General features: G+C 40.6%; 2 protein-coding genes across 2 annotated transcripts; one reads left to right on the forward strand and one right to left on the reverse strand.

Annotated features, from left to right (window-relative positions):
* Positions 1-10077: 10077 nt before the first annotated feature.
* LOC138885236 (uncharacterized) lies at positions 10078-86170 on the forward strand. Its single transcript, XM_070166153.1, has 6 exons — positions 10078-10320; positions 10484-10592; positions 11518-12074; positions 45809-45979; positions 46051-46564; positions 85809-86170. The coding sequence occupies exons 1-6, from the start codon at positions 10078-10080 to the stop codon at positions 86168-86170; spliced, it is 1956 nt and encodes a 651-aa protein (XP_070022254.1).
* A 29566-nt stretch (positions 86171-115736) lies between these two features.
* On the reverse strand, positions 115737-117669 carry LOC138885237 (uncharacterized). Its single transcript, XM_070166154.1, has 5 exons — positions 117592-117669; positions 116790-117283; positions 116534-116654; positions 116411-116489; positions 115737-116077 (listed from the first exon to the last, which is right to left on the reverse strand). The coding sequence occupies exons 1-5, from the start codon at positions 117667-117669 to the stop codon at positions 115737-115739; spliced, it is 1113 nt and encodes a 370-aa protein (XP_070022255.1).
* Between the last annotated feature and the right edge of the window lie 26510 nt (positions 117670-144179).

Consider the following 144179-nt stretch of genomic DNA (forward strand, 5'->3'; position numbering starts at 1 on the left):
GCTCGGTTTTGTGTAGAATGTTGTGGCCGCGTGGAAGGTTGCGCGTTCATCACCGCATACCAACAAAACCAACCACCTGAACATAACCTAACTAATTTTCTCACACCAACAACCTTGTTAGTTTTGAGACATTTAACATATAGAAAATCGCACGTTAGGATGCAATGCACCTAACAGTTAAACACTTCTACCATGTGTTTGAACGGTTGCATGTTTCATTCCGACTTTAACTAACCCTTTCAGTATGTACATCTTTTCTTTTATTTCTGGCTCTCTTTAATCACTCTTGATTTTCTCATCTTATTTTTTGCCGCTCTCTTATTTTTTGGCACTTTCTTTTCTTTTTATCTTTTTTTTTCTTTTTATCACTCCTTTCTTTTTCACTTTTTTTTTTCTCAATTTTTCTTTTTTTTTTCCAGTTTATTTTATAACTATGATCGAATCCGATGGGGATTGCCTACGTATTATGACGCCGCATGAATTACATCTTGCGTAGTTCGGGAAGATTGCGAATGGAGTAAGTAAGCTAACTCTTTTTTTACTTTTATAATACTTAGACCATGAAAGCTTTAAGAAAAAGAAAAATAAATTTTTCTTTTCCTCTTTTGTTTTTGGATTTTTGAAAAGAAATGCTTAAAAAAGAAAGGAAATATTATTTTTTTTTGGAATTTTGATCTTGAATCTGATTATTTTTGAAAGAAAGACTTCTAAAAATTCCTTTTCTTTTGATTTGAACTTTGAGAATTTCAAAAGTAAAAAGAAAATATTTTTGTTTGAAATTTCATTTGTTTTATCTTTTACTAAGTAAGAAAGAAAATATTTTTGGATTTTAGATGTTGCCTCTTAATTTTCGAAAGAGGGACTTTTTTAAGAAAAATATTTTGAATTTCTAAGCTTTTTATTTATTTATAAAATTACTTCTAAAGAAAAACAAAAATATTTTTGGACTTCAATTTTTTCAATATTTTTTTGTTGACATTTATGAAAGAAATACTTTTAAAGAAGGAAAGGAATATTTCCCTTTTTTTGTTTTTTTAATTTTTGAAAAAATACTTTAAAATAAAGGAAACCAATATTTCGAATTTTTATTCTTTTAATTTTGATTTTTATTTCTTTTACCATATGAAAGACTTTAGAAAGAAGGAAACTATTTTTGAGTTTAAAAACTTCTTTTTTTTTTTTAAATTTTCTAAGGAAATATTTCTAAAGAAGGAACTAAAAGAAAATATTTTTTGATTTTTTGAAAATTGGGGTCTCAAAGAAAAACCTTTCTAAAAAAGGAAGTGAAGTACAATATTTTTTGATTTTTGAAAATTGGGGCAGGTTTGCCTACGTATCTCACATCCGGTGAGAATCAGACTCCCGTAGTTCGGTCAATTTTGACGAAACAGGGAAACATGGCACTTGAACGTTTTGGGCTCATTTTGAAATGACCTTCTCTTTTTCTTTTTTCCTTTTTTTTTTCAGAATTTCGGCAGAGTTTCAGAATAATTCAAATACCTACTTCTCACTCTTTTTTTTTCTTTCTTTTTTTCATTTTCTTTCCCTAGACGGACCCAACCCCTGTGTTGAGTCCCCAAAGTCAAATGAACGTGATGCAAACAAAACGTTCCTACTAGGGATCCAGCGTGAGGCTATGTTATTCTAGGTTTAAAACCTGTGTGTATTGTTCTAGACATGGCTTACCCGAGCAGACAGCTCGAGCCCGGGGGGGGGAGGAGGGGGGCAGCATACCGGGAATACAGAAGCTTCACCGGCTTTGCAACTTGTCCGAACCTCGTTCTAAAATTAGGATATGACTCTAACCGAAAAGAAGTCACACGAAGTGCACACTTCCCAGATGATTTAGAAGACTCAGGGAGAAGAGGGTTTCGTAACAGTTTTATATACAATTCAAGCAATATCAAAGCGGTAAAAACATTATTTAGCACATTAGGCTCAACACATAAAAATCAGATAGTAAATAAAAGCCAACTATAACAGTTATTCTAAGCTCGAATTTTGAATCCTGAACCAGAAGTTTTGGGTTCTTTTCCCCAGCAGAGTCGCTAGAGCTGTCACGCCTCCTTTTTTTACCCGATAAGGTATCCTGCATATGCATATAGAAAATAATGCCTATAGGTCTTTCTGGATCTTGCATATACATTCTTCATTAGGCAATCATGTTTATAGGTTTAATCAATCAACCGCAATTAGATATCATGTTCATAGGCCTTAAATGAAATTCAGCACCTAGATATCATGTTTATAGGGTTTTCGCATTTTACCCTGTCTATTAAAAGGGGTTTAAAATACAATGCGTAGAAAACATACCTATAGGAGCTACTAATCAAGTCGGAATCGTTTCATTCGCTTATAAGTCTAAAACCAGTAACAGTGACGCATGCTCTTTGCTAAAACTCGCTTTTCTTTAATAACAGACGATTTTTCTTAAATCAGTATGTATTCATGTTTACATTATTGTTTCTGGAATCAGTAGATATCATGCCTATAGCTCTTCGTCCAGCACTTAGGCAAGCCATAGGGTAAACTTTTAAGCTGAATCAGACTTTTATCAGCTACAACAAGCAGGCAGGCCTGATTCGGGTTTCTTATCTGACTAAATCAGTCTGCCTCGATTCTTTAAGTTTTAATCAGACCTTAAACAGTACATGCAAGTCATGCTACATTATGTGCTTTATTTGGTTTAAAGGAGGTCTGTTTGAGCTCTTTTTATTTGTTTATATGCTTCCCCAAACTTGCTATATGTGTTCCGTTTGTCGCCTTAGTATTTTACCTTTTTAAACCACAAATAAGCCCAATACCTCCTCCCTTTAGGATTAGTAGTCCCAAGTACCTCCGGGGCTGATAGGATTGGGGTGGGTAATAGCATGCAATAAGTAAACAAGACCATTTCACGCTTTAATGCCTTAACGGGGTGGGAAAAGGTAGATATGGATATGATGACCACGCAATAACATCACGTGTATCCCCTCACTGAGGAGTGATTACCGGATATTGTGTGGGGTGATCCATATTATTAATAAACCTAGGACCCCCTTTCCTTTGTTTTCTTTGTTTCTTTTAAATCTTTTTAAATCGTTTCTTTCAAGAACATCAACTCTTTTTAGTTCATTTTTCTTACTTTTGTTTATTTTTAACCATTACGTGAAAATTCCCTCTTATCTGAAGCCTTTATTTGCCTATGTGTATTTAAGTCACAACAATAGTTTGGCCGGGAACCACACTAGTGGATCCTGAGGGGTGTCTACCACCTTCCCCTTGGGATAATTTCAATCCCTTACCCAATCTCTGGTTAATCAAAACAAACCCCTCCTAGTGTCCTAATGCACTTTAATCATTAGGTGGTGACTCTTCAATTCAAACCCAATTCCCGAAAGGGAACGAGTTGTCCTCCAAAATGTCATAAACCCAATTTCGCGAGAAAAGGCACGATAGCGTGGTGACTCTGCTGGGGAAATTCTTTTAGGCTTTTACCAGTTCAAGCTATTACTGTGACTTTACATTTCTTATGTGCCTTTATTTGTTTAATACCTTTAAGCATTTAATTCCCTCTTCTACTGCAAAAACTGATTTGTCTCTTGTTTCTTTACCTTATTTCTTTACTGCTTTCCTTTACTGCACTCCTTTATTAATGTTTTAAATTATTGTAATTATTACTTTATGAACGTGAAAATACGTGACAACTTGTTTTAATTATTGCAACTGCATGTTTTCAACATCATATTCCACTTATGTCAAACAAAATACCATAGCAGCACTTATAATGAGTGGTTGCGCTTTTCCGATATTATCACTCCTAAATCCAGAAAAGGCGTATTTGCGGTAAAACCAGTCGATCAACGATGTAGTCGACGGTTCCGTGCCTTTTCCCTTTGAGTTGTCCGTTCAAGGGTACCAGTCTAAAACCCCATAGAAACCTTACTCTGTTTAATTGTGCATGCATAATGGTCAAACCTAGCTGAGTCAGTTATGTTGTCCGCATAATGACTCTTTAAGATAGCCTTGTCCAAAGTCCACTGGGTTTCCCTAAAACCCAAATGGACATCACCATGTTCTGTGCATTTATTTGGAGAACTAAATACTTCATGCTAATTGTTGATGTTAAATAGTCGAGTCTAGTGGGGGTAACGGCCTAACCCTTTTGTCTTGCAGAAACATGAGACACAAAGTCCCCAGATTCGGCATGGTCACCAACATCCACCCAAAATTGCTAAGCTGGTGGGAGGATCTTCATTCCAGTGATCAGACTCTAGTCCGGAAATACCTAGGAAATCTACCTTCCCTCCTGGAGGTCCAACCTAACAACAAGATCATAGAAGCTGCTACTCTGTTTTGGGATTGTGATAGGTCTGTATTCCGCTTCGAGGACATCGAGATGACACCCCTGCTGGAGGAAATAAGAGGATTAGCTGGTATATCTTGGGAAACTCTGGGTATGTTAATGCTGGAAAATCGCAAGGGTAGAGGTTTCTCAAAATGATGGGCCTAAAGAAGAATCCAGACTTGACATGTTTGAAGGAGTCCTACATTCCCTTTGATTATTTGTACGAGAGGTACGATCACAACAAATCCTACCGTACTTATTCGGATGAGTTCGCCCTTACATCGTTGGGGCATATTCACCGAAGGGTCTTTGTCTTCATGTTCTGCTTCTGGGGATGATAGTGTTTCCAATGAAGAAAGCAAGGATCCACACCAGGCTAGCTATGGTAACCAAAACTCTAATGGAAGGAATTGGGGAGCAACCATTCAACATTGTGCCCATGATTATTGCACAGATATACCTAGGGTGGACAAGATGAGTCACTTTTGGGATGACTTCCAAGCAGATGACAGTCCTTATAAGTGCCAAGCTCAGCATATGTAGCATTGCAAGATCATCATGGGACGAGACACTATCGAACCAGACAGATACCATGCTGGTTGTACTCCATACTATTCAGGCTGGTTGTACTCCATACTATTCAGGCTGGTTGGAATCTAATCACGATGGTCTGGGTCAGCCAGGACTGACTAGGGGCCACAGGATCATAGATGAAAGGGCCGAGGCACAGGTCAAATACAATCAACTGCGCAAGAGGATCCAAGAATGTGAAAGCGAGCACCGTGAGATACAAGAAGCCAATCAAAAACTGACCGAGGAGTGGAAAGACATGGATGTCAGTGCCAACAAGTGACTGGGACACTTGGAACGAGGCATAGTGGAGTTAGAAAGGAAGTTCCTCAAAAGGATTGAGGATTGCCAAAATGCTGAGGGAAATGAGGGTAGACATCTAGCCAGAGCCTACCTATTGCTGGAACTTCGCGAGCTGGGAAAGTTGTTTGACGGTACCGAGTCTGGGGAAGGTCCTTCTAGGACCAAATAGATAGGAGCTTGTTCTTTTGCTTTAAGAAATGTAATAAGGCCCACGACCACTAGTGACATTTTATTCCTTGTTATTTAGTGTCATTTTGGGATTCGTCTACTTTTATCAATAAAATGAGGCATTTAGCATTCTAAGTTCTCCAAATCAATTTGTCGCTAGGCCTACCTCGGGCACAACAAGGCTCCAAAATTAGGACACGATTTACATTCTTGCACTATATGTTTAAATATCGCAACATCTTCTCCTTATAATCCTCACTAACTTGTTACATTTTGTTTTATTTTTCATTTTTATTCCCCTCCCCAAAGGTTAGTTCGTGCACTCTGGCATCGTCATCATATTCCATAAGATCAAAGGGCCCTCCACCCACTCCTCCTAGTCCTATCAAAAGCAGGAAAAAAGGAAAGATGGAAGATTTGAACAACACCAGAAAGGAAAATTCAACTGAACGGGTAGGGGTCACTCATAGTACTCAGGTCTCCAGAGAAAGTGTTTCCCAATTCGAGAAAATGTTGTTGAAATTTCAAAAGGAACTTGATCAGGTTCGTAATCTGGCAAACTGGTCATTTTCCCTCACCACTCCAGATATCAATTTTTCAAACGCTCAGAACCCCACACCTCCACAAAATACCCCAAAATCACATAACCATCCCACTCCTCACCACAACTACAATACTTGCCACACATCCACAATACTCCACTGCTCATCCCTGAATCTTTGAATTCTACAAAGGACCATTTTCACGTCCACCATAACACCCCCATCTATGTGGAGACCATGCCAAACTCTACCCAACCTGTCTCAAGCACACCCGAGTCTGATGATAAAGACTCACTCATCAGGAACCTGGCTACGGAACTCAAGAAATTGACTAGTCGAATTCAGGGTGTCGAAGGAAGTAAGGGGATTGAAGAGTTGAACTACAAAGATCTTTGCATACAACCGGATGTCGAACTGCCCCAGGGGTACAAACCTCCTAATTTCGAGATGTCTGATGGTACAGGGGATCCGAGAGTCTACTTGAGAACATACTGCGACAAGCTGGTCGGAGTAGGGAAGGACGAAAGGATTCGCATGAAGCTTTTCATGAGGAGCCTGAGAGGAGATGCTCTGTCTTGGTACATTAGCCAAGACTCGAAGAAATGGTCGAACTGGGTGAGTATGGCGTCTGGCTTTATGGACAGGTTCAGGTTCAACACATAAAATGTGCCAGATGTGTTCTACATCCAAAATTTAAAGAAGAAGCCCACGGAAACATTCTGCGAGTATGCTACTCATCGGAGATCAGAAGCCGCTAAAGTCAGGCTGGCTTTAGAAGAAGAACAAATGAACAAGTTTTTCGTCCAGGCTCAAGACCCGTAGTACTATAAAAGGATGATGTTGATTGAGAGACAGAAATTTTCCGACATCATCAAGCTAGGGGAACGGATCGAGGAAGGCATAAAAAGTGGTATAGTTACAAACTTTGAACCTTTGCAAGCTACCAATAAAGCTTTATAGTCTGGTGGTACGTCAAAGAAAAGGGACGTAGGTGCCATAATGGTTGTACAAAGAGCCAAATCCCCTATCTAATACCAAGCCTATCCGATACCTCCACTCACATATCAGCCTACCTCGAATTACCAAGCACCCTCACCCTCTTACCAAACTCCACCACCTACTTACCAATAACCCCCACCTCCTATATATCAACCTACTTCACCCAGATATTCCCAACCCGCACATGTCTACCAAGCCTACAATGCTCAGCCATCCCACTATCAATCACCTCTCACACGTCAAAGTTTTCCCAGACCTTGACCAAATTTTGACCACAGACCTCCCAAACAGTATACCGCCATTGCTGAACCAATTGACCAGCTGTATGAAAGGCTCAAAGCTGCTGGTTATGTCACCCCTATCCCTGCTATAAGCCTTGAAAACCCTTCAATGGGTCAATCGAAATAAATCCTGTGCATACAATTCCGGCATGAAAGGATATACCATTGATGAATGTCGCTCTCTGAAAGATATGATCCATACTCTGATTGATAACAAGATCATTGTGGCAAAGGAGCCTACTCCGAATGTCTGCAAAAACCCTCTGCTGGACCATAAGGGTGGATGTGTTCACATGATTGAAATAGAGGATGATTGGGACCCCAAAGGATCGATCGGTTTAATCATAGAAGGTGACGAACCAAAAAAGCCAATAGTCACCCTTAATCCGATTGTAGTCCAGACTCAACCTTCTGGGGATGCCGAGGTAAACATGTCCTTACCACTTGAGTTTGAAGCACCATCCTCGGCAAATATGCTAGCACCGATTGAGGTCGAGTTTGGGTCTCCAGCAAATGCACTTGTACCATTTGAAATTGTTGTGTTACCTTCCAAAGCACATGCTCCGTTCGGAGTAAAAGTGCCCATTCTAGTAGCAATGTCGGCCGTAACACTGTTCCATACAAATGCCATACCTTGGGATTACATAGCCGAGATGAGAAGGAAAGGGAAAGCCAAGTTCGGGGAAACAGTTGCGGTATAAGGTATGACAAGAACCTACAGGGTATTTACTCCGGATCATTTAGTTGAGTCGAGTAAGCAGGCCTCTAGTTGGACGACCATCACTAAAACGGGGCCCGATGATCTATGAAGAAAGATACAGGCCAAGGAATACTCAGTCATTGGTCAGCTGAACAAAACACCGGCACTGATTTCTATCCTAACTTTGTTGCAAAGTTCCGATACACATAAGAATGCCTTATTGAAGGTGCTAAGTGAGGCATATGCACCAAGAAACATCACCGGAGGAGAAATGGAAAACATGGTAGGGCAGGTATTGGAAAGTCACATGATTACTTTTCATGAAGATGAGGTGCCACCAGAAGGGTTGAGTCACAACAAAGCGTTGCACATCATCGTGCAATGCGAAGATTATTTTATCACTAGGATCTTGATTGATGGAGGGTCCAACCTCAATATTTGTCCGTTGGTAATACTCAAAACATTGGGAAAGGGGCCACGTGAGATCAAGGACGGGGCCATCAACGTCAAAGCTTTCGACGGTTCCCAAAGGTCCACTATTGGGGAAATTAGTTTGTGCTTACAAATGGAACCTACTTCGTTCGATGTCGATTTCCAAGTAGTAGATTTGCCGGCATCTTACAACTTGCTATTGAGACGACAGTGGATTCATGCCGCTGGGGCTATAGCATCAACACTACATCAGGCAGTGAAGTTTGAGTGGAATCACCAAGAGGTGATCATTCACGGCGATGGTAGCAATCCCATATACAGTCGCCAAACCATCCCAGCGATCAGAGAAAGAAGAAAGATAGGTGGGGAAACCTATAACCACATCGAGCGAGTCAACGCCATTGACAAAGACAAATGGTGGGACAACAAAATTGAAAGCATATTGAACTGGAGTGGATATGAACATGGCAAAGGACTTGGCAAGAACCTCCAAGGAATCGCCAAGCCTATCAAACTGAAGAAGTATGGCAACACTTTTGGTCTTGGATATGGGTATACTTGGGAGGAATTCAACAATCGGTCGCCACCATGGCGTGGGCCATACAACCCGCTGGAGCAGTCAATACCATATTTGGAGCAGACTTTCCAGCCGGTCGATGTTATCTATGGGTCGGAAGAAGAGAAAGCACTGGCAGTAGTGAGGAATTTGTTCCTAGAAGATGATGACATGGATTGTTGTGTCATCTTCAAGGAGTAGGGGGAGGAAGGCCCTTCCATACAGGCTATAAGCCGAGGAGCATGCCTCAACAATTGGACCATCAGAACCACCAAAGACTGGAAAGCCTTGGGGTAGCAAGGCTAAACAAAGCATTATGCGCTATTTTTCATTTTTACTAGTTGATTTTCCTTTCGCATTTTTAAATTTACGCAGTAAGATCCTCCAATGTTTAAAACAGTTATGAAATTTATCAAAGCATTTTGGTTTCCTTACAAATCTTACTCTTATTATTTTCTCTCATTACTTTATTTATCAGCATTACTGTTACCTATCTTGATGAACCAATGACTGTGACACGCAATGAGAGAACGCAACAAACGGATATAGATTCAAAGGAAGATGACATACCGGAAGAAATTGTTAAAGAGGTTGAGAATTTTGAGAACAAGCCGAAGTCCAACTTGGACGAGACTGAGATTGTTAACCTGGGAGATGCAGAAAATGTCAAGGAAACACGAATCAACGTTCACTTATCACCGTTAGAAAAAGAAGGGTACACTGAATTTCTAAGAGAATATGAGGACATATTCGCCTGGTCATATGATGACATGACTAGTCTGAGCACATCTATTGTGACCCACAAACTGCCAGCTGATCCGACATGTCCACCGGTAAAGCAGAAGCTTAGAAAGTTCAAGCCTACTATGAGTCTGAAGATCAAAAAAGAAGTCACTAAACAGGTCAAAGCTAAGGTTCTCAGGGTAGTAGAATATCCGACATGGTTAGCCAATATTGTGCCGGTGCCGAAAAAGGATGGGAAGGTCAGAGTCTGCGTCGACTATCGGGATCTCAACCGGGCCAATCCAAAAGACGATTTCCCCTTCCCGATCATACACATACTGATTGACAATTGCGCCAAGCATGAGTTGCAATCATTTGTAGATTGTTTTGCTGGTTATCATCAGATCTGGATGGATGAAGAAGATGCTGAGAAAATGGCTTTCATTACACCATGAGGGATGTACTGGTGCAAGATGATGTCATTCGGGTTGAAGAATGCAGGGGCCACCTACATGAGGGCCATGACTACTATTTTCCATGATATGATACACAAGGAAATTGAGCTGTATGTAGATGGTGTCATCATAAAGTCAAAGAAAGCCACTGATCACATGCAAGATTTGAGGAAGTTCTATAACAGACTGAAAAGGTACAACCTAAAACTGAATCCCGCGAAATGTGCATTTGGGGTTCCTGCTAGAAAACTACTTGGGTTTATTGTGAGTCGCCGAGGGATAGAACTGGATCCATCTAAGGTCAAAGCTATTCAAGAACTGCCACCGCCAAAGAACAAGAAGAAACATAATGAGTTTCTTGGGGAGACTTGACTACATCAGCCGGTTCATTGCACAATCTACAGTTATCTGTGAGCCCATCTTTAAGATGTTGAAGAAAGATGCCGCTACCGAATGGACCGATGACTGCCAAAAGAGCTTCAACAGAATCAAGGAGTACCAATCAACACCACCACTTTTGGTCCCACCCGAGCCAGGTAGACCTCTATTAGTCTACCTCGCAGTATTGGATGGAGCGTTCGGTTGTGTTCTGGGTCAGCATGATGAAATGGGGAGGAAGGAGCAGGCCATCTATTACCTCAGTAAGAAGTTCACCCCGTACGAGGCTCAGTATTCTCTGTTAGAGTGCAACTGTCATGCTTTGACTTGGGTGCGCAGAAGCTGAGGCACTATTTCTGTGCCTATACTACATATCTCATATTAAGGATGGATCCTTTGAAGTACATCTTTCAAAAGCCTATGCCCACTGGCAAGCTAGCCAAGTGACTCTGTTGAGTGAATTTAACATTGTCTACGTGACTCAGAAGGTGATCAAGAGACAGGCACTAGCAGATCACCTCGCTCAAAATCCCGTGGACGGAGAATACGAACCCCTGAAAATTTATTTTCCCGACGAAGAGGTATCGTTCATAGGAGAAGATATTGCAGAATCCTATGATGGTTGGAGAATGTTTTTAGATGGAGCAACAAATTTCAAAGGAGTTGGCATAGGAGCGGTCCTGGTATCAGAAACCGGTCAGCAATATCTAGTCTCTACCAAACTCAGATTCCCGTGTACCAACAACATGGCCGAATATGAAGCCTGCATCATAGGTCTCAAGATGGCTATTGACATGAACATTCAAGAGTTGCTAGTGATTGGGGATTCAGATTTTCTTATACATCAGGTCCGAGAAGAATGGGCGACCAAGAACTCCAAAATACTCCCTTATCTGCATCACGTACAGGAATTGAGAAAGAGGTTCACAAAGACAGAGTTCCAGCATGTTCCCAGAGTCTAGAATGAATTCACCGATGCACTGGTTACCCTATCATCCATGATACAGCATCCAGACAAGAATTTTATTGATCCCATTACGGTAAAGATCCATGATCAACCAACTTACTATGCTCATGTCGAAGAAGAAGCAGATGGAAAGCCTTGGTTTCATGATATCAAGGAATACTTGGTAGAAGGAGAATACCCAGAACTCGCAAACGCTAATCAGAAGCGCATGCTTCAGAGGTTATCCAATAATTTCTTTCATGATGGAGGAATCCTATACATGAGGACTCCTGATTTGGGATTACTAAGGTGTGTCGACGTAAAGGAAGCATCCAGGCTATTAGAGAAAATCCATGTAGGGACCTGCAGTCCACATATGAATGGTTTTGTCTTAGCAAAGAAAATACTCCGAGCTGGTTACTTTTGGATGAAGATGGAAATAGACTACATCCAGTATGTCCGAAAGTGTCACCACTACCAGATACACGCAGACATGATAAAGGTGCATCCAAACGAGCTTAATGCGACAAGCTCGTTGTGGTCATTCGCCACATGGGGAATGGATGTTATTGGACCAATCGAACCTACCGCATTAAACGAGCACATGTTCATCCTAGTAGCAATTTATTATTTCACCAAATGGGTTGAAGCAGCATCATACAGAGCAGTGACTAAGAAAGTCATGGCAGACTTTGTCTGCGATCGCATTGTTTGCCGATTCGGGATTCTGGAATCAATCATCACTGATAATGGCTCCAATCTCAATAGTGAATTGATGAAAGCTATGTGTGAAACCTTCAAGATCAAACACAAGAATTCTACAGCTTACAGGCCTCAAATGAACAGAGCCGCAGAGGCCGCCAACAAAAATATCAAGAAGATACTAAGGAAAATGATAGAGATGCATAAGCAGTGGCACGAGAAGCTATCATTTGCTTTATTGGGGTACCACACCATAGTTCGCACATCAACTAGGGCAACCCCCTATATGTTGGTTTATGGTACGGAAGCAGTCATTCCCGCCGAAGTAGAAATCCCTTCCTTGAGGATCATATAGGAAGCAGAACTCGACGATGTAGAGTGGGTGAAGAGTCGTTACGAGCAACTGGCTCTTATAGATGTCAAGAGAATGAATGTAGTTTGCCATGGTCAGCTTTATCAGAACAGAATGTCCAGAGCCTTCAACAAAAGAGTCAAGCCAAGACAATTCACACCAGGGCAGCTGGTATTAAAGAAGATTTTCCCGCATCAAGATGAAGCCAAATGGAAATTCTCTCCCAACTGGCAGGGTCCGTACATGGTACACCGGGTTCTAACAGGAGGATCCCTCATACTTGCAGAAATGGACGGAGAAGTTTGGCCAAAGCCGATCAATTAAGACATAGTCAAGCGATACTATTTGTAACCTTTATGCTTTCATTCATGATGTAATTTGAACTACGCCTGAACTGATTCCTGTTTAAGAGGGGATATGTAGGCATCCCTATAGGTTCGGTCACAATTCAATAAAATTTTCATTCCCCCTCCCAATTGGAAACTGGGCAGAATTTTGAGGAGGACCCTCAAAATTCCGAAGTGATTTCAGCCATTCGCCGCAAATAGTCGTCAGAAGCAGCAGCCAAGTAAACTGGGGCAGAATTTTGAGGAGGACCCTCAAAATTCCGGAGCAAGAGAAGTTGCAATGTCTTGAACCACGTCGCAGTCGTCGGTTCATCTAAAGAAAACTATTCTCAATTATGTATTTATGTTACATTTTTCTTTACTAAAATCATGCATGTTTATTTCGGAAATCGCTCTGTTTAGCAACGGTACCCCAATGATACGGGCAGTATCACCAGATCAAATCGAGCAGGTCAAGCAAAGCCAACGGGGATACGAACTAGCCTCCCCCTTTTCAAAACTCACGATTTTCTTTGGATGCAGGAACTTGAGTTGCAAAATCATCAAATATATCATACGCTCACTCACAAAGTTCAGGAATACAACTCTCCGAATCGTTTCACTTGCTCGCGACTGTTATCCGCACATATAGTGTCCCCAACAAGCACGATATCCCTAGCAATCACGATACCGCAATCCGCTATCATCTAAGAAAACTCTATTGCCGTTTGCCCTTTTTACTTCCTGTATAAGGCTACCATTCTGCCTTCCGAGACTAAGCTATGTCTCCATCTACATTCTTTGCATTGCATAAGGCTTCCATTCTACCTTCCGAGACTAAACACTGTCTCTATCTGCATCTCTGCATCGCATAAGGCTACCATTCTGCCTTCTAAGACTAAGCTTTGTCTCCATCTGCATTTCTGCATTGTATAAGGCTACCATTCTACCTTCCGAGACTAAGCTCTATCTCCATCTGCATTTCTACATTGCATAAGGCTACCGTTCTGCCTTCCGAGACTAAGCTCTGTCTCCATCTGCATTTTTTACATTGCATAAGGCTACCATTCTGCCTTTCGAGGTTAAGCTCTACCTCCATGTACATGGCTAAAAGACCGCCACCTTCTGCATCTCATGGGCTGAAATATCGCCACTTTATTTACATCTTGCATGGCTGAAATATCTCCACTTTATTTACATCTTGCATCGGCTGAAAGATCGCCACTTCATTTACATCTTGCATCGGCTGAAAGATCGCTACCCTCTGCATCTCATGGGCTAAAAGATCGCCAATCTATCCAAAGGCGTCATTGTTTGGAGGAACCATTTCATAGACCGAGAACGCCATGCCATGGCCTGAGGACCCCTTTTATCTTTTGCATATCATTATTTAAAGGCATCATAGTTCGGAGGCATCATTGTCATAGCCTGAGAGCATCATTTCATGGCCTACGAATCCCTTATCATACGCTTCATGGCCCAGGATGTCATGGTCTGAGGACTTCATCCTAACCGTCCAAAGATAACATTCATGGTATGACGGGAATTTGCATCATGTTTAAATTTCCGCACAATATACACTTGTATTGTTTATTTGCAGGTAAACCGGTGAGCAACGACCGTCTCAGCAAGATCAGTCCCGCTCCAATTCCCCCAAGCCCTATTAGACCTTAACCGCTCATCCCATTGCGTCCGTTCTTGAAAAACCTTCATCAGCATACCTCGCCGACGGATCCTGAACTACATATGGGCTGATTCTTGTAAGACCAGGGATATGTAGGCAGTTCAAAAACCAGAGCACGGTCAACCTTTCAAACTATTTTGTTCGGTCAAAATTGGCCATCATATCTTTACCCGACAACTCTTTCATCCTTCCCAGGCAAAGAGGGGCAGGTGTTGATACCCATTTTTTTCCTGTATATTTTTTACATGCAAAATACTTTCAAAATAGCGCATGTATGCATATATAAGTATTTACAGATATTTTTATTATTTTTTCTTAATTTTAAAGGCTTTTAAAATCAATTTTATTGCCTTATTTTATCAAGAAAAACCCAATACGTGTTCCCAAAATTGGCATTTTGGTAATTCATTTATTGAATTCTCATATTTACACTAAAATATAGCTAAGGTAATTTTCGCACATTTTTTTACAAATTTATTTAGTATTTTAAAACTAAATTGCATATAATTGCAATATTAGCCTATTTTAGATTTAATTGCGTTTATAATTACAAAATTGATTCTAGTATTTTTAATCTAATATTTATATATTATTAATTAATTTAGTACCTTTAATTTGTTTCCAGAAATTAATTTGCTATTTTTATAAAATAAATAGGGAAAAGTGGCTATTTAAAACCTAGCCAGATTTCATTTTCAATTTTAGCCTAATTTGCACCATTAATCAAACCTAATTTCAATTTCCAAATCACCCATCCCAATTCCTAAAACTACCCGGCCCAACCCAGATCAGATCTTGGTCGTTGCTCAATTTTGATCCACGGTCCAGATCCGCCCTCACCTTTTTTAATTAAACGACCCCCCAATACCCCTCATTTCCCCTCACTCGTCTCTATCTCTCTAACCCTTGGTTCTCTCTAGAACCTTCCCCCATCCCCTCCTCTTCGATGAATCCTTTTCACCTTCTTCGGCCACCCTCTAACCTAGATCCATGGTGGTTTCACCACCCATCGAGCCACTTATGGCTCCTTATGCCTAGTTAACTGAAGCTCCATGACTCGACCATGAAGAGTTGTGTCCAAACCTCTGTCGATTCGAGTTCCATGGTCATCTCCGACCTTGCTACGGCGTACCATAGTTGTGTGAGCCTGATTCTGACCTCTCCGACTCAGATCGATGACTTTTCAAAGCCTTTCTCATTTCTAGGGTTCTTCTGAAACCCTAACCCTTCGAGGTTTCTCCGATTCCTTTAGATTCGTTATGCATCTATACTTTCCTTGAGTTTTCAAACGATTTTCCTGACTCTTCTTTAAAAAAAAAAACTACTTTTAAAATGTTTCTTTTCCGATCTAGGGTTTTTCTGAAAGTGTTTAAGTGTTTTTCTGACTTTCTTTGTCTTTCATGTGTATTTGTCTCTACTGTGTTTTGTATATTTTTTTACCATGTTCTTGTATGCTTTTCCTACTGTGTTCTCGTATTAGCCTCTACTGTATTCTTGTATTTTCTTCTACCATGTTCTTGTATGCATCTCTTACTGTGTTTTCCTATACTATGTTTTCGTATGCTTTTCTACTATGTTCTGGTATTTTCTTCTACCATGTTCTGGTATGTTCTCCTACTATATTTTTTCTACTGTGTTCTTAAGTGTTCTTACTATTTTCCTTCTACTGAGCTCTGTTTAAGTTTCTTCTAAAAGATCTTCTTAATCATGCTTCTTCTACTATTCTTATCAGTCTTTTCTCATTATGCTTCGAATTAGTTTCTTCACTCTGTTTGCTTTGAACCCTTCTACTGTGTTACATATGAGTTCTGTTGCTGAAAGAAGCATGTTGGAAGTTTCAGTTCTTTCTGAAACCTCTAAACATGTTTCGATTCAATTGTTTGCCCTCTCATCTCTACTTTGTGGTTTGCTTGACTAGGGTCTTATTTCAAAAAACCTCTAATTCTTTCAGACTAACTTCGAGTCTCTGAACTGAGTTTGGACATCTTTGTTTTCATACAATTCTGGCTTTTACTAAACTCTTCTACACTGGATTTTCCTACTGATTTCACAATGACATGACAATTTGTTTTTCTTTTTATTTCTTTCATGCTTAACATGATCACATGCTCCTTATACATGATGCACTTCCCACTCAAGTGACTTTCAAATTTGCAATTAGTTCAAACTTCCTTCTGAATATGGCTTGATTGATTTCTTTCCATTGTTTGCTGATTTTCTCTGTGACTCGGCCTAAGTTAAAACCCTACTTCAACTTTTCTGACTTGGTTCATTCATGGATCAGTTATTACAAAATCCCTAACCATTTGATTTACTGGCTACTGATTGATTTTGTTACCTTATTTGTACAACCGTGTACTTCAAAACCCTGTCCTTAAAATAACCTTTTATGTATTTGCCCCTAATTGCATGTTGTGCACAAAGTGCTTACTCAATTTCATTCCTTAAATGATTTTTACCCGTTTGAATTTTGAATCCATTAATTAAGGGAAGTCTTGTGTAATTGATTCTTAATTGACAATCAGTTTCTCAACTATTTTCTTACCTTATTTCTACCTGATTTTGCACTATAAGAGGCACGACCCTCTTCACAAACACAAGACACTTTCAGAATCCTTTTGAACTCATACTCTCTCATAATAATATTCTCTTCTTGTCTGCACTGTGGCCTGTTTTACAAGACCTACTGATTTTCTTTACTTGTTTCCCTGAAAAGTGGTATGTCCGGGTTTAATTCTTAGCATCATCACAATGTGTTCATTTACAACTTTTATATCTATGTCTACTGTACTGTTTCTGTAAAGTTTAATATTTATGTTAGTATGCTCATATCTTTCTGCTTGTTTCTGCTGTGAATCCTTACTCCCTGTCCCTATTACCCCTATGTGTTTGAGAGTTGTGACTTAAGGCATGGCAATGTGAGTTGTTGCCCATGAATTAAGTTTGAACCAATGGGGTCTTAACCTCTAAGCAAACAGGCTGGAGGGTGTGCCAGCATCTCCCATTGCTGGGTGTGCCCATCAGCCTGCTTTTCTTTTGCTCTTGCAAATTCCCCCATTCCCCTACACCCTTATGTGTACTGATTTTAAGTTATTCCCCTTTTCTCTTTCCCCATTCAGAATTCTACTTTTGCACATGCACTCTCTCTTAGTTCATAAGTTCTGCCCCCCCGGTGAGCCTTACCTTGGGACCTTGAGTTCCCTTTAAACTTGGACACCTGAGGGCTGGCCCTTCCACACTGCACTATGTCCTAATCTGGTGATACATTTGGGTGTAAGCACTGCCCAGAGTTCTTATGAAATTCTTAGGGAACTCTGACACATCCAAATGGGAGAAAGGCTTTAAAATATGATATCTTGGAGTTGGTTTACTTCATATTTCAGACAGGAAGTCTGAATAAGGCTCTCCTTGGTTGTACCTTTTAATTTCTGATGTATTTTTTTTCTGGACTGTAATAATTTTGTAATAAACTCTTGGGATGGCTAGTGAAAAGGGAGGGATAACTATGTGAAGGGTAGATATCCTATCTACAGGTGTATTTCTAAATTTTTGCACTCTCATATAGATATCCTGCCTATAAGTTATTTCTAAATTTCTGCACTCTCATATAGATATCCTGCCTATAGGTTACTTCTTGAATTATGCATTTCTCATATAGATACCATGTCTGCAGGAATTCTGCATTCTCTCATGTAGATACCATGTCTATAATTACCTGGAAATCTGAATCCTGCATATGCATATAGAAAATAATGCCTATAGGTCTTTCTAGATCTTGCATATACATTCTTCATTAGGCAATCATGTTTATAGGTCTTAATCAATCAACCGCAATTAGATATAATGTTCATAGACCTTAAATGAAATTTAGCACCTAGATATCATGTTTATAGTGTTTCCGCATTTTACCATGTCTGTTAAAAGGGGATTTAAATCAACAACGCGTAGAAAGTATGCCTATAAGAGCTATTAATCAAGTCTGAATTGTTTCACTCGCTTATAAGTCTAAAACTAGTAACAGTGATGCATGCTCTTTGCTAAAACTCGCCTTTCTTTAATAACAGACGATTTATCTTAAATCAATATGTATTCATGTTTACTTCATTGTTTCTGGAATCAATAGATATTATGCCTATAGGTCTTCGTCCATCACTTAGGTCAGCCATAGGGTAAACTTATAAATTGAATCAAACTTTTATCAGCTACAACCAGCAGGCAGACCTGATTCGGGCTTCTTATCTGAACTATGTAATAAATCAGTCTACCTCAACCCTTTAAGTTTTAATCAGACCTTAAATAGTACATGCAAGTCATGCTACATTATGTGCTTTCTTTGGTTTAAAGGAGGTCTGTTTGAGCCCTTTTTATTTGTTTATATGCTTCCCCAAACTTTCTATATGTGTTTTGTTTGTTGCCTTAGTATTTTACCTTTTTAAACCACAAATAAGCCCAATACCTCCTCCCTTTAGGACTAGTAGTCCCAAGTACCTCTGGGGCTGATAGGATTGGGGCGGGTAATAACATGCAATAAGTAAACGAGACCATTCCGCGCTTTAATACCTTAACGGGGTGGGAAAGGGTAGATATGGATATGATGACCACGCAATAACATCACGCGTAGCCCCTCACTAAGGAATGATTACCGGATGTTATGTGGGATGATCCATATTATTAATAAACCTAAGACCCCCCTTTCCTTTGTTTTTTTGTTTCTTTTAAATCTTTTTAAACCGTTTCTTTCAAAAACATCAACTCTTTTTAGTTCCTTTTTCTTAATTTTGTTTATTTGTAACCATTACGTGAAAATTCCCTCTTATTTGAAGCCTTTATTTGCCTATGTGCATTTAAGTCACAACAATAGTTTGGTCGGGAACCACACTAGTGGATCCTGAGGGGTGCCTAACACCTTCCCCTTGGGATAATTTCAAGCCCTTACCCAAACTTTAGTTACTCAAAACAAACCCCTCCTAGTGTCCTAATGCATTTTAATCATTAGGTGGCGACTCTTCAATTCAAACCCGATTCCAAAAAGGGAACGAGTTGTCCTCCCAAATGTCATAAACCCAATTTCACGAGAAAAAGGGGTGCGACAATGAACTCGTCGGTAGGGAACCATTCGAACATCCATTGAACCTGATCCTCGGTCAAATTGTTGAAAAAATGCACCCATCCTATAGCATTTTCTTGTTGAGCAAACCTGTCTGGGATGTAGGTCATTTTCTTAGGATGATGGAAAGCTATGTGATCAATCCACGGCCTTCGCAGAAGCTCTTGACGGTATTGACCTTTTTGGAGATGTTCTAACAGCCAAACTTGTAGTAGCAGATTGCAACCTTCGAAGTATTTGTACCCCTTCTAACAGCGCTCTAAGGCCCGGTATATGTCCGCTATGGTCATAGGGACAATGGTATATGTCTGCCCCTCGATCTCTTCCATCAAGGTTCTGGTTACCATGGCCAGTCTTGTGTGGATTTTGTCCCCTTGGATCGGGAACACTAATATACCCAAATAAAAGATGATAAACACAAAAACCCTGTGGTGAATCCAACCCAAGGAACTGATGGAGAATTTTCTATAAAAAATACGATAATATCCGATGTGACCGTATCGTTCATAGAGGAAGTCGAAAGGTATGTAGATTTTCAGGCACTCCAAGTCATCATTCTTCTTTAATCCCATCATCTTCAGAAACCCCCTAGTAGTGCGATTTTCCGACACCAATAATCCAGGACTATCCCAAGGTAGCCCAGCGAATCCCCCTATTTCTTCCAAGAGATGGGTCATTTCTATGTCTCCAAAGCGGAATACGACTCTTTCTTTGTCCCAGAACATTGTGGCAGCTTCGATTAACATATTGTTTGGCTGGACGTCCAATAAAGAAGGCAAATTTCCCAAGACCCTTTTTACATGATTTTTATCACTTGATGGAAGATCCTCCCACCAATCTAGCAACAATGTTGGTATGTTACAGACCATGCCGAACTTGGGGACTTCGTGCCTCATTTTCTGCAAAACAAATATGGTTAGGCCATTTTCCCCTCCTGATCCCACTATTTATACAACATCGATTAGCATATTGGCACTTATTTCTCCAAAATTAATGCATACAATCGTGGTTGTGTCCGTTGGGATTATGGAAAACCCAATAGACTTTTGGACGAGGCTTGTCTTAAAGGGTTATTATGTGGAAAACATATTAACATGGCTAGGTTTGACCATAATGCATGTACAATGAATCAAAGTAAGGTTTCTAGAGAGGTCTAGACGGGTACCCTCAAGTGGACAACTTGAGGGGTAAAGGCACAGAACCGTCGACTACACCATTGATCGACTAGTTTTACCGCGACTACGCCTTTCCGGATTTAAAGGGTGATATACAGGAAGGGCACAAACACTCATCAAGCGTTGTTGTAGGATTGATTACGCACGAGTGGAATATGATATTGAGCATAATTTATGCAACAATAAATAGCATGTTATCACATACTTGCTCGTTAAAAATAATTATAAATGTGGTATTTATTAATTAAAATACGTTTAAGAAAGGAAACAGGGAGACAAGTCAGTTTCTGTAATAAAGGAAATCGTAAATGCTTGAAAAATAGGCAATTGAATCCAAATAAGGGGGAAATGGAAAGGGTGCACATATATTAACATAATAAATCATGCTTAAGACTAATTCACAAAAAGAAGTTTGTTATGGTAAGAGCCTAAAAATCACCAGCAGATTCGCCATGTTGTCGTGCCCCCTTATTTCTCGCGAAGTCCGGGTTTCGACATTTTGAGACAACTCCTTTCCTTTTGGGAATTGGGTAAGAGATTTGAAGAGGCGCCACCTAACGAATTAAGGTGCGTTAGGGCACCTAGAGCAAATAACTCATGAACTAGTTTACATTACCAGAGATGGGGTAAGGGCTCGAAATTACCTTGAGGGGAAGGTGTTAGGCACCCCTCGAGGTCCACAACGGTGGGTCCTGACCAAACTCAATTTAAGCGAACTATTCTTATAAGCAGATAAACAAACAGATATTACTTTTAGAAAAAGGAGTAAAAGGGGTCCTAGGTTTTTTAGCCTATAGGATCACTTCTGTGCAATACATGGTAATCGTCCCCAAGTTGGGGTGCTACACATAGTATTAGCGCACATGTCATCATTTCCTTTTACTAATAAATTACCATCCCCAGTTAGTACTTAAGAACACTAACTGATTGGTATCCTATGCGTGCACTGCTCGTCCCTTACCTCTGGCCCTGGAGGTGTTTAGGGCCTCTATTTAAGGCAGTTCTAGACTCACCTATGTTGTTTAAAAGGAGAAAACTAAGCGATAAAAAAAATGGAGTAGGACTGTCACACAAGAAGCAACTAAGTGGGCTCATGTTAACCTCCACAAATAGACAAACAAATGCACGCGGTTCAAGCAATTTTAAATAATTTCAGGATCCTATAGGCAGGGTGTCTAAATGAGCACAAAAAAAAAAGAATATACAACAATCTTAAAGCGAGCAGACGAGTACCTATCAGGTTGCCTACTGATTTGGTTAACACTCTGAATCCGAGCATACGCCAAACAAGCAGTCATATTTTTTAGACCCAGAATTTAATTAACTTACAAGCTTGCCTAAGTGGTAGTCGGGCAGAACCCTATGGCATCAACTACTAATTTTTAACAGGCAGATTTTATCTTTAAATCCTATAGGCATGCTTTTTAAGTACTGAAACGGGTTTTGAAATCCTATAGGCATAATTTCTAAATGCAGAAACTGATTTTAAAACCTTATGGGCATGATATATAAATACAGAAACAGGTTTTTGAAATCCTATAGGCATGATATCTAAATGCAGGAACTGATTTTGAAATACTATAGGCATGGTTTCTAAATGCAGAAACTAATTCTTTAGACCTTATAGGCATGATTTCTATTAATCATAGGTGGGCAGAATTCTTAAATACATCGCCAAAAAAATTAGTTTATCAAACGGACAGAACCCTATTGACATGGTTACTGGTGCACGCGGAGTTGAAAATACATGTAGATCCTATAAGCAGGATTTCTAAGATGCAAAGTATGAAAATTCAGCATAATGAGATAAACCTTATAACATGGGTTTTAATGCATATAAATATCTCACAATCACCTATGGGCATGGTTCCTACCGGAACCCCAACAAAGATATAGAAATCCCTTCTTATTTTTTTAATAAGTACCCCATATATGTTTTACAAAGATTGTTATTACAGTCCAATACAATTGAATTACATAATGAAAATTACTATACTATATGGAGCCTTCCAGGCCCAAAATCAACCTGGAAGCCAAGCCTTCAATCAGATCTTGAGTACACCAATAGTCCATATTACACCAAATGGGCTTCTGGTGTGTCAAAGTTCTCAAGGGCCTTAGGGACCCCGGGCAATGCTCACACCAAAACTTTTCAAAGAAATAGTTTTTGTAAAAGTTTGGAAAAGCCATCCCCAGCATGTCAAAGTTTGGAGGAGTCTCGTGGACTCCTAGGTAGTGTTCATGCTGAAGGGGCAGGACCCTAGATATCTAAAAGTAGGAGTTGAAAATAGTATATAAAAGTAGGAGGTAGTTTTAGAAAAAATAGTTTGGATTTTTAGAAGTGAATAGAAATAGGTTACAAGATCAAAAACTATAAATAGAACCACATTAGTCCAAACATGAATTCTAGTAGTTACAATCACCAGGAAAACTAGAATCACAGACAAAACAGAGTGAAACAAGGCTACACATGGTTGGAATTGATTGTTACATCCCATGTTTTCATACGTGAGAATATGTCGTGAGCCAATTGATGTAAGCTCGGAAATGAGATCATTTTTGAAAGTACATAATATAAGTTCATCATGTTATGTTAGAGGTTACAAATCTTTAATATCATGAATAACAAGTACCAAAAGGGTTGAAAAACTTAGACGCTAAAAGAACTGAAGAAAATAAGTTTCGTCGAAAGTCGACAAGTGGAATGTTATAACATATAATTTTGGGGTGAGACTAGGGTGATTAACATGATGATGATATTAAGTTATGAGTCATTTTCGTCATATGATAGTCATGTATTATGTTTTTAAGTCAAGCGAGTTGTGGAATAAAAGTTGGCAAAGGTCATCACAAGTTGCATTCATAATGTGCTGAAATTTAGGTCAAATGTAGCTGCATTTTTCTCCCAATATACATTGAATCAAGGGATGATCTACATATCAATTTGAAGATATACAAGTCTAGTTACTAACTCATTAAACCGTTTGTCAATACGACATTGGACGATATAGATATTCGCATTTTTTACGAGACTGCACAAGCAACTCCCGTGGGACCCACAAAGTCGGTTTAAACTTCAACTTGTATTTAAGTCATTTATATGTCGTTTTAACTCATTTTTCTCATCCACAATAGTTTCTAAGACTTCCTAAATGCTCTTCAAGGGTTCCTCCATGATTCTAAGGTGAAAACGTAAGATAAAAACATGAATCCAACGCTAGAAATCCCGTGGTGCTTGCTTGATCATAGTTCTTCATCTTGTGGCTGTTTTGGAGGGTTATTCAAAGGTAAGTAACCTCAGATTTCGTATTTTTCTTTGTGATTAAACTAAGAATCAGTACCTCCTTAATGTGTATTAGAGTTTCAAGGCGAAATACAAGTGATTACACACCAACATGAACACAAAAGTTGATTCAAGAAGAGAATACAACTCCTATAGTGTTGTGGTGTGATTGAGGGTTGTTGTGAGCTACAACAGCTGAAGATTTCAAGTTGTATCTACTAACTAAGGTAAGTAAATCATGTTCTTGGTTGTGCTAAAGGTCAATCATGTGTTGGTTGAGTTGTTTGAGTGAAAATCTATAAGATAGTAATTGACATGGCATAAGGAATCGTTATATTTTTTTTGCGGGCTGTATTGAGGCTATATATATGGTTTGATTTGGTTGGAAATTATTATAAATAGTTTTATTATGTTGTGTATACTATTGTTAAGCTTATATATGTGCTAATTCAGTAGATTGAAGAATATAACATGAAAAATAAGATGTTGACGATAAAGGTTAAGGTACTAGGTATGTGGACTATATTTGAAGATTATGCTTCTAATGTTTTGGGTTGAAAATGATATGGTAAGCATGAGTATCATGTTATATATTTTGTTGGCAGATTCATGGAAAAGGAATTGGACCCAAACCATATTTTGTTAATCGTAAATCGAGCTTGCCGTTCAAAATGGTTGTTGAACAAATCGGAGAGCTTATTGTGAATTATATTGTTGTTGTTTGGGCTGTTTGGTGACTTTTGGTAATATATGGGATGTAGTACAAATAGGGGAGGTGTTGTCCGTTTTCTTGTAGAATATTGGTTTCCAAATATGAGAGTTACAATGCTTATATGATGACGACGAAGTCGGTTTACTCTTTGTAGACATAAGAAGATCATTTTGAGCTTGATTGAAGATTGGATAGAAGATTTCAAAGGTATGTTAATGCACTTTCTTCTTTCTTTTGGCATGATCTAAAATTAAATGAACATAAACGATACGTTTTCCTTATAAAGTTATTCTAAGCAAGTATGTATGATCTTTAAATACTAATGAGGTTCATATTGATGGTATGGACGTACATAATGTTAATCGAAGATGCAACGACCTTACGTCACTCCGAAAGCTTTATAATGTGATTCCATGAGTCCAGCATGCATTATATATAGTATCTATTTTACTCTACCGAGCCGCGTTATAGTCGGCCGGGTACAGCACCTATGGTGCAACCACTGATCAGTTGGGTTTACCAAGCACCACGTGGCCGGGTACAATTCTACCGAGCCTTATGATGGCCGTGTACATTTTTACCGAGTCCTCTTTGAGGCCGGGTATGATATGATGATGATGATGATGCCCACAGAGCTGCAAGTTTTTAAAAGTTTATGTATATATATGTATTATGCATTTCATGTTAGTAGCCCCCAAAGGCACTCCGATGTTACAGGTTGTATCTCATATATCTCTCTTTACATTACTGTTCTTGTTTATGTTTTCCTGCCTTACATACTCGGTACTTTATTCGTACTGATGTCCCTTTTGCCTTGGGATGCTACGTTTCATACCTGCATGTCCTGATTGATATATTGACAGTCCTCCAAGTAGGCTATCAGCTCAGTGGAAAGTATTGTTGCACTTTACTTGCTCCGGAGTTGCCTATTTGGTCAGGATGCTTTGGATATGTATTGATTGGTATGGCGGGGCCCTGTCCCGACCTTTATGATTTTATGTGCTCTTAGAGGCTTGTAGATAGATGCCATGTGTATAGATACTTGTATGGCCTTGTCGGCCAATGTTTTGAGTTTACAAATGGTCATGTCGGCCTTATAGGCCCATATGTCACATGTATAAGTTTGTATATCATGTTGAGTCGTCATATGTTGAGTATTCCCTTATATCTTATTCTTGTTATCACATGACGGGTTTTTTGGCTCATTTACCATAATAGTATGATAATAAAGATATGTTACGTTGGTATTCGGTTGAGTAAGGCACCGGGTGCCCGTCGCGGCCCCTTCGGTTTGGGTCATGACAAAAGTGGTATCAGAGCAGTTCTATCCTTCGGAGTCTACAAGCCATGTCTCATAGAGTCTTGTTTATGGATGTGTTGTGCACCACACTTATAAGCAGGAGGCTACTAGGCATTTAGGACTTTCACTCTTTCTTCTTATTCTAGATCATGTGGTAGAGCTCAATTGTAAGAATTCAAACTCCTAAATTCGACTTTAGTCGTAATACAATGATACCTACATCAACAAAGACAGTTGGTAAGAGATTGAATGTGGCTCTGGAAGAGCTGAGTTAGAGGAACTTGATTTTGCATCACGCTTATGATGAGTAAATGTAAGGTCTTTAGTAGGTTATGTGTGTACTAAGACGTGTAAGCTTCTTGATAAGGAGCCCTAAAGCATGAATATCTATCCACCCATATGGTAAAAAGCAATAAAAGAAACAGAAGGTAGATACAAGTTTCAACAAGCAAAAGAAGCAAGGTGAAGAAGGGTACGAGGTATCCAGTTAGTGAAGATTATCAGTTTTTACAATTCAGGCAGAGAAACATAAGTATTATGAGTTACTTTCAACAGTAACAGATATCTATACAATTGGCCACTCCCATCTCAGTTATGCCCTATGGGAGCTAACATATATTATTTAAGCGAAATATGGGATATCAGGATCCGGTTGGAGTTAGAGTAACCCAAAATGGTGGATGGATTGTTAGCATTAGCTGACATTTCTGAAGGATATTGCAAATGTGGTAATAGTTCTCCTTACGAGACAACTCAATGTTGCACTCTAGAATAGTACATTTAGATATGAAATGCTAGAATGTCCAGAAAATTTAGATGATCGACACAATCCTAGAAGAGATAAATATTTACCCTTGTATGGCTCCTGTCCCTAGTAAAGAGAGAATGTTAGGTGACCCGAAGAGCCAGTGGATGGAGCAAGGGGAAGTTAAAGTGAAAGAATGTTTTGTTGAAGTTTTCAGAATAAGGTGATAAATAGAAATATTAGGAGGAGAATAAGAAAAGAGTAAATAAAATATAATGAGTAAGATGTGATAAATGGGTAATAACGGTAAATCAAAATATGACACGACGATAGAGTCTATAGTCAAGTGAAGGAAAAGACAAGAGGTGACAGGCCTTGAGACAATAATAGAGTATAGGCCAAAGGTCATATCCTCATTTCGAGAAATGAGTTGGTGAGTCCAATGTGATTATCGGAAGGCTATGTTGGATCCCCTGTGGTAATAGAAATTAGTATGGTCTAGTAAACAAGATAAAATCAAACATGAATTAGGGACCGAAGGATTTGATAATGGTCGACATTGTGAGAATTTCAGAGATCGTGTCCCAACATTAATAGAATAGACAACAGACGAATAACCTTTAAAGGTCATTTATTAAGTCGCTTACCTAAAGAAAGCACTCTGAGCAGGGTTAATCTTAAGGGATACGTGTGCTAGTTACACTAGGTGTCACCTTCGTGCGTAAGAAATTTTGGTTATCCCTGGTACATAAGGTTACCATAAGGCGATTAAGGTTCATTGATGGTGTGAAAAGAAGCCAAAGATGAAGAGGTAAAACATCTATAGGTGGATCGTTGTAGTACTAAATCTTAGTACTCCCCTAAATGGGGGAATATAGTGTGATATAGTATTAAGTCAGAGTTAAGTGGTTCAGGTAACTATGGAATGGTAAAGGAAGAATGTGGTAAAAAGGAGAAAGGGATGATGTTGCATTTATTCAGTTCCTGTATATATGTTGCGACTCCAGAACATTATATAAGCACGACACTGAGGAGATGCAGTAAAATTTTCCGGCCAGGATATTATTGATAAATAAGTGTGAATGGACACTTGAGTTAAGTTAAGACAAATGATGTATCCCAAGAGAGATTATGCAGAATATATATATGAGAATGGACCAACAAGTAATTAGTAGTTGATTCAGGAAGAGCCCGGCTATGGCTAGACAAGATGTCATAGATAAATCAATAGATCATGCAAGATAAATGTAATGAACCACAACATAGAGAATTCAACCTCGCAGATACGAGATCACAATCATCTAAAAAAATTTAGATAGGAGTTGAGGCAGTTAAAGGTACCATTTAAGTTTTATGAAAATAAGAGAGAGTGCCACTAAGGATACAATCAAAATTTGAGCTTAGAGGTAACCCTACGAGCACAAGGGCACGAAGTTATGTAGCTAAGGATTATTATAGGTGAGTAAGAACAACGAAAATTTCGCTCGGGATCACAATATAACAAGCTTGCAACTTTACAAGAGCCAGAAGGTCTCCTTAAGTACTATAACGAAAGACTAGCTGAGGAAATAAGGAAGAAGGTTTCCACCTAAGCATAGTGAGCTAAAGAGTAAATGATCTTGTAACAACAGTCTCACTACAATATTGTAAACACTCCATAAGAAAGTGGCACCTATCATGGCTAATGAATGGGAAAGAAAAATCAAAGGTGATGTTTGAGATCATATGAGGTACAGGAAATTACAGTATTCGTGGGCAATAAGACAAGCCAAGTATTCATGCAACAAGTGATAGAAAAACCAGGAAAAGTAATTGCTTACAGTTAAGGACAACTGAGAAGGGACAAAAGGAAATTTATGGTGCTAGCAAGTTAAAGGAAGGTTGCGAGTAGTATAAATAGATAGGTGTAGGTCGTAAGGTAAAGTATCGTAGAGAAACAAGGTTTTAGGTAGATAGGAGTAAGTATATGAAAAGGTAAGTGAAAAGATGATAAGAATATGTAAGTTCTCGTGATTAAACCCATCAAAACAAGGGAGCTGATGTTTTCCATATGTAATAAAAAGCTCGGTACAGCCTGAATGAACACAGAGGATTCTAAGACTAGGAGAAATTAGAAGAGACGAAATGCTTCCCTGATAGTAAAATAAGGGCGTAATTGTGATAGATAAGAGGATGACATTTAGGCCTTTAATTGAGGAATAATTTAAAGAAAAGGGATTTTATGAATTGCACGGGATTGGAATACTCCTATAAGATGAATCATGTTAGGATGCTATGAAATACGGTTATTGAAGTATATTATCGTCCCTAGGTAGATCGGGAAAATCACTTCAGATGCTCCCCGATGAGATGTGAGCCCTAGTGACAATGTATTTTATAAGAGGTTTCAAGTTATCAGTGGTAGATTATGGATCAACATTAAGGTGAATCACCAGTGGATGGATAAAAGTTGCAAAGTATGAGATGAGATTAGACCATCATTATTAAGATGAATAGTAATGAGGAAGCATTAAAGGACTTAGATTTATACATATAGGACAAGCAACGAAAGAGTAACCCAGAGCTGGGTGGCAGACCTCGATAATAATAAACTGAAGTAAGAGTTAGGATATAGTAAGACCTACCTAGATGTGTAACACTATAAGCATAGATAACAGAGGCTATGAATAAAGGCATAGAAATAGTCGTAAGTTCGACAAAGTACCAAGCGAAGAACTTTAGTACACCTATAGATGCCTAGAGGGACATCTTGTCATAGTTTTATATATGTTCACAAAGTGAGGCCTAGAGATTGTCTAAAAGATGGAGGAAAGAGGATAGAAGAGTTGTATTGGCACACATATCAGTACATGGTTGTACATGATGCATGACAGAATGTAACAACAGTTATGAGATCGGAAGAATTCCGACCAGAAGTCATGGTATGAGAAAGAGGCCTACATGGGGCAATACCCTGACCTTTGGATTTATTTACAGAATAATTTCCTAGATATAAAGGACAATATTAAATTATTCGTAAGAGCTACAGGTTATGAGATCGATAAATGCATTAGTCAACATTCGAGGACGAATGTTCCAAAGGGGGGAATGATGTTACATCCCATATTTTCGTATGTGAGAGTACGTCATACTCTAATTGATGTTAGCTCGGAAATGAGATCGTTTTTGAAATTATATAACATAAGTTCATCATGTTATATTGGAGGTTACAAATCTTTAAGATCATGAATAACAAGTACCAAAAGGGTTGGAAAGCTTAGACACTAAACGAATTGAAGAAAATAAGTTTCGTTGAAAGTCGACAAGTTTGGAATGTTATTATATATACTTTTGGGGTGAGACTAGGGTGATTAACATGATGAAGATATTAAGTTATGAGTCATTTTAGTCATATTATAGTCGTGTTTTATGTTTTTAAGTCAAGTGAGTTGTGGAACAAAAGTTGGCAAAGGTCATCACAAGTTGCATTCATAATGTGCTGAAATTTAGGTTAAATGTAGCTGCACTTTTCTCCCTATATACTTGGAATAAAGGGATTATCTACATATCAATTTGAAGATCTACAAGTCTAGTTACTAATTCATTAAACCGTTCGTCGATACAACATCTGACTAGAGAGATATTCGTATTTTTTGCGAGACTGCACAAGCAGCTCCCATGGGACCCACAAAGTTGGTTTAAACTTCAGCTTGTATTTAAATCATTTATATGTCGTCTTACCTCATTTTTCTCATCCAAAATTGTTCCTAAACCTTCCTAAATGCTCTCCAAGTGTTCCTCCATGATTCTAGGGTGAAAACCTAAAATAAAGACATGAATCCAATGCTAGAAATCCCGTGGTGCTTGCTAGATCGTAGTTCTTCATCTTGTAGTTTTTTTGGAGGGTTCTTCAAAGGTAAGTAACCTTAGATTTTATGTTGTTCTTTATGATTAAGATACGAATCAGTACCTCCTTCATGTATATTATAGTTTCAAGGCAAAGTACATGTGTTTACACACCAACATTAACACAAAAGTGTATTCAAGAAGAGAATACATCTCCTATAGTGTTGTGGTGTGATTGAGGGTTGTTGTGAGCTACACCAGCTGGGGATTTCAAGTTGTATCTACTGCCTAAGGTAAGTAAATCATGTTCTTGTTTGTGCTTAAGGTCAATCATGTGTTGGTTGAGTTGTTTGAGTGAAAATCTACAAGATAGTAATTGACATGGCATAATGAATCGTTATCTTTTTTTGTGGGCTGTATTGAGGCTATATATTTGTTGTGGCTGGAAATTGTTATAAATAGTTTGATTATTTTATGTCTGCTGTTGTTAAGCTTATCTATGTGCTAATTCAGTGGATTGAAGAATATAACATGAAAAATAAGATGTTGACAATAAACGTTAAGGTGCTAGGTGTGTGCAATAAATTTGAAGATTATGCTTATGGTGTTTTGGGTTGAAAAGGAGATGGTAAGAATAAGTATTATGTTATATATGTTATAGGAAGATTCATGGAAAAGGGCTTGGATTCAAACCATTTTTTGTTAATCGTAAATCAAGCTTGCCGCTCAAAATGGTTGTTGAACAAATTGGAGTGCTTATATTGAATTATATTTTTGTTGTTTGGGATGTTTGGTGACTTTTGGTAACATATGGGGTGTAGTAAGAATAGGGGAGGTGATGTTCGTTTTCTTGTAGAATATTAGTTTCCAAATATGATAGTTACAACGCTTATATGATAACGACGAAGTCGGTTTACTCATTGTAGACGTAAGAAGATCATATTGAGCTTGCTTAAAGATTGGATAGAAGATATCAAAGGTATGCTATGGCACCTTCTTCTTTTTTTCGCATGATCTAAAATGAAATCAACATAAATAATATGCTATTTCATAACTATTGGTGGAGGTGGATGAAAAAAGATATAGTTGGGTTTGTAGCTCGGTGCCTCAACTGTCAGCTATAAGGACCAGAGACCGGGTGGGTTGCTTCAGTAGATAGAGATTCCAGAGTGGGAGTGGGAGCGGATCACCATGGACTTTGTAGTTGGGCTCCCACGGACTTTAAGGAAGTTCGATGCCATTTGGGTGATTGTGGATCGGCTGACCAAGTCTACACACTTCATTCATGTGTGTACTACCTATTGTTCGGAGCGATTGGCAGAGATTTATATCCGGGAGATTGTTTGTCTGCATGGTATTCCAGTTTCTATCATTTCAGATAGAGGTACTCAGTTCACATCACGGTTCTGGAGGGCCGTTCAGCATGAGTTGGGTACTCGGGTGGAGTTGAGTACAACATTTCACCCTCAGACAGATGGACAGTCTGAGTGCACTATTTAGATTCTTAAGGATATGCTCTGTGCGTGTGTGATTGAGTTTGGAAGGTCTTGGGATCAGTTCTTGCCATTGGCGGAGTTTGCCTACAATAGCAGCTATCAGTCCAACATTCAGATGGCACCGTGTGAGGTTTTATATGGTAGGCGGTGTAGATCCCCGGTGGGTTGGTTCGAGCCGGGTGAGGCTAGATTATTAGGCACAGACATGGTTCATGATGCTTTGGATAAGGTTAAGGTGATTCAGGATAGACTCCGTATAGCCCAGTCCATACAGAAGAGTTACGCGGACCCGAAGGTTCGTGATGTTGCCTATATGGTTGGAGAGCGGGTTCTGCTTCGGGTTTCACCTAGGAAAGGCGTAATGAGATTTGGGAAGAAAGAAAAGTTGAGTCTGAGGTTTATTGGTCATTTTGAGATATTGCGGCGTGTTGGGGAGGTTGCTTATGAGCTTGCCCTACCTCCCAGCTTCGCAGAAGTTCATCCGGTATTTCATGTTTCCATGCTCCGAAGGTATCACGATGATTCGTCTCACGTGTTGGATTTCAGTTCGGTCTAGTTGGACAAGGATCTATCTTATGTTGAGGAGCCAGTGGTAATATTGGACAGGCAGGTTAGAAAGCTGAGGTCAAAGAACATTGCATAAGTGAAGGTTCAATGGAGGGGTCAGCTGGTCGAGGAGGCGATTTGGGAGACCGAGCAAGATATGTGCAGTCGTTACCCTCATCTTTTCACTACTTCAGGTATGTCTCTATGCTCGTTCAAGGACGAACGAATGTTTAAGTGTAGGAGGATGTGACGACCCGGCCGGTCGTCCTAAGAACTAACGTCCCGATCCTCTATTAACTATTTTCCCTGTGTTTGTTTCTGCTATTGTGAGTTTCCATGAGGAATTATTTGGAGTTTCGGAGAGTTTTGGGACACTTAGTCCTTAAATGAGGGATTAAGTTTTGAAAATTTGATCGTAGTCAAAAAGGTGTGAAGACGGCATCAGAATGGAATTCTGATGGTTCCGTTAGCTTCATTGGGTAATTTCGGGTTTAGGAGCATGTTCGGATTGTGTTTTGGATGTCTGTAGCTAATTTAGGCATGAAATGCCGAAAGTTGAATTTTTTAAGTTTCCGGTTCGATAATGAGATTTTGATCCGAGGGCCGGAATGGAATTATGGAAGTTAGAGTAGCTTCCTAGTGTTAAATGTGACGCGTGTGCAAATTTTCAGGTCATTTGGACGAGGTTTGATAGACTTTTTGATCGAATGCGTATTTTGAGAGTTTTTGAAGTTCTTAGGCTTGAATCTGATGCTAATTGGTTGATTCGATATTGTTTGAGGTGTTTTGGAGATTTGTTTACCGTGAAAATGGTAATAATTAGGAAAGGGCTAATAGTTAGGATATAATTAAGGGAGGCTCTCTATGGACAATATCAAGCAATAAATGAAGAACAAGTATGAAAGCAATAAATGAAAGAGGTAGTCTCGACCGAGTAAGAGAGAAAAGAGAGAGAGAGTTGTTATTAATCTTGTGTAGAATAGTTAGAGCAACTTGCTTACAAAGTGTCAATGATTCCCCTTTTATAATAGGGGGAATCCAAACTTAGTACAAGATACATTAAATGATAAAGGAAGCGGGATGGGACATCTAACTAGCTTCATGATGTAGACGTAGACCAGCGTTTGACTACCCTGGTAGACTTAACCGGCCCTGGATGCATTCTTAGGAAGCCTCCCATGCTCGTTGGGATCTCATCCAACATTATCCCCAGGCCGGGTGTCAACAGATCTTGAGGGAGGTACCCGGCCCGAGGTCTTGAGCCTCCGAGGCGATCTCCTGAAGTACTTTACTAACGAGAAATTGGTCCCCCCCCGATTTTGCCATACACAGATAGTCCCCACGTTTCTTAGAGATAAGCAATAAGAAATTATTTTGACATCCCACTCTATGGGCTCCCAAAATGATGTCGTATTGATGATGCAAGCCTTTATGAATACCGAAATGTTTCATCATTTCTCTTTTTCATGGAGATCTGATGCGTCATGATTTGTCGTTCTTTGGGGTCATAATGTCGACGTTGATTCAGCTCCTATGAACGCATTGAATGCGCCTGTCGTTACGTTGGCGATAATGGCGTCATCAGTTACTTTGCCTTTCTCTTCTATAAATGGGACATTTTGTGACCAGTTTTTCATCCAAGCATCCTCCGATATCTATCCTTTCCTCCTTTCTTGCTATCTTTACTCTTTGTTGTTTTACCATGTTTGAGGCCCATGGCCTCAAGATTTTATGGCGACATCAGGCATGCTATGGCCTATCTCCCGGACCCTCTCTGGTCGAACGAAGTTATGCCGCCTTTATGTTATTGTTGTTGTTGTCTCCGCTATCTTGGGGCGATGAGGCAGAGGACCAATTTCCTTTGACCCGAAGAAGTATTTGGATTATACACCGCTGCTCAAGAGGGGGCTCGGATTATACACCGCTGCTCACCCTCCTTACTCGGCTTGGCGCATTACACCTCCTTTGGATTCCGTGGGGTATGGCAGCACTTTCTACTAAATGTCACCTCCCATGCCGAGGCAAGGTCTCAAGAAGTGGCTTTATAATAGTAATATTGGCGGAGTTCATACTAGCTAGATATTTCACCCAGCCACTTCTTGTCTCCTTTTGGCTTCTCATTTGTCACTTTGCTCTTCTCTATCTCTCTCCTCTTCTATATCTTCCCTTTTGAAGATGCCATTTCGGGAGTGTCAAGATGAGACTCCCGAGGGGTTTTCGCTTGAAAGATATTGTCTTTGAGGTCGCGCGCTTGAGGAGATTATACCGAATATGTCGCTATTGAGGACGCACTTTTGGGAATAGGCTAGATTCTTAGGCTTTTGATGTATTTACACCCTTCCGCTCTTTGTTCCTGTGTAAGGATCCCTTTGCGGGCTTTTGTAATCATATGTAAGGACCCCTCGAGGGCCGTTGTAAGCAAACGTTTATGAATATAAAGATATTTTCTTGACTTCTTCATTTGATACTTGTCGTATTCCTTTATGTTTGCGGAGACTCCGAATGCGCGATCCTATTTGTTGTTGCTAATACTGAACCCGGATGCGAGTATTCCTTCCGGCCTTCGGTTGATGAAAATGGCTTCGCGCGGGGTCTTTTGCAATTCCTTAGATTGAACCTGAATAAGGCCGATAGACTCGGGCCGTCGGGACCCTGACTTCGCGCAAAAAAAGAATAATGGTTTGGGCCTCGGAGTCATGACTTACCAGTTGAGTTCCGTAATAACCTTTGAGAAAAAAGTTTCTCAGGGACCCGTGGGCGGGGGCTGCTTTTGATCTCTTGAGAGCAGTCTGCGAGCAAAGACTTGCTCGCACTCGGACCACCTGGAAGTGTGTTTTAGTGTGAATATCCTTATGGTGATGTAGATAGATTCTGGAAGAGGGTTTGTCCGACCTTGGATGGCACCCGGAGCCAGGTCCATATGGGTGACACTCAAAAACTCTCATTTCTTCAAAGCCTGATTCCCTTTGATGGAGATCCTCGAGGTCGGGTGCCACCCTTGTGTTGGCAAAGGTATCGTCGGCTCCTTGGAGCGTAGCCTTACCTTGACGGAGGTCGTCGAGGCCGGGTACCGCCTCAGGACTAGAGAGGATGTTATTGGCTAGCGTTTTCGACTGGCTTTGAGGTAGGCGAATCGTCGCCATCTTTCCCACATATAATATGAGGCTATTTATGCCTTCTCAGGGGTTACCCCATTTTAAGCAGTTGTCATTTTCTTTCTGCACCATGTTTTCGGTATTCCGGCATAACATGCCTGCACATCTTTTCGCCTTTTAGTTCTTCAACTTTGTGACTGCCACGACGACTATGTCGGGGTTTATTCGACAGTGAGGGGAGAGCTCCGCCCTCGGTCTTCGGGATCATCGGGGTCCGCTGACTTCATGGTGTCGATTGATTATGCCCTTCGTTGTTGTTGTCGAAGACAATAGAGACCGGGTATGGACGAGTCGCTTCGCCCGGGTGCGGACTGCTGGCATTGTACCCTAGGAGCATGTATTATTTATTGAAGAATGGGGCTATACTCTTAGGTGGTGCGCCCCGCGCTTTACCAGGCTTGCCTATGGCGAGAGCTGGTTTAGTAGCTGTGTCTTCCTCCCTTCTTCTGTAGTGGTTCTATGGGCGTCGGGCGACGTCCTTGACCTGCCGGGCTTAGTCCAAGGATTTGGCAGCCCACTCTGTCACACCCCAACTTCGGGAGGCGCGACCGACGCTCAATCGAGTGAACCCAACTGAGCAAGCCTTATCAACCGCTATCTTCCCAACTTGATAGGAATAAGGAAGCCATGCTTACCTTTATTAAAATTAGAAAAGATAGTACATTCAACATCTTAGTTCATTTTATATCACAACATTTAAAACGTGGCTAAACTTCCAAGGTTCCATACAAGTTATAGTGTAGAAGAAAGCAAGAGTACAAGGTTATAACATGGTCCATTGACCTATCCAATACCCATACATAACCCACACAAACGTCTACGGAGCCTCTAAGGATACAAAAGACGTGATAATAATGCCGGTAAGACCCCGGCTATACCTCAAAAGTGAAAGTCCAAAATAAGAAGATGTACAATATAACCCCTTGAAGGAGAAAGGGGCTCACCAAGACTTTGAGAAGAAGGTACTCCGCTATGCCCGATCGGTACTATCCGCAATGGAGCCACCTACATTCATAAAAAAAATATAGCGCCCCCGGCAAAAGGGACGTTAGTGTCATCGAATAGCACTAGTATGTATAACTAAACACCATTTTACTAGAAAGAACTATCAAGCAATTACAAGTAAATCACATGAGTAAATCAAATATGCAATTCATTCAATCCTTCATATAATTTCCAAAACTTAGTTTGGGGCATTTCTTTCATATCTTCATCGCTGTTCTTAATACCACCGCTATCTTGAGCGGAGTCCGATCACGACCCGACCGGCTAGGTTGCCTCAGTGGAGGCATATATCTCAATCACTATTTCATTTCCCTTATCCGGAAATCAATATCAGCATAGTACCACCATGTGTGCGGCATGGTGTCCAATCACGACCCGATCGGCTAGGCCGCCTTATCTAGGCATTGTTCCTTTCTCATTAGTCATCACATCTGAATCTTTATTTCATATATATATCATATCAATTCCTTGGAACTCAGGGCCACCATTATCACATCGTTTTCCATTTTCAGTATTCATCTTGCAGGTTGTGATCATAGGCATATAAAAAGTAATTCAAGTTGCAGTACAGGTAAGTGGCCACATAGCTATCATGAATAATTCTCAGTTTCTATCTTGGTTTATAGCCTAAGCATTTCAATACATAATTGTATTCTTCATACTTCTCTAATTTACAAGAATGGTACATTACTCACATTGAGGCACATCCTTCACGTATATGTGTAGTCAATTGCAAATCAATTAATGCGCAATAACATTCAATACATTAACCAATTCAAATCTTACCACACTTTCGTAAACGCCAACGGAGCTCAATTTTTAATAAAAGGGGGTTTTAGCCATACATACCTCAAAGAGCTTTTCCTTAAGTTACTACAATATTCCGGAAATTCTAGCAATGCCCATCTACTTCGAGACATAACAAAATTGAACACAAATTAGGAAGATATTCATAATTCTAGCTCATTTGAGCACTTTATCAAACACCATATGAGCGTTAAATCTTTATGGTCCTTTTATAGAGTATTTCATCAACCCACAACCCATACCTTTCCATTTTTAGCTCAACCATGTTCCTACACCTTTTGACAACACATGCAAACAAGATAACAACTCCAATACCCACAAACTTTCTTGATAAATACACGCCTCTAGCTAAAATTCGAAATTAAGGGTTAGGGTATAGAATCTTACCTCAAGAATGAAGACCTAGTGTGGTTTTCCTTGTTAATCCTTCTTGATTTGAGCAAGAGTTGTAGAAGAATTGATGAGGAACACTTTCCCACTCTAGGGCATTCACTCTATCTAAAAGTATCTGATTTTTGCTCAAGAAATGGTCCCTTCCATCTATTTGACGAAATGAGGTCGTTTTATAACATAAAACCCAATTTTGTATAGCCGTGCTGCGTGGGGTGCCGCAGTTGTGAAACAAGTGCTCAAAAAACGTTTTTGGATGCTCTCTGTACCTCCCCACAGGCGCGCCGCAGGGGGCACCACATGAGGCGCCGCGGTAGTGTAAACTTTTGCGCTGCATTTGGTAATTTGGTCATAACTCCTGGTATGAGTGTCCGAATGACGAATGGTTTGAAGCGTTGGAAACTAGACTCAAAGACCTTTCATTGGATAGGTTGTGAATCGCTCAAAACCTTATATAAATAGATATATACCTGTCCAAAGTGAGGTCTTATGCGTACTCATTTACAACTTTAGTCGATTTGGTAATTTTCCAACTTGTATTAGACTTAGGCTTCTCCTTAGACCCTAAATCAATTATAATAAGACTTATACACTTATTACCATATCCAAATGATATCCATAATATCATTAATCCTCATTTGCACGCAAGATAAAATAATTAGCCTACCTTGGCACCACGAAATCTTAAATTACTAAGCAAAATTTTCTGGGGCTTTACATTCTCCCCCGCGTAAGATCATTTGTCCTCGAATGAGGATCAAGGTTCATTCATTAGCCATCCTTATGTAACTTCTGCTTTTTACATCATGAAATATATCAACAGCCTCGAATTTGGCTAACTCCTTAAATTTCCGAAAATTTCGCGAGAGTTTCCTTTGTAACTAGGACTATCTACCTGTCAGAGGGCCTCAGATACATATCCTAACAGCATATACATGTCCCATAGACATAACATAACTTGTACAACACCAACCATGGCCGCATAGGCAACATATATAACCAAAATGGAATAGTTTAACATAGATCAAACCAAAAGATAAGAGTTCATAGGAACCAAATGCATGAAAGCTATTACATAACTATTCAAACAAATGTGGGTACTTATTTCTCATTTCTTCCTCGGCTTCCCAAGTGGCTTCCTCAACCTGCTAGTTCTGCCATAACACTTTTACAGAGGCAATTTCCTTATTTCTCAATTTTAGGACTTGCCTATCAAGAATGGCAACTGGAATTTTTTCATAAGATAGTTCTTCATTAACCTCAATAGCTTCAATTGGTACAATAACAGACGGATCTCCCACTACCTTCTTCAACATAGATACATGGAAGACCAGATGTACCAACGATATTTCGGGTGGCAACTCGAGCTTGTATGCCACCTGACCAATCCTCTAAATGATTATGTACGGTCCGACATACCTCGGACTTAATTTCCTTTTCTTTCCAAATCGCATAATGCCCTTCATAGGGGAAACCTTCAAAAATACCCAATCATCTTCTTTGAACTCCAAATATCTGCGAGGAATGTTTGAATAAGACTTTTGGCGACTCTAAGCAGTTTTCAACCTCTCCTTAATAATCTTGACTTTCTCCATGGCCTGATACACGAGGTCCGGCCCTATCAATTCTGCTTCTCAAACCTCGAACCACCCAATGGGAGACCTGCATCTCCTACCATATAGTGCCTCGAATGGTGCCATCTGGATACTAGCATGGAAGCTGTTGTTGTAAGCAAATTCTATGAATGGCAAATGGTCATCCCAACTACCCTTGAAATCAATAGTACAAGCACTCAACATGTCTTCAAGCGTCTGAATAGTTCGCTCTGCTTGCCCATCGGTTTGTGTATGAAAAGATGTGCTAAGGTTTACCTGCGTACCCAAACCTTGCTGAAATTTCTTCCAAAAGTTGGCCGTGAACTGAGCCCCTCGATCTGAAATGATTGAGACTGGAGTGCCATGCAACCTGACTATTTCTTTGATATACAACTGAGCATATTGTTCCGTTGTGTCAGTAGATTTAACTGGCAAGAAGTGCGCTGATTTTGTGAGTCGGTCAATGATCACCCAAATTGAGTCGAACCTACGCGGAGTGCGCAGCAGCCCTACTACAAAATCCATATTGATCATCTCCCATTTCCATATTGGAATTTCTATGCTTTGAGTCAATCCATCGGGCCTTTGATGTTTGGCCTTCACTTGTTGACAATTCGGACATTTTGCTACAAAATCTGCCACATCCCTCTTCATGTTGTTCCACCAATAAATTTTCTTGAGATCATGATAAATTTTTGTAGAACCGGGGTGCATGGAATACCTGGATGTGTGAGCTTCTGCCATGATCCTTTCCCGAAGACCGTCGATATTAGGAACACATACGCGGTCTTGGTACCGTAGAGTACCATCATTCATGCCAAAGGAAAAAGTTGTGGTATTGGGTTTGTGAATCCCCTCTTTCAATTGTGCTAACAAGGGATCGTTGAATTGCTTTTCCTTCACCTCCGCTACAAGCGATGATTCGGCCCTATTTTGTATAATTACCCCTCCATCACTAGAGCCCGCAAGGTAAACTCCCAAACTGGCCAACTGGTAAACCTCCCTGGCTAACGGCCTCTGATATTCCCCCAAATGAGCCAAACTCCCCATAGATTTTCGACTAAGTGCATCTTCCATGACATTAGCCTTTCCCGGGTGATAGAGAATCTCAATATCATAGTCCTTGAGTAACCCGAGCCATCCTCTCTGTCTCAGATTCAACTCCTTTTGTTTAAAAAAATGTATTGAAGGCTCTTGTGGTTCATAAATACATCAACGTGGACTCCATACACATGTCGCCCAATCTTTATACAAAACTACCGCCGCAAGTTCTAAGTCATGTGTCGAATAGTTCCTTTCATGATTCTTGGGTTGCCTAGAGGCATAAAACTATCACCTTAACACATTGCATCATTAGTGGAACATCTTTATCACATTTCTCTTACATAAGACCTCGCACGAATCGAGTTCTACAATAATTTCCCTGATATGGTTACAATCTCCTGTGAATACTTACAACTAACTCTGCCAAATTCTCAACAAAAGATATTACTAAATGATTTTTCTTATAGAACCTTCTATTTCAAAGGAAAAACATCTTCTAGCCTGCGCACACACCTTAATATCATCAACATGCACGACATTGCATCAAATCTAATGTAACATTGTGCTCAGACCTTTCCTGGACAACATCTTTCCTCTTTGTGTGCCTTATAGGATTTAAGAAACCACTCCACTTTCCCTTGTGAACATTCTCATGATATCTATTTTCTGTTCAACACTTCCTAAAACACATATCAACACTCTTCATACATATTTAATTCAGAAAGCACCACTGGCCCGAACAATATGCTGGTACCATCTTTTCTTTCTAACTGGAATATTAATTCCCATTCTATTTTGCTCATAATGCATAATTGATGGCCTTATTTTGCTACACACTTGTCTATCTCCCGTGAACTTGTAATATCATTGTGCCTGGTTTAATGAGTTTATCATACCACAACTTCACAACCAGTAGTCTCACTTTCCATTATATGTAGACATGAACTATCTCTAGCTCCTTTAGTTACCATTCAGTGTCACTCATGCTGGTAGCATTACGGTTAGTCCTTTATACCTTCTATTAATACTTGTGCTCCAGGCGAGTCCACCATTCTGATATGAACTATTTTGCGATAACCATGGACATCTCAATTTATAGATTTTCTTCCCATTTCTTCTCGCCTCATTATTCCTAGTTAGTGAATAACCACGCACTCTTCCACACGTTACATTGTCTTTTTCCTTAAAAAGAAAATTCATCCAGCTCACCTCTTAACTCTTGTTAGGATATCAGTGGGAAAGTGTGTTCATTGTCATATCACTTAACACTTCTTTGCTTGTAAAATTATCTAGAGGCTCTCCATCAAGCCCAAATACGCTCTTGGGTTATTATAGAATCACATATATTTCTCCCACTCGTTCCACCTTTCTTAATGCCTTGGTACTTTGGTTAAATCACAGATCTATGATTAACCCATTCTAAAACTCGCAACCTTCCATATTTGACCTATAGTACTTACTTAGGTTCCATTGTTCCTGACCCTCTAACAAGTATAAAATCCCTTTACAAACATACTCTTAGTTTCTAGGATCATTGACCCTATCATCCACATTTCCATGTATAAAGAATTTACGTTCCTTAACCTTCCATCCTTATTTTGGGATACTAGTGGTCTACCATTAGCATACCCTTTCAGATAATCACGTTATTCATTATCACTTTTCTAGACTACGCATGTCTTCAACAAAATACTCAAACATCATAGCTACATGGTCTTACTCTTGTTTCATTGTATTTAAGTGGCCTTACTATGGACCTTCCTCCCCGACTTAGGGCGAATGTCCCAAATTTTGACACAAGTCTTGAATTTAGCAACTTCATGGACATATGTTTCATTTCTCTATCCCTCACATATATGTTCGACTATTAGGGAGATTGAAGTAACAATGGTATTAACCTCATAAGTTCTCTGCTCTTATTCAGCCACATGGGCTTGGGATTTCAATTCCTCATATCAATATCCTTTAGGAGTGTAATATCAGTTCGTACACTTCTGGATTTTTATAAAGTTCGATGTACATGGGTCTTCTCATCGGGGTTCAATTGACTCTCCTTTCATAACTTCTTGTCTCCCATAAGAGACCTACATGTTTTTCATTACTCTCTTAGTCATGCCTTAGATATATCACATACTTATACAACAAATTTTCTTTTACACCTTAGGATCATTTACATGTTTCTCACACTATCCACATGTGCTATTCAAGCTTATATAGCACTTATCAATTCAATGTTTCTTTAGAGGTGGTAATCATTTTTAACACTTTTCTCGAATAAATTATGATTCTGGTACGATGTACGTATCTCATATATTCATACCATTCGTTCAACACGATACATGTGCCATCTCCTTAATATTCAGGCCTTTTCCCATTTGTCATTCCATATGACAACATTACTTGAAATAGACGAAAGAAAGTTTAAACTTATCTTGAATCTCAATGCACGAGTTAGAAGACAATCTTATTGTCAAGCTTTATCACACGATCTGGAGTGTTGAAGAAGGGTAACATTCCTAAATGTCCATGTAACCTCCAACTTATAGATGTGGTCGACAACACACCGATAAGAAGGACTCTACTAGACACGGCTCCGAGACATCCTAGGACACATTAAAACCTTAGGCTCTAATACCAAGTTTGTCACGCCCCAACTTCGGGAGGCGCGACCGGCGCTCAATCGAGTGAACCCAACTGAGCAAGCCTTATCAACCGCTATCTACCCAACTTGATAGGAATAAGGAAGCCATGCTTATCTTAATTTAAACTAGAAAAGATAGTACATTCAACATCTTAGTTCATTTTATATCACAACATTTAAAACGTGGCTAAACTTCCAAGGTTCCATACAAGTTATAGTGTAGAAGAAAGCAAGAGTACAAGGTTATAACATGGTCCATTGACCTATCCAATACCTATACATAACCCACACAAACGTCTACGGAGCCTCTAAGGATACAAAAGACGTGATAATAATGCCGGTAAGGCCCCGGCTATACCTCAAAAGTAAAAGTCCAAAATAAGAAGATGTACAATATAACCCCTTGAAGGAGAAAGGGTCTCACCAAGACTTTGAGAAGAAGGTCCTCCGCTATGCGCGATCGGCACTATCCGCAATGGAGCCACCTACATTCATAAAAAAAAATATAGCGCCCCCGACAAAAGGGACGTTAGTGTCATCGAATAGCACTAGTATGTATAACTAAACACCATTTTACTAGAAAGAACTATCAAGCAAGTACAAGTAAATCACATGAGTAAATCAAATATGCAATTCATTCAATCCTTCATATAATTTCCAAAACTTAGTTTGGGGCATTTCTTTCATATCTTCATCGCTGTTCTTAATACCACTGCTATCTTGAGCGGAGTCCGATCACGACCCGACCGGCTAGGTTGCCTCAGTGGAGGCATATATCTCAATCACTATTTCATTTCCCTTATCCGGAATTCAATATCAGCATATTACCACCATGTGTGCGGCATGGTGTCCAATCACGACCCGATCGGCTAGGCCGCCTTATCTAGGCATTGTTCCTTTCTCATTAGTCATCACATCTGATTCATTATTTCATATATATATATATCATATCAATTCCTTGGAACTCAGGGCCACCATTATCACATTGTTTTCCATTTTCAGTATTCATCTTGCAGGTTGTGATCATAGGCATATAAAAAGTAATTCAAGTTGCAGTACAGGTAAGTGGCCACATAGCTAGCATGAATAATTCTCAGTTTCTATCTTGGTTTATAGCCTAGGCATTTCAATACATAATTGTATTCTTCATACTTCTCTAATTATCAAGAATGGTACATTACTCACATTGAGGCACATCCTTCACGTATATGTGTAGTTAATTGCAAATCAATTAATGCACAATAACAATCAATACATTAACCAATTCAATTCATACCACACTTTCGTAAACGCCAAAGGAGCTTAATTTCAAATAAAAGGGGGTTTTAGCCATACATACCTCAAAGAGCTTTTCCTTAAGTTACTACAACATTTCGGAAATTCTAGCAATGCCCATCTACTTTGAGACATAACAAAATTGAATACAACTTAGGAAGATATTCATAATTCTAGCTCATTTGAGCACTTTATCAAACACCATATGAGCGTTAAATCCTTATGGTCCTTTTATAGAGGATTTCATCAACCCACAACCCATACTTTTCCATTTTTAGCTCAACCATGTTCCTACACCTTTTGACAACACATGCAAACAAGATAACCACTCAAATACCCACAAACTTTCTTGATTAATACCCGCCTTTAGCTAAAATTCGAAATTAAGGGTTAGGGTATAGAATCTTACCTCAAGGATGAAGACCTAGTGTGGTTTTCCTTGTTAATCCTTCAAGATTTGAGCGAGAGTTGTAGAAGAAATGATGAGTAACACTTTCCCACTCTAGGGCATTCTCTCTCTCTAGAAGTATCTAATTTTTTCTCAATAAATGGTCCCTTCCATCTATTTGACGAAATGAGGTCGTTTTTTTAACAAAAACCCCGATTTTGTATAGCCGCGCCGCATGGGGCGCCGCGGTTGTGAAAAAAGTGCTCAGAAAACGTTTTTGGATGCTCTCTGTACCTCCCCACAGGCGCGCCGCATGGGGCACCGCATGGGGCACCGCGGTAGTGTAAAATTCTGCGCTGCTTTTGGTAATTTGGTCATAACTCCTGGTATGAGTGTCCGAATGATGAATGGTTTGAAGAGTTGGAAACTAGACTCAAAGACCTTTCATTTGATAGGTTGTGCATCGCACAAAACCTTATATAAATATAGATATACTTGTCCAAAGTGAGGTCTTGTGCGTACTCATTTACAACTTTAGTCTATTTCGTAATTTTCCATCTTGTATTAGACTTAGGCTTCTCCTTAGACCCTAAATCAATTATAATAAGACTTATAAACTTATTACCATATCCAAATGATATCCATAATATTATTAATCCTCATTTGCACGCAAGATAAAATAATTAGCCCACCTTAGCACCACGAAATCTTAAATTACTAAGAAAAATTTTCTGGGGCTTTACACACTCGTTATTCAAGGAGTGTGAGTAGCGAGCTTTGTCCCGGGATAGATGGGTAGAAAAATACCATGGTGAGCGTTGCACTATTCCTTCCTTGCTATCACCTTATACTTCTTACTGAGTTTTCTTCTGTAGGCCTCCGACAAGCTTGAGTCCGGACAGCTTTGTTATGGAGCTAGGCTCCAGAAAGCTATGGATGAGGGTAGGTCCCTTGGGCTCCTTTGCGAGGAGAAGGAAGTTGAGTTGACACACTGGCGATATGAGGCGTACTGGAGCTCGAATTACGAGAGCTATTTGATGGGGCAGGTAATTTCATGTCCCAAGTGGGTATACGTTTCGCTTTTTAACCTTTTGGGTTAACCTTTTGCCTATCCCAGTTGCAGAAAAAGACGGAGGATCTAGAGAGCCTTAGAGGTGAAGTCGACCGAGTTAGTAATGACAGTGGTAAGCTAAGAGCTCAGGTGCAGGTTCAAGCTTCAGAAGAGAAGGGTGCCTTGGCTAAAGTTCCTGCCTTTGATGCCCAACTCCACTTGGCTCGTGACAACGCTTCAGTTCAAGTGGATATGATCACGAAGCTAGAGTCTGAACTTTCGAATGTTAGGGTTAAGATCGTCGATGCTCGGGCTGAAGCAACATTGAGCCGGACTAAGGCTTATCAGGAGATGGCGATTCATTTGAAGGATGGTACTGATGCCCAAGTCGAGTTGAAGAGGGCCCTCGATCGTGAAGAGAAGATCGAGGAATATGTTTGTTATAGATCCCGAAGAAGGGTACTTGAAGAGATTGGCACCAGGGGTTTGGTTCTCCAAGAAGAGCTGGCTCGAGCGAGGACGGACGAGCGTGATGCTCGGTCACTTCTGTCCGACACTACTAAGAGCAAAGATAAGGCTGGTAGGTCGTAGCCTTTTGGGGCGGGGCGTATACTTTGCCATTTTGTATGTGATACTTGCAGAGCGCATTTGTAGATGGAGAATGCACTTTTTTGTGTTTGAAAATAAAAGAAAGCCTGAAGCTTTATTTCTTGTATACCTCATTTTGCTTTGCTTTTGACCGGGTGAGCTAGTATCGAAGTTGATGAGGATCCTTAGACTCGTGATATGGCTCCGGGGCTCATTAGGCAGGCCCCGAGACTCCCACGCATTTGGGTGATGAGGACTTTAGTGTAAGTTGGCATTAGAGATCTTATGATTTTGCTCAACTGTTTTGGGCTTGGTCTCCTAGTCAAGTTTTGACTCGAGCCCATTTGACCCTTAAGCTTTTGTGTCTGCATGGGCGGGCGACGATAGCTCTTATGCCTTACCCTTGGGAATTTGTATTTTAACTATTTTGGGTTCAGTCTCCGAGTCGAATTACGACTTAAGCTCATTTGACCCTCAAGTTTTGTATTTTTGTGGGCTGGAGACAACATCTCTTATGCGTTGGGTCGAAGCGACCTTTTGTGTATGTGGCCCTGAGGCTCATGAAGCTGGAGACGACGACTCTTACGCTATGACCTTAGGCATGTGTAGTTAACTATTTTGGATACGGTCTCCAAATCGGGTTACAACTCGAGCTCATTTTGATCCTCAAGATTTCAAATTTTAAGCTGGCGACAGTGGCTCTTACGCTTTTGGACGTAGCGACCTTTTAGTGTGTGGCCTGAGGCTCGTTTGGCTGGCGACAATGGCTCTTACGCTTTTTCCCTTGGGCATATGTAGGCTTTGTTTTCCTCTCGTTAAGGACTTTTTTGAAATGATTTTGCCTGACCCATTGTCGATTCGGGAAGAACCACGATTTCAAGTAGTTTACGGCGATGTACGAGCACCTCGAAAGGTTTCGTTTGTAGGCTGAGTAGCTCGAAGCCTTGTGATTTGGAGCAAACATGGTCGAAAATCGTTTGCCTATCGAGGGTAGCCTGTTTAACCTGTTCTTTTCGAAGTAGATTCGAAGTAATGGCTTGTGATTTTATAGCGACGATCGGGCGTCCTCGAGTCGCGTTAATTTGGCTGGTGCAGCCGTATTGACCATAGTCATTTGTGTTTGGCCGAAGCCATATTTGATCCCGAGAGTGGTAGTTTAGATGTCTACATCGAGGGTATGCCCTTTCGGGAGTCTTACAAATGCGACATATAGCCTAATCTTTGGGAATCGAGTTTTATGCATGTAGTAAGGTCTTACAATATTTTCGTGTCTGTTGAGGTCTTACAGTTTTTTTCATGCCTGTTGAGGTCTTACAGTTTTTTCATGCCGGTTTAGGTCTTACAGTTTCTTCATGCCTGTTGATGTCTTACAGTTTTTTCATGCCTATTGAGGTCTTACAATTTTTTCATGTTATTGAGGTCTTATAGATTTTTCATGTTGTTGAGGTCTTACAGATTTTTCATGCCGTTGAGGTCTTACAGATGTAGTTGCTGCCATAGGTAGGTTTTACGGGAACGAGTCTGCCCGCTTGGGGTCTTATGGCCTCGTGTTTTGGTGAGTTGATGGAGATGGGATTTTGATGGCAGTCCCCGAGTCGTCGAAAGATTCTTGACTCGGGAGACATTCTTTGTAAACTTTGCATTGCCTCGTCGAGGGCGTGCGATTTCGGAGATCCCAACTCTGGGGTTGTGCATTTTTGTTTTGAGGTTTTGACTTCGGTCCTCGAGTACTCGATGTACCTTCAATTTTGGAGATGCTTAGTGATTTCCGCGTTGCCTTACCTGAAGGCTTTATGATTTTAGAGTCTCGACCAGGAGGTTGTCTAAGTGTTGAATTGTCGATGCTAGTCCCCAAGTGTTCGGGATGTTTTCGGCAGAGGAATTATTGCCTTATCTTGCAAAGGTGTCTTGACAAAAGATATTCTTTGATTATTCGGTACAAGAGTACATGTATTCGCCGACGGGAGCTCGGCTATATGGACACGATTTGTTTGACCGTTTGGCCCAGTACATACTTTCCTACGGGGACCCCATTTGGCTTTTCATGACTTTTCTGAGTGGGTGGCTTCCTGGGGGAATGCCCCCAGCATTCAAGGTTAACTGCAAAAGAAGTCTTGAGCATTTGTTGAGTTTCCCTTAGGTAGCACACAGATGTTTCCTTGTTAAAAACCTTGCCGGTAAAACCCTTCTTTCGGGATAAAAACTCGGTCGAAGGAAAAGAGTTCAACGAGTGCTTTAAAACCTTAAGGTCTTCGAGCAGGGTTAGCACTCTTACCGCTCTGATCAAGTGCCTGCATAAGGGTTAGTCTGAAATACGAAATAAAAAGGGAGATGGTCGTACCTTGAAGTGAGATATGTCGGTGACGCCTCGAGGATTGATACGTTACAATTGTGAGGGCTGATTTATTACAATCACTCGAGGTGAGGACGCAGTACGGTCCTTTATTTTGTTTCATCAAGTTTGATCGAGGGTGAGGCTCGATCACCCATTGGCTTATTCGAGGACGGAGGTACAAGTGTTGGTGCTACATCGTGTATTGCAAACATTTCTCTTGCCGTGTGCTGTTCCCCGTAGACGTTTTTAATTCCGTCTATTGTTGGGAATTTCATCATCTGGTGAAGGGTAGACGGTACCGCTCTCATGCAGTGTATCCACAGCCACGCGAATAAGGCGTTATACCTCATGTCTCTTTCGATGACATAGAATTTGGCGTCTTGGGTCGTGCCGGCCACGGTGACCGGAATGATGATTTCTCCTTCATTGTTTCACTTACCATGTTGAACCCGTTGAGGACTCGAGTGGCGGGCATGATTTGTTTGAGCAATCCGAGCTGCTTTATCACCCTCAACCTGACAATATTGGCCGAGCTACCTGGATCCACGAGTACACATTTTATTTGAAAAGAATTTACAAGGAAGGAGATTACTAGTACATCATTGTTAGGTTGAGACAAGGTCTCAGTGTCTTCTTCGGTGAATGTGAGGGCATCATCGGGAATAGATCCTCCGGTCCGCTTTTCTCTAGTGATGGATATTTTTGTTCTTCTCATTACGGGTTCCTGCGGGGCATCGGCGCCCCCATGATCATGTGGATGACATGTTGTAGCTCGTTTGCCTCGTTCTTCTTGGTCGCCTCCCTTTCCCGAAACTGATTTTGGCTCGATCGCTAAGGAATTCCCAGAGATGCCCTTTGTTAAGCAGTCAAGCTACCTCTTCTCGTAGTTGATGACAATCCTCGGTCATGTGTCCGTGCGTGTTCTGAAATTCGCACACCAGGTTGTGATTTCTTTGTGAAGGATCCGATTGTATAGGCCTGGGCCACTTGGCGTCTCTGATTTTGCTGATGGCGAACACGATGTCTGATACATCGACGTTGAAGTTGTATTCCGACAAGTGAGGTGCACCCTTGGCCCTTCTAGTAGCTCCATCCGTTCCATTTGAAAGCGGGACACGAATTCCCGCAACATTTTGCTCTCTCTTTGCTTAATTTTGAAAACGTCGGACTTCCTCGTTGCTACTTTGATAGCTCCGGCGTGTTCCTTCACAAAGGAGTCTGCTAGCATAGCAAATGAATTTATGGAGTTAAGAGCCAAGTTATGATACCACATCATGGCCTCCTTCGAGAGTGTTTCCCCAAACTGTTTCACCAATACGGACTTGATCTCATCGTTCTTTATGTCGTTGCCCTTTACTACGCAAGTGTCAGCAGTAACGTGTTCATTGGGGTCTGATGTCCCGTTGTACTTTGGTAGATCCGGCATTTTGAATTTCTTAGGAATGGGTTTTGGGGCTGCTTATTCAGGGAAAGCCTTTGTATTAATTTCTTCAAATCCACACCTTTCAAGACCGGGGGCTCACCCAGGATCTGGTCGACCCTGGAGTTGTAGGTCTCAACCTTCTTATCGTTGGCTGCTATAATTTTCTCACCCGATTCTATCATTTTGGTGAGGTCCTCGAGCATTTTCACGATGGTAGGGTCGGTTATCGATCCGTTGTTGCTCGACCTCTCCAGTACCTGTTCGGCCGGGGTAATAGTTTCCGGTGCTACTATGCTTGGAGTCTTCGGGTGGCTTTGCAACTAAGCGATAGCCAACTGTTGTGCTTGCAAAATTTCAAAAATAACATAAAGACTAACTTCTTGTTCTTCGCGGGCTGGGGTTTTTTGGGCTTCCTATTGCTCGCCATGTCGTATGCTCCTCTTAGTGTTTGAGGTTTCAGCAACCTGCTGCGCGTCTTGCAAATCCGCGTCCACTGGAGTCAGTCCAGGTATGTTATCGGGGTTTTGCGGTGGCGCACTAATAACCGGAACAACCACATTGTTTTCTCCATGGTTTTTGAGGTTGTCGTCCTCGACACTATTTATCGAGCCAGACATTTTGACCTGAAATCGAAGATCTTGGACAAGAAAAAGTGTGAAAGATAACTTGTGTTGTGTAATAAAACCAGCAAGAAAATAATCACTATTATTTTTAGCCCAACGGTGGGCGCCAAACTGTTTATCGTGAAAATTGTAATAACAATTAAATTTATTAATGGGACTCTAAGAATACGTGATCTATTTTTATGCTAGTTGTTAGGGCAGTTGATGCTAGATATGTGAAGCTTAATGACGAAATACGAACTAAAATAGGGTTATAATCAAACCAATGGGCTTGTTGTCCGGGCCTCAGACTGAGCGATGAGGGGCCTCGAGTTCGATGCCTGGGCTCGGGCTCGAGCTATCGGGGATAATCAGGAAAGGGCTAACAGTTAGGATGTAATTAAGGGAGGCTCTCTATGGCCAATATGAAGCAATAAATGAAGAACAAGTATGAAAGCAATAAATGAAAGAGGTAGTCTCGAGCGAGTAAGTTAGAGAGAAGAAGAGAGAGAGAGTTGTTATTGATCTTGTGTAGAATAGTTGGAGCAACTTGCTTACAAAGTGCCAATGATTCCCCTTTTATAAGAGAGGGAATCCAAACTTATTACAAGATACATTAAATGATAAAGGAAGCGGGATGGGACAGCTAACTAGCTTCATAATGTAGACGTAGACCAGCGTTAGACAACCCTGGTAGACTTAATGGCCCCTGATGCATTCTTCAGTAGCCTCAAATGCTCGTCAGGGTCTCGGCCAACATTATCCCCAAGCCAGGTGTTGACAGATCTTGAGGGAGGTACCCGGCCCGAGGTCTTGAGCCTCCGAGGCCATCACCTAAAGTACTTTACCAACGAGAAACCGGTCACCCCGATTTTGCCATACACAAGATTTGTATAAGTTTGGATAGTGGTATATGACTTGTCCGTGCTTTTGGTTGAGGTCCTGAGGGGCCTCGGGATGATTTTGTGTGGTTAACGGAAAGTTGGAAACTTGGAGTTAGCAGCTGAAGTTCTTTGGGCTATTGTCATAACCGCATATGTGGTTGAGAGGCCGCAGATATGACTCTCGTAAATGTGGAATTAAGCCACAAAAGCGGCCAGCTTAGGAAAAGCAGGGAACCACATAAGCGGGTGATGTACCGCACCTGCGTGACCGCAGATGCGGATTCTCGACCACAGGTGCGGCGAAGGGGTTTTAAGTGGAAATCGCAGGAGCGGTCCCCATGACCGCAGAAGCGATACTGCATATGCGGAAGGTGGACCGCAGATGCGGATTTGCTGGGCAGAAAATCAGAGTTTCGAGGGTTTAGTTTCAAAAGGTTAGAAATTGATTTGGGAGCTCGGGATTGGCAATTTTGAGAGGGATTTTCACCTGGGTGTTTGGGGTAAGCAATTCTTACTCGGTTTTGATTGTTTTCCACGAATCTATGCTTAAATTCATCCTTTAAATTCGAATTTGGGGTGGAAAAATTGAAGAAAAGTTGAAAAAGTTCTTAGACCTAACATTTGAATTTGGATTACGATTTTGATGTCGGATTGGGATAATGTTGATATAAATGAACTCGTGAGAGTATGAAAATTCTGAAAATGTAGATTTTACCCGATTTAAAGACATGGGCCTGGAGGGCATTTTGGTCATTTTACCTAATTCCGCGTATTAGCTGAGAATTTATTTATAGAATCAGTTAGTTGAAATGTTATTTACATTATACAAATAAATTGAATTGATTCTGGCCATTTGGAGTCGAGTACTCGTGGCAATAGCGTGGTTTCAGATTGATTTGAGCTTGTTCGAGGTAAGTGGCTTGCCTAACCTTGTGTGGGGGACATTCCCCTTAGGATTTTGTATTGTGGTAATTGAAATGCCTTTTGCGTGAGGTGACGAGTGAATACTTGTGCTAATTGTTGAAAATCATGTTTTCACTAAAGTAGCTTTAATTGTGTTTCCCTTTCCTGCTTATTCTACTTGAAATTTGAGCTTGTTGTTAGCTTAGAGGAGCATGTTCAATTGATGTAATTGCCTTATTGTTTAAATTACATTATTTGTATTATGTGAAGCATGTTAGATTAGAATTACCTATTTTACTTTGGTACGAAATTGAGTTTAATTGAGTATTCTTTGTGTTATTGCAGTGTGTTTTACATTGGGACTACAGGACGGCATCCCGGGAGATCCCCTGTACATATTTATAATTTGAGTTGAGGTGCAGGATACTGAGAGATCCCCAACACGTATATTGAGGATACCAAGAGATCCTCGGGATACCAAGAGATCCCTAGTATATATTAAGGATACCAAGAGATCATCGGGATACCAAGAGATCCCTAGCATACATTGAGGATACCGAGATATCCTAGGGATACCAAGAGATCCCTAGCATATATTGAGGGTACTAAGAGATCCTCGAGATACTGAGAGATCCCCGATTATTATCCTTGCGAAGAGTGGTATTCCTTTTGATTGTTTTTGCCTCTGTTTCAGTTGTTGTTATCCTTATTAACCTATGTTAATTCTTATTGTTATCTTTCAACTGTACTGCTTTATCTTACACTGTCATACCTTATATTTCATTTAATCTCAGTAGGGCCCTGACCTTCCTCATCACTACCCGACCGAGGTTAGGCTTAACACTTACTGAGTACTGTTGTGGTGTACTCATGCCCTTTCTGCGCATGTTTTTCATGTGCAGATCTAGGTATCTCCACTGTCACCCAAACCGATGGGCCGCGACAGGCACCCGGTACCTTACTCAACGGAGTACAAACATAACGTATCTTGTCGTATCATACTATCACAGGTAAATGAGCCGGAGAGGCTATCGTGAGATAAGTAAAATAAAACATGGAGAAATACTCGACATTGGATGATCCAATATGTAATCCAAACTTATGCATGTGATGTATGGGCCTATAAGGCCGGCATGATCCTTTATATACTCAAAACATAGGCCGACAAGGCCATACAAGAATCCGTATACATGACATCTATCTAATATCATGAAATAAATTTTACCAACTTACGTATTTTTGAGACCCATGAACGGATGATAGAATAATATGACACATAGGGTATCAAGAAAATCAACATCACTAGTATCTCTATGAATAAAGTCATTTATGGAATTTGTGCATTTTCTCGTTCTGTTCGTGTCGTGTAGATCATGCCAAAAAGAAAGAAGGGATAGCCTTAATAAACCTGAGTCGATTCTCTTAGCAATCCCTTTAACATACGTTAATTGCGACAACACGTAACGGCAAGATCGGAATAGGAAAAAATCTATATGATATTCTTGAGAAAGATTGCACTGTACTCCATTATAATTGCAAAAGCTCACTTTGATTTGAATTGATGAAGTCTTGCATTCTTGTATTGTAAGATTTCTCTGTATGCTTGAATTGTAAAGTCCTGAATAACATTTTGTTCTTTTGGATTGAATTGAATTGAATTGAAAGGATTTTAAAAGAATGTCTAATCTGACTCATTTTCCGATATCATGCTACCTATTAATAATGACTTATGAGTCATTTTAAATTAAAGGAGGGGATGTCATCTCATACTTGTTAAATACTTATCTAATATATATCCCCAATTAATTAGGTAATGTCCCATTACCCGGTAATTAACCAATTACCCGCATAATTAAGAATTATCTCAATTACTTAAAATACCACCCGCTTTTAACATACCTTGTACACCTTATTACCATGGTCATGTAGTACCTTGTATGGCACTAGTTCATAAATATCGGGTATTAACGCTCGGCCTGTATTTTATCCCAATATGCCAAACTTGGACGAAAAATTCATTTTCTTTGACTTGCTTCCTCCCTCACCATCACGAATTTACTCATCATTTGTTCAAAATAGCATAATCCTTATAATCTGTAAATAATCTTTTTCCTTGGACTAATGCCAATTACCTTACGACAATTCAACTTACAATACTATAGGGTGCAACATCACCGTAATTTAATACTGCAAAGTGTAGCATCATCATAATATAATATTGTGGGACGTAATATCGACGTAATATTGTGGGGCGTAACATCATCCCCCCTTTGGAACATTCGTCCTCAAATATTTACTAATGCTCTTATCATTCTCATAATCCATAGGTCTTGCGAATATTTTAATACTCGTCTTGCCATCTAGGTGACTATTCTGTGAATGAATCGCAAAGGCCAGGGCATTCTCCCCTTTAAGCCTCTTTCTCACACCACGACTTGTAGTCAGAATCCTTCTAATCTCGTAATTGTTGCTACCTTCTATCATGCATCCTTTATGACTCTAACTTTGTATGTGCGCCTGACTCCTCTCTTCTCTTCCAGCTTTTAGCCAATCTCTAGGATTCACTTTGTGAACATATACAAAATTATGTCAAGTTGTCCCACTGGGTGTCATTAGCTTTACTATATCTAAGTAGGCCATAATATACCAAAATTATTACTTCGATTTATCGCTATCGGGTCATCTATCGAACTCCAGGTTACTCTCGTTGCTTATCCTATATGCATAAAGCTAAATCTTTTAATGCTTCTTCATTACTATTCATCTTAAGACTAATGGCCCAATCTCATCTTGTATTTTGTAATTTTTACCCGTCCCTTGTTGATTCACATCAATGTTTATCTATAACTATCCATTGATAACTTAACCTTTTTATGTAATATTGGCGCTAGGATTCACGTTTTATCGGGGAACATCTGAAATGATTAGATTGATCCACCTGGGGCGATACCATGCTTTCATAACTGTATCTCACAGCTTCCTAGTGTGATTCACCTTGCGTGGGTATTTTAATCCTGTCCAATTCATGAGATTCCTTTCTTTTTTTTGTCAGATCATTACACAATCGAGGGCCCAAATGTCATACTTTGTCTATAACAATTACACCTTCATTCTATTAATAGGGTAGCATTCCATCTCTTCTAAATGTTATTAGTCTTAGACACCTTTGAGTTCATTCAGGGTATAGTGAGCTTTGTATAACTTAGAGAAACCATATGCTCTTCTTGTTTTCATGGGCTTAATCGTGAGGACTTATCCATTTTGTTACTTTCTCCTCGCTTGTTCTTATCCTTACTCCTATCTTCTAGAACTTTGTCGCTTCACCATACAATAGCTTGCGACCTACACATCTCTATTTATATTACTTGCAACCTTTCAATTTGCTTGCATGATAGATTTCCTTATGTCATTTTGGGAACGTCAAGAGAGACATCACATCGTTTCTAACTCTCCTTCACTCTCTTAGCTAGACGTTTCGATATTTAAAATCCATAGGTGGGAAGATATGCCACTGGCGACACCGCTATCATTCCTAGCTACTGAATCTCAGCGCTTTTAGCCTTCTATCTGAATTATAGATTATCACCACCTTCTGCACCTGAGTATCTCGTACGTTGTTCACCTTTAGCTTACTTACCTTAAAATCTCACATCACATCTTCTATCTCTTTCATGACCTCTCTTCCACATAGGTATAATTCACATCCACAAGTTGAAGCTCTATTATAATACTTGCACCTATGGTGTATACACAATCCGATGGAAGCTTCATACTGACTTCTGATGAGGCTGGTACTCTTCTAACTGGCTTTATCGTAGAGCCGTTATAGAATATAGTTGTTGTACTATCTATCTTGTACCTATGATATTAAGAGTGATCCTTCAATAATCTCATTCACGAGGTCTATAATTTTCTTGGTTCAATGATCAAACTCCTGATTTACTTTGTTGATGTAACTCTTTATTTTATTCTTCCTTCTGATCAATCTTTAGGCTTAAGCTATCTTCCAATCTGCGGCTTATGGTATTAGTTAATGCTTTAGCCTTTCATGGCTGCTACGGAATATCCATGATACAATCTTCTAACAATTCATTTCTTTGTCTAAAACCTGGTCTCAACTCTTTCTTCTAACTTATACTGGAATCTTCCATGGTTGTATGATTGTCAACATATATGCTGCATGGATAATACTTCGCACTCTTAAGTGCGTCCACAATGTAACCAACTCTGGATCATTGATCAAATGATTCTTTCATTCTTTCTCAGTTTTCTTTAAACATAAGCCATTACCTTTCCTGGTCTTTCTGCCCTCTTGTTGGGTGCATACATAGCTTATCTTAGCTCTCACACATGCCGAAATTTCTGTACAACTCATATGATCTTCGAATATTGCTTTTGATTTTACTTCTCATTCACTAGACATTGTAAGTTCCTCTTTCTTATGGAGGATGTACAATGTTGTTATGAAAATGTTGTTATAAGATCATTTCCTCTTTAGGTCACTGTGCCTAGGTTGAACCTCCTCCCTTATTTCCTCAGCTAGTCTTTTACTGTATTACTTAGGGAGGACCCTCTGACTCTTGTAAAGCTGTGAGCTTATTACATCGTATACCCAATAAAATTGTTGATGTCCTTCCTCGCCTACTATTATCCGTAGTTACTTACCTCCTCACCCTTGTGCTTGTAGGGTTACTTCTGAACTAATATTTGACTGTCTTCCCAGTGGCACTCTCTTTTTTCCCGTAACATTCATAAGGTACCTTTAACTACCCCGACTCATATTTGAATATATCTCAAGTATTATAATGGCATTACCATGAGGCTAAATTCTCCATGTTGGGGTTTACTACATTTATCTTATATGATCTGCTGATTTGTCTGTAACTTCTTGTCTAGTCATGACTAGGCTCTTCCTGAATCAACTACTAACTACTCGCCGGCCCATTCTCATATCCATATTCCACGTAATGTCTCTTAGGTTGTTTCCGTTGTATTAACTTACCTCTCGCACTGGCTCCTTATTTATCAAAAACATCCCAGGTAGGGACCCTTACTTTCTTTCCTTGATGTCATGTTTGCATAATGTTCTAGAATCGTAGCATATCTGGCTTTGAATAAGTGCAATCTTATCCCTTTTTCATTTTGTTATAGCATTCTTCCTTTATCATTCCATAGTTACTAGAACCACTTAATTCTGAATTAATGCCACATTACTCCATATTCCCCCCTTTAGGGGAGTACTAAAATTTAGTGCTATCATGATCTACGTATAGATGTTTTACCTTTTCATCTCTGGTGTCCTTTCACATCATCGATAACTCTTAGTCTCCTTGCAGTAATCCTTTTGTACTAAGGATAACAAAATTCCTTACTCGCGAGGTGAAAATTACTATAACTGGCACGTACAGTCTCCTAAGCTTAATTTTGCTCATATTGCTTACTTTAGGGAAGCAACTTCCTGAATGACCATTCTCTGAATTTCTCATGATGTTGACCATTATCAACTCACTCAGTTCCTACATCACATTTAGTTTATCTTGTTCACCAGCCCATACTGATTTCTATTACTCCGGGGTCTAACCTTTCCTTCTGGTAATCACGTTGGAGTAACGAAATTATTTCTCGAAATGAGGGTATGAATTTATGGCCTATATTCTTTTGTTGTCTCAAGGCCTGTCACCTCTCATCTTTTCCTTCACTTGACTATAGACTCTGCAATACTGTCCATTTTTCCTACCATTGTCATCTATGTATCCCATCTTACTCATAATGTTTCATTAACTCTCTTCTTATTTCCCTGCTAACATTTCTGTCTATTACCTTATTCTGAAAACTTCAACAAGACATTATTTTGCTTTTAGCTCCCCTTTGCTCCATCCATTGGCTCTTCGGGTTGCCTAACATTCTTTCTGTACTTGGGACGGGAGCCATACTAAGGTAATATTTGTCCCTTCAAGGCTTCTTGTGCCTATCTTTGTAGTACTCATATCTAGCTATACTATTTTAGAGTGCACCATCTGAGTGCCTCACAAGGAGATCTATTAGTACATTTGCAATATCCTTCGGCAATGTCAACTAACGCAAACAATTCATCCACCATTTTGGGTCACTCTGACCCCAATCGGATCGTGATATTATGTCCTTCTCTTAAACCATATTTGTTAGATCTCATAGAGCATAACTTAGATCGGTGTGGCCAATTATACATACCTCTGTTACTGTTGAAGGTAACTAAAAATGCTTATATCTCTCTTCCTGAATGGTAAATAAGGATAATCTTCATTAGCTGGGTACCTCGTACCCTCTTTCACCTTGCTTCCTTTACTTGTTGAAACTTGTATTTATCTTCTGAATCTCTCATTGTCTTTCACCATAAAGGTGGATAGATATTCTTACTTTAAGGCTCCTTTTTTCAGAAGCTCACCGGGTTCTTCTGACTCAACTCTTTCACAACTGCATTCGATCCCTTACCAACCATCTTCCTAAATGTAGGCATCACCGATTTATGAATAAGGTCGAGTTTAGGAAATTGTGTTCTTACAACTGAGCTCTACCACACGATCTAGAGCAAGGAGAAAGAGAGACAGTCCTAAATGCCCTGTAGCCTCCCGCTAATATGTGTGGTGCACGACACACCCATAAACAAGACTCTACTAGACACGGCTTGTAGACTCCCTAGGACAGAACCACTCTGATACCACTTTTGTCACAACCCAAATTGATGGGCCGCGACAGGAACCCAGTACCATACTCAACCGAGTACCAACATAACGTATCTTTTCGTATCATACTATCACAGGTAAATGAGCCAGAGAGGCTATCTTGAGATAAGTAGGAGAAATACTCGACACTAGACAATCCAATATGTAATCCAAACTTATGCATATGATGTACGGGCCTATAAGGCCGGCATGATCCTTTATATACTCAAAACATAGGCCGACAAGGCCATACAAGAATCCATATACATGACATCTCTTTAATATCATGAAATAAATTTTACCAACTTATGTATTTTTTAGACCCATGAACAGATGATAGACTAATATCACACATAGGGAATCAAGAACATCTACATCTCTAGTATTTATATGAATAGAATCATTTATGGAATTTGTGCATTTTTTCGTTTCGTTTGTGTCATGTCGATCATGCCAAAAAAGAAAGAAGGGATAGCTTTAATATACCTGAGTCAATTCTCTTAGCAATTCCTTTAACATACGTTAATTGCGACAATACATAACGGCAAGATCGGAGTAGGGAAAAATCTGTATGATATTCTTGAGAAAGATTGCACCGTACTCTGTTATAATTACAAAACCTCACTTTGATTTGAATTGATGAAGTCTTGCATTCTTGGATTGTAAGATTTCTCTGTATGCTTGAATTGTAAAGTCCTGAATAACATTTTGTTCTTTTGGATTGTATTGAATTGAAAGGATTTTAAAAGAATGTCTAATCTGACTCATTTTCCCATATCATGCCACCTATTAATAATAACTTGTGAGTCATTTAAAATTAAAGGAGGGGCTGCCATATCATACTTGTTAAATACTTACCTAATATATATCCCCAATTAATTAGGTAATGTCTCGTTACCCGGTAATTAACCAATTACCCGCATAATTAAGAATTATCTTAACTTACTTAAAATACCACCCACTTTTAACATAATTTGTACACCTTATTACCATGGTCATGTAGTACCTTGTATGGAACTAGTCCATAAATATCGAGTATTAATGCTTAGCCTGTATTTTATCCCAATATGCCCAATTTGGACGAAAAATTCATTTTCTTTGACTTGCTTCCTCCCTCACCATCATGAATTTACTCATCATTTGTTTAAAATAGCATAATCCTTATAATTTCTAAATAATCTTTTTCCTTGGACTAATGTCAATTACCTTACGACAATTCAACGTACAATACTACAGGGTGCAACATCGTCGTAATTAAATACTGCAAAGCGTAGCATCATCATAATATAATACTGCGGGACGTAATATCAACGTAATATTGCGGGGCGTAACATCCACTCAGACTTATCACGCTTGAGATGAGACGCTTGTAGAGACTCCGAGGTATACATCTGCCACGTTTGCAGACCGAAGAGTCCCTTTCTACTCTCCTTTTTGTATTAGCCCTTCTATACATTCGTTTCATTGTTAGATATTCTGGAGTTAGATGCTTGTAGACATTCAAAGGATTGTGTTCATGAGATTCCGGGTTTTGGGAAAAGTTATTAGTTTCGAGAGTTGATATTGTGTATGTCGAGCGGTACTTTTAAACACTATTTTTATCTCACTATTTCGGTTTTAATTATTTCTTCCGCAAATTGGTTTATTTTCTGCATTTTAGGCTTACCTAGTCGTAGAGACTAGGTGCCATCACGATGGTTCATGGAGGGAGAACCGGGGTCGTGGCAAGTTGGTATCAGAGCTCTAGGTTCATAGGATTCATGAATCACAAGCCGGTTTATTAGAGTCTCGTTGATCAGTATGGAGATGTCTGTAATTATCTATGAGAGGCTATGTAATCGTTAGGAAAATTTCACTTTATTTGATTTCCTTGTCGTGTGAGATTTTGATATCACAATTCTAAATTTCTGTCTTCTATTCTCTCTCAGATGGTGAGGACATGTGCTATCCGAGATGATCAGTCACCTGCGCCCCCTACTGCAGCCTTTAGAGGCTGGGGTTGGGGTAGAGGCTGAGGACACGCACGCGGTGTAGCCAGAGCACCCGTGTGAGTTGCAACCAAGGATCTACCAGCAGTGCCAGTTGGAGCCTAGGCACCTGATATGCCTACTACTACTACCACGCCAGCATTTCAGGATACGCTGGCATAGTTCATGAGCATGTACACTACTTTGTCTCAGATAGGGTTGTTTCCCCTTACTGCAGCTACATCTCAGGCCAGGGGAGGAGCACAGACTCCCACCGCCCGCACTCCTGAGAAGCGAGTACATGTTGATCAAGTCCTAGGGATTATTCCTATACAGCCTATAGTCCCAGGTCGGCCCTAGGACAGGGCAGCGACTTTAGAGGATAAGCAGCAGAGACTTGAGAGGTTCAAGAAGTATGATCCTCTTATATTCTAGAGGAGTATCACCCTATCCTCCGTACTATGGGTATATCAGGATCGAGTGGGGTTTCCTTCACTACTTTTCAGGTTTGATGGGATGCCTATGAGTGGTGGCGTAGCTATGGCTTAGACAATCCAGATGAGGCAACTTCACTAACTTGGACTCGATTTTCAGATATGTTCCTGAGGGAGTTTGTTCCTTAGAGCCTCAGGGATGCATGGCGTGCAGAGTTTGAGCATTTGCGCTAGAGTACTATGACTATCTAGGAGTATGTTGTTCATTAACTAGGTTGGCTAGACATGCCCCAGCCTTGGTTGCTACTGTTCGTGAGAGGGTTCGCTAGTTTATTGAGGGGCTTATTCCCAGCATCAGGTCTAGCATGACTCGTGAGTAGGAGATAGATATTTCTTATCAGCAGGTGGTGAGCATTGCTAGGAGGATTGAGGGTATGCATGCTAGGGGGAGAGAGGAGAAGGAGGCCAAGAGGTCTCGAGAGTCGGGCTATTATTCTAGTGCCCGTGCCCCAGCTACAGGTCGTCATGGTAGGGGTTATATGAGTCGCCCTGTTCATTCAGTTCTTCTAGCGGCCAGTGGTATTCCAGCTCCTCCTAGGCCTCAGGAGCATTATTATGCACCTCTAGTATTTAGTGTGCCTCCTGTGTGGGGTGCTTTTAGAGGTCAGTCTAGCTGACCTAGTCCGAGCTAGTCACAACCACCACATCCTCCCAGAGCTTGTTGTGAGTTTGGTGACACCCGCCATATGGTAAGGGATTGCCCTAGACTTGGTAGGAGTGCACCTCCACAGATTTCTCAGTCACAGCGTACCCCACATAGTTCTCAAGCTATGGTTACAGCTCTAGTTGCTACCCCACCTACTCAGCCAGCAAGAGGTGGAGGTCACCCTAGAGGGGGAGCCAGGCTAGATACTATGCCCTTCCTGCCCGTACCGAGGATGTTGCCTCTGATTCTAGCATCACAGGTATTATACTTGTTTGTCACAGAGATGCATCGGTTCTATTCGATCTAGGCTCCATTTATTATTATGTTTCTTCTTATTTTGTTACGCATTTGGGTGTACCTCAGGATTCTTTGATCTCCCCTATTTATGTTTCTACTCCTGTAGGAGATTCTCTTGTTGTGCATTGCGTTTATCGGTCGTGTTTGGTTGCTCTTAGTGGTTTTGAGACCAGAGCTAATTTATTGTTGCTCAGCATGTTTGATTTTGATATTATCTTGGGCATTGACTGGTTGTCGCCCCATTATGATATTCATGATTGTCACGCCAAAATTGCGACACTGGCGATGCCAGGATTACCACGTGTTGAGTGGAGGGGTGCTTTAGATCACACTCCCAATAGAGTTATTTCTTTCCTTAAGGCTCAGCGTATGGTTGATAAGGGGTGTGACATGTATCTAGCTTATGTGAGAGATGTCAGTATTGATACATCTTCAGTTGATTCAGTCCCAGTAGTATGGGACTTTTCTGATGTGTTTCCAGCTGACTTTCAGGGCATACAGCCCGATAGAGATATTGATTTTGGCATTGATCTATTGTCGGGCGCTCAGCCCATTTCCATTCCTCTGTATCGTATAGCTCCTTCTGAGTTGAAGGAGTTAAAGGATCAATTACAGGAATTGTTTGATAAGGGTTTTATTAGGCCCAGTGTATCACCTTGGGTGCTTATGTTTTGTTTGTGAAGAAGAAGGATGGTGCTATGCATATGTGCATTGATTATCGCCAGTTGAACAAAGTTACGGTGAAGAACCGTTATCCTTTGCCTCGTATTGGTGATTTGTTATACCAGCTACAGGATGCATGAGTGTTTTCTAAGATTGACTTGTGTTCAGGGTACCATCAGTTTAAGATTTGGGAGTCAGATATCCCGAAGACTACTTTCAGGACTAGGTATGGTCATTACGAGTTCCTTGTTATGTCATTTGGGCTAACCGATGCCCTAGCAGCCTTTATGCATTTGATGCACAGTGTGTTCCAGTCATATCTTAACTCATTCGTCATTGTCTTTATTGATGATATTCTGGTGTATTCCCAGAGTTAGGAAGATCATGAGCAGCACCTATACTTCCGTTTCATTGTTAGATATTTTGGAGTTAGATGCTTGTAGACATTCAAAGGCTTGTGTTCATGAGATTCTAAGTTTTGGGAAAAGTTATTAGTTTCGAGAGTTGATATTATGCATGTCGATCGGCACTTTTAAACACTATTTTTATCTCACTATTTCGGTTTTTAATTATTTCTTCCACAAATTGGTTTATTTTCTGCATTTTAGGCTTACCTAGTCGTAGAGATTAAGTGTCATCACGATGATTCACGGAGGGCGAACCGGAGTCGTGATAGAAAGAAATTATAAACTAAACAAAAATAGTAAACTATAGAAATAAATGAAATAACTCAGCCACCTCTTGCCAGGTCTCAGCTATAACCAAATTCTCACATAAGATTCCACATTTCAAATTTCGCTTTCAAAGTAACCGTAAGTGTCAAATATGAGATAAACAGTAGAGTAAAATAGAGAGTTTTCTGTTCCTTGTATTTAAAAAATTAATAAATCATAAATATTCTCCCTTATCGCTCCTTGTTGCAGCGTGCAACCCGCTCCCACCTGTCCACCCTTATTCCTCCTCCCTATATGCGAATATCACCCTTATTTCCCCTGTTGCGGCGTGCAACCCGATCACATCTGTCCACCCTTATCACTCCTTGTTGCGACGTGCAACCCGCTCCCACCAGAAAATCATATCACTTTTATTTATAAAGATTTCACAAATTTCAAATCAATGTCTTTCACAATATTTTTGCCTCAACTATTGTAAATAGTAAACCGTATCACTCATAACTTCATCATTTATCATTTCACAAATAAACCAACCGTAATATATATTAAAATATTGTCAACTAGCTCACCATTTTATGTATCACGATGAAGCCAAAGGAACAACCAACACTTCCAAAATACATGAAACAATACTTAACAACAATTTAACGAAACCAAGTAAGCATATAGACATCAATGATCATAAAACAATTAAGCCAGTGATCAATTAAATTGGAAACGGGGAAGGGATCATGTTTAACAGATAATTTGGTAGTGCATAGATACTCGTCACCTCACGTATACACCACGCACATGAAAATTCACATAGCAATTAGGTTGATGGTTTCTATTCCCTCAAGTCAAGTTTAAATCAATCACTTACCTCAAATTCGCAGGCAACTCACTGCTCAATTATAGCTTTTCCTTTTGAATTCACCTCCAATATACTCGAATCTAATCATAATTAACTTAATATCATTAATTAATGCTAAAGGAACTAACTTTTCTGAAAAATTATGGTTTTCCTACGTTTTCTCAAAAAAAAGTTAAAAATCGACCTCGGTCCCGCTTGGTCCAAACTCGAGGTTCGGACCAAATTCCGTCTACCCATTCATCCCCGAGCCCGAGTATGGAATTAGTTTCGAAATCCGACCCCAATCTGAGGTCAAAATTTTATTTTTACAAAATTCTCTAATTCTACCTTAACCCCCAATTTTTGCAATGAAAATTCTTGATTTTTGATTGAAAAGTGATGAAAAACATTGGGTAATCGAAATAGAAGAGTTTACAATTGTTTACCAACACTTTGGGTATGAACCTGTATGAAGAAAATCGCCTCTAGGTCTTTTCAGTTCGAAAATATGAAGAAAAATGGTTGCTGCCCGAGTTGGATTTTGTGATTTTTTTTTTGTTTTTTTTTTTGAAGAAAAAGCGTGGAGCACCAGTGCACCAGCAACTGTTATGACAACATATTTTTTATATGACAGTTGATTTTTTTTTATGACAACAGAATTTTTTTACAAGTTAAAAACATCCACAAGCCTACCCGAAACTCACCCGAGCCCTCGGGGCTCTAAATCAAGTATGCACGCAAGTCTAAAAATATCGTACAAACTTGCTCGTGTGATCAAATCATGAAAATAACATCTAAAACAATGAATTTAACCTCAAAATTCATGATTTTTCTCCAGATCACTTAAATTTCACTATTTCTCAACCGGACGTCCGAATCACGTCAAATCAACTCTAATTCTCACCAAATTTTACAGATAAGACTTAAATATTATAGCAAACCTGTATCGAGCTCCAGAACCAAAATACGGTCCCGATAGCAATGGTTTTAAATATTAATTCTTTTCTTTATTTCATTAATAATTCAGCAAAATAGTTTCTTTCAATAATTGATTTCTAAGGCTTGGGACCTCGGAATTAAATTTCGGACACATGCACAAGTCCCATATTTTATTGCAGACCTTCCAGGATCATCGGAATACCTATCTGGCTCCGTTTACTCAAAATATTGACCAAAGTCAACTAAAATCAAACTTAATTTATATAAATCATTATTTCTTATATTTTCACATAAAAAGCTCTCTGGTTTCATGCCCGGACTGTGCACGCAAATTGAGGTATTTAAAATTAGTCTTTTTATGGCTAATAAACCTAGAACGGAGTCTTAAATAATAAAATAACCCCTTGGTCATCACAATCTCCACCTCTAAAACAAACGTTCGTCCTCGAACGGACATAGAAAATTACCTGAATTGGCAAACAAGTGTGGTAGTCTGCATGTCCGACTCGGAATCCCAAGTGCTACCTTAACGGGCTGACCTTTCCACTGCACTCGAACTGAAGGAAAACTCTTGGACCTCAACTAACGAACCTGCCGGTCTAAAATGGCTACCAACTCCTCATAAGTCAAGTCTTTGTCTAATTGGACAGAGCTGAAATCTAACACGTGGGACGGGTCACCATGATATTTTCGAAGCATAGAATTGTGGAATATCGGATGAACTGAGGATAACCCTGGAGGCAATGCAAGCCTATAAGCTACCTCCCCCACTCTATCAAGAATCTCAAATGTCCCGATATACCTGGGGCTCAACTTGCCCTTCTTCTCGAATCTCATAACACCCTTCATGGGTGATACCCGAAGCAATACTCTCTCTCCAACCATGAATGCCATATCACGAACCTTACGATAGGCATAACTCTTTTATCTAGACTGAGTTGCACGAAGTCTTTCGTGAATAATCTTGACCTTATCTAAGGCCTCCTGAACTAAGTCTGTACCCAATAATCGAGCCTCTCTCGGCTCAAACCATCCAACTTTCTGCACCGTCTACCATATAATGCCTCATAAGGAGCCATCTGAATGCTCGACTGATAATTATTATTATTATAAGCAAACTCCGCTAACAACAAGAACTGATCCCAAGAACCTCCAAAGTCAATAACACAAGCATGGAGCATATCCTCCAAAATCTGAATAGTACGTTCGGACTGCCCGTCAGTCTAAGGATGAAATGATGTGATCAACTCAACTCAGGTACCCAACTCATGATGAACTACCCTCCAAAAGTGCAAAGTAAACTGTGTACCTTGATCAAAAATGATAGACACGGGCACACCGTGTTACATCTCGCATTTTCGTACGTTAAAATTTCGTTTTCAGTTAATTGACGTAAATGTGGGGATGAGATCATCTTGACATTAACGTACTTCTGCTATTTATAACAAGAGATAAATAAGTGTTATGAAGGATAAAGGGGTACACGAATTAACGAAAACGAGTTTCGTTAAAAGTGGCCAATTTGGAATAAAATACGGGTCTAGCGATAATACCCGATAATTATGAACTAGTACCATAAAAGGTATAATATGACCACGGTAGTATAATATATAAAGCATATATGAAGTATTTTAAAAAAAATATATAATTTTAAATAATTTGTGGTAATATTTAAATTATGTGGGTAATTGATTAATTATCGGGTAACAGAACATTATCTAGTTAACTAATAAACAGACAAAACATAATCAATTATACCCAAAGGAACGTGGCACAAGGCCACTATTCAAGAAAGGTGAGTCATATTGACATGGATATAGGTGTCTACCTAATATAACCAAGTCATGACTTAACATTAAAGTCTTAGTAAGACTTGAATAATCTGATCCAATTTTAAGCTTCAATTCATTTCATTGCTTGAACCAAATCATTCAAGTCTTTGGCTTGAAGCCAAGAATCTTGAAACAAAAACATTTTCGTCCAAATTTTCAAGTGAGATTTCAAAAACTCAACCAAGAACATTTAAGTTCCAAAGTAATAACAGAAGCAGTTCGTCTAAAATTTCAACAAAACCCCAAAGCCAAATTTTGTGTGTAAATTTTGCAGAAGCAGATTCGTTCAAATAATTTCAGGACGGGTATGTTAAGGCCCTCCCTTCTTTCTTTTTGCATGGTCCAAATTATACTGAAAAAATGAGCAAACATACAGTTTCCATATATACGCATATATATATGTAAATATATACATATATGGGATATGAAAAAAGGTTACGGCGTTATATACGCACCACCACCTGATCAGTTCATATATGTTGATGATGTTGCCCACAGTGGCCGAGACAATATGATGGGATGCCCTCAATGGCTTGATGATATTATGTACACCCATACCTATGCATGGCACGACATTTATACGCATGTGCATGGCATTATAAACGTTTCAGAATTTATAAAGTTATTAAGATTAAAGATGTGTTTCTGTATTCCATATTTCATCTATATCTTTTACGTACTAATTTTCATGCCTTACCTACTCAGTACATTTTTCGTACTGGCGCCCTATTTCACAGGGCTTGCATTTCATGCATGTAAGTGCAGGTAGGCAAGCTGATGGTCCCTCTTATTAGGATCCCTGATCAGCGAGAGTTGGCGTGCTCCATTTGATCAGGGGCTGCTTTTGATTTTGGTATGATACGTTTATATATATATATGGGTATGACGTGGCTCAGTCCCGTCTTTGTACAGTTATGTTTCTGTTAGAAGTTTGTGGACAGTATGTCTAGTTGGGTTGTATGTGGCCTTGTCGGCTTTCAGTTTTGGATGTATAGTTTTCTATATCAGCCTTGCCGACTCGCCCACTTATCCTGCATGTATACGTACATATGCCTTGATGGCAAGTTTCTTTCACGTATGTTATTTTCGTAATGTAGCAGATGTTATTCAGGTTCATATCTTAGACGCATGCTTAGGGGTGTTTGACGGGTAGGACTCAGGAACCCATCGCGGCCCATCAGTTTGTGTCGTGACAAAAGTGGTATCAGAGCAGTTTTGTCCTAGGTTTGTCTGCAGACCGTGTCTAATAGAGTCTTGTCTATGGGTGTGTTGTGCACCACACTTATAAATATGAGGCTACGGGACATATAGGATGTTATCCTCTCTTTTTATCTCAGATCGTGCGATACAAGAATTCATGCTCCTAACGATATGTTATATTTTTAGCGATGCCTCCAAAGAATACGGCCGCCCAGAAAGGAAAGCTCGTGGCTGGTGAGACTACTAGTCGAGCGCCACGAGTTACTTGGGCTAGGGGAGAGTCTCATGGTGAGGTTCCATCTCAGACTTCACATAATCCTCCATTTCCAGAAGAGCTCTGAGGGGCAGCAGCTCCAGCGCCTGCCCCGGTACATTCAACACCTCAGCTGGATGCACCGGGTCAGGAGATGAGAGATGTTATTCGGTTATTGACCCAATTAGTAGCCGCACAGGCTCGGCGTCAGGATATAGGTATTGGTCACGCAGATAGGTCCGTGAGTGCGAGGGTTCGTGACTTTATTAATTTAGACCCTCTGGTATTCACTGATGCAGATCCAAATAAGGACCCTCGTGTATTTATTGATAGGGTGCAGAGGACGTTAAGGGTAATGAAGGACACTACGACTGAGTCAGTTGAGCTAGCTTCCTATAGACTCTAAGATGTTGTAGTTAATTAGTATGAGTCTTGTGAATTATCCAGAGGTGAGGATGCCCCTCCAACAGTATGGCAGGAGTTTACAGAAGCTTTTCTTCGTCATTATCTGCCAGCAGATCTTAGACGAGCCAGAGTTGATAGGTTTATGACCCTTCGGCAGGGTAACATGAGTGTTCGGGAGTACAGTCTTCAGTTTGATTTATTGGCTAGGTATGCTCCCGCTATTATATCAAAGATAGAGGATCGGGTTCACCGGTTCGTGATGGGATTAGAGCCTTACTTGCTTAACGATTGTATGTCGGTCTCACTTCAGCTAGACATGGATATTTCTCGTATTCAGCATACGCTCAGGGTGTAGAGGAGCGTAAACAGAAATAAAGGGTTGATCATGAGCATGATAGGGCCCAGAATAAGAGAGTGAGGTCTTCAGGTCCTTCTGGTGAGTTTCGAGGTGGTCAGAAGCAGTAGTACTCGAGGTATCCAGCCCAGCCATCAGCTAGCACACCCCCTCAGTTTGGCGGTAAGAGATTTGATCGTTCTACATATTCAGGGTCTGGTCAGAATTTCAAGGCTTCAGGTTCTCAGTATAGGGGTGAGTCAAATCAGATGAGGTCGCCCTTGCCACGATGTACTCAATGTGGTAAGCAGTATACCGGGCAGTGCCGTATGGGATTAGGTATTTGTTATACTTGTGGTTATTTGGGCCACATTACGAGGGATTATCCGATGAGAGGTGATACAAGCATAGCTCAGCCAGCAGGATCTGTAGTTGGTTCACCATCATCAGTATGCCCCCCTGGGCAAGGTCCCCAGGCACCAATGAATCGTGGTAGACGCAGAGGTGGAGCATCTAGCTCGAGCAGCCCTCAGAACTGCATTTATGCGTTGGTAGGACGACAGTGTAGACATGTGATTTTTGACCCTCCCCAAGATCTTTCATATATTAGAGTAAAATATTTAATTTAGGCACAATATAGATATTTTAAGTAATTTTGACTCTTTCACTTTATATTAGTACAAGAAAACAAAAATTACAACAAAAAAATAAAATATAATAATATAATAATAAGTTCATTAATATTTGTAGTCATTTTTAATCCAAAAGAAAAATATAAAAATAGTATCGTATTTTTATTTTTAATATAATGTTTGAAAATACAAAAAATAGATTTATTTTAACGGTTAGTTTTGTTTTAATAAATTATTTTAATAGTAGGACTAATTAATAAATGGGCGCATATTTTTAATCTCATTCGCGGCAAAAGAATAGAGCTTGGGCTCGAGCAACCCATCGTTAGGCCTAATTTTGGACCTAGCCCACAATAGCCCATAATTCCTAGACCCATACCCCTTAACCTAAAACCCTACAACCTAGACTCTACACTATAAAAAGAAGAAAAAGAATAAGAAAAGGGACGAAAAGGAGGGAGAAGCTGGAGAAAGCAGCAAAGCTGCGCAACACAAAATGACCCACCCCTTAATTTCATCTTCTTCACACCCTATCCTCTGAAGAAAAATCATACATCAGCCCCTTCCCCGCTGTTCTTCACCTCAATCAGACCACCAGCCCACATGACTCACCCCTGGCTCCAAAACACAAAGCCAACAGCAGCACCCCCATCAAACACACGCACACAGGCGCAAAAGGAGGGCAGCAACAGTGGGAGATCGGGAGTAAGAGGGAGGTGGCGAGTGACATTCTAAAAATCAATGGAACAGTAGCCTCGATTTAGGTTTGTTCAAGCTGTCCGTTTGTGAATCTGAGGTTGCGATGCGAGGTTCGTCGTTGAACTTTGTCGCGTTTCCAGCGAGTTTCGAAGTCTGAATCGTGGTTCCGTTCGAGGTTTCCCTTTTGGTCCGGTTAACAATGATTCATTCTGTTTTCTACAAGGTTTCAATGTGAGATTACTTCTTCCCTTTCGTTTTGTGCTGTTACAACATTTATGAATGTGTTATTCTGTTACAATGTCTATTTTACTAATGTGTTGTTCTGATTTTTGTTGAAAGTTTGAGTTGCTGCTCCATTCCTTGTTTTGGTTGTGACTTGTTGGGTTGAGAGTGAGGCATAAAAGCTTAGTTCATTAAATTTAATTTGATACTTAAAGAAGGATAAGTAATAGATAAAATGTTCCTCTCGCTATTCTTTGCTCCATTTATGGTGTATTTGGACGTTGGGTACTACATTGGTGACGTTGATTAATCTGTCCTTATCAAAAAATATTACAAGTAGCTTTATTTTTTTTTCAGCTTGAATTTAGAATTTGTATAGCAATATCGGATACAAGTTTCAAGTGTGGAAACCTGGGGTAGGTAAAACAATGAATACTATTGCATGATTAGTCAAGGTGTATCGTGGAAAACAAGCAATTAGTACATTAGAAGTTTAGAACTCATGCACCTTCACTTGAAATATTTTGTTTAAAACTTCCTTTAGCGACAATTGTGTTATGACATTCCTGTTAGCTTAATTAGTAGATTCATGTCATTTTCGTGCTTTCTGGACAATGCCAATATAATCCTTCAACTTCATGTTTGCTTTGTAGTCCTTGATTTGGAAATTTTGTCAATAATCATAATCCCGTTCTATATGATATCGACCACGGAAGTAGAATTCGGTGTGCATCAATTTAATGTTAAGGTGGTTTTTTTGTTTATCCGAGTTGATTTAATCGTTAGGAGTATGCTTAGGCCGTTAATATTCATGCTCTCGTAGTTTGCTTTAGGTGCGTTAATTAAATAAATTGTCATGGCTACGGGTACGGTTCCCGTGACGTAGTTGTGATGCTTAACTTCCTAAACTCGGGTGTGCATTCATGTGACCCGAATCCAAATCCCAACAACGTTAAATAAAATGTGTCGTGGACCGCGAGTGCATTTATGTGACGTGGTTCAAGAGGTGTTTTGGATGACGTTGAATCTTTTTTTTAAAAAAAATAATTAAATAAAAGCGGTTATAAAGTTAAAATTGCACCATAGGCTAAAGCATGTATTAAAACCAGATAAAATCAAATACAACAGTTAAGCGACCGTGCTAGAACCACGGAGCCCGGGAATGCCTAACACCTTCTCCCGGGTTAACAGAATTCCTTACTCGGATTTCTGGTTTGCGGACTGTTAACAGAGTCATATTTTTCTTCTGTTCGGGATTCAACCGGTGACTTGGGACACCATTAATCTCCCAAGTGGCGACTCTGAATTAATTAATAACTAAATCCCGTTCCGATTGTCCTTTAATTGGAAAAACTCCCTTGAATCTACATCCTTTACGGGGTGTAGGTGTGAAAAAGGAGGTGTGACAGCTATGCCGACTCTACTGGGGATTTTAACCCAGAACGTGTTGTTCAGGGTTCAGAATTCGAGCTTATATAAATTGTTGTATTTGATTGTATCTGATTTTCCTACATGTTTTGTGCTGAATGTGCTAAATGTTACCGCTTTGATATTATCTGAACTGTATATAAATTGTGTCGACACCCTTCTCTCTTCACCTCCGGGGATGTGCTTACTGGTTGAGACTCCCTATTCTGTTAGTGTCATACCTTGAAATAAGAAAGAGGTCAGACAAGTTACGAAGCCGGATGGCCTTTTGGTTCCCGGTAAGTTGCCCCCTCCTCGACTCGAGTTGTCCGCTCGGGTACACAGTCTAAAACACCGACCCAGGTTTTGAACATAGAATAACGTGACTTCATGCCGGATCCCTAGTAGGAACGCTTATTTGCATCACGTTGCATTTGACTTAGGGGACTCAACACAGGGGTTGGGTCCGTCTAGGACTAGCAACCTGATATGAAAAGGCCATCCTGATGCATCCTATTTGTTTTCCGTGCATTTATTTGTCTCGTGCCCGCATGCTGACCGGTGTTTGAATATTATGAATATTGTGAAATTGAAAAAAAGGAAATAGCGGTTAGGGAATTGATTGTTTATTTTTGAAAAAACCATCAATGACCAATTACTGGCGAAACTCTGCCGAAATTTTGAGAAAAAAAGGGGAAAATGTTTTATTTTGTTTTACTAAAAAAAAAGCAAAGAAAAAAAAATAGAAAAAGAGTCTTTTATTTTTAGTTTGGAAAATAGGTTGTTTTATTATTTGTTGAAAAGAAAAAAAAATAGTCTTGTTTCAAAAAATAGTTTTATTCGCTTATGAAATGCCAAAAATAAAAATGGAAAAAGAGTCATGTTTTAAAATAGTTCGGTTAATTTGCCCGAACTACGCATGGTTTGATTCTCACAGGGCGTGAGATACGTAGGCAACCCTCATCGGGTCCAACCTCCACTTTGCAAAAATAACCAAAAAATATCAAAAATTTAATTTTTGTCATAAATAAACCAGGTGATGCCGTTTTTGTCAAAAAATAGCCAAATGTTACCAAACGGGGCGCCGGAAGGCTGACTTTGCATAAACAGCCACCTTTGGTCGTATTTTGATTTTTGACCCTCACAGCCTTAAAATCTTTGTCCCGAGGCGCAGGAAGGCCGTATTTGCAATACCAGGTCATTTATTTTAAATTTTGAGAAAACAAGAAAAGAGTCAGTGGTCAAGTGAATACCGTTCGGATTTTTGGGTCGGAGTTGGCATATAGGGGAAGGAATCTGTCATTTTGTTTTTGGGTTGTATTTCTTTTGATTAGAGTATATGGGTCGTTTGATTTTCGAGTCTGTATTGCATCGTTAAGTTGGTCAGTTTTGTCGTTATTATAAAAATGGAAAATTCCAAAAAAATATTTTTTATTGTCGTTTACCTTTTATTTGCAAGAACTACGCACGGTCTGATTCATGCGGGGTCATGATACGTAGGAAATCCCCATAAGATTCGACCGCAACCAAAAAAAAATGAAAAATGAAAATGAAAAATGGAAAAGAAGAATTGAAAAAAATGGGAAAAGATGTTGTGAATAATGAGGACTGACCCAATCCATTCTAACATGTTTTGTTTTGAATTGTGAAGAAAGTTGAGGTGGTCGGTTGTGGTAAGCTGGAAACACAAGATCCAAGGAAAATGATAACTGACATCGAAGCTGTTACGAGTGCTCAAGAGACTCAGGGTCAGAGGGTTCAACAAGGGTCTACTGTGGTTGAGGAAAATAGAACACTGAAACAACAAATGACCAAAATGCGTCAAGCCTGGGCCAATGGCCAAGGACAGCCTTGTCACGAGTCACAATTTGCTACACAGCAAGAACAATACCACTCTCCCGAGTACCACTCGTACTCGTTTGAGCTTCCTGTAAACATCGAGAAGCCTACCCGAAAGAGAGTACAGGAAGAAATAACCCAAAGAGTGAAAATATTAGAACAACGGTTGAAAAACACGCAAGCAATGGCAGGTCAAAAGAGCGTTGCCTTCAGAGATCTATGCATGTTCCCCGATGTCCACTTGCCGCCTGGTTTCAAGGTTCCAAAATTTGAAAAGTACAATGGACATGGAGACCCCATAACCCACCTGAAAAGGTATTGCAACCAATTGAGAGGCGTGGGAAGAAATGAAGAATTGCTTATAGCTTATTTTGGGGAAAGCCTCACGGGTGTAGCATCTGAATGGTTTTTTGATCAAGACATATCTTGCTGGTACGTCTGGGATGACATGGCATGAGCTTTTGTCAAACAGTTTCAATACAACATCGACATCGCCCCATACCGCATTTCCCTTTCTAACCTGAAAAAGAAACCAACTGAAAGTTTCAGGGAATATGCCATCAAATGGAGAGAGCAGGCAGCTAGAGCTAAGCCACCCATGGATGACCACGAGTTAATCACTGTCTTTCTACAGGCTCAAGAGTCAGATTATTTTCAATATATGACGTCCGTAGTGGGTAAATCCTTCCCGAAAGCAATCAAAATGGGAGAAATGGTGGAGAACGGTCTTAAGACAGGAAGAATTATAAGTCAAACAGCCCTCAAAGCTGCAGCTCAAGCTGTCCAAATTGAATCTGGTAACACGAATGAGGGGGATGAAGAAATCATAGTGATATCAGGGTCGAGAAGAGGTCCTAGGAGAACATCTCGAAGGTATATGCAGCCTCATCGGGTTTTCCATGACTCCCCTAAGCATTACTATCCACCTCCGAATACCTCACACCCGCCACCAAATCACCCAAGAAAGCGAGCTCGAGTATCACAAAATCTCCACCAGCCTCCGCAAAATTTTCAATTATCTTGTAACCCACATCCAAGCCAGGGGTATAGAAGGGAACAAAAGTTGAAAGATAGTTTTACACCAATAGGAGAGTCCTATGCAAGCTTATTTGAGAAGTTAAAACAACGTGACATGATTGCACCCATTCCTCCAAATCAGGTGGACCGACGTGCGAGAAGCTTTGACTCATCTAAAAGGTGTGAATACCAATCCAATGCTCTGGGGCACAATGTGGAAAATTGTCGGGATTTGAAAAGAGAAATAGAAAGGATGATCTAGTAAAATTTGACTCAAGATAGTGGCACCCAGAATATCACGCTGCATCCCTTACATGAGGAGGCACACTTGGTGAGGATGATGCCCGGTGACATGGGGTATGAGAATACTCTTGGGAACTTGTTGACTGAAGTTGAAAATACTGAAGCAGATAGTGGTCATGGCAATATGGATGCGAAGTTTAGTGGCTAAGATGTCGTGCTTGTAATTGGAAAGATGCTCCATTCCTAAGTCAGCTGGGGAGGAGCTTTGGTGGTCCATTTGGCTGTCATTTCTGTTGTCCGGATTATTTGCAGGGTTGTAATCCGAATATTGTCTTGTATTCAAACCCTCCTATCCTTTCATTTTTGTCTAGCTTGTTTAGTCGTAGTGGTTTGTCTAGGGTTGTCTAGGTTTGTTTCAGTTCATTCTAGGGTTGCAATCCAGTTTGTTCTGTTTTGTCTTATTATTCGAACTGTTTCATCGTTTGTCTAATGCAAATTCCGATCTGTTGTTATTCCCAATCATTTTCTTTGTTTAGTTCTTTTCTATCTTTTTGTTTTGCCTTTTGTCGGTTCTAATGACATGACATGCACGCATAATTCTCAGTCTGATTTTCAAAAGTTGCAAAGCAATGAGACCATTTTGAAAACGATAAGGACACTTGAGGAAATGAGAACAGATTGGGACATTTTGAGATTGTTTGACGCCCGAACCATGTGAAACTGGGGCAAGTAAAACATAAAAATCCCCGTAAAAGCAAGTTGGACAAATTGACAGGGGGCTGGTCGTAGTAATAAGAGTAAGAGTGTTGTCGAATGGCACATTATATCTGACAGATGTAGAAGAAAAATGTGTGAAATGGCCGTCAATTCCGATGCGGTCAAGAGATGATGTGTATGGGTCCTTTATTTTGATTGTACTTGTTTGTATTTGGCATATTTTGAAGTTTGAAATGACGAAGGCGTTTTTTTTGCTATCTAAACACTTTACCCTTTTGTCACCCTCTTTGAGCCTTATTGGTATTCTTTCATACCTCTCTTTCAGAATCAACAGCACAATCAAAGAAACGTAAGTGCCGGAGATAAGCAAATGGAAAAAAAAGAAAAAAAAAGGAAGGGAAGGAAAAGAAGAAGGAAAAGGTAGGAGAGAAAAGGAGAAAGAAAGAAAGAAAGGAAAAGAAAGAAAAGAAAAGAAAAAAAAGAAGAAAGAAAAGAAAGAAAAAGAAAAATGAAGAAAAGAAAGGAAAAAGCAAAAAAAACACAATAGAAAGAAAAGAAGAGAAAGAAAATCACAACAACATAGTCTCTGTGACGTGAACTACGATTGACTTGATCCCAAAAGGATACGTAGGCAGCCTCTCTGAGGTTCAGTCATACCAAAACAAAAATCCAAAAGTCCCCAAGCAAGAAACTGGGGCAGAAATTGTGGTTGTTGTGAGAAGTCGGATTCCGAAAGTTGTAAATTTAACCCATTTTGAAATTGTTTTGAGCCTTTTATCCCCTTTCTTTCTAACCCATCCAAAAGCCTACATTACGGTCCAAAGAAAAACCTTCTAATCAGTCTTTGAGAAATGCCAAGTCAAGCAGGTAAAGTAATTCATGTCAGGGGCAACACTCCAGTCCAAACAAGGAAAATGAAAATGAGAGAATCTTATTGATGAAAATCCTCATGGGTAGCGCAAGGTGATGAAAGCTGAGAGAAATAAAAATGAGAGAGTCTTATTGGTGAAAACCTTCACGGGCACCTTGAGGCGACAGTAAGTTAAGAGAAAGAACGAAATGAGAGAGGTTTGATGGTAAAAACCCTTTGGGTCACTACAAGCCGAATAAGGAATGCGAATCAAATTGGATAAGCGGAGCAATGAAGCCCAGTTTCACGACAAAAAGGAACAACAAGAGCTGACCATCAGGTTTGCTTAACAGAATAGGTAGCAGGTGCATGTCAAGGTCATTAAAGTCGGTATCCACATCCGATAGGTTTCTACTATGTAATTTTCTTGTTAGGAATCATCTCTTTCTATTGTTTTTTACTCTGTTCCTTTTGTTTTGTTTATTTCCCCTTTCTGAGTCTTTTGGTCGTAACAAGTGAGGAATGACTTCAAAATTTTCCACCAGCTTTCCAATTGCACAAAATGGGGTCACAGGTCAGGAAAAATGACAAGAGCACTGAGCTGGTGATAATCAACATACTTTGGGATCCTTATGAAACACAAAGTTTGGTAGATGTCGGTTCAGGAATAATGCAACAGATAGAGGGTATTGGGATTGAACGGGGAAAAAGGGTATTTCAGTGACACAGATGACGGGGAAAGCGGTTAGTCAGTAAACATGCAAGACCTTCAAGAAGAATCAGTTGTCACAAAACATATGGGGTCAGATAAGAAGACTAAAGGTGATAATTGAGAGATAGTCGTCAAGAAGGGCGGAAGTTATCAGCCAAGTTTCAAAGATGGTCGGAGAACGCAAAGCATGGAAAGGAGAAAAGGAAAGCCATCCCAGCGGGAGTACCACAACCAACCATCGCACTTTTAAACTGACAGAATTTTCTTTGATTTGAAACAGGGGCATGGAAATGATATTGATGGCAGAAAGATATGCTACAGGAAGATTATCAAACTGGGGCAGAAAATTTTCTGTCGTGTTGAATTTTTTTTCGGGTACCCATCTGAAGAACATGAAGGTCAATACAAGTGTTTTAAAAAAAGAGAAAAAGAGAGGGAAGTAGTTTTCAGGAAAGAAACACCAGTTCTAAGAAAAGTAATTTTTGGAGGAATGAAACACTAGTTTTTAGGGAAGTGGTTTTTTGAAGGAGGACAACACCAGTTTTTAGGGAAGCAGTTCTGAAAGAAGATAATTCAAGTTAGTGGGTAGATAAAACAAATTTTGAAGGAAAATGGTTAAAGAAATCTTAGTCTATTGAATCTTTCACCTAAGATAAAGAAATCTTAGTCTGTTGAATCTTTCACCTAAGATAAATAAATCTTAGTCTGTCGAATTTTTCACCTAAGATAAAAATCTTAGTCCGATGAATCTTTCACATAAGATAAAGGCAGAAGTTGGAAAAACGAAAGGAATGCATAATTTGGGAAAAGATGAAGGCAGAATTTGAGGAGAAAGAAAGGAAGGCATAATTTAAAGAAGGGGAAGGCAGAAGTCGAAAAAAAAAAAAGGAAGGCATAATTTGGGAACAAGAAAGGAAGGCAGAATTTGAAAAGAAAGGAATTTGGAAAATTAAGAAAGTCGGGATCACTCAAAAATGGACCTAGTCTGACGAATTATCTCCTAGAGTCACAATCTTAGTCTGTTGAATCTTTCTCCTAAGATGAAAATCTTAGTCTGATGAATTTTTCACCTAAGATAAAGATAAAGAAATCTTAGTCTGTTGAACCTTTCTCCTAAGATGAAAATCTTAGTCTGATGAATTTTTCACCTAAGATAAAGATAAATCTTAGTCCGTTGAACCTTTCTCCTAAGATGAGAATCTTAGTCTGATGAATTTTTCACCTAAGATAAAGTTTAAATTTTAAGATACATTGCGGTCTCTAAATTTTTAAAAGTTGCATTTCAGTCTTATCACAATTCAAGCTTTAGTTCTTATTAGTATGTGGTAACAAACACCCAGTTTCCAAACTGGGGCAGAAAGTTTTCTTTGTTTTGTCTATTTTTGTGAAGTCAGGAACCCGCCTGGATAATAGAGGAATACATTCAATTTCAAATTCAACAATCAGGAGCCCGCCTGAAGAACAGAGGTGATATAATTCAAATTTTAGTTTTCAATAGACCTTTTGTCTTTTGAAGTCAAGAGCCCGCCTGAAGAACAGAGGCATACAATTCAAGTTTCGGAAGTCAGGAGCCCGCCTGTATAACAGAGGTATTTCAAGTCAAGTTTTAAGCAAATTCTTATTAATATCAAGTAACATGTACCCAGTTTCCAAACTGGGGCAGAAAGTTTTCTTGGTTCGTTTATTTTTATGTAGTCAGGAGCCCGCCTGGATAACAGAGGAATACATTCAGTTCAAGTTCAGTAGTCAGGAGCCCGCCTGAATAACAGAGGTGATACATTCAATTTCACGTTTCGGAAGACAGGAGTCCGCCTGGAGAACAGAGACATACAATTCAAGTTTCAGCAATCAGGAGCCCGCCTGAAGAACAGAGAAGTCAGGAGTCCACCTGGAGAATAGAGACATACAATTCAAGTTTCGGAAATTAGGAGCCCGCCTGGATAACAGAGGAATACATTCAGTTCAAGTTCAGTAGTCAGGAGCCCGCCTGAATAACAGAGGTGATACATTCCATTTCAAGTTTCGGAAGTCAGGAGTCCGCCTGGAGAATAGAGACATACAATTCAAGTTCAGCAATCAGGAGCCCGCCTGAAGAACAGAGGTGATACAATTTAAATTTTTAGTTCTCAATCTATTTCTTTGTCTTTTTTGAAGTCAGGAACCCGCCTGAAGAACAGAGATATACAGTTCAAATTTCGGAAATCAGGAACTCTCCTGGATAATAGAGGAATACATTTCAAATTTCAGAAGTCAGGAGTCCGCCTGGAGAATAGAGACATACAATTCAAGTTTCGGAAATCAGGAGCCCGCCTGGATAACAGAGGAATACATTCAATTTCAAGTTCAGCAATCAGGCGCCCACCTGGAAAAAGGGAATTCAATTCAGAAAGCAATTCAGAAGTTGATGAAGGATGTGAGATGCTCAAGACATGGCCGAGGTCACAAGCACTACATGTCCGGTCCTGACCCAGAAGTTGTAGAAGAACGAGCTAGCACCTGCAGCTAACAAGTGTCAAGGTTCAAATCTAAAGTCTGTATGAAGAACCATTCAAGACTCAAGATCAAGCTTCAGAAGACTTATAGATAGGAATCTTGTAGCTCATGGTCGATAGGCTTAGCTAGTCTGTTTCATCTTTTGATTTTGATGTAATAACAGGGACCGCAGACCGGAACCTCGACGGAACGGCACCTCGACCGGATCTCCACCTCGGCATACTCCGTCATCTCACTCATCTCTAAACTACACGTGGCCTGATTCCTTTATAGCCAAGGATATGTAGGCAGCTCAAATGCCAGAGCTCGGTCACATCCCCCTTTTCTCTTAGTCTTAGTCTCTCCAAATAAGGGTCGGGTCAGAAATCTGTCTAGTCAGTCTTTGTCTGAAAACTCTGTACGTTTTCAGTCAAAGAGGGGCAGCTGTAGACATGTGATTTTTGACCCTCCCCAAGATCTTTCATATATTAGAGTAAAATATTTAATTTAGGCATAATATAGATATTTTAAGTAATTTTGACTCTTTCACTTTATTTTAGTACAAGAAAACAAAAATTACAACAAAAAAAAATAAAATATAATAATATAATAATAATTTCATTAATATTTGTAGTCATTTTTAATCCAAAAGAAAAATATAAAAATAGTATCGTATTTTTATTTTTAATATAATGTTTGAAAATAGAAAAAATAGATTTATTTTAACGGTTAGTTTTGTTTTAATAAATTATTTTAATAGTAGGACTAATTAATAAATGGGCGCGTATTTTTAATCTCATTCGCGGCAAAAGAATAGAGCTTGGGCTCGAGCAACCCATCGTTAGGCCAAATTTTGGACCTAGCCCACAATTGTCAAGCCCATAATTCCTAGGCCCATACCCCTTAACCTAAAACCCTACAACCTAGACTCTACACTATAAAAAGAAGAAAAAGAATAAGAAAAGGGACGAAGAGGAGGGAGAAGCTTGAGAAAGCAGCAAAGCTGCGCAACACAAAACGACCCACCCCTTAATTTCATCTTCTTCACACCCTATCCTCTGAAGAAAAATCATACAGCAGCCCCTTCCCCGTTGTTCTTCACCTCAACCAGACCACCAGCCCACACGACTCACCCCTAGCTCCAAAACACAAAGCCAACAGCAGCACCCCCATCAAACACACGCACACAGGCGCAAAAGGAGGGCAGCAACAGTGGGAGATCGGGAGTAAGAGGGAGGTGGCGAGTGACATTCTAAAAATCAATGGAACAGTAGCCTCGATTTAGGTTTGTTCAAGCTGTCCGTTTGTGAATCTGAGGTTGCGATGCGATGTCCGTCGTTGACCTTTGTCGCGTTTCCAGCGAGTTTCGAAGTCTGAATCGTGGTTCCGTTCGAGGTTTCCCTTTTAGTCCGGTTAACAGTGATTCATTTCGTTTTCTACAAGGTTTCAATGTGAGATTACTTCTTCCTTTCGTTTTGTGCTGTTACAACATTTATGAATGTGTTATTCTGTTACAATGTCTATTTTACTAATGTGTTGTTCTGATTTTTGTTGAAAGTTTGAGTTGCTGCTTCATTCCCTGTTTTGGTTGTGACTTGTTGGGTTGAGAGTGAGGCATAAAAGCTTAGTTCATTAAATTTAATTTGATACTTAAAGAAGGATAAGTAATAGATAAAATGTTCCTCTCGCTATCCTTTGCTCCATTTATGGTGTATTTGGACGTTGGGTACTACATTGGTGACGTTGATTAATCTGTCCTTATCAAAAAATATTACAAATAGCTTTATTTCTTTTTTCAGCTTGAATTCAGAATTTGTATAGCAATATCGGATACAAGTTTCAAGTGTGGAAACCTGGGGTGTGTAAAACAATGAATACTATTGCATGATTAGTCAAGGTGTATCGTGGAAAACAAGCAATTAGTACATTAGAAGTTTAGAACTCATGCACCTTCACTTGAAATATTTTGTTTAAAACTTCCTTTAGCGACAATTGTGTTATGACATTCCTGTTAGCTTAATTAGTAGATTCATGTCATTTTCGTGCTTTCTGGACAATGCCAATATAATCCTTCAACTTCATGTTTGCTTTGTAGTCCTTGATTTGGAAATTTTGTCAATAATCATAATCCCGTTCTATATGATATCGACCACGGAAGTAGAATTCGGTGTGCATCAATTTAATGTTAAGGTGGTTTTTTTGTTTATCCGAGTTGATTTAATCGTTAGGAGTATGCTTAGGCCGTTAATATTCATGCTCTCGTAGTTTGCTTTAGGTGCGTTAATTAAATAAATTGTCATGGCTACGGGTACGGTTCCCGTGACGTAGTTGTGATGCTTAACTTCCTAAACTCGGGTGTGCATTCATGTGACCCGAATCCAAATCCCAACAACGTTAAATAAAATGTGTCGTGGACCGCGGGTGCATTTATGTGACGTGGTTCAAGAGGTGTTTTGGATGACGTTGAATCTTTTTTTAAAAAAAAATAATTAAATAAAAGCGGTTATAAAGTTAAAATTGCACCATAGGCTAAAGCATGTATTAAAACCAGATTAAATCAAATACAACAGTTAAGCGACTGTGCTAGAACCACGGAGCCCAGGAATGCCTAACACCTTCTCCCGGGTTAACAGAATTCCTTACTCGGATTTTTGGTTCGCGGACTATTAACAGAGTCATATTTTTCCTCGGTTCGGGATTCAACCGGTGACTTGGGACACCATTAATCTCCCAAGTGGCGACTCTGAATTAATTAATAACTAAATCCCCGTTCCGATTATCCTTTAATTGGAAAAACTCCCTTGAATCTACATCCTTTACGGGGTGTAGGTGTGAAAAAGGAGGTGTGACAGACAGGACCAAGAGTCATCGCCTGATGTGGTTACAGGTATATTATCAGTCTCCTCCTATGATGTATATACACTGATTGACCCAGGTTCCACCTTATCATACGTTACTCCGCTAGTTGCTAGTAAGTTTGGAATAAAACCAGAATTGGTTAAACTTTTGAGGTATCTACACCTGTTGGGGACTCGATGATAGCTAAGCAGGTATATAGGGGTTGTATAATAATAGTTCATGGTCGACCTACCATAGAATATTTAATCGAATTATATATGGTAGAATTTGACGTTATAATGGGTATGGAGTGGTTGGCTTCTTGTCATGCCAACATTGATTGTAGATCAAAGATAGTCCGATTTCAATTTCCAGGGGAGCCTGTTTTGGAGTGGAAAGTTAAAATGGCATCGCCGAGACGTAGATTTATTTCCTATCTCAAGGCAAGGAAGATGATCACTAAGGGTTGTATTTATCACTTAGTTCGGGTTCAGGATATGGAAGTAGAGTCACAAACCATTCAGTCCATCCCAGTGGTTCATGAGTTTCCCGATGTTTTTCCCGATGAACTTCCGGGTCTCCCGCTAGAGCAAGAAATTGAGTTTTCTATTGACCTACTATCGGATACTCACCCAATATCTATTCCTCCTTATAGATTGGCCCCCGCATAGCTGAAAGCGTTAAAGGAACAACTAAATGACTTACTTGAAAAAGGCTTTATCAGACCTAGTACTTCACCGTGGGGAGCACCTGGTTTGTGAAGAAGAAAGATGGTTCCTTACGAATGTGTATTGATTATAGGCAACTAAATAAGGTGACAATCAAGAATAAGTACTTTCTCCCAAGAATTAATGATTTATTCGATCAGTTACAAGGTGCCAAGTGATTTTCAAAGATAGACTTGTAGTCCGGGTACCATCAGGTAAGGGTTAAGGATGAAGATATTCTGAAGACAACATTCAGGACTAGATATAGGCACTTTGAGTTTCGGGTTATATCGTTCGGTCTGACCAATGCCCCAAAAGTATTCATGGATTTGATGAACCGTTTGTTCAGGACTTTCTTAGATCTGCTTGTAATTGTATTTATTAACTGTATACGGTGAAATCGGAGGGACCGGTTTCTCGTCACTAAGGTGCGTTTGGGGAGTCATATCTGTATCTCGAGGCTGCAGGGCTACAGTCAAGCTCCCTCTCATGAGGTTTGCCCATGACCCAACAAAGATTCCGAGGGTGGGGAACTCCCGAGGCGAGCAACTAGCATCAACAAAGTCTAGTATCGTGCCTAGCTATCCCATCCCCGTGTCTTTACATTTAATGCATTCTATAATATATTGTATTCCCTCTCCTATATAAAAGGGATCCACACCACTTTGTAAGGGGATACTATTGCTCCTACTATTCCACACAAGATCAATAATATCCCTCTCACTTTCTTCTCTCTAACTTACTCGCTCTTACTCGCTCGAGGCCACTCTTAGCATTACTGCTTTCATACTTGTTCTTCATTTATTGCTTGGTATTGGTCATAAAGAGTCTCTGTTAATTATATTCTAACTGTTACCCCATTCCCGACTACCCTCGATAGCTCAAACTCGAGCCGGATATCGACCCCGAGGCCCTCCATCGACCAGTTCAGAGGTCGGGTAGTAAGTCCCTCGATTTGATTACTGTCTCATTTTAGCTTGTATTTCATCGTTAAACTCCATACTCCTAGCATCAACTACTCTAACAACTAGCATAAAAATAGATCACATATTTTTAGAATCCCATTTACAAATTTAATTGTTGTTACCATTTTCACGATAAACAGTTTGGCGCCCACCGTGGGGCTAAAAATAATAGTGATTATTTTCTTGCTGGTTTCATTGCACAAACACAAGTTATCTTTCACACTTTTTCCTAACCAAGATCTCTTGATTTCAGGTCGAAATGTCTGGCTCGGTAAACAGGGTTGAGAACGACTACCTCGAAAATCATGGCAAAAATAGTGTGGTTGTTCCAGTCATTGGCGTGCCATCGCAGAACCCCGATGACGCACCTGGACCGATTCCAGCGGACGTGGGTTTGCAAGACGCGTAGTAGGTCGATGAAACCTCACACACTGACGGAAGCATACAGCATGGCGACCAATAGGAAGCCCAAAAGACCCCGGCTCGGGAAGCACATGAAGTTAGCCTTCATGATATTTTTGAAATGTTGCAGGCACAACAGTTGGCTATCGCTCAATTGCAAAGCCACCCGAGACTCCTAGCACAGTAGCACCGGAAACTGCTCCCCCAACCGAATGGGTACCGGAGAGGTCAAGCAATGACGGGTCAGTAGCCGATCCTGCCATCATGAAAATGCCGGAGGACCTCACCAAAAGGATCGAGTCAGGTGAGAAAATGATAGCAGCCAACGATAAAAAGGTCGAAACTTATAACTTCAGAGTCGACGAAATCCCGGGCGTGCCCCCGGTCCTAAAAGGTGTAGATTCTAGGAAGTTCGTGCAATGGTCATTCCCAGAGGAGGCGGCTCCAAAACCCATTCCAAAGAAGTTCAGAATGCCAGAACTCCCAAAATAAAACGGGACCTTGGATCCTAACGAACACGTCACTACCTATACGTGCGCGTGAAAGGCAACGACATAAAAAATGATGAGATTGAGTCCGTCATACTGAAGATATTTGGAGAAACGCTCTCGAAGGTGGCCATGATTTAGTACAACAACCTAGCTCCCAACTCCATAGATTCATTCACCATGCTAGAAGACTCCTTTGTAAGGGCGCACGATGGTGCCATCAAGGTAGCATCAAGGAAGTCTGACATATTCAAGATTAAGCAGAGGAAGAACGAAATGCTACGAGAATTCGTGTCTCGTTTCCATATAGAACGAGTGGAGCTACCCCTGGTCTCCGATGACTAGGTAGTGCAGGCCTTCACTCAAGGCCTGAATGAACGAAGCTCGGTGGCCTCAAGGAAGCTGAAAGAGAATCTGATCGAGTATCCCGCCGTAACATGGTCGGACGTCCACAACCGATACCAGTCAAAGATCAAGGTCGAGGACGACCAGGTGGGAGCCCTTTCGGGCTTAGTATACCCGAGTAAACTCTTAGCGAAGGAGTAAAGTTCAAATAAAGAGAGATACCAGTCGTACCCTGATGATAGGAGACACTCTCCGAAACGCAATCCGCCTCGCAACGACCGATTGGTACACCGAGGACAAAACCCTCGGGGACCCCTCAATAGAGGTGGCTTTAACGGGGCCAACGGGGCGCCCCGCCTATCAAAGTACAACTTCAATGTCAATGTATCGAACATCGTGTTCGCCATTAGCAAAATCAGGGATGCCAGATGGCCCAGACCTGTACACTCATATCCTTCCCAAAGGAACTACAACCTGATTTGCGAGTTTCACAACTCACACGGGCACCGAACCGAGGATTGCAGGCAGCTCCGAGAGGAAGTGGCCCGACTGCTTGATAATGGGCACCTTCGGGAATTTCTCAGCAACCAGGCTAAAAACCAGCCCCGAGAAAGAGAAACAACCAAAAAGAACAAAGTAGACGAGCCCCAACACGTTGTCCACACGATTTTTGATGCTCGCCCCAAACGTATTCAAATAGAGGACCACATAGCAACCTCCAAACGAATGCCAGAACTCGAAAGTGCCATCGCCACTAAGGTATAATCACCTCTCCCTCTTTCTATATTTTACTTAACGATAACTCTTGCGCAGGCCAGCGACCAAGGCAATCGGGACGCCGCTCCGGCTCGAGGACCCTGAGGTTTCAAAGCGTCCATTGCACACTTTTCCTTTGATCGGTTTTTTATCCAGAAATAGGTTTTTACCGGCAAGGTTTTTAACGAGGCAACATCCACACACTTCCCGAGAAGGATTCAATAAGCCTACTAGACTCTCTTTGCTATTAGCCTCGTCCCGGGAAATAACAAATGAGGTTCCAATAGGAAATGATGTACTGGGCCAAACGGTCGAACGAACCGTGCCTGCATGAGCCGAGCTTATGGCAACCCAACGGCATGTATTCACGACAAGCAATCAAAGAATATCTTTCACCAAAAGCGTCTCGTTCTCTATAAGAAAGTTTAGCATGGTCACGACAGGGTTCCCTCCACCGAATATGTCCCAAAATACTCGGAGACTTAGCGTCAACAATTTGGCACCCGCACGATCTCAGGGTCGGAACTCTGGGCTCATAATGCCCCAACGAGGCAATTCCTATCTCACGAATAACGGCCTTAGAGCCTAAGCAAACTCGATGACTCGGAGACTGTCGTCAATCGCCATACACTGGAAAACCCAAGGTCGTAAAACCCCGAGCGGGCAGACTCGGTCTAGCCAATCTATTTTACATAGCAAGAAAAAATGTAAGACCTCAACAGGCATGACAAACTGTAAGACCTCAGCAGGCATGACAAACTGTAAGACCTCAACAGGCATGAAAATTTTGTAAGACCTTACTACAGGCATAAAACTCAATCTCGAAGTTTAGACTATATGTCGTATTTGTAAAACTCCCGAAAGGGCATACCCTCGATGTAGACGCCTAAACTATCACTCGAGATCAAAAATGGCTCTGACCAAACACATATGACTACGGTCAAAACGGTTGCACCAGCCAAATTAACGCGACTCGGGGACGCCCGACCGTCGCTAACAAAATCACAGGTCATTACTTTGAATCTACTTCGAAAAGAACCGGTTAAAACAGGCTACTCTCAACAGGCAAACGAGTTTTGACCATGATAACTCCGAATCAAAAGGCTTCGAGCTACTCAGCCTACGAGCTAAACCTTCCGAGGTGCTCGAATATCGCCGCTAGCGACTTAAAATAGAGGTTCTTCCTGAACCGACGCCGGGTCAGGCAAAATTATTTCAAAAAGACCTTAACGAGAGGAAAACAAAGCCTACAATATGCCCACGGGAAAAAGCATAAGAGCCATTGTCGCCATCCAAAAGAGCCTAAGGGCCGCACACTAAAAGGTCGCAACGACCAACAGCGTAAGAGCCACTATCGCCAGCTTGAAAATTGAAAACTTGAGGATTAAAATGAGCTCGAGTCGTAACCTAATTCGGAAACCGGATCCAAAATAGTTAACTACACATGCCTAAGGACACAACATAAGTGCCATCGTCGCCAGCTCACAAGCCTCAGGGCCACATACATAAAAGGTCGCTCTGACCCAAGGCGTAAGAGCCATTGTCACTAGCCCATGCAGACGTAAAACTTGAGGGTGAATTGAGCTCGAGTCGGAGCCCGACTCGGAGACTAAACCCAAAAATGGTTAAAATGCGTACGCCCAAGGGCAAAAAATAAAAGTTGATGTCGCCGGCCTAACAAACATCAGGGCCATAATACAGGTTCGGAAATTTCAACCAATCCAAAGGTCGAATCGACCCGATTGAGATCTTGACGAACAAGATTACAGAAGATACAAATTGCGGGGTTCCCCCTCTTATTTTTACATACTGGCGGTGAAGCACAATCTCAATCAACGACATATTATGAAAGCTATATACACATAGAAGAAGGCGGGGAAAAAATGTTCCTCTTAGACAACTACGGCCCGGTGGCCCCCTCCTCACCGTCTTCAGCATCGGACAGAAGGAACTTGGCATCATACTCCTCCCCTTTGGCTTGCTAGATCTTCCCCGAGAGATCGAATCCCCTGGCATGAATCTCCTCAAGGATTTCCCTCCAGGATCTGCACCTCACATACTCCTTGATATTGCACGGTCAAGGGCCCTCTTCAGCTCAGCTTTAGCAATGGCAGCGCTCCTCGAATAGGCCACCACTTTCTGTCCCGCCTGGTATTACTCATCACAACCTCGGCCCGGACATTCACCACCTCGGTTTTTGCCTTCGAAAGCTCGGATGAAAGCCTTGTGATCATTTTCGCCCGAGTAGAATCGTTCGTACGAATAGTCTGGATTTGCACCTCAAGAGTGAAAACCTCGGCCTGAGCCCTCTCTTTGGCCACAAAATGAGCACTCACATGCACTTGCAGCTCGATGAATTCGCATTTGACTTGGCCAACCTCGCCCCAGAGTTGTCCCAGCTCATCCTCCTTGTCCTTCAACTGAAACATCAAAACATCAAGAGGCTAAGATAGAAAGGGATTGCAAGCCAGCATGAAATACAGGGTACCTATTTCTCCAGGCAGGTCTCACGGATCCAGTTCCGGTCCACCTCATGCCATAAGGAAATGAGCTCGCTTTCCTTTGCCGCACAAAAAAGGCTTGAGAGATTTCTCCCTATCCAGAACCTCCCGCAACGGGGCCTCGCAACGAAGCAGTTCGAATTTAAGCCTGTCGAAGGCCTATGAAAGAAAGCCAGATAAATAAAAAAAAGGGGAAAAGGAAAATCGCAGGGCCGGAACAATCTTACAGCAGTCAAAACTTACCTGAGGCCAAAACCCTAAGCCTCGCCGAAGACCGAAGCAACATCCAATGGTGTACCACTTCCAGAAGGTTGTCGATCGACCGAATTGCTTCTCCTTAACCGCTGAGAGGGTGTCACCTCACTGCAAGCCTTTTCACACCCCAGAATATATTTCTTTTTATCAACAATCCTTGATCCCGAGGCCAGCAATCTCTTCTCTTCCCCCGGGGGACACGAACTCACTTCGAAAGGACCACCGGTACCTGCGACAGTTAAATTAAAAAAACTGGCAAGAAAAGTGCCATTTTTAGGAGGCAGAGCGCCGGGCACCTACCATGATGCTTCGCCTCCCATCTCCCTTTGGACAAATCTCTCCACCGGCGCCTATCATAAATCGAGCAAGCTGCCAGCTTACGAGACCACTCGACTAAATCAGGGACCTTGCTAGGCGACCAATGAGTTGCTACAAATAAAAAACAGAAAGATATCATTACGAAGCCAGCCTCCAGTCGAAACGAAGACAGTTCATATGAGGTACTTACATGTAAAGTTCCATTTCTCAGGAAATGGCAAAAATTCTCCAGGAATGACGTCGGTTGTTCGGATCCAAACAAACCGATTCATCCATTCTCGGTCTTCTCCCTCCTCATTACCAACTACAGGAGCTTGAGTGGATCGACGCTGAAGAGCAATCAGGCCCCGGTAGCACAATGGCCGATACAATCTCACAAGATGGATGAGGTTAAACTCTATCCCGGTCTTGTCAGCAAAATATCTCATCGCCTGCCCTATTCTCCAAAGGGAGGGATGAACCTGCGCCAGTGTTACTTGATATCTTCGACAAAAATCGAGCACAACCTGGTCGGGGGAACTCGACGTGAAAACATGAGTATATACGCTCAAAAATCCCTCAACATATGTCATAACGCTCTCTTCGGGGAAAGGTACTATCAATATCACGCCTTCCCCCCATCCGCAATATTTTCTGATCATCTTGAGGTTTTCCTCCCCCACTGATGAAATGATCCTCGATGCATGCTCCCGATGACCCGGAACATTAGGAGGTTTCCCCGGTGTGATAGCTCTCCTAGAGGCAAGGCATCATAAGCCTCGCTCACCTGATGTCGGAGGCGAGCCGTTGGCGCCAACTGAATGTGGAATGCAGGAGAGATTCCCCTCCACTCGATTATCAAACGTCGACGCAGTAGCCATGGCTACGGTAAAGTATGGGGGAATAAGGATCTGAGCAAAATTTTCTGAAATAGGGAAGCAGAAGGACTAGCACAAAGCACCAGGCTCTGCAGAAGAGGCAGCCTTTTCAAAACGGCAAATTCGCCACATGAGAGACGGATGAACAAATATATAGGGGCAAAGCAACAACTGCCCGCCTACCCAAGAGGGCTAATTAATTCTGGACACGTTAACGTCACCCTCTCCTAGGTAAGCATACTGGTGGGATCACCCTAGCTCCCTCTTTTTTTTATTATCGGAGCATACGAATATGGTTAACTTACGTAACTCAAAAACAAAAACTACGGGACCTCGGGGAGCCCCCCCGACGCCATAAGAATCAGTCCAAGAGAAGCTGTCGATTTAACCCTGGGACATGGCCAGTTTCAGTGTCCCGGTTGATCCGGGAGTAGGCTCTGAAGGGCCGACGTCGAGAGGCAAAAGCGAAAACATGAAAGCAAAGGGGCAAAGAGACTAAAAAAGGGGGAAGAGAAGGGCTGACAGAATGAAAACCCTTTTTTTTACACTGTCAAAAAGAAAAACATCTTTGCACAAACCATTCCCCCGGGGGCCGCATACAAGAGGAAAAGGAAGGGATACAAAATGACTCGGAGACTACTCCTCATCGCTATTATCTTCTCCCTCATCGGGGGCAACTAAAAGCGCCAGTTCTTCCTCCACTTCACGGACCTCCTTGAGATCAGCTGACAGGTCGATACCTCTGCCTCTGATTTCCTCCAGGGTCGCTCTCCTCACCTCCTCCTTAGCATGCTTAATGGATCGAGTTAGTTTCTGCTCAGCTGCTATTGATATGTCACGAGCTATTCTATGAGTCTAGACCGCATCCTCGTGATAAGTAACAGTGTTTCGTTTGACTCGGGCTTGGCCACGGCCAAGGCAGCGACCTCCCTACGAGCATCCTTGAGATGATTCCAGGATGTCGCCAACTCCCCGGCTGCTATTTCATTTTGCTCACTCAGCTCGGAGATCTCCGTATTCAGTTGATTAATCTGTGAGCCACTCTGCTCGACCTATGTAAGAAAGGTAAGCTAATATATACGAGAATAAGGAATAAAAGTCAGGCACGAGCAAGGCAAAATACCTGAGCAGCAAGATTGGCCTTCTCACGTAGGGCCGCTTCCATAGCAGCCCAAAGTTCTCCCAGTTCATTCCCTCCCTAGGCAGACCGAGCCTCCGAATCCTCCAGCTTCGAGGTAACTTTCTTACACTCCTTTTCATAATAAGAAAGCTCCTTGCGGAGCCAAAGGATGGAATGATCGTACATCTCCTTGCACTATAGCACAGCGGAAAAATTAGAAAGACGAAGAATGACATTCAAGGACGAAAGAAATGCACGAGAAATGGCTATCACCTGCTGCATGAACTTCTCCGCCTCTTTGACGGCATCGGGAATATCAAGATCGGCTCTATCACTAACACCTTCAAAGATGTTGGCAATAGAGCTTCCCCCTTTGAGAGGAATCGTCGTAGTGGCACTGATCATCCTTTGAGTATCCCGCAGTTCCCTTGACGAGACCGGGAAGTACGAAAGGAAGTCATTCAGGTCCCCGACTTCTCTAAGTGGCAACCCACATTCTTGAAAGGCTCCGAGTCCCGACTCCTCAGGATCAACGGCAGCGGTCCCTAGGGAGGAAACTACATCGAATCTAGTTGCGCGATTTGAAGCTACATCAACATCCTTTTCGAGGGTCCCCGATTCATGAGCCCGACTGGAGCCAGCCATTCCGGACTCAGCAGCATCCAGCCGAGGCTCCTGCGAGTCTCTCGCACTCGACCTTGTTCTCCGTCCTAGTAGGCATTCATCATCATCCTCACCCTCGATGTCAGGATTCACCTCTGAGGTTGATGCAGCAGTCCTAGCAGCAGCTCGATGCTCGAGTGACCTAGTTTTCTTTACCGCAGGACGGATAATGGTTGCCCTACTTTTCCTCTTCTTACTCGTGTCGGGCTCCAGAGCCCCTACTTTGCCACCAAAGGGCGGACTTATCTGCATATTCTCTCCAAGACCTGCACCACCGCAGTAACTGCAAGACGCTTTCACTAAGGGCTCAGAAAGAAACACATAGTACAAGGCGTATGTGGTAAAGGAACCTCACCATGATTCTTAGCCACCCAACGCTTCTTGGCTAGGCCGGTCCAAGACCGAACACAGTATGGGAACTTCTTGTCCAACCGCCTGATCCATCCCAACAGATCTAGAACCGCCTTCGGGTACCAAGTAGCGGCTACAGGAAGCACAAAGAGATCATTATTTCGAAAGGAATAATAGTTGAAAAGCGGCTAAGGGAACAATTGCTTACGTCGGGTATTCCACCTCTTCGGAAAGGGCATCCTCTGGGCCAGGATGATGTCCGAGGTCTTTACCCAGTTGAACCTAATCATCCATCCTCGATCATTTCCCTCATCGATGCTCGAGAAAAAAGATTTTTTGGACCGATAGCGGAGCCTGATTAAACCTCTATAAAATTGAGGGTTGTACATCCTGATCAGATGATTGAGGGTAAAGATCTCACCCTCAAACCCTTCGGTGAAATGGAAAAGCATCAACACTATCCTCCAAAAAGAAGGGTAGATCTGACCAAGCATCACCTGGTATCGGTCGCAGAAATCAAGGATAACTGGGTCTATCTCCAGTGGAGAGGACTCGGTAGAATTATCGGGACCCAAGGTGAATGGGTAGGTGTACACGTGAAGGAAGCCAACCTTATGATCCGTTATATTATAGTTGGGACTAGGAATCTCCACCCCCACTACCTCGCTCCATCGGCAGTCCATCCTCACTTTGCTAATATCGGTCACGAAGCTAACATATCACGACACATGCTCGCACCAGCCCGGTGTAGATGAAGTGGCATCGACGATAAAATCCTCTGACATATCGAGATCAGGTGGGGTATACTATTCCAAAGAGGGAATCACTTTGGTTTCTTCCTTAGGATATCGGGATGATGATGCAGCATCGTTCCATCGGGGAACCGTCCTAGAAGTCCTAGCCATGTCAATGGTAAAAATTCTTCTATAAAAAGATGAAAGGGTGTCAAATACAAAAGATTCTGGCTCGTGAGCTTGGAAATGGGGTGAAAGTGGGAAGTGTCAAGCAACCGATGCATTTATAGGAACCGCTTGGGGAGCAGAAAGGACGAGCCAATGGCAGTTTGTGGGCTTCTCGATTATCGCATCTGACGGAGGCCTTGCATAGTTCTCTAGAACATGGCATTTAATGATCTTAAACAGTTGACGTCATGACAATGATGACCTAAAAAATGACGGTTCAAAATTGTTTCCTATTACTTCGTTCTAGGAAACGCGGAGACTATCTGTATACGGTAAAATCGGAGGGACCCATTTCTCGTCACTAAGGTGCGTTTGGGGAGTCATATTGATATCTCGAGGCTGTAGGGCTAAGGTCAAGCTCCCTCCCTCGAGGTTCACCTACGACCCAACAAATATTCCGAGGGTGGGGAACTCCCGAGGCGAGCAACTAGCATCAGTAGAGTCTAGTATTGTGCCTAGCTGTCCCATCCCTGTGTCTTTACATTTAATGCATTCTGTACTATATTATATTCCCCCTACTATATAAAGGGGATCTACACCACCTTGTAAGGGGTTTATGTTGCTCCTACTATTCCACACAAGATCAATAATATATCTCTCTCTTTCTTCTCTCTAACTTACTCGCTCTTACTCGCTCGAGGCCACTCTTAGCATTTACTGCTTCCATATTTGTTCTTCATTTATTGCTTGGTATTGGTCATAAAGAGCCTCCGTTAATTATATTCTAACTATTATCCCATTCCCGACTAGCCCCGATAGCTCGAACTCAAGTCGGATATCGACCCTGAGGCCCTTCATCGACCAGTCCGGAGCCCGTGTAGTAAGCCCCTCAGTTTCATTACTATCTCATTTTAGCTTGTATTTCATCATTAAACTCCATACTCCTAGCATCAACTTCCCTAACAACTAGCATAAAAATAGATCACATATTTTTAGAATCTCATTTACAAATTTAATTGTTGGTACCATTTTTACGGTAAACATTGACGATATATTGGTGTATTCTCGTTCAAAAGAGAGCATGCTAGTCATATGCGTACTGTGCTCAGAGTTATACAAGAAGGGAAGTTGTATGAAAAATTTTCTAAATGGGAATTCTGGCTGAACTTTGTAACTTTCCTATTTCGGGTGAAGGCATCCGGGTGGATACACAAAAGATTGAGGTAATAAAGACTTGGCCTAGGCCCACAACACCGATGGAGGTCCGTAGCTTCGTCAGTTTGGCAGGTTATTACAAGAGGTTTGTGGAAGGATTTTCTTCCTTTTCAGCACCTTTAACAAAGTTGACTCAGAAGGGAGCAAAGTTTGATGCATGCAAACGGAATTTCCAGGCATTGAAGGACAGGTTAACTTCAGCACCGGTTCTACCGCTCCCAGAAGGGACCGATGGTATGTTATCTATTACGATGCTTCAGGCGTTGGATTGGGTTGTGTGCTTGTGCAATATGGTAAGGTTGTGGCTTATGCTTCTAGACAACTAAGAAAGCACGAGAAGAACTACCCGACCCACGATTTAGAGTTAGCTGCGGTGATTCATGCACTAAAAATGTGGAGGCACTACTTGTATGGAATTCATGTTGATATCTATACGGACCATAGGAGCCTCCAGTACATCTTCAAGCAAAAGGAAATGAATCTACGTCAAAGGAGATGGTTGGAGCTACTTAAAGACTATGACATTGATATTTTATACCATCCGGGGAAGGCGAACGTAGTAGTCGACGCCCTCAGCCATAGATCTATGGGTAGCCTATCGTATTTACAGCTAGAAAAGAGGGGAATAGCCCATAAGGTTCATCAGCTAGCTAGTCTTGGAGTTCAGTTACTGGACTCAGGTGATATTGGAATTACTCTTCAGGATACGACAACATCTTTTTTAGTAACTGAAGTAAAGGAACGCCAGTACAAGGATCTTATGCTAGTTCATTATAGGGATACCACCCTTCAGAAGGAGAAGACGCCGTTTGAAATTACAGAAGATGGGGTCCTCAGATATTGAGGATGATTATGTGTACCTAATATTGCAGGGTTGCGTCAGCAGATTATGGGAGAAACTCACTATTTTCATTATTCTATCCATCCAGGAGCGACAAAGATGTATCATGATATCAGAGAAGTATATTGGTGGGATGGAATGAAAAAGGTTATAGAAAAATTTGTTGACCAGTGTCCTAACTATCAGCAGGTTAAGATTGAGCATCAAAAACCCAGTGGATTATTGCAGGCTATGGAGATTCCGACTTGGAAATGGAAATAATCAATATGGACTTCATCGTAGGCTTACCTCGTACCCAGCGTAAGTTCGATTCAATATGGGTGATTATTGATAAGCTTACAAAGTCAGCCCATTTTCTACCTGTTGGAAATACATATTCCTTATAGGATTATGCGAGGCTTTATATCAAGGAGATAGTACCAATGCATGGTGTCCCTGTATCTATTATCTCGGATAGAGGAGCTCAATTTACAGCTAACTTCTGGAGGTCCTTCCAAAAAGGATTGGGGACTCAAGTAAGTCTTAGTACGGCATTTCATCCCCAGACAGACGGACAGGCCGAGCGTACTATTCAGACACTGGAGGATATGTTACGAGCTTGTGTAATAAACTTCAAAGGTAGTTGGGATGATCATTTGCCGCTTATTGAGTTCGCATATAATAATAGTTACCATTCCAAAATTAGGATGGCTCCATACAAAGCTCTTTATGGATAGAAGTGTAGGTTGCCTATAGGGTGGTTTGATGTTGGAGAATCTAGATTACATGGTTAGACCTGGTTCAGCAAGCTATAGAAAAAGTAAAGCTTATCCGGGATCGAGTAGTGACAGCTCAGAGTCGTCAGAAGTCATATTTTGACGTACAGCAATGAGAATTAGAGTTCGGGGTCGATGACTGGGTATTCTTAAAAGTGTCATCTATGAAGGGGGTGATGAGGTTTGGCAAGAAAGGAAAACATAGCCCACGGTATATTGGGCCTTATAGGATCATTCAGAAAGTAGGCCAAGTAGCTTATGAGTTAGAATTGCCCTCGAAGTTAGAGTATGTCCATCCGATTTTTCACATATCTATGTTACAGAAGTGCATTGCCGATCCTACCCGAGTGGTGCCCACGAATGATGTACAGATTACAGAAGACTTATCATATGAGGAAGTTCCGGTTGCTATCCTAGACCGACAAATCCGCAAGCTATGGAATAAGGAGGTAGCCTCCGTGAAAGTACTTTAGAGAAACAACAATGTGGAAGAAATGACTTGAGAGGCCGAGGAAAACATGAAGTCTACATATCCCTACTTATTTCCTCCTCCAGAGAAGGGTCCGACTGAGACGTCATAATCATAAGGTACGTGTATAAATTCTTGTGTTGGTTATTGTCGTTGGTCATGAGAGGCCATTGTCGTTATTCAAAATTATGGTATGTGTGTCATTGGATTATTAAGCTTCTACGGGGAGAGTTGGTAGTGGTTTTTTCACAAAGGACCTTGCCAAAGTTATATAGATCACGGGGAGTTGAACATTCGAGGACGAATGTTTCTAGGGGGGAGGATGTTACATCTCGCATTTTCGTACGTTACAATTTTGTTTTCAGTTAACCGACGTAGATGCAGGGATGGGATCATCTTGACGTTAATGTACTTTCGCTATTTATAACAAGCGATAAATAAGTGTTATGAAGGAAAAAGCGGTACACGGATTAACGAAAACAAGTTTTGTTGAAAGTGGCCAATTTGGAATAAAATATGGGTCAAGCGATAATACCCGATAATTATGAACTAGTATCATGCAAGGTACCATATGACCATGGTAGTATAATATATAAAGTATATATAAAGTATTTTAAAAAAATAAATAGAATTTTAAATAATTTGTGGTAATTTTTAAATTATGCGGGTAATTGATTAATTATCGGGCAATAAAACATTACCCAGTTAACTAATAAGCGGACAAAACTTAATCAATTATACCCAAAGGAATGTGGCACAAGGCCACTATTCAAGAAAGGTGAGTCATATTGACATGGGTATAGGTGTCTACCTAATATAACCAAGTCATGACTTAACATTAAAGTCTTAGTAAGACTTGAATAATCTGATCCAATTTTAAGCTTCAATTCATTTCATTGCTTGAAACCAAATCATTCAAGTCTTTGGCTTGAAGCCAAGAATCTTTGAACAGAAACACTTTCGTCCAAATTTTCAAGTGAGATTTCAAAAATCAACCAAGAACATTTAAGTTCCAAAGCAAGAACAGAAGCAGTTCGCCTAAAATTTCAATAAAAATCCAAAGCCATATTTTGTGTGTAAATTTCGCAGAAGCAGATTCGTTCAAATAATTTCAGGGATAGGTATGTTAAGGCCCTCCCTTCTTTCTTTTGGAATGGTCCAAATTATACTGAAGAAATGAGCAAACACACAGTTTTCATAAATTACTTTATTCATAGAATTAGTAGGGGTGTCTGTATTCTTGATTCCCTATGAAAATTATTATTATTTTCTGTTCATGGGTCTCAGAATAATACGCAGTTGGAAAAGTTTATCCGAAAGGAAAATTGAGATTATTACGTATTTTTCATGCATTTCATACATGTGCATTTACCCATGACCAGATGGTGTTATATACGCGTATATATGTAAATATATGTATATGGGATATGGGAAAAGGTTAAGGCGTTATATACGCACCACCACCTGATCAGCTGGTATATGTTGATGATGTTACCCGCAGTGGCCGAGACGATATCATGGGATGCCCTCAGTGGCTTGATGATATTATGTACACCCATACCTATGCATGGCACGACATTTATACGCACGTGCATGACATTATAAACGTTTCAGAATTTATAAAGTTATTCAGATTTAAAGATGTGTTTTTGTATTCCATGTTTCATCTATGTCTTTTACGTACTAATTTTTATGCCTTACATACTCAGTACATTTTTCGTACTGACACCCTATTTCACGGGGCTTGCGTTTCATGCCTATAGGTGTAGGTAGGCAAGCTTACGTTCCCTCTTATTAGGATCCCTGATCAGTGAGAGTTGGCATGCTTCATTTTATCAGGAGCTGCTTTTGATTTTGGTACGATACGTTTGTGTGTGTGTGTGTGTATATATATATATATATGTGTGTGTGTGTACGGTGAAATCGAGGGGACCAATTTCTTGTTGACAAAGAGCTTCAAGAGATCGCCTTGGAGGCTTGAAACCTCAAGCCGGATACTCCCCTCAAGATCTGTCGGCACCCGACCTGGGGACAATGTTGGCCGAGTCCCCGACAAGCAAGGGAGACCTCCAAAGAGTGCATCCGGAGTCGATTAAGTCTACTTGGGCAGCCTAACATTGGACTACGTATACGTCATGAAGCTATTTAGTTGTCCCATCTCGCTTCCTTTATCACTCAACGTATCTTGTACTAAGTTTGGATTTCCCCCTCTTATAAAAGGGGAGTCGTTAACACTCTGTAAGGAACAACTCCAACTATTCTACACAAGATCAATAATAACTCTCTCTATCTCTTTTCTCTCTAACTTACTCGCTCGAGGCCACTCTTTCTATTTATTGTTTTCATATTCATTCTTCATTTATTGCTTGGTATTGGCCGTAAAGAACCCTCTTTGATTATATCCTAGCTATTATCCCTTTCCCGGTTACCCCCGATAGTTCAAGCTCGAGCCGGGTATTGACCTCGAGGCCTTTTATCCATCAGTTCGAAGCCCGGGAAGCAAGCCCCTCAGTTTAATTACTGCCATGTTTTAGCTTGTACTTTGTCGTTAAACTTCATACGCCTAGCATCAACTGCTCTAATAACAAGCATAAAAATAGATCACGTATTTTTAGAGTCCCATTTACAAATTTAATTTTTATTACCATTTTCACGGTAAATAGTTTGGCGCCTACCGTGGGGCTAAAAATAATAGTGATTATTTTCTTGCTGGATTACAAAAACGCAAGTTATCTTTCACACTTTTTCTTACCCAAGATCTTTCGATTTCAAGACAAAATGTTTGGCTCAGTAAACAAAGTCGAGAACGACAACCTTAAAATCCACAAGGAAAATGGTGTGGTTGTTCTAGTTGTCGGCGCGCCACCGTAGAATCCTGATAATGTGTCCGGATTGATTTTAGCGGATCCAGATTCGCAGGACACATGGCACGTCAACGAAACCTCACACACCGACAGGAGCATACGGCATGACGACCAACAGGAAGCCCAAAAAACCCAGCCCGGGAAGAACAGGAAGTTAGTTTTCGTGCTCTTTTTGAAATGTTGCAAGCACAACAGTTGGCCATCACTCTATTACAAAGGCATCCAAAGACTCCCAGCACAGCAGCGACAGAAACAGCTCTCCTAGCCGAACAGGTACCTAAGAGATCGAGCAATAACGGGTCCATAGCCGACCCCGGTCATAGTAAAAGTGCTTGAGGATCACACCAAAAGGATCGAATCGGGCGAGAAAATAATAGCAGCCAATGACAGGAAGGTCGAGACCTACAACTTTAGGGTCGACCAGATCCCGGGTACGCCACCGGTCTTCAAGGGCGTGGATTTGAAGAAGTTCATACAAAGGTCGTTCCCTGAGGAGGCAGCCTCGAAACCCATTCCAAAAAAGTTCAAAATGTCGGAACTCCCTAAGTACAACGGGACCACTGACCCTAATGAGCATGTTACGGCCTACACATGTGCGGTAAAAGGCAACGATATAAAAAATGATGAGATTGAGTCCGTATTGTTGAAAAAAATTAGGGAAACACTCTCGAAGGGGGCCATGATGTGGTATCACAACTTGTCTCCTAACTCCATAGATTCATTCGCCATGCTAGTAGACTCCTTCGTAAAGGCACATGCCGGTGCCATCAAAGTAGCGACGAGGAAGTCTAACATTTTCAAAATCAAGCAAAGGGAGAATGAGATGTTGTGGGAATTCGTGTCTCGCTTTCATATGGAGTGGATGGATCTACCGCCAGTCTCCAACGACTGGGCAGTGCAGGCCTTTACTCAAGGTCTGAACGAATGAAGCTCAGTGGCTTTGAAATAGCTGAAACAGAACCTGATCGAGTACCCAGTTATGACCTGGTCAGATGTCCACAACCGGTACCAGTCAAAGATCAGGGTCGAGTATGACCATCTAGGAGCCCCTTCGGGCTCAGTATACCCGAGCAGGCTCCTGGAAAAGGAACCAAAACTAAACAAAGAAAGCTATTAGTCATACCTCGAAGATAGGAGGAACGCCCCGAGGCACAACCTACCTCGCAATGATCGAAGAGTGGATCGAGGACAGGATCCTCGAGGTCTCATCAACAGAGCCAGGTTCGATCGAAACGTAGTGACAACGGATGCGCCCCACTTGTCAGAATACAACTTCAACGTCGATGTGTTTGATATCGTATTCGCCATCAGTTAAATTAGAGATGCTAAGTGGCCCAAACCTATACAGTCGGATCCTTCGCAAAGGAATTACAGCTTGGTATGCGAATATCACAACATGCACAACCACATGACCGATGATTGTCACCAGCTACGAGAGGAGGTAGCTCGACTGCTTAACAAAGGACATCTCCGGGAATTCCTTAGCGATCGAGCTAAAAATCAGTTCCGGGAAAGGGAGGCAACCAAGAAGAACGAGGCAAATGAGCCGCAACATGTCATGCACATGATCATGGGGGGTGTCGATGCCTTGCAGGAACCCGTAATGAGAAGAACGAAAATATCCATCACTAGAGAAAAGCGAACTCGGTGATATATTCCCAAGGACGCCCTCACATTCAGCGAAGAGGACACCGAGACCTTGTCTCAACCCCACAGTGACGCACTAGTAATCTCCTTCCTTGTAAATTCTTTTCAAATAAAATATGTACTCGTAGATCCAGGTAGCTCGGCTAATATTGTCAGGTCGAGGGTGATGGAGCAGCTCGGATTGCTCAACAAAATCGTGCTTTTCACTCGAGTCCTCAACGGATTCAACATGGCAAGCAAAACAACGAAAAGGAGAATCATCCTTTTGGTCACCGTAGCCGGCATGACCCAAGACGCCAAATTCCATGTCATCGAAAAAGACATGAGGTATAAAGCCTTATTCGGGTGGCCGTGGAGACACTGCATGAGAGCAGTGTCGTCCACCTTTCACCAGATGATAAAATTTCCAACAAAGGACGGAATTAAAACCGTCTACGGGGAACAGCATGCGGCGAGGGAAATGTTCACAATACACGATATGGTACCAACGTTCGTGCCTCCACCCCTGAATAAACCAAAGTGTGAATTGGGCCTCACCCTCGATTGAACTTGACAAAACGAAGCAAAGAACCATACCACATCTTTACCTCGGGCAATTGAAACATATCAGCCTTCACGATTGTAGCGAATCAATCCTGAGGCGTCGCCAGCATATCTCACTTCAAGGTACGACCATCTCCCTTTTTGTTTCGAATTTAGGCTAACCCTTGTGCAGTCACTCGATCGGAGTGGTCAATACGCTAACCCTGCCCGAAGACCTTAAGGTTCTAAAACATACTCGTTGCACTCTTTTCCTTTGACTGAAATTTTGTCCCAAAAGACGGGTTTTACCGGCAAGGTTTTTAATGAGGCAATGTCTGCGAACTGCCTAAGGGAAACTCAACAAATGCTCAAAACTTCTTTTGCAGTCGACTTTGAACGATGAAGGGCATTCCCTTGGAAAGCCACCCTCTCGAAAAAGTCATGAAACGCCAAATGGGGCTCCTATATGAAAGTAATGTACTGGGCCAAACGGTCAAACGAACCGTGTCCATATAGCCAGGCTCTCGTCGGCGAATACGTGTACTATTGTACCAAACAATCAAAGAATACCTTTTGTCAAAAACACCTTCACAAAATAAAGTAACAATTCCTCTGTCGGAAATGTCTCGAACACTTAGGGACTGACGTCGGCAATTCAACACTCAGGCGACCTCCGAGTCGAAACTCCAAAATCATAAGACCTTCAGGTAAGACAACGCGAAAATCGCCAAGCATCACCAACATCGAAGGTACCTCGAGTACTCGGAGACTGACATCAAAGGTTCGAAAGAGAAACGCACGGCCTCAGGGGACGGAACCCCATGCTCGTAAACCCACAATAAGGCATCTCCGAACTCGCGAGCAACGGCCTTCGAGCCTAAGCAAACTCGACGACTCGGAGACTGTCACCAGTCGCCACTCATTTAAAAACCCGAGGCCGTAAGACCCCAAGCGGGCGAACTCAGTCTAGCAAGATCTATTTAACATAGCAATAAAAACTGTAAGGCCTCAACGTCAAAAAAAAAAGTGTAACACCTCAACAGGCATGAAAAAACTATTAGACCTCAACGGAATGACAAAACTGTAAAACCTCAACAAGCATGAAAGAATTGTAAGACCTCAACATGCATGAAAATTTTGTAAGACCTTACCACAGGCATAAAACTCAATCCTGAAGTTTAGGCTATGTGTCACATTTGTAAGACTCCCGAAAGGGCATACCCTCAATGTAGACGCCTAAACTATCACTCGGGATCAAAAATGGCTCCGGCAAAACACATATGGCTACGGGAAAAATGGTTGCACTAGCCAAATTAACGCAACTCGGGGACGCCCGAACGTCGCTAACAAAATCATAGGCCATTACTTCGAATCTACTTCGAAAAGAACTAGTTAAAACAGGCTAACCTCAACTGGCAAATGAGCTTTGACCATGTCAGCTCCAAATCACAAGGCTTCAACCTACTCAGCCTATGAGCTAAACCTTCCGAGGTTCTCGAACATCGCTGCTAACGACTTGAAATTGAGGTTCTTCCCAAACCGATGAAGGGTTAGGAAAAATCATTTCAAAAGTCCTTAACGAGAGGAAAACAAAGCCTATATATGCCCATGGGCAAAAGCGTAAGAGCCGTTGTCGCTAGCCAAACGAGCCTCAAGGCCACACACTAAAAGGTCGATGCGACCAAAAACGTAAGAGCCTCTGTCGCTAGCTTAAAAAATTGAAAACTTGAGGATTAAAATGAGCTCGAGTCGTAACCCAATTCGGAGACCGGATACGAAATAGTTAACTATACATGCCTAAGGGCACAGCGTAAGAGCCATCGTCTCCAGCTCTACGAGCCTCAGGGCCAAAAACTTAAAAGGTCGCTTCGACCCAAGGCGTAAGAGCCATAGTCGCCAACACAAAAATAAAACTTGAGGGTCAATTAAGCTCGAGTCGCAACCCGACACTGAAGCTAAACCAAAAATAGTTAAAATACAAATGCCCAAGGGCAAGGCGTAAGAGCCATTGTCGTTCATCCGTGCAGGCACAAAAGATTGAAGGTCAAGTAGGCTCGAGTCAAAACCTGACTCGGAGACTAAACCCAAAACAGCTGAGCAAAGCATAAGAGCTCTAACGCCAGTTTATGTTAAAAGCCGCATTTAACCGAGCATGAAAGAGCCTTCGGGCCTACCTGATGAGCTCCGGAACCATATTACGAATCTAAGGATTCACGCCAAACTCTGAAACCAGCCCACCTGGTCAAAAGCAAAGCAGAAAGGGATACATAAGAGATAAAGCTTCATGTTTTCTTTTATCTACATACGCAAAAGGTATGTTCTCCATCTACAAACGTGCTCTGCGAATATCACATACAAAATGGTAGAATCTATGCTCCGCGTCAGAAAGCTACGGCCTACCAGCCCCATCTTCACTCTCCGCGGCACCGGCAAGAAGTGAGCGAGCATCACGCTCGTCCGCCCTCGTTCGAGCTAGATCTTCCAGGAGAACAAAACCCCTGGCGCCGATCTCTTCAAGTACCTCTTTTCGGGATCTGCAACGAAAATATTCCTCGATCCTCTTTTCACGATCGAGGTCCCTCTTCAACTCAGCTTGGGCATCAGTAGCATCCTTCAAATGAATCATCATCTCTTGATCAGCCTTAGTCCGACTTAATACCGCTTCAGCCCGAGTATCGACGATTTCAGCCCTGGCCTTCGAGAGTTCGGACTCGAGCTTCACCATCATATCCGCTTGAATTGAAGCGTTGTCACAAGCCAAGCGGAGTTGGGCCTCGAAGGCGGGAACTTTAGCCAAGGAACCCTTCTCCTCTGAAGCTTGAGCCTGCACCTGAGCTCTTACTTTACCACAATCATTCCTAACTCGGTTGGCTTCACCCCTAAGGTACTCTAGAGCCTCCGTCCTTTTCTGCAACTAAGATAGGCAAAAAGATTAACCTTAAGGGTTAAAAAAGCGAAATGCGTACTACAAGAAGTTACATGCTCCATCAAATAGCTCTCGTAATTCGAGCTCCGGTACGCCTCATATCGCCAGTACATCAACTCAACCTCCTTCTCCTCACAAAATCTGTCATAACAATGACCTTTTTTATTGTAGCTAAGAGGTGTGAATCTATTCACCTTGATTAGAAATATAAAATGCTTAGCACACATGTTTGATCCATGTTGATGGAAATTCTAGCATATGTGGTCGTAGATAGAATTCATACCTTATAATGGTGTGATGTCTGCTACGATTCATTGTTAGTATTTTCTATTGAGACTGAATGGATTGTTATATGGGTCATTCTATCCTTGTCTATATAAGTAGTGTGGCCACAGTAGAGTCTTAAATCCTTTTTCAAAATGATTTTCTTAAAAACTCAAATATTTAAAATTGTTTTCTTATCCTCGATTAACGTTGGCGTCCAAGTGGAAGAATATTGGAATTTGGACTTACGTTAATTGGTTATAGCCTGAAAAGATAGTGACGTGGCCCAAGTGGTGGATAAATAAAAGGCCTCATATTAAATATTGTGTGTGTGGATAAGTGAGGCCCAATAACTATTGGACTGTGATGGGTAGGCACTCTTTATAAATAGAGGTCAACCCCCCTTTCCCTAGCTATGTTTTTAGAAAACCCTAGCATATTCTACCTCTTGAATACGTGGTAACGGTATATGTCCCATCATTCAAGTTCTCCAGACTATGAGAGTGCATAGCTAGTGGATCGTGGAAGTTGGTCCCAAGCTTAATCGTCGTTTGTTATCACTGTTGAATCCGTGGAGTTTAACGGTACGCTTCTTGAACCTATTTCAAGATTATGTTTATGTTTGTGTTTTAATCTCTGCTATGGTTGTGTATTATTTAATCTTTGCTATGGTCGGTGAATATGTGTACTATTGTACCGAACGATCAAAGAATACCTTTTGTCAAAAATACCTTCGCAAAATAAGGTAACAATTCCTCTACCGAAAATGTCCTGAACACTCAGGGACTGACGTCAGCAATTCAACACTCAGGCGACCTCTGAGTCGAAACTCCGAAATCGTAAAACCTTCAGGTAAGGCAACGCGGAAATCGCCAAGCATCACCAACATCGAAGGTACCTTGAGTACTCGGAGACTGATGTCAAAGGTTCTAAAGAGAAACTCACGGCCTCAAAGGACGGAACCCCATGCCCGTAAGCCCTCAATAAGGCATCTCCAAACTCGCGAGCAACGGCCTTCGAGCCTAAGCAAACTCGATGACTTGGAGACTATCACCGGTCGCCACTCACTTAAAAACCCGAGGCCGTAAGACCCCGAGCTGGCAAACTCGGTCTAGCAAGATCTATTCAACATAGCAACAAAAACTGTAAGACCTCAATGTCAAAAAAAAGTGTAAGACCTCAACAGGCATGAAAAAACTGTAAGACCTCAACGGCATGACAAAACTATAAAACCTCAACAAGCATGAAAGAACTGTAAGACCTCAACATGCATGAAAATTTTGTAAGACCTTACTACAGACATAAAACTCAATCCCGAAGTTTGGGCTGTGTGTCACATTTGTAAGACTCTCGAAAGGGCATACCCTCAATGTAGACGCTTAAACTATCACTCGGGATCAAAAATGGCTCCGGCCAAACATATATGACTACGGGAAAAATGGCTGCACCAGCCAAATTAACGCAACTCGGGGACGCCCAACCATCGCTAACAAAATCGCAGGCCATTACTTCGAATCTACTTCACAAAGAACCGGTTAAAACAAGTTACCCTCAATAGGCAAACGAGCTTCGACCATGTCAGCTCCAAATCACAAGGTTTCGAGCTACTTAGCCTATGAGCTAAACCTTCTGAGGTGCTCGAACATCGCCGCTAACTACTTGAAATCGATGTTCTTCCCGAACTGACGACGGGATAGGAAAAATCATTTCAAAAGTCCTTTATGAGAGGAAAACAAAGCCTATTTATGCGCACAGGCTAAAGTGTAAGAGCCATTGTCGCCAGCCAAACGAGCCTCAGGGCCACACACTAAAAGTTCGCTACGACCAAAAGCGTAAGAGCCTCTGTCACCAGCTTAAAAAATTGAAAACTTGAGTATTAAAATGAGCTCGAGACGTAACCCGATTCGGAGACCGGATCCGAAATAGTTAATTATACATGCCTAAGGGCACAGCGTAAGAGCCATCGCCGCCAGCTCCACGAGCCTCAGGGCAACATACTTAAAAGGTCGCTTCGACCCAAGGTGTAAGAGCCATAGTCGCCAACACAAAAAAACTTGAGGGTCAATTAAGCTCGAGTCACAACCCGACTCGGAGACTGAACCAAAAATAGTTAAAATACAAATGCCCAAGGGCAAGGCGTAAGAGCCATTGTCATCCGCCCATGCAGGCACAAAATATTGAAGGTCAAGTAGGCTCGAGTCAAAACCTGACTCGGAGACTAAACCCAAAACAGCTGAGCAAAGCATAAGAGCTCTAACGCCAGTTTGTGTTAGAAGCAGCATTTAACCGAGCATGAAAGAGCCTTCGAGCCTGCTTGATGAGCTCTGGAACCGTATTACGAATCTAAGGATTCACGCCAAACTCTGAAACCAGCTCGCCGGTCAAAAGCAAAGCAGAAAGGGATACATAAGAGATAAAGCTTCAGGTTTTCTTTTATCTACATACGTAAAAGGTACGTTCTCCATCTACAAATTTTCTTTGCGAATATCACATACAAAATGGCAGAATCTACGCTCCGCTTCAGAAGGCTACGACCTACCAGCCCCATCTTCACTCTCCGCGGCACCAGCAAGAAGTGAGCGAGCATCACGCTCGTCCACCCTCGCTCGACCAGCTCTTCTAAGAGAACAAAATCCCTTGCGCCAATCTCTTCAAGTACCTTTCCTCGGGATCTGCAACGAACATATTCCTCGATCCTCTTTCCATGATCGAGGGCCCTCTTCAACTCAGCTTGGGCATCAGTAGCATCCTTAAAATGAATCACCATATCCTGATCAGCCTTAGTTCGACTCAATACTACTTCAGCCTGAGCATCGACGATTTCAGCCCTGACCTTCGAGAGTTCGGACTCGAGCTTCACGATCATATCCGCTTGAACTGAAGCGTTGTCGCGAGCCAAGCGGAGTTGGGCCTCGAAGGCGGGAACTTTAGCCAAGGCACCCTTCTCCTCTGAAGCTTGAGCTTGCACCTGAGATCTTACTTCACCACAATCATTCCTAACTCGGTCGGCTTCACTCCTAAGGTACTCCGGAGCCTCCGTCCTTTTCTGCTACTAAGATAGGCAAAAAGATTAACCTTAAGGGTTAAAAAAGCGAAATGCGTACTACAAGAGGTTACCTGCTCCATCAAATGGCTCTCGTAATTTGAGCTCCGGTATGCCTCATATTGCCAGTGCATCAACTCAACCTCCTTATCCTTGTAGAGGAGCCTAAGAGGTGTGAATCTATTCAAGGGGCTGCAAACGTCGGAACAGAACAGTAAGAGGAAAATAGGAAGCATCTTCGGACAATAAAATTTACTAACTAATCCCAACTTAAGTAATTGCAATTGATATATAGTTATCATTAATGTCAGATTATCAAATGTATAGAAATTAAACTAGTACAACAAAATGATGCACGCGTGTATACCATCAAGGGGATACACAGTTGTTGTAGTAATAGCACTCAACTTTCCATTATCACATTGCGTATTAGCCCTTAATTTTACCTTTTCTACAGTTGTTGCTTTTTATTCTTCTTCTTTTTGTGTTTCCTTAAGGGACAAGCACTACAATATGGCCAAATGGAAATTAGCTTTAGTTGAAATGGTGGTGTTCCTTTTGATTTTGTATCAACAGTATGTACTGTGAATGCCACCAATTACAAATGAAAAGAAGAAGTTGACAGACTAATATCTTTGTCAGGTCAACCGAAGGCAGAAAAGCTTGTAGTTAGCTTTTCTGATATAAAGGGACGTAAGTGCTCAAAATATCTTGGATTTACATAAAAAGGAGATTGAAACATTTATATGATGCAATCATATCACGCATAAATTCACTACCTAGCTAAAACATCAATATGCATCAACTAACACTTAGAAAATTTCTGAAAAATCACAAAAATAATAGTAGCCTTAAAAACAGAGGAAATTCAAAAACAAGAGAGTAACAGATGAGAAATCAATTCAATCAATCGACTATCAATCTAACAACAACCAGATATCACAAACGACTTAGTAAACATAGAAAAAGCTATACTTTCACTAATCCCAAAAGGCTGTAGTTGGATATCAAAAATCAAAATTGGAACCTTGTAAGCAAAATTTTTTGCCGATTATAAACAGAAATTGAAGGAGACGAAGGCTTTATGCAATAATTCTTGAAACCTACACGTAACAGAAATTGAAGACGAATGAGAGGGAGAAGATTGACAGAGATGACTGATAATAATCGAGCAGCATCAACCCAAAATTATATATAACTCGATCGGGAATGACCTGGGATGGCCGGAGACCGTGGTAGGGCAGAGGCTTTTGCAGCGATGTTGTTAACGTGCAGGTTTTCCGTCGTTCTTCTGTATCGTTCTAATTACAGGCGTCGTTCCTCTGTATCATTCTAATTACAAGGTTTTGTTTTTCCTATTGTTTTTATAATTGTAGGGTTTTCTAATTGGAGGGAATGTAATTTATTGTCCCTAAAAATTGGAGGAAAAGATTGTACGGAGGGAAAGTTAAAATAATAAAAAATATAATTCAATTAGGGATTTTTAGTGGTAATTGTTTTTTATTGTCGTTAAAAATATATATTTTACTGGCTAATGGTCATGTGTCGCTAATATTTTAGCTTAAATAATTCATTAGTGGCAATTACCTAATTGCCGCCAAAGACCTTTTTGTAGTAGTGATAGCTACTAAATCCGCTCTCGCCATAGGCAGAACTGGTAAAACACGGGGCGGCCACCTAAGAGTATAGCTCCATTTTCCAATAAATAATACAGGTTCCTAAGGTATAATACCAACAGTCAGCACCCGGGCGAAGCGACTTGTCCATGCCCGGTCTCTGCCATCACCGGCAACAGCAACGAAGGGCGTAATCGATCGGCACCATGGAGTCAGCAGACCTCGTCAATTTGCCTACCTCAAAGCCGACTAGGAATGCTAACCGATAGCGTCCTTTCCAGCCTCGAGGTGGTACCCAATGTCGAGGATCTCCGTCAAAGTAAGGTTGCGCTCCAAAGAGCCGACAACGCCTTCGCCAGCACAAGGGTGGCACATGACTTCGAAGATCTCCATCAAAGGGAACCAGTCTATGAAGAAATGAGCATTTTTTTAACGTCGCCCGTACGGACCTGGCTCCGGGTGCTGTCCAAGGTTGTACAAACCCCTTTTTTTCATAATCTATCTACACCACCATAAGGCTATTCACACTAAAACGCGCTTCTAGATGGTCCGAGTGCGAGTGAGCCTTCGCTCGGGGACTGCTTTCAAGAAATCACAAGCACCCCTGTCCACGGGTCCCCGAACAAATTTCTTCTCGAAGGTTATTATGAAGCTCAACTGGTAAGTCACAACCCCGTGGCCCAAAACATTATTCTCATTTTTGCGCGAAGTCAAGGTCCCAGCGGCCCGAGGTTATTGGCCTTATTCGGGTTCAGTCCAAGGAACCACAAAAGACACCACGCGAAGTCGTTTCCATCAACCAAAGGCTGGAAGGAATACTCACATCTTGGTTCAGTATTAGCAACGACAAATAGGATCGTGCATTCGGAGCTACCACAAACATAAAGAAATACAGCAAGTATCAAAGGTAGGAGTCAAGAAAATATCTTTGTATTCATAAATGTTCGCTTACAACGGCCCTCGAGGGGTCCTTACATATGATTACAAAAGCCCACAAGGGGATCCTTACATAGGAACAAAGAAGTTAAAGGGTATGCATACAACAAAAGTGTAAGAATCTAGCCTATTCCCAAAAGTGCGTCCCCAATAGCGGCATCTTCGGCATCATATCCTCAAGCGTGCGACCTCAAAGACAATATCTTCCAAGTCCAATCCCCTCGGGAACCTCATCTCAACCCTCCCGGAATGGCATCTTCAAAAGGGAGCATATAGAAGAGGAAAGCGATGGAGAAGAGCAAAGTGACGAAGGAGAAGCCGAAAGGAGACAAGAAATGGTTGGGTGAAAAATCTGGCTAGTACGAACTCCGCTAGTATTACTATAATAAAGCCACTTCTTGATACGTTGCCTCGGCCTAGGAGGCAACAGCTAGTAGAAAGTGTCGCCATACCCCAAGGAATCCAAAGGGTGTGTAATACACCAAGCCGAGGAGGGAGGGTAAGCAGTGGTGTATAATCCGAGCCCCTTCTTGAGCAGCGGTGTATAATCCGAATACTTCCTCGGCTCGGAGGAAATCGATCCTCTGCTTCAGCACCCCGAGCTAACGGAGATAGCAACGACCACAACAGCAACAACAACAACAACAACAACAACAAACAACAACAATAGCATCAAGGCAGCACAACATCATTCGACTAGAGAAGGTCTAGGAGTCAGACCGTAGCGCGCATGATATTAACGTAAAGTCTTGAGGCCATGGGCCTCAAACATGGTGAAACAGCAAAGAATAAAGATAGTAAGAAAGGAGGAAAGGATAGATATTAGAGGATGCTTGGGTGAAAAATTGATCACAAAAAGCCCCATTTATAGAAGAGAAGGGCAAGGTAACCAACGACGCCATTATCGCCCTCTAAAAAAACGTAACGACATGCGCATTCAATGCGTTCATGGAAGCTGAATCAACGGCAACGTTATGACCCCGAAGAACAAGGAATCACAACACGACGAACGGCCCTGAAAAAGCGAAATGGTGAAATGTTTCAGCACTTATGAAGGGCTGCGCCATCAGCACGACGTCATTATGGCAGCCCATAGAGTGGGATGTCAAAATCATTTCTTATCGCTTCCCTCTAAGATATGCAGAGACTATCTGTGTACAGTGAAATCGGGGGGACCAATTTCTCGTTGACAAAGTGCTTCAGGAGATCGCCTCGGAGGATCGAGACCTCGAGCTGGATATTTCCCTCAAGATCTGTCGGCACCCGGCCTGGGGACAATGTTGGCCGAGACCCCGACGAGCACGGGAGACCTCCGAAGAGTGCATCCAAAGTTGATTAAGTCTACCTGGGCAGCCTAACATTGGCCTACGTATACGTCATGAAGCTAGTTAGATGTCCCATCCTGCTTCCTTTATCACTCAATGTATCTTGTACTAAGTTTGGATTCCCCCCTCTTATAAAAGGGGAGTCGTTAACACTCTGTAAGGAACACTCCAACTATTCTACCCAAGATCAATAATAACTCTCTCTCTCTTTTCTTTCTAACTTACTCGCTCGAGGACACTCTTTCTATTTATTGCTTTCATACTCGTTTTTCATTTATTGCTTGGTATTGGCCTTAAAGAGCCCTCTTTGATTACATCCTAGCTATTATCCCCTTCCCAGTTACCCCCGGTAGCTCAAGCTCGAGCCAGGTATCGACCTCGAGGTCTTTTATTGATCAGTCCGAAGCCCGGGAAGCAAGCCCTTCGGTTTGATTATTACCCCGTTTTAGCTTGTACTTCGTCGTTAAACTTCATACGCCTAGCATCAACTGCACTAACAACTAGCATAAAAATAGATCACATAATTTTAGAGTCCCATTTAAAAATTTAATTGTTATTACTATTTTCACGGTAAACAATGTATATGGGTATGACGTGGCTCAGTCCCGTCTTTGTATAGTTATGTTTCTGTTAGAGGTTTGTGGATAGTATGTCTAGTTGGGTTGTATGTGGCCTTGTTAGCTTTCAATTTTGTATGTATAGTTGTCTATAACAGCCTTGTCGGCTGGCCCACTGTATCAAGCATGTGTACGTACATATGCCTTGATGGCAGGTTTCTTTCACATATGTTATTTTCATAATGTAGCATATGTTATTCGGGTTCATATCTTAGATGCATGCTTAGGGGTATTTGACGGGTAGGACTCAGATACCCGTCGCGGCCCATCGGTTTGGGTCGTGACACACCGTGAATGCGAACAATCTCTCAAATATATATCTCTGCCAACCTCTCAAAAGTATAAGTACTTGCCACAAGAATGAAATGTGCTGATTTAGTCAGCCTATCCACAATAACCCAAACTGCATCAAATTTCCTCTAAGTCTGTGGGAGTCCAACAACAAAGTCCATAGTGAAACGCTCCCACTTCCACTCCTGAATCTCTATCTGCTGAAGCAAACCACCAGGTCTTTGATGCTCATATTTTACCTGCTGACAAATTAAGCAACGAGCCACATACGCAATAATGTCCTTTTTCATCTTTCTCCACCAATAATGATGTCTCAAGTCTTGGTACATTTTGGTTGCACCTGGGTGAATAGAATACTTAGAACTGTGAGCCTCCTCAAGGATCAACTCACGAAGGCCATCAACATTAGGCACACATATATGACCCTGCATCATCAAAACACTGTCATCTCCAACTGTAACCTGCTTGGCACCACCGCGCCAAACAATGTCCCTAAGAACCATCAAATGTGGGTCATCATCATGCCGCTCTCTGATACGCTCGATTAAAGAAGATCGAGCGGCTGTACAAACTAGAACACTGCTGTGTGAAATATCCAACCTCAAGAACTGATAAGCCAAAGTCTGAATGTCTGATGCTAACGGTCTCTCACCGACTAGAATAAATGCAAGGCTGCCCATACTTACCGCCTTTCTACTCAATGCATCGGCCACCACGTTGTCCTTCCTTGGATGATATAATATAGTGACATCATAATCTTTCAGTAACTCTAACCATCTCTACTGCCTCAAATTTAGATCCTTTTACTTGAATAAGTACTGGAAACTATGATGGTCAGTGAAAACCTCACACGGCATGCCATAAAGATAGTGCCTCCAAATCTTCAATGCATGAACAATGGTTGCCAACTCTAAATCATGAACAGGATAATTCTTCTCATGGACTTTCAACTGTCGAGATGCATATGCAATCACCCTTCCATCCTGCATCAATACTTCTCCAAGTCCCACTCGGGAAGCATCACAATACACCGTGAAAGAACCAGAACCTGATGGTAACACTAACACCGAAGCTGAAGTCAAGGCTGTCTTGAGCTTTTGAAAGCTCGCCTCGCACTCGTATGACCATTTAAATAAGGCACCTTTCTAAGTCAATTTAGTCATTGGGGCTGCTATATATGAGAACCCCTCCACAAAACGATGGTAGTAACCCACCAAACCCAAGAAACTTCTGATATCCGTGGTTGTAGTGGGTCTAGGCTAGTTCTTGACTGCCTCTATTTTCTTAGGATCAACCTGAATACCCTCAGCTGATACGATATGACCTAAGAAAGCTACCGAATCCAACCAGAACTCACATTTTGAGAACTTTGCATACAACTGATTATCCCTCAAAGTCTGGAGCGCTATACGGAGGTGTTGCTCATGTTCTTCCTGACTGTAGGAGTATATAAGAATGTCATCAATGAACACAATCATGAAAGAGTCCAGATGAGACTTGAAAACCCGATTCATCAAATCTATAAAGGCTGCTGGAGCATTAGTCAACCCAAAGGACATGACCTGAAATTCATAATGCACATACCTCGTCTGAAAGGCTGTCTTAGGAATATTAGACGCCCTAATCTTCAACTGATGGTACCCCAATCTCAAATCAATTTTCGAAAATACCCTGGCACCTTGAAGCTGATCAAATAAATCATCAATTCTCAGCAATGGATATTTATTCTTGATAGTAGCTTTATTCAACTGCCAATAATCTATGCACATCCTCATCGACCCATCTTTATTCTTTACAAACAACATCGGAGCACCCCAATGCGAGACATTGGGTCTAATAAAACCCTTATCAAGCAAGTCTTGCAACTGTTCTTTCAACTCTTTCAATTCTGGTGAGGCCATCGGGTATGGAGGAATGGAAATGGGCTGAGTGCCCAGAGCCACATCAATACAAAAATGAATATCCCTGTCGGGTGGCCTCCTCGACAGGACTGCAGGAAGTACCTTGAGAAACTCACAAACGATAAGAACTGACTCTATAGAAGAAACCTCAGCATCGGAGTCACAAATATGAGCCAAATAAGCCAAACATCCCTTCTCAACCATGCGACGAGCCTTAGCATATGAAATCACTCGGCTGGGAGAATGACTAGGAGTCCCTTTCCATTATAATCAAGGCAACCCCGACAAGGCTAACGTAACTGTCTTGGCATGACAATCCAAGATGGTATAATAAGGCAACAACCAATCCATGCCCAATATAACATCAAAATCGACCATGTCTAGAAGCAAAAGATCTACACTAGTTTCAAGACCCTCAATGACTACTATGCATGAACGATATACATGATCTACCACAATAGCATCCCCCACCGGCGTAGACACATAAACAGGAACACTCAAGGAATCACGGGGCACAATCAAATACGAGGCAAAATATGATGAAACATAAGAATAAGTAGATCCCGGATCAAACAAAACTGAAGTAGCTTTATCACAAACTGAGATGATACCTGTAATAACAACATCGGAGGACTCTACCTCAGGCCTGGATGGAAATTCATATAATTGGGGTTGGGCCCCGCCACCTTACACCACATCTCTGGGAGGACCTCCACCTCTAGTGGGCTGGCCTCTACCCCTAGCTACCTGACCTCCACCTCTAACATTCTGGCCTCTACCTCTAGCTATATGACCCCTACACTTGGCTGGATGGGCAGGTGTTGCTGGAACTATAGCATGGGAACCCTAGTACTGATGTTGATTACCCGAGAGTTTCGGACAAGCTCTCCGAATATGCCCATATTCACCACACTCAAAACATCCATTCTAATATGAAGACTGACCCTGACAAGCCGGCTGACCTCGATAATAACTCTGCAGAGGAGGTGCTCTAATAGGAGCTGATGGTGCACTGTAGACTGGCTGAGCAGAAGGAGGCATATAAGAACCACGATCACCCAAAGTACCAAGTGAAGCCTATAGTGTTGAATGAAATGGCCTGGAAGACTGGCCTCTGCTAAATGAAGCCATGCCTCTAGACGAGGAACCATTGAAACCACTGGAATGGCGAGGTCTCTTGTCAGACCCCTGACCTCCCATCCCGAGAACCAACTCAACTCTCCTAGCCACATTAGGTGCATCCTAAAAAGAAATCTCGATCCCTATCTCCTTGTCCATCTACAACCTGATGGGCTGATCAAGGCCTTCAATAAACCGTCTTACCTTCTATCTCTCTCTGCGGGAAATAAAAGAATAGCATGTCTAGCCAACTCCACAAAATGATTCTCATAATGGGTCACAATCATGTTGCCCTGCTGAAGTCGCTCAAACTGACGACGCTTCTCCTCTCGAGTAGTAACATGCAAGAACTTCTCCAAAAAGAGATGAGAGAACTGATCCCAGGTCAAGGCAGACAACCCAACTAGTTTAGTCAACAAATAATCCCTCCACCATTTTTTGGCGGAACCGGTCATCTGAAAGGCAACAAAATCGACCCCATTGGTCTCCAAAATACTTATATTACGCAGAACCTTATGACAACTATCCAAATATTCCTGAGGATACTTAGAAGTCTCCCCACTGAAATGCACAGGAAATAGCTTAATGAACTTATCCAATCTCCACAAAGCATCGATGGACATAGCTGCCCCATCAATGGGTGGTGCTGGAGCAACTGGATGAATAACCCCAACCAGATTGGCTGCTGGGGTCTGAATCTGAGGAGTAGTCTAAACTGGAGTATGGGTAGCAGGAGTCTATACCCCTCATGCATCCTGAGATACGACTGCTGCAACAGGGAATGTACCAGTCTGGGCTACACTCTCCATAATACCCACTAAACGGACCAAAGCATCTTGAAGTACCAGGGTGGCAATAAACCCCCTAGTACCTGAGTTGGTCCTTCTAGAACGTTCTGAGCTGGAAACCTCTCATTAATCTCGATCTCAGATTCCACAACTGGGGCTGCTGCCTAAGCAATGGGCTGAGTCTTGCCCCTACCTCGGCCTTTAGCATAGCCTCAGACTCTACCCCTAATAGGAGTTGCTACTGCTGGAGGACCGGAATGTTGGTCAGCGAAAAAGGAAGCACGTGTTCTCGCCATCTACAAGAGAATAGAAGAATCCAATCGGTATTTGAGATAATAAGAATCGCAGGATACAATAGAAATAAAAAAAGGAGTTTTTTCCTAACTCAATAGCCTCTGAGAGATAAGTAGAGACGTCTCTGTACCGATCCTTCAGACTCTACTAAGCTTGTTCGTGAATTGTGAGACCTAAGCAACCTAGTGCTCTGATACCAACTTAACAGGACCCAAATTCCCAACCTTAGGGCCATGATGGCGCCTAGCACCACACTTGTTAGGCAAGCCAATGTTAGAAATTGATTAGCCATTTCCCTTTGAATAATTATTAAAACATAATAAGACAATTTAAAAATAACTAAATCTGATAGTTTCCATAAATAACTTCATGAATAAAATAATAAACGAATAAATAAACCAAGCCACGAACTAAATATATAACTCTAAGACTACCCCAGGGTCTGGTGTCACAATTCACGAACTTCTAAGAATACTACATATAATGCGCTGAAAGAAATAATGTATTTGTTTTGAGTAAAATAAACAGTCTCTATAAGACTAAGAGAAGTCTCCAGGAATTCTACGGACGCCAGCAAATCTACCATGGATCTCCGAGTGATGAATGACAGCTACCAAAGTCTCTAGCGCTGGACGGTACCTGGATCTGCAAAAAAAAAAGTGCAGAGTATAGTATCAGTACAACCGACCCCGTTTACTGAGTAAGTGCCGAGCCTAACCTCGACGAAGTAGTGACGAGGCTACGATGGGGCAATTATAATATAACCTTTAACAACATATAAATAGTAAAGCAAGAAAGAAATTCTAAATTAAACAAAAACAATAAACTATAGCAATAAATGAAATAACACAGCCACTTCTTGCCAAGTCTCAGCTATAACCAAATTCTCACATAAGTTTCCACATTTCAAATATCGCTTTCAAAGTAACCGTAGGTGTCAAATATGAGATAAACAGTTGAGTAAAATAGAGAGATTTCTGTTCCTTGTATTTAAAAAATCAATAAATCATAAATATTCTCCCTTATCACTCCTTGTTGCGGCATGCAACCCGCTCTCACCTGTCCACCCTTATTCCTCTTCCCACTACTAAAAATCCGGTAAAAAGCGACCAATAAAAGTGACCAAAAAGCGACCAAACATGTTTGGTCGCAATATTGCTGGTCCCTTTATTTTAGGGACTAAAGTTGGTCTCTAATTAGCGACCAACTTTGGTCTCTAAGGTAAAAGGACCAAATATTCCGGGTAAAGACTATACCGACCAACTTTGGTCGCTTTATTATTTTAATAATATAATTTTGGCAACCAAAGTTGGTCTCTAAATATAAAATATGTTTTTTTTATTTATTATTAATCATAAAAAAGCGACCAACTTTGGTCTCTAATCCAAATATTATATTTTAAAATCTGAAAAATAGAGACCAAGATTGGTCGCTTTTTTATTAGTTTTTTTAATTTTTTTTAAAAATAAGCTAACTTCAAGAAATAATTTTTTTATTATAAGCGACCAACTTTGGTCGCTATATTTCCAGAAATTATTTTTTTAAAATGGAATAGCGACCAAAGTTGGTCGCTTTTGAGAAATCTGGGGGAAATAGCGACCCAGAAAATTATTTTTTTTAAGGGAAAAGCGACCAACTAGCGACCAAAGTTGGTCGCTTTTCTTGGTATATTTTTGGCAGAAACTGCCTATTTTGGCAGCTACACCACCTACCAGCTTACCAAAAATTCTAAACATGCATTTTATGCCAACAACAACAACAATAAACAACAACAACAACAATAAAAAGCAACAAAGTATAAAGTTCAATAGAACTAACACATTAAGCAAACAAAACTAAGTTAACGCTTATTACAAGTCCATTCGAAAACTGGTTCTATTGTCTAGTTCAAAGTATATAAAGTACTCAAGGAGTGTTTTTTCCGCATCCTTGTCCAAAAGTTGGATTGCCTCGCCCGACTCATTAGGTGGTTGACTGCGTATGAATTCCCCCACATCAGTTGTGAAGCGAACCTATAAGAAAAATTATATTGAATTAGTATTTCAAAATTTATATAAAAGTAAATCAAAATACTTAATGAAAAGTAAAATACTTACATGTATAGTCGAGGCTCGACCCTCGACCCACCTTTCTGGATCAGTCTCTTTCTCTTTTTTACAATACGAGTCTCATTGAATAGCGCATCTTGCTTCATTATCATCATAAAGCTATATGGTGGCTTTGGTGATTATCCTTGTGGTACTATTACTAGGGATGAACTTGGATACATAGAATAACTTGGATACAGTACCCGACAGGGTGTGTCTTTGTTCAATTGTTGTTCTCATTAGCGACAATGATGATGAGAAGGCAATGGCATGTGTTTCAAATAGTGATGGTGTAGGTATGAATTTAACGTTTTCTAAGCAGATAAAAGAAGAAGTTATAGAGGAATTTTCTACTTTATTTTTCAAGAGGAAAAGAAGTTTAATTGAGAGTGACAAGGTTGATGGTAATGGAAAGAATTGGACTATGAATTGGCAATGGCATGTGTTTCAAACAGTGATGGTGTATGTAGGAATTTAGCATTTCCTAAGCAGATAAAAGAAGAGGTTATAGAAGAATTCTCTACTTCATTTGTCAAGAGGAAAAGAAGTCCAATTCTTTCCATTACCATCAACCCTGTCACTCTCAATTAAACTTCTTTTCCTCTTGGAAAATGAAGTAGAGAATTCCTCTATAACCTCTTCTTTTATCTACTGTCGCGACCCAAATCCCGGTCGTGATGGCGCCCAGCACACTACTAGGCAAGCCCGACCATTATTCAACACTTAACCCAATTTATCAAAAATAGTGGAAAGAAATATCAATTAAGCAAGATTAAAGTACTGAAGATTTTAACAAAATACACAATATAATCTCACTAGGACCCGGTGTCACGAATCTGAACCTCTAGAATACAGAATATCATCCTAATACACGGTATATCCAAAGTCCGATAATGCGTAAATAAAGAGATAGGATAGGAGGGAGAAGATCAATGGCAGTGAACGCCGTGCAGCTACCTCGATACTCCCAGAGGCTGGATCTGCTGATCAACTGGATCTACTGAGCCTGAGACTACCCTGGATCTGCACACAAGGTGCAGGGAGTAAAGTGAGTACTCCGACCCAGTGAGTAATAAAAGTAGCTTCAGTCCGAATATAAGAAAATCCAGTAAATACACAAAATAAGCTACAATCCGAATATACAGCAACATATGGAACTGAGCAGCTAAACGCCAGTATAAATACAAATACATGAATGCAATGCAATGCATATGATGGTACATTCCAGTACCCGCTGGGCCTGCAGCCCGAGCCATCCATATTTATTTATCGTCGACAGTGCTCACTGGGGGTGTGTACAGACTCCAGAGGGGCTCCTACAGCCCAAGCGCAATATCTTGGTCAGTCATTGTTACCTGACCAGTCAGTCATTGTTACCTGACCAATTTATATCATACAGTGCCATTGTTACCACTATTCAAGTATATCATCCAGTGTCATTGTTACCACTATTTCAAGTATATCACACAGTGTCATTGTTACCACTGTTTCAAGTATATCACACAGTGTCATTGTTACCACTGTTTCAAGTATATCACATAGTGTCATTGTTACCACTGTTTCAAGTATATCACACAGTGTCATTGTTACCACTGTTTCAAGTCACTTTATAATCAGTCCAGAAAATAATATAATAAGCCCCTTGGGCATTTACAAAACAGAAGTTCCCAGCCCGGAATACATTTAAAAATATCATTTAAGTTTTCAACACTTAGAATTATGGCTGAGTTTGCAAAACAGCATTTAAAACCTTGGACTGAAATTAAATGATATGCAAATCATGCTAAGCAGTAATATCAATCCTCGAAGGATTTTACAAATCGGCACAAGGCCCCAAACATGGCATCAAGCCCAGTAATATCAATGAAGTATGTGTATCAATCACCAGTATAGTATAAACATCACACGGGATGGACCAAGTCACAACCCTCAATAGTATCCGACCCCGCACTCGTCATGGAGTGCGTGTCATGCCTCAATATAGCGTTACGATGTGAATGTCCGGGGTTTCAAACCCTCAGAACAGCATTTACATCTATTACTCACCTCAAGATGGCCAAAAGTCTACTCCGTGATGCCCTTTCCTTTCGAATCGACCTCCTCGCGCGTCGAATCTTGTCAAAACCACAAGGAATATATTACAATAGGCTAAGGGAATATAATCCAATCGAAAAGACTCGAAAAATATCGAAAATCACGAAATTTGCAAAACCCGGGCCCCGGACCCACTTCTCGAAAAATTATGAAAGTCACATCACCGGATTCCTCGTCTCGCCACGAGTCCGTACATATAAATTTTACCAAAATCGGAGTTCATTTGACCCCTCAAATCACCAAATCTTATTTTCAAATCCCTAGGCCTAAATCCTCAATTTTCTACAATTTTCATGCTCAAATCCATACATAATTGATGTACTTACTCAAAATAGGTGGGGATAACTTACCTTCACATTGATGATGAAAATCCCCTCTTGAAGCTCCCCAAAAATCGTCCATACTTTGAAGAAATGAAGAAAAGTGAGTTAAATCCGTGTATAAAAGAATCTGCTTGTGCTTCATCGAGTTGTACCTTGCACTTGTGCTATACAAGTTGTACATCCTATTAAAATTGTTCCTTGTCGGACACCTTCTGTTTAAACACCCATAACGTCTTGTATAAATATCCAAATGACAAACGGTTTGTAAATTTAGAAACTAGACTCAAAGATATTTAATTTGATAGGTTGTACACCATATAACTCTTTATATATCCCGAGGTATGAGCTTCTAAAGTGCATCGTAAATTCTGCCGAAATTGCTCCAGCAGCCCTTTTCGATCCATCGTAACTTTCTGAAATGATATCCAAATCGCAAATGGTTTAACTTTCCCAAAATTAGAATGTATGGGCTACAACTTTCATGTTTTGTACTTTTTCTGATTTCTTATAAATTACAAGATATGAGCTTCCAAACTGGACTACTCGCACCTAAAATTTTCTGGGCACAGCAGAATTTTCTGCAATTTTTCCCAAGTCCGAAATCACTCCGAGACACCTCCGAAACACTCCCGAGCCCTCGGGGCTCCAAACCAAATATGAACACTGACTCTAAAACATCACACGAACTTGCTCGAGCGATCAAATCGCCAAAATAACATCAAAATCAATGATTTGAGCCTTAAATCCAAGAATTCTTTCAAATTTCATAAACTTTCAAATTTTCCAATTTAAGGCCGAAACCCGTCAAACAACGTCCGTTTGTAACCAAACTTTACAGGAAGCCCTTAACCAACATATATGACCTGTATCGGGCGTCGGAACCAAAATACGAGCCCGATACCATTACTTTCTGATCAAATTTCATTTTCATTTTCCTTAAACATTTTCAGAAAACAATTTCACAAAAAAATTCATTTCTCGGGCCTGGGACCTCGGAATTCGATTCCGGAAACACGTTCAAATCCCATATTTTTCTATGGACCTTTCGAGACCGAAAAATCACGGGTCCGGGTCCGTTTACCAAAAATGTTGACCAAAGTCAACTTTAACATATTAAATATCAAAAAATTTCAAATTTTTCCCATAATTCATATATTTCAACACAAAGATATTCCGGACACACTCGTAAGTACCAAATAACCTAACGAAGCTATCCAAACCATAAAATTCGCATTTCGAATCCGATATCAAAATTTCCACTTCCGACCAAATTTTCTCAAAAACCTTCAATTTTCCATCTTTAGCCAAACGGCTCCAAAATGACCTACGGACCTCCGAATTCACTTCCGATCATGCTCCCAAATCCAGAATCACCATAAGGAGCTACTCCCAGTCTCGGAATCCCAAACGGACATCAATAACACTGAAATGCATTTTAAACCAAACTGATGCAATTTCTTCTAAAATGCTATCTTCCACAATAGGCGCCAAAACGCTCCCGGGTTATCCAAAACCCGATCTGGGCATACGCCCAAGTCCGAAATCATCATACGAACCTGCTGGAACCTTCAAATCTCAATTCCGAGGTCGTTTACTCAAAATTCCAATCCTAGTTCATTTCTTCAATTTTATGCTTTCAAAATGAGAATTTCCATTTAGATTTGACTCCAAACTTCCTGAATTTTAATTCTGACCATACACACAAGTCAATATAGCTGAGATGAAGCCGCTCATGGCCTCAAACTGCTGAATGACGCGTCGGAGCTCAAAACGACCGGTCGGGTCGTTACAATCTCCCCCACTTAAACATACGTTCGTCCTCGAACGTGCTGAGAACTACACTGAAGTAGTCTGAAATCACTTGTTTAACACATCATGCACCTTCCCATGCTACCACTACTCCGTTGAGCACATTAGCTCGATAATTCTGTAGATATACTTATTTATTCAAGCAAATAAGCCATTAGGCCCAATTCCAACATCCTGAATTTCCCTGCCAAGCCTGTTTCCATCATACGACCACCATATCAATCTCCACACGCTGTACCCAAACATGACTGCATAACTTTGCTGAATTCACACTTTGCATCACTTTACTCATAGAACCACAATAACATTCTTTAAACATAATAGTCGAAATTCCACGAATCTGATGCTCCCATTGCATCTCATGATCTACACAGGTCTTGCTCTAGTTTTTTTTTTCAACACCGATACGACTGAAGAGATGTGCCGAAATTCACAACCAACTGCTGAATCAACAATTCATTGGATCTACACTCCTGACAAGTTCCATTACCTTGTCCCAAACCAAAGAATGATCTTTGCTCTATAATATACTTCATATAATCAGTTTGCACTGACCCCAAATCTAGTAACCTCGTCTCACCCAGTACGAACTGCTCAGGCAATAAGCCACCTCAGACATAATCAAAAATCCCACAAGACGCCACAATGTGCCAGTATGCTATCAATTCGAACGCGATACAAAAGGAAGGCGAACTCTAGAAGGAACTACTCAACTCGCACACTAACATAGACTTCCTCAGAAAACAGGGAAACAGAACACACAAAAGCAAATATGGGCACTGAACTGAACATCACACTGTTGCGGCGTGCAACCCGATCCAAACAACATACCCATGGCGGTGTGCCACCCGATCCACATATAGAACTCACATAAGGAGATATACGTCGAGCTGAATAGCTCATCACATCAAAATACCGAATATCGGTCATAAACACACTAAGGTGCATAATATCATTCCCAAGGAAACATATAGCGCTTATAGGCTACAAACTCAAGCACAACTGAGGTGCGATACATGATCTAAGTCTCATCCTGCTCATATAACATCACCGCTGAGCGGAACCTCAACACATAAGGAATTTACCAAGCCGTCTCACAACTCATACGGTGCAATATATCTTTACATGAATTAACTGACCACGAAATAAGACTGCGACTATCCTTCCATAAAGAGCGCATTGCTGAAATAAACACAACTGGCCTGACGTAAGGCTCACTTCCACATTTAAATCTATCCACCGACCTCAAGTCGATCCTGATCGTGCCAAGCTAGGCCAATAATCTTTCACAGGTCCATAACCCAATAAACAGAGTGCCCTCCAGGCATAAATTCTCAAATGGATGATATTACCAAAATCCTCATACTTGGTTTAAATTTCTAATTAATCAAGTGACTACATGTCACACTTATACAATATTCCTGTGGGACAAGCTCCCACCATCTTCCGAAATAATTAACGGGTCTGCACATCCAAACCACCGGCTGCACTAACGCTGAAAAGCGATCAAGAATCCCTAACCAGGATGCAAAGCCTTTCTCACAGAACACCGACCTCAGGTGATACTGACGTCAATACCCATCTTACTCAAAACACTGAAACTCATATACTGCTCATCCGAGATCGTGACATCACAGTCATTGACCAAACTGCAACCTTGGTCCTTACTTCAAATTCCATACCACTCACTGCACCTCACGTGCCAATATACGATAGACGCGATTTCCATCACAACTCTGGAACCACCGATAGGCTAATACTTCATCACATAAGACTTTCCATTTAACTCACTTCAGGAGAACTATAGCAGCATACAGGCGAATCCTCATAATCGTCGAATATGCCAATCTCTAAGTAGTTGTCCAAGCCACCATAACACTTTCTGGGATCCGCCTACTCATAATAGGCCCTAACAAAAGAATGCTTCAGAATAACATCAATCACTGCGGCCGACAAGCCTCACATGCATAACTCGATCACGCTGAACGAACCGATCACTGACACCAGTATACCAACTCAACTATGGCTAATCAATCTACTTCCTTCCAATTTATCCTTGATTGCCTTAGAAATAATAATATCTCCCTTTAACACCTAACTTATTTCAACCAAACTCACCCCGAGTGACCTTAAATCACGAGACCATGTTGTCTCAAATACCATGACCATTTCATGTCTCTCAAATGCTACACCGCAAGTCAAAACATCATAGAACATTCTGTGCCTTTCTTCATAAGCTGCTTCAAAAGCTTGACTCTTAACCGTACTTATAGACTCAAAATCATTAGGCACCACACTTTACCTCTTGAATTAACTAGGACCGCTATTGAGAGCCACCCAGCTCTGACTTGGCCCCGAATGCAACCAACTCTACTGAATTTTATAACATATGAATACCCTCTCGATAAAGCACCTAGAGGGATCACTTCCCTCGAAGCCTGCACCTATACGAGGCATAAATCATGAATCTTCCCTCAAGTCTGAACATGAGCCAATAAGGCTAACCATAGCATGCATCCAACAATTCATTTACTCAAATTACCACTCATGGTCCTTTTCCGTAGCTGCAATAACCCACCAATACGCCAATAACCAGAATTCACGCAGGTAATAAACCGTGCAATCAGCTAATCAGCAGCAAGCTCGCCAACTTGGCTCGAAGCCATAGATCACAACACATATACTCTATTGCTGTCGTAATATCAGGGTGAGATTAAACTCACTCCATCATAAGCTCGTGGAAACACGAATCATCTGGAATTTTAACTCTTCTGCAATTATTGCATTTACTCACACAACAGTTAAGCCCACTCTCTAGGCGACCAATTTTTTTATTTTTTTTTAAGTCCTAAATTTTTCAAAAATTTCGGCAAAGCCTCCTTTGTAATTGGTCCTATCCACCTGCCAGAGAATCACCAAAATCATCCTAACAACACATCCACAACTTGACAAAGCATCACAATGCATATCAATTACATAAATCTAAATTGATACATGGACATGCGTTGCACCTATTTGAATCATAACACATAGAAAATACCCTTCAACCCTCCATTATTGGGCTATTCAACCAAGTAGGAACATATTCTTCCTTTAATATTTTCGACCTTCAAGGTGGTCTCCTTGACTCAACGATTTCGTCATAATACATTTACGGAAGCGATCTCAGCTCCCAGACTTATCTAACTAGGAGACACGAAAAATATTCTTCACGCGCCCATAACTCGGGCTACTCAACAAATCACAATAAGAAACGAATCACTTAACAGTTCATCTACTATCCAGTAGGCTTCTTCGCCACTACCAAGTCATACAAATACACCTCGCAACACTAACATACTCATCACGTGGATATCCAACCGCCATTCCGGCTAACAAGTACAATAATGAACATATGAGTTCAAAACACTTGCTCACAAAATCAGCACCTTGGTGCTCAAGCCATTGGCAAAGATTTGGCCTCAAGTCTTCCAGACTGGTCTAACTTCAAACTCACAGAGATTACACCTCGACCCTCGATCGGGGAATCAAAAGCCATCGAGACACATCTGATACTGAGCGCCCGTTGGTGCATACGATCACGCGGAAGGAATTTCAAAAGTTTTTTTTCAAGCTGAATCAAGGACGCACGATAAGAATTCAAGAATGTGAAGTTTTCCTAAAGGTTCGGCAGCCTCTCGAGGATAAGTACAGACATCTCCGTACCGATCCGCGAGACTCTACTAAACTAGCTCATGACTCGCGAGACCAAGTAACCATGGCTCTAATACCAACTTGTCGCGACCCAAATCCCAGTCGTGATGGCGCCCAGCACACTACTAGGCAAGCCCGACCATTATTCAACACTTAACCCAATTTATCAAAAATAGCAGAAAGAAATATCAATTAAGCAAGATTAAAGTACTGAAGATTTTAACAAAATACATAATATAATCTCACTAGGACCCGGTGTCACGAATCTGAGCCTCTACAATACAGAATATCATCCTAATACATGGTATATCCAAAGTCCGATAATGCGGAAATAGAGAGATAGGATAGGAGGGAGAAGATCAATGGTTGCGAACGCTGTGTAGCTACCTCGATACTCCCAGAGGCTGGATCTGCTGATCGATTGGATCTACTGAGCCTGAGACTGCCCTGGATCTGCACACAAGGTACAGGGAGTAAAGTGAGTACTCCGACCCAGTGAGTAATAAAAGTAACTACAGTCCGAAGATAAGAAAATCCAGTAAATACACAAAGTAAGCTACAATCCGAATATACAGCAACATATGGAACTGAGCAGCTAAACACCAGTATAAATACAAATACATGAATGCAATGCAATGCATATGATGGTACATTCCAGTACCCACTGCGGCGTGCAGCCCGAGCCATCCATATTTATTTATCGTCGACGGCGCTCACTGGGGGTGTGTACAGACTCCGGAGGGGCTCCTACAGCCCAAGCGCAATATCTTGGTCAGTCATTGTTACCTGACCGGTCAGCCATTGTTACCTGACCAATTTATATCATACAGTGCCATTGTTACCACTGTTCAAGTATATCATCCAGTGTCATTGTTACCACTATTTCAAGTATATCACACAGTGTCATTGTTACCACTGTTTCAAGTATATCACACAGTGTCATTGTTACCACTGTTTCAAGTCACTTTATAATCAGTCCAGAAAATAATATAATAAGCCCCTTGGGCATTTACAAAACAGAAGTTCCCAGCCCGGAATACATTTAAAAATATCATTTAAGTTTTCAACACTTAGAATTATGGCTGAGTTTGCAAAACAGCATTTAAAACCTTGGACTGAAATTAAATGATATGCAAATCATGCTAAGCAGTAATATCAATCCTCGAAGGATTTTACAAATCGGCACAAGGCCCCAAACATGGCATCAAGCCCAGTAATATCAATGAAGTATGTGTATCAATCACCAGTATAGTATAAACATCACACGGGATGGACCAAGTCACAATCCCCAATAGTATCCGACCCCGCACTCACCATGGAGTGCGTGTCACGCCTCAATATAGCGTTACGATGTGAAAGTCCGGGGTTTCAAACCCTCAGAACAGCATTTACATCTATTACTCACCTCAAGATGGCCAAAAGTCTACTCTGTGATGCCCTTTCCTTTCGAATCGACCTCCTCGCGTGTCGAATCTTGCCAAAACCACAAGGAATATATTACAATAGGCTAAGGGAATATAACTCAATCGAAAAGACTCGAAAAATATCGAAAATCACGAAATTTGCAAAACCCGAGCCCCGGGCCCACTTCTCTAAAAATTATGAAAGTCACATCACCGGATTCCTCGTCTCTCCACGAGTCCGTACATATAAAATTTACCAAAATCGGAGTTCATTTGACCCCTCAAATCACCAAATCTTATTTTCAAATCCCTAGGCCTAAATCCTCAATTTTTCTACAATTTTCATGCTCAAATCCATACATAATTGATGTACTTAACTCAAAATAGGTGGGGATAACTTACCTTCACATTGATGATGAAAATTCCCTCTTGAAGCTCCCCAAAAATCGTCCATACTTTGAAGAAATGAAGAAAAGTGAGTTAAATCCGTGTATAAAAGAATCTGCCTGTGCTTCGTCGAGTTGTACCTTGCACTTGTGCTATACAAGTTGTACATCCTATTAAAATTGTTCCTTGTCGGACACCTTCTGTTTAAATACCCATAACGTCTTGTATAAATATCCAAATGACAAACAGTTTGAAGATTTAGAAACTAAACTCAAAGATCTTTAATTTGATAGGTTGTACACCATATAACGCTTTATATATCCCGAGGTATGAGCTTCTAAAGTGCATAGTAAATTCTGCCGAAATTGCTCCAGCAGCCCTTTTCGATCCATCGTAACTTTCTGAAATGATATCCAAATCGCAAATGGTTTAACTTTCCCAAAATTAGAATGTATGGGCTACAACTTTCATGTTTTGTACTTTTTCTGATTTCTTATAAATTACAAGATATGAGCTTCCAAACTGGACTACTCGCACCTAAAATTTTCTGGGCACAATGCAATTTTCTGCAATTTTCTGCAATTTTTCCCAAGTCCGAAATCACTCCGAGACACCTCCGAAACACTCCCGAGCCCTCGGGGTGCCAAACCAAATATGAACACTGACTCTAAAACATCACACGAACTTGCTCGAGCGATCAAATCGCCAAAATAACATCAAAATCAATGATTTGAGCCTTAAATCCAAGAATTCTTTCAAATTTCATAAACTTTTAAATTTTCTAATTTAAGGCCGAAACCCGTCAAACAACGTCCGTTTGTATCCAAACTTTACATGAAGTGCTTAACCAACATATATGACCTGTACCGGGCATCGGAACCAAAATACGAGCCCGATACCATTACTTTCTGATCAAATTTCATTTTCATTTTCCTTAAACATTTTCAGAAAATAATTTCACAAAAAAATTCATTTCTCGGGCCTGGGACTTCGGAATTCGATTTCAGAAACACGTTCAACTCCCATATTTTTCTATGGACCTTTCGAGACCGAAAAATCACGGGTCCGGGTCCGTTTACCAAAAATGTTGACCAAAGTCAACTTTAACAATATTAAATATCAAAAATTTTCAAATTTTTCCCATAATTCATATATTTCAACACAAAGATATTCCGGACACACTCCTAAGTCCCAAATAACCTAACGAAGCTATCCAAACCATAAAATTCGCATTTCGAATCCGATATCAAAATTTCCACTTCCGGCCAAATTTTCTCAAAAACCTTCAATTTTCCATCTTTAGCCGAATGGCTCCAAAATGACCTACGGACCTCCGAATTCACTTCCGATCGCGCTCCCAAATCCAGAATCACCATACGGAGCTACTCCCAGTCTCAGAATCCCAAACGGACATTAATAACACTGAAATGCATTTTAAACCAAACTGATGCAATTTCTTCTAAAATGCTATCTTCCACAATATGCGCCAAAACGCTCCCGGGTTATCCAAAACCCGATCCGGGCATACGCCCAATTCCGAAATCATCATACGAACCTGATGGAACCTTCGAATCCCAATTCTGAGGTCGTTTACTCAAAATTCCAATCCTAGTTCATTTCTTCAATTTTAAGCTTTCAAAATGAGAATTTCCATTTAGATTTGACTCCAAACTTCCTGAATTTTAATTCTGACCATACACACAAGTCAATATACCTGAGATGAAGCCGCTCATGGCCTCAAACTGCTGAATGACGCGCCGGAGCTCAAAACGACCGATTGGGTCGTTACATCTACTTAGGAAATGTTAAATTCCTACCTACACCATCACTGTTTGAAACGCATGCTATTGCCTTCTCATCGTCATTGTTGCTAATGAGAACAACAATTAAAGGCACACTCTGCCAGGTACTGTGTCTAAGTTATTCTTGGCGGAAGTTCTATTACATGTCTAATAAAGTCATCAACCCCTTCTACAAAATCCTCCCGCAATCCTAAATTTCAATTCATATCCACAAAAGTTCAATTCATATCCTAAAGGCTCAATTCATATCCTAAAAGTTCAATTCATACACAAAAATTTCAATTCATATCCTAAAGATTCAATTCATATCCTTAAAGTTCAATTCATACATAAAAATTTCAATTCATATCCTAAAGGATCATTTCATATCCTAAAGGTTCAACTCATATCCACAAAAGTTCAAGTCATATCGTAAAATTTCAATTTATAAACTAAAATTCCAATACATAAACCAAAATTTTCAATTCATATCCTAAATGTTCAATTCTTATCCTAAAGGTTCAACTCATATCCACAAAAGTTCAAGTCATATCCTAAAATTTTAATTTATAAACTAAAATTCCAATGCATAAACTAAAAGTCCAATTCATATCCTAAAGGTTCAATTCATATCCTAAAGGTTCAACTCATATCCACAAAAGTTCAAGTCATATCCTAAAATTTCAATTTATAAACTAAAATTCCAATACATAATCCAAAAATTTCAATTCATATCCTAAGGGTTCAATTCATATCCTAAAGGTTCAACTCATATCCACAAAAGTCCAATTCATATCCTAAAAATTTAATTTATAAACTAAAATTCCAATACATAAACCAAAAATTTTAATTCATATCCTAAAGGTTCATCATATCCTAAATGTTCAACTCATATCCACAAAAGTTTAAGTCATATCCTAAAATTTCAATACATAAACTAATATCCTAAAGTTTCAATTCATATCCTAAAGGTTCAACTCATATCCACAAAAGTTCAAGTCATATCCTAAAATTTCAATTTATAAACTAAAATTTCAATACATAAACTAATATCTTAAAGGTTCAATTCATATCCTAAAGGTTCAACTCATATCCACAAAAGTTCAAGTCATATCCTAAAATTTCAATTTATAAACTAAAATTCCAATACATAAACCAAAATTGTCAATTCATATCCTAAAGGTTCAATTCATATCCTAAAGGTTCAACTCATATCCACAAAAGTTCAAGTCATATCCTAAAATTTCAATTTATAAACTAAAATTCCAATGCATAAACTAAAAGTCCAATTCATATCCTAAAGGTTCAATTCATATCCTAAAGGTTCAACTCATATCCACAAAAGTTCAAGTCATATCCTAAAATTTCAATTTATAAACTAAAATTCCAATACATAAACTAAAAGTCCAATTCATATCCTAAAGGTTCAATTCATATCCTAAAGGTTCAACTCATATCCACAAAAGTTCAAGTCATATCCTAAAATTTCAATTTATAAACTAAAATTCCAATACATAATCCTAAAGGTGCAACTCTTAGGGTTTCTTCTCTTCAAACAATTTCTTCCCCAAATTAGTAGGTAAAACTAAATATTTTGGACTAAATGTATTAATAAGAACCCTAAAAATTGCAAATAATATATAACTTTGAACCCTAACATGGTTGAGCTAACTTTGAACCCTAACATGGAGAAATTTAACCCTAACATGAAGAAATTAACTTTGAACCCTAACATGGTTGAACAAATAATATATAACTTGGAACCCTAACATGGAGAAATTAAACAAAATCAGTGTATTTCGAAAAAAAACAAAGAAAGGAGAGAGAAACCTACCTTGGGAATGGAGGTTGTCGTCGGTGGAGCTGCTGCCGTCGGTGGTCGTCGGTGGCGTGGGTGGCACCGCTGCTGCTGGGAGTTGGGGGGTTTTAGTGTGAGAGAGAAAAGAGAGATTTTGGGGAAATTTTTAGAAAGAATGGGAGGGGAAACCCGGTTTTAAAACTGGAATTAAAAATAGCGACCAAAGTTGGTCGCTATTTTGGTAGCTAAATAAGTTTTGACTTTTTGACCAAAATAGTGACCAAAGTTGGTCGCTATTTCTAAAAAAATTAAATTACTTTTAATTCAATTTAAAATTATGTACATATGTAGTATAAATTTAGGATTTTAATTCAATTTAAGCTATATATATATATATATATAAGTCGAGACGTTTTAATTTATTGTTAATATATATACGTGCATATGAGTAGGTTATAAGTCGATGAATCAATTTACAAGTGTATCAATACCTAAAAGAACTCGTCCCTATTTTCCGAGCGCTTCATGTTCTCTTATATATATATATAGTATATAGCTTATATACTATATTATACTATATATATCGAATATACTTTGATATATAATACACTATACTATATATAGTATAGTGTATTATATAATACACTATACTATACACTTAGTATATATAATACACTTAGTATATATATACTATATTATACTATGCACTAAGTATTAGTGCATTAGCTAATATTATATCGAATATAGCTTATATATATATATATATATATATATATATATATATATATATATATATATATATATTAATTGATATAAGTCGAGACGTTTTAATTTATTATTAATATATATACATGCATATGAGTAGGTTATAAGTCGATGAATCAATTTACAAGTGTACCAATACCTAAAAGAACTCGTCCCTGTTTTCCGAGCGTTTCATGTTCTTATATATATATATATATATATATATATATATATATATATATAGCTTATATACTATATACTATATTATACTATATATATCGAATATACCTTGATATATAATACACTATACTATACACTTAGTATATATAATACACTTAGTATATATATACTATACTATACTATGCACTAAGTATTAGTGCATTAGCTAATATTATATCGAATATAGCTTATATATATATATATATATATATATATATATATATATATATATATACATACATATATTAATTGATATAAGTCGAGACGTTTTAATTTATTGTTAATGACATATATATATATATATAGGTTATAAGTCGATGAATCAAATAACAAGTGTATCAATACCTAAAAGAACCCGTCCCTGTGTTCCGAGCACTTCATGTTCTTATATATATATATATATATATATATATAAAGATATATATATATATATAGACACACACGCACTCTTCGTAGTACTGCTTAACTGCATATATAGCATGTTAGAGTATATTTTAGTCTATTCATCCTTTGTATTACAAAAGTGTTAATGGGTTACATTTATATTATTTAGATAGTAAATACAAAAGTAATTTTTAATTTTGACCACTGTTGACCTGAAAAGAGACCAACTTTGGTCGCTAAATATACATAAATTTAAATTAGCGACCAAAGTTGGTCGCTAAATTTAAATCAGATTTATTTATATTTTATATAATATTTAAAATAATAATATAATTGTTAAACATTAGAACTGGGTCCCAGATTAGCGACCAAAGTTGGTCTCTAGTTTTGTAAGCGACCAACTTTGATCGCTAAATTTGAATTATCTTTTTTTAAATAAAAATATAATTATTAAAATTTTATAACTAGGTCCCATTTTAGCGACCAAAGTTGGTCGCTATCTGCTTACCCCTTAATTAGCGACCAACTTTGGTCGCTAATTTTAAATTATATTTATTTATATTTTATAATTTTTTTAAAATAATATTATAATTATTATAATTTTATAAGTGGGTCCCCCTGTAGCGACCAACGTTGGTCGCTAATCTCAATATACCTTTGACCAAGCAAGTCTGACCAGTCCGGTCAATAGTTTAACGAAATTAGCGACCAAGTAGCGATCAACCTTGGTCGCTAATGTATATCAAATAATTGTTTTATGATTTTCGCCAATTTAGCGACCAACCTTGGTCGCTTTTCTTGACAGACCAACTTTGGTCGCTAAAGTTTGGTCGCTTTTTTCCGGAATTCTAGTAGTGTCCCTCTATACAAATATCACCCTTACTTCTCCTGTTGTGGCGTGCAACCCGATCCCACCTGTCCACCCTTATCACTCCTTATTGCGGCGTACAACTCGCTCCCACCAGACAATCATATCGTTTTTATTTATAAAAATTTCACAAATTTCAAATCAAAGTCTTTCACATTATTTTTGCCTCAACAATTGTAAACAGTAAATTGTACCACTCATAACTTCATCATTTATCATTTCACAAATAAACCAACCGCAATATATATTAAAACACTGTCAACTAGCTCACTCTTTTATGTATCACAATGAAGCCAAATGAATAACCAACACTTCCAAAATACTTGAAACAATACTTAACATCAATTTAACTAAACCAAGTAAGCATATAGACATCAATGATCATAAAACAATTAAGTCATGGATCAATTAAATTGGAAATAGGAAAGGGATCATGTTTGACAGATAATTTGGTGTTGCATAAATACTCATCACCTCACCTATACACCACGCACATGAAAATTCACATAGCAATTAGGTTGGGGGTTCCTATTCCCTCAAGTCAAGTTTAAACCAAGCAATTATCTCAAATTCGCAGGCCACTCACTACTCAATTATTGCTTTTCCTTTTGAATTCACCTCCAATACACTCGAATCTAATCATAATTAACTTAATATCATTTTAGTTTGAAAATATGAAAAACAAATAGCTGATACCGGAGTTAGATTCTGTTTTTTTTTCTTTTTGAAGAAAAAGCGTGGAGCACCAGTGCACCAGAAACTGTTATGACAGCAAATTCTTTTTAATGACAGCAGCTTTTTTTTCCCGAAGCCTACCCGAAACTCACTCGAGCCCTCGGGGCTCCAAATCAAACATGCACGCAAGTCTAAAAATATCGTACGGACTTGTTTGTGGGATCCAATCATGAAAACAACATCCAAAACAATGAATTTAACCTCAAAACTCATGATTTTTTCTCAAGAACACTTAAATTTCACTATTTCTCACATGGACGTCCGAATCACGTCAAATCAACTCTGATTCTCACCAAATTTCACATATAAGACTTAAATATCATGACAAACCTGTATCGAACTTCGGAACCAAAATACGGGCCCAATACCAATAGTTTCAAACATTAATTTTTTTCTTTATTTCATTAATAATTCAACAAAATAATTTCTTTCAAAATTGATTTCTAAGGCTTGGGACCTTGGAATTAAATTTCAAGCACACGCCCAAGTCCCATATTTTTCTGTGGACCTTCCAGGATTGTCGGAACATCGATCCGGATCCGTTTACTTAAAATATTGACCAAAGTCAACTAAAACCAAACATAAATTATAAAAATCATTATTTCTTACATTTTCACATAAAAGCTTTCTGGTTTCACGCCCGGACTGCGCACGCAAATTTTGGTATTTAAACTTAGTCTTTTTACGGCTAATAAACCTAGAACGGAGTCTTAATTCATAAAATGACCCCTTGGGTCATCACAGTTTCTCATGTTGTTCTTTCCTTATAAAGTTATTCTAAGCAAGTATGCATGATCTTTAAATTCTACTGAGGTTCATATTGATGGTATGGATGTACATAATGTTAATCGAAGGTGCAACGACCTTACGTCACTCCGAAAGGTTTAGAACGTGATTCCATGAGTCCGGCATGCATTATGTATAGTATCTATTTTACTCTACTAAGTCGCGCTATAGTCAGCCGGGTACGACACCTATTGTGCAACCACTGATCAGTTGGGTTTAGTGAGATCCACGTGGCCGAAAACCATTCTACCAAGCCTTATGATGGTCGGGTACATTTTTACCGAGTCCTCTTTGAGGCCAGGTGGGATATGATGATGATGATGCCCATAGAGGCGCATATTTTTAAAAGTTTATGTATATATATGTATTATGCATTTCATGTCAGTATCCCCCTGAGGCACTCAGATGTTACAAGTTGTATCTCATTTATCTCTCTTTACATTACTGTTCTTGTTTATGTTTTTCTGCCTTACATACTCGGTAATTTATTCGTACTGACATCCCTTTTTGCCTAGGCACGCTGCGTTTCATGCCCGTAAGTCCCGATTGATAGGTTGACAGTCCTCTAAGTAGGTTATCAGCTCAGCGAAAGGTGTTGGTGCACTCCACTTGCTCCGGAGTTGCCTATTTGGTTAGAATGATTTGGATATGTATTGATTGGTATGGCAAGGCCCTATCCCGGCCTTTATGATTTTATGTACTCTTAGAGGCTTGTAGATAGATGTCAGGTGTATGGATACTTGTATGGCCTTGTCGGCCTATGTTTTGAGTTTACAAATGGTCATGTCAGCCTTATAGGCCCGTATGTCGTATATATAAGTTTGTATATCATGTTGGGTCATCATATGTTGAGTATTCCCTTATGTTTTATTCTTGTTATCTTATGATGGGTTCTCTGGCTATGTTACGTTGGTACTCGATTGAGTAAGGCACCAGGTCCATTACGACCCCTTCGGTTAGGTCATGACAAAAGTGGTATAAGTAGGAGGCTACAGGGCATCTAGGACTGTCACTCTTTCTTCTTATTCTAGATCGTGTGGTAGAGCTCAGTTGTAAGAATTCAAACTCCTAAATTCGACTTTAGTAGTAATACAATGATACCTACATCCACAAAGATAGTTGGTAAGAGATTGAATGTGGCTCTGGAAGAGCTGAGTTAGAGGAACTCGATTTTGCATCACACTTATGATGAGTAAATATTAGGTCTTTAGTAGATTATGTGTGTACTAAAACGTGTAAGCTTTTTGATAAGGAGCCCTAAAGCATGAATATCTATCCACCTATATGGTAAAAAGCAATAAGAGAATCAGAAGGTAGATACAAATTTCAACAAGCAAAACAAGCAAGGTGAAGAAGGGTACGAGGTATCCAGTTAGTGAAGATTATCAGTTTTTACAATTCAGGCAAAGAAACATAAGTATTATGAGTTACTTTCAACAATAACAGATATATATACAATTGGCTACACCCATCTCAGTTAGGGCATCCGATGTCCCTAAGACAACTTTCTGCACTCGATACGAGCATTATGAGTTCTTGGTAATGTCATTCGGGTTGACAAATGCCCCAGCATCTTTCATGGATTTGATGAACCGAGTGTTCAATCCTTACTTGGATTAATTCGTGATAGTCTTCATTAATGATATTTTGATCTGTTCCCGCAGTCGAGAGGAGCATGAGCAGCATTTGAGAGTTGTTCTTCAGACTTTGAGAGATAGCCAGTTATATGCTAAGTTTTCAAAGTGCGAGTTTTGGTTGGGATTGGTTGCATTCTTGGGTCACGTCATATCAGCAGAGGGTATTCAGGTGGATCCGAAGAAGATAGAGGCAGTCAAGGACTGGCCTAAACTCGCATCAGCTACATAGATCTGGAGCTTCTTGGGTTTGGAAGGCTATTACCGTCGGTTTGTGGAGGGGTTTTCATCTATTGCAGCCCCGATGACTAGGTTCACCTAGAAGGGTGCCCAGTTCAGGTGGTCGGATGAGTGTGAGGAGAGCTTCCAGAAGCTCAAGACAGCTTTGACTACGGTGCCGATGTTGGTATTGCCTACAGGTTCAGGGTCATATACAGTGTATTGTGACGCATCTCGTATTGGACTTGGTGTGGTGTTGATGCAGGATGGCAAGGTCATTGCTTATGCTTCGCGACAATTGAAGATTCATGAGAAAAATTACCCAGTACATGATTTAGAGTTAGCAGCTATTGTTCACGCGCTGAAGATTTGGAGGCACTATTTATATGGCGTGTCATATGAGGTGTTCACGGATCACAAGAGTCTGTAGTACTTATTCAAGCAGAAGGAGCTAACTTTGAGGTAGAGAAGGTGGTTTGAGCTATTGAAGGATTATGATATCACCATCTTATATCATCCAGGAAAGGCTAATGTGGTGGTCGATGCTTTGAGTAGAAAGTCAGTCGGTATGGGCAATCTTGCGTATATTCCGGTCGGTGAGAGACCGCTTGCTTTGGATGTTCAAGCTTTGGCCAATCAGTTCGTAAGGTTGGATGTTTCTGAGCCCAGCCATGTGTTAGCTTGTACCATCGCGCGTTCTTCATTATTTGAGCATATTAGAGATCGGCAGTATGATGATCCACATTTGTGTGTCCTTAGGGACACGGTACGGCATGGTGGTGCCAAGTAGGTTACAGTTGGAGATAATGGAGTTTTGAGGATGCAGGATCGTATTTGTGTGCCTAATGTGGATGGACTTCGAGAGTTGATTTTAGATGAGGCCCATAGTTCCCGGTAGTCTATTCATCCGGGCGCCACCAAGATGTATCAGGATTTGTGGTAGCATTATTGGTGGAGGAGGATGAAGAAAGATATTGTTGCATATGAGGCTCGGTGTTTGAATTGTCAGTAGGTAAAGTACGAGCATCAAAGACCTGGTAGTTTGTTCTAGAAGATTGAGATTCTTGAGTGGAAGTGGGAGCGTATCACTATAGACTTCGTTGTTGGACTCCCACGGACATAGAGGAAGTTCGATGCAGTGTGGGTTATTGTTGATAGGCTGACCAAGTCAGTACATTTCATTCTGGTGGCAGTTTCTTATTCTTCTAAGAGGTTAGCCGAGATATATATCCGAGAGATTGTTCGTCTTCATGGTGTGCCCGTGTCTATCATTTCGGACCAAGGTATGCAGTTTACCTCACATTTATGGAGGGCAGTTTAGCATGAGTTGGGCACACGGGTCGAGTTGAGCACAACATTTCATCCTCAGACGGACGGGCAGTCCAAGCGTACTATTCAGATTTTAGAGGATATGCTCCAAGGTTGTGTTATTGACTTCGGAGGCTCATGGGATCAGTTTTTGCCTTTAGCGGAGTTTGCCTACAACAACAATTACCAGTCGAGTATCCAGATGGCTCCTTATAAGGCTTTATATGGTAGGCGGTGTCGGTCGCCAGTTGGGTGGTTTGAGCCGGGAGAGGCTCGGTTGTTGGATATAGATCTAGTACAGAATGCCTTGTACAAGGTTAAGATCATTCAAGATGGGCTTGTACAGCTCAGTCCAGGCAAAAGAGTTATGGCGACCGTAAGGTTCGTGATGTGGCAGTCATGGTTGGCGAGCAGGTGTTGCTTCGGGTGTCACCTATGAAGGGCGTGACGAGATTTAGGAAGAAGGGCAAGCTTAGCCCTAGATTCATTGGCCCGTTTGAGATTCTTGATCGAGTGGGAGAGGTGACTTACAGACTTACATTGCCACCGAGTTTATCAGTCGTGCATCCAGTGTTTCACGTGTCCATGCTTCGAAAGTATCACGGCGATCCATCCCACATGTTAGACTTCAGTATTGTCCAGCTGGACAAGGACTTGTCCTATGAGGAGGAGCCGGTAGCTATTCTAGACTGGAAGGTTCGTCAGTTGAGAACGAAGTGTTGAGGCAACGACCTGGGAGTCCGAGTCCGATATGCGGAGCCGATATCCCTATCTTTTCTCCGACTCAAGTACTTATCTTATGTCCGTTCAAGGACGAACGGTTGTTTTAGAGGTGGAGAATGTGATGACCTTTTGGGTCATCACTCGTTTTGAAAGTTAATTCTATGTTCTGAGGACTTAAAAACCTCTTTTTGTCTTACCTCGATTGGCGTGTGCAATCCGGGCGCGTTTCTGGAAAGCTTTTATGTGAAATCTAAGTAAAACATGGAATTTGGCTTTTAAAATTGATTAAAGTTGACTTTGGTCAACATTCTTGGTAAACGGACTCGGACCCGTGATCTGACGGTCTCGTAGGGTCCGTAGTAAAATATAGGACTTGGGCATATACCTGAAATTGAATTCTGAGGTCTCAAGCCCGAGAAATGAATTTTTGAAAGAAATTGTTTAACAAAAATTATAAGGGTTTTTGGAAAGGTAAAGATGTTTGAAATTAATGGTATCGGGCCCGTATTTTTGTTCTGGATATCGGTACAGGTCTTATATAATAATTAAGTTAAATCTGTAAAATTTGGTAAAGATCAGAATTGGTTTGGTATAAAACGGACCTATAGTTGAGAAAATAGTAACTTTGATGTTCTTGAGTGATTTCATGAATTTGAGGTTTAATTCCAGTTGTTGATGATATTTTGATGATTTGATCGCACGAGCAAGTCCATATGATATTTTTGGACTTGCGTGCATGTTCGGAAAGGATTTGGTAAGGTTTGAGACACTTAGTCTCTTTTGAGGAAGCTTAAGTTGGAAAAGTCAATAGGATGTTGACTTATGTGTTAGAGGGCTCGGATGTGCGTTCTAATGGTTCAGATAGCTTCGCGAGGTGATTTGGGACTTAGGACCGTGATCGGAATGAGTTTTGGAGGTCCGAAGTAGATTTAGGCTTGAATTGACGAAATTGGATTTTTGGCAATTTCCGGTTGATAGGTGAGATTTGGATATAGGGGTCGGAATGGAATTCCGAGAGTTGCAGTAGTTCCATTGTGTCATTTGAAATGTGTGTGCAAAATTTCAGGTCATTCGGACGTGGTTTGGTTGGGTTTTTGATCAAAAGCGTAATTTAGAAGATTTTGGAAACTTAGGCTTGAATCCAATGAGTTTTGATTGATTCGATGTTGTTTGAGGTGTTTTGAAGATTGATATAAGTTTGAATAAGGTTTTGGGATATGTTGGTGCTTTTGGTTGAGGTCCCGGGGGCCTCGGGGTGATTTCGGATGGTTGACAGCGAGTTTGGAATTTTGATGAAGCTACAGATTTTTCTGCTTCTGGTATTTCTGCACCTGCGGATTGGGGACCGCAGGTGCGATGCCGCATATGCGATGAAGGCGGATGCTGAAGCGGAAAGGAGCTAGGGAGGTAGAAACCGCACAAGTGGTTGGAGAACCGCACTTGCGATGGCACAGGTGCGGATAGTTGATCGCAGATGCGGAATGTTGGGACTTAAGTGAAAACCGCAGAAGCGGTTTGTTGACCGCAAATGCGGTACCGCAGAAGCGGGAATTGGGCCGCAGATGCGAAATCCTTGGGCCAGAACATATATATTGTTTCCTTCGCGATTTTTGAGCTATTCCACCATTGCTAAGTCGGCTTTGGAGCTTTTTGGACGATTTTGAAGAAGGATTTCAAGGGGACTTCATTGAGGTAAGGATTTTGGACTTAAAACTCGTCCATATGGTATTATTTCACGGATTAGAGCTATAATTAATGGAATTTAAGGGTTAAAATTGGGGAACCTAGGGCTTGGTATTGGAGACCTGGACTTGAGGATTTGAGGGAGCATTTGTGGTCGGATTTTGGTACTTTTGATATGTACGAACTCGTGGGGAGATAAGGAATCCATTGATGTGAATTTTATCCAATTCTGAGATGTGGGCCCTGGGGTCTGGTTTTGATAATTTCGGGATTTAAGTCATAAATTAATTATTTTCGCTTGGGCTTTGTTCCCTTAGCATATTTTGACACTATGATTCTGATTTTGGATAGATTCGACGCGATTGGAGGCCAATTCGAGGGGAAAGGCGTCGCGGGCTAGAGTTTTGACCGGATTGAGGTGAGTAATGATTGTAAATTATGTTCTGAGGGTATGAAACCCCGAATTTGCACATCGTTGTGCTATATTGAGGTGACGCACATGCTAGATGACGAGCGTGGGGTTGTGCACTGTTGGAGATTGTGACTTAGTCCGTCCCAAATGACTATTTTACCGCGTATTTGACTGAAAACTAATTGTTATCATCATGTTTTGGGCTAAATGCCGCATTTGGGCCTAGTGCCAACTATTTGAACCTTAGGAGATTTTTATTGATATTTTCTCGTTGTTTTGACTTTATACTTGAACTCAGTCATGCTATATTCTATTGTTTTTCATAACTCAACCATGTTTACTCTTCCTTAACACTTAAATGGTATTTTAAATGATATCTTAGGTTGAGCACTATGTTTTACTGTTGCCCGAGAGGCTGTAAAATTCTGACTAAGTAAGGCCGAGGGCCTATATTATGAGGAAACATTGATTATGATTATGAGGCCGAGGGCTTGAGATATGTACGCCACGAGGTGGCTTGTTGATATGAGGCCGAGAGCCTAGTGATGATGCCACGAGATGGCTTGATATTGCGCTTGGGCCGTAAGGGGCCCCTCCAGGAGTCTGCACACCCCCAGTGAGCGCGGGTACCTAATGTGATGTGAGATATAGCCCGAGGGGCTGGTATTGTTTACATTATGCCCGAGGGGCAATCCTTTATGTGCTTATCTGTCTTATTTGTCTGTCATTTACCTATTTAATTGTTGAATAGGCATTTCTTGAAGTTTAAACTGAACTTATATGATTTTACATATCTTTACTGAATCACTGTTCTTATCTGTTTTATTGCTTCATTATAGCTTGTAATGTGTCTTACGTGTATTCATATCTCTCAGTCGTTTATTTATGATTATTACTCACTGAGTTGGAGTACTCACTTTACTCCCTGCACCCCGTGTGCAGATTCCGGCGTTGCTGATCCTGCCAGCGCGAGTTGAGAGCTCCCGGCAGACTTCGGAGTCCACGAGGTAGCTGCTTGGCGTCCGCGGTCCCGTGTTTCTCCCCCCTTTGTCTCATTTCTTTTCCCTGATTAGTGACTCTATAGTAGTTTGTAGACCTTTCTTGTATTATCCGGAATTGGTAGTTGGTCATGACTAGTAACACCCCGGTATCGGGCTGTGTTGGTTTTGTATTCCACAAATTGTATTATTCACCGGATTTTTGGGGTTTTATTATGTTTAATGGCTTAATTCTTATTGTTAATTGTTCAAAACTGAAATGGGAAAGAGTCGGTTGGCCTTGTTTTCACGAGAGGCGCCATCACGATCGGGTCCGGGTTTAGGGTCGTGACACAAACCAAACAATTGATCTAATTTCAATATTATAAATACAAATTATTCAGTACTATTCTTGATAGTCTAAAATTTTGGGCGATTTGGTTAA

This window comes from Nicotiana sylvestris, chromosome 2 (genome assembly GCF_000393655.2).
Source record: "Nicotiana sylvestris chromosome 2, ASM39365v2, whole genome shotgun sequence".
Classification (NCBI taxonomy): domain Eukaryota; kingdom Viridiplantae; phylum Streptophyta; class Magnoliopsida; order Solanales; family Solanaceae; genus Nicotiana; species Nicotiana sylvestris.

Excerpts from the sequence above, each read along its gene's own strand:
- LOC138885237 (XM_070166154.1), bottom strand. The coding sequence starts at position 117,669 with ATGGCGAGAACACGTGCTTCCTTTTTCGCTGACCAACATTCCGGTCCT. Across the intron at positions 117,284-117,591 it reads CAACTCCTATTAGGGGTAGA|ATTCAGACCCCAGCAGCCAA; the intron begins GTCTGAGGCTAT and ends ACTACTCCTCAG. Across the intron at positions 116,078-116,410 it reads AGGTCAGCCGGCTTGTCAGG|GTATCATCTCAGTTTGTGAT; the intron begins GTCAGTCTTCAT and ends TTGTTATTACAG.
- LOC138885236 (XM_070166153.1), top strand. The coding sequence starts at position 10,078 with ATGTCATTCGGGTTGAAGAATGCAGGGGCCACCTACATGAGGGCCATG. Across the intron at positions 10,593-11,517 it reads TTTGGTCCCACCCGAGCCAG|AAGAAGCAGATGGAAAGCCT; the intron begins GTAGACCTCTAT and ends CTCATGTCGAAG. Across the intron at positions 45,980-46,050 it reads AGAGCTATTTGATGGGGCAG|TTGCAGAAAAAGACGGAGGA; the intron begins GTAATTTCATGT and ends TGCCTATCCCAG.